A 144179-nucleotide genomic window follows, 5' to 3' on the forward strand; every position below is an offset into this window, starting at 1 on the left:
ATTGTACGTTCCTGGTGTAACTCGGGCAGTTGTTGTCATCACACCTGTGGACAGGTACAGGAGCTCGAATGTGACCAATCCTGTGCAGGTGTTGTTACACGTGGTCTGCCACTGTGAGGACGATCAGCTGTCCGTCCTGTCTGCCTGTAGCACTGTTTTAGGCGCTCACAGTACGGACATTGCAATTTATTACCCTGGCCACATCTGCATACTTATGCCTCCTTGTAGAGCCTAAGGCACATTCACATAGATGAGCAGGGACATCTTTCTTTTGGTGTTTTTCAGGGTCAGTAGAAATGCCTCTTTAGTGTCCTAAAGTTTCATTACTTCCTAAGTTTTCATTACTGTGACCTTAATTTCCTACCGTTGTAAGCTGTTAGTGTTCTACTACCGTTCCACACAGGTGCATGTTCATTAATTGTTTTATGTTCATTGAACAAGCATGGGAACAGTGTTTTAAACCCTTTACACATGAAGATCTGTGAAAGTTTTGAAAAAGGGACGTTTCTTTTTGCTGAGGTTTATGTACCCCACACATACACTTATTTGTAAGGTTCCTCAATCGAGTATGAATTTCAAGCACCGATTCAACGCACAAAGACCAGGCAAGGTTTTTCCAATGCCTGGCAAGAAATCAAATCAAATCAAATCAAATTTATTAGTCACAATACACATGGTTAGCAGATGTTAATGCGAGTGTAGCAAAATGCTTGTGCTTCCTAGTTCCGACAATCAGTAATAACCCAAGCAAGTATCTAACCTAACCAATTCCACAAACTACTACCTTATCACCACACACAAGTGTAAAGGGAAAAGAATATGTACATAAAGATATATGAATGAGTGGTGGTACAGAACGGCATGGCAAGATGCAGTAGATGGTATAGAGTACGGTATATACATATGGAGATGAGTACTTGTAGGTATGTAAACATAAAGTGGCATAGTTTAAAGTGGCTAGTGGTACATGTATTAATAAAGATGGCAAGATGCAGTAGATGATATTGAGTACCAGTATATACATATGAGATGGGTAATGTAGGGTATGTAACATTATATTAAGTGGCATTGTTTAAAGTTGGCTAAGTGGTACATTTTTACATAATTTCCATCAATTCCCATTTTAAAGTGGCTGGAGTTGAGTCAGTTATGTGGCAGCGCCGCTAAATGTTAGTGGTGCTGTTTAACAGTCTGATGGCCTTGAGATAGAAGCGGTTTTCAGTCTCTCGGTCCATGCTTTGATGCACCTGTTACTGACCTCGCCTTCTGATGATAGCGGGGTGAACAGCAGGGGGCTTGGGTGTGTTGTCCTTGATGATCTTATGGCCTTCCTGTGACATCGGGTGGTGTAGGTTCTGGAGGGGCAGGTAGTTTGCCCCCGTGGTGCGTTCTGCAGACACTCACTACCCTCTGGAGAGCCTTACCGGTTGTGGGCGGAGCAGTTGCCCGTACCAGGCCGGTGATACAGCCCGACAGGATGTCTCGATTGTTTGCATCTGTAGAAGTTTTGTGAGTGCTTTTGGTGACAAGCCGAATTCTTCAGCCTCCTGAGGTTGAAGAGGCGCTGCTGCGCCTTCTTCACAACGCTGTCTGTGTGGGTGGACCAATTCAGTTTGTCCGTGATGTGTACAAGAAGGTGTACAAGAAGGGCACCAATTGATAGATGTGTTTAAAAAGTCAGTTGCCAGAAYGAAAGGGAAATGCTCAGGTATTTCACCATCCAAAGGTGATTTTAAAACAGTTAGAGTTTAATGGTTGTGACATGAAAAAACTGAGGATGGATCAACAACATTGTAGTTACTCCACAAAACTAACCTAAATGGTAGAGTGAAAGTAAGGAAGTCTGTACAGAACAAAAATATTCCAAAGCATCCTGTTTGCAACAAGGCACTTAAGTAATACTGCAAATACATTGGCAAAGAAATTAACGTTTTGTCCTGAATACAAAGCGTTATGTTTAGGCAAAATACAACACAACATCACTGAGTTACACTTCATATTTTCAATTTTCATTTTGGTGGCTGCATCATGTTATGGGTATGCTTGTCATTGGCAAGGACTAGGGAGTTTTTTAGGATAAAAATAAGGAAAACAGCTATAAGCACAGGCAAAATCCTAGAGGAAAACGTGGTTCAGTCTGATTTCCGTCAGACGCTGGGAGACGAATTCACCTTTCAGCAGGACAACAACCTAAAACACAAGTCCAAATCTACACTGGAGTTGCTTACCAAGATGYCAGTGAATGTTCCTGAGAGGCCTAGTTCAAGTTTTTACTTAAATCATCTTGAAAATCTATGGCAAGACTATGAAAAGGCTGTCTAGCGAAGATCAATAATCAAATTGACAGAGCTTGAAGAATGTTGTGTGCAAAGCTCTTAGAGACTGGCCCAAAAAGACTCAGAGCTGTAATCGCAACCAAAGATGCTTCTACAAATGATTGACTCAGGGGTGTGACTACTTAAGTAAATGAGAAATGTCTGTATTTAATTTTGAAAAAGTTAGCAAAAATGTCTTAAAACATGTTTTCACTTAGTCATGATGCGGTATTGTGTGTAGATGGATGAAAAAATAACATATCTTGAATCCATTTTTAATTCAGGCTGTAAGACAGCAAAATGTGGAATAAGTCAAGGGGTATGAATACTTTCTGAAGGCACTGTATAAACGGGGCCAGAGAGAAATCAACCATCCATGATTCATTGCATGTTTCCTGCTGAGCCGCCTGAGATGGCAATGAACCTAGCAACAGGATCCTAGCAACAGGAATGACTCTCTGCTGCAGCCTATCAGGAGCTTTGATGGCTGATCCAAATTTAGCCAATGGGTACAGGGGGGGCAGAGGGAAAATATTTTGTGTTTCCTCTAACAACTGGTCAGACGGCCATAGACTGGTGTGTCTGGGACCACATAAATAGAATCAGTAGAATGGTAATCCCTATTCAAGTCAATGATCTGACTGGAGGCATCACTGCCTGGTATGGCAATTGCTCAGCCTCCGACCGCAAGGCACTACAGAGGGTAGTGTGTACGGCCCAGTACACCACTGGGGCCAAGCTTCCTGACATCCAGGACCTCTATACCAGGCGGTGTCAGAGGAAGGCCTTAATAATTGTCAAAGGCTCCAGTCACCCTAGTCATAGACTGTTCTCTCTGCTACCGCACGGCAAGCAGTACCGGAGCGCCAAGTCTAGGTCTAAAAGGCTTCTTAACAGCTTCTACCCACAAGCCATAAGACTCCTGAACAGCTAATCAACTGGCTTCCCAGACTATTTGCACCCCCCCCCCCCCCCTCTATCTCTTTTATGCTGCTGCTACTCTGTTTATTATCTATGGATAGTCACTTTAACTTTACCTACATGTACATATTACCTCAATTACCTCGACTACCCGGTGCCCCCGCACATTGACTCTGTACCAGTACTGTCTCTTATACACATCTAGATGTGTATAAGAGACAGGTACCAGTACCCCCTGTATATAGCCTCGCTACTGTTGTTTTACTGCTGCTCTTTAACTATGTCATTTTTACTTTTATTTTTTACTTATCTATTTTTTTACCTAACACTTATTTTTCTTAAAACTGCATTGTTGGTTAAGGGCGTACAGTGGTAAGCGCATGTGACAAATAACATTTGATTTGATTTGATGCCATAATGTGTCAGCCATTTAGTGTGTAACTTCAAGAGGTTCACTCCCTGTTCTAGTGATTCTATATCTGTCTGGCACTTCCTGTCAGGCTGATAGGAAATATACATAGGAGGATCATTAGATTCATAGCTAGAGTATAGGCATATTTCTTCGAAGGACAAGGTACATGCAATATAGTCAGCTAATCACAAAATGTAAGCCTATCAACTTTAACATGAACGAAAATGCCTACCTCAAATTAGTCATGTTGATCACACTCGATATTACAATGCATTTCCTTTTCAATACTTGTTATTTGTTATTCTCACTCAGAGCATGGTTCCCAAATGGCACCCTATTCCCTATATAGTGCACTACTTTTCAGCAGTCAAAATGCTGGTCAAAGGCTAGTCAGTCTGGTCAAAAATTATGTAGAGAATATGGTGCCCATTTGGGACACAGAGGGAGTGATTGCTCCTCAGCCTCTAGTCCCTCTGTCCTCCAAACTTCCTTCTCTTCATTCACACTACATTTGAAGAAACCCTGAGCTTATTCCTATTCTCAAAGTCAATCAGTGTAAAACCCAGATTGTCTCCACTGATCCCTCCGGTACACAGAGACAGCACTGGAGGCGTTCCTCAGACAGACGTAAATTCCCTGTACGTTCCTGAGACTCAGCATCATTAATACCGCTAATGCAATTACAAACAACACAGGCAAACAAACTAACAATGAACCAGGGCATAAATGCACACAGTACAGTCAGAAATCAGAAGTTGGGGGAAATTCCAAGGTTGTTGAAATTTGAAGGGGAAGAAGCAGAAAAGTCCACCAATTGAAATCAACTGAGGACTTACAGTGGCTTGTGAAAGTATTCACCCCCCTTGGCATTTTTCCTATTTTGTTGCCTTACAACCTGGAATTAAAATAGATTTTGGGGGGGTTGTATCATTTGATTTACACAAAATGCCTATCACTTTGAAAATGCGAAATATTTTTTTATTGTGAAACAAACAAGAAATAAGACAAAAAAACTGAAAACTTGAGCATGCATAACTATTCACACCCCCCCCCAAAGTCAATACTTTGTAGAGCTAGGGTGATTGTCCTGCTGGAAGGTGTACCTCCATCCCAGTCTCAAATCTATGGAAGACTGAAACAGGTTTCCCTCAAGAATTTCCCTGTATTTAGCACCATCCATCATTTCTTCAAATCTGACCAGTTTCCCAGTCCCTGCCGATGAAAAACATCCCCACAGCATGATGCTGCCACCACCATGCTTCACTGTGGGGATGGGGTTCTCTGTGTGATGAAAGGTGTTGGGTTTGCGCCAGACATAGCATTTCCTTGATGGCCAAAAAGCTAAATTTTAGTATCATCTGACCAGAGTACCTTCATCCATATGTTTGGGGAGTCTCCCACATGCCTTTTGGCAAACACCAATCATGTTCGCTTATTTTTTTCTTTAAGCAATGGCTTTTTTTGGCCACTCTTCCATAAAGCACAACTCTGTGGAGTGTACGGCTTAAAATGGTCCTATGGACAGATACTCCAATCTCCGCTGTGGAGCTTTGCAGCTCCAGGGTTATCTTTGGTCTCTTTGTTGCTTCTCTGATTAATGCCCTCCTTGCCTAGTCTGTGAATTTTGGTGGGCAGCCCTCTCTTGGCAGTTTTGTTGTGGTGCCATATTCTTTCCATTTTCTAATAATCGATATAATGGTGCTCCGTGGGATGTTCAAAGTTTCGGATATTCTTTTATGACCCAACCCTGATCTGTACTTCTCCACAACTTTGACCCTGACCTGTTTGGAAAGCACCTTGGTCTTCATGGTGCCGCTTGCTTGGTGGTGCCCCTTGCTTCGTGGTGTTGCAGACTCTGGGGCCATTCAGAACAGGTGTATATATACTGAGATCATGTGACAGATCATGTGACCCTTAAATAAAGTCCACCTGTGTGCAATCTAACTAATTATGTGACTTCTGAAGGTAATTGGTTGCACCAGATCTTATTTAGGAGCTTCATAGCAAAGGGGGTGAATACATATGCARYCARCACTTTCAGCTTTTTATAACAAGTWATTTTTTTCATTTCACTTCACCAATTTGTACTATTTTGTGCATGTCGAAATAAAAATCCATTTAAATTACAGGTTGTAATGCAACAAAATAGGAAAAACACCAAAGGGGGTGAATACTTTTGCAAGGCACTGTAGTAACTGACTGTGCCATTTAACCTTTTACTGCAGTTGGCTAAATCAGGATCACACAGAGCGTTTCTTGGTAGTCTTAAACAAATCTACGTTGGAACCAAAGTATACAGTGCCTTCGGAAAGTATTCAGAAAGTAAACACCATAATGACAACGCGTAAACAGTTTTTTAGATAATTTAACAAATTTATAAAAAATAAAAAAACAGAAATACCTTATTTACATAAGTATTCAGACACTTTGCTATGAGACTCAAAATTGAGCTCAGGTGCATCCTGTTTCCGTTGATCGTCCTTGAGATATTTCTACAACTTGATTGGAGTCCACCTGTGGTAAATTCAATTGATTGGACATGATTTGGAAAGGCACACACCTGTCTATATAAGGTCCCACAATTGACAGTGCATGTCAGAGCAAATAGCAAGCCATGAGCTCTGAGACAGGATTGTGTCGAGGCACAGATCTGGGGAAGGGTACAAAAAGCATTTCCGCATCTTTGAAGGTCCCCAAGAACACAGTGGCCTCCAGAAGTTTAGAACCACCAAGGCTCTTCCTAGAGCTGGCCGACCAGCCAAACTGAGCAATCGGGGGAGAAAGAGCTTGAGAGGATCTGCAGAGAAGAATGGAAGAAACTGGTGTATTGTTGCATCATACCCATGAAGACTTGATGCTGTAATCGCTGCCAAAGGTGCTTCAGCAAAGTACTGTGTAAAGGTTCAGAATAATTATGTAAATGTGATATTTCCGTTTTTTTTAAACCAGTTTTTCTTTGTCATTATGGGGTATTGTTTGTAGATTGAGAGGGAAAAAACATTTAATCAACTTTAGAATAAGGCGTAACAAATGTAACAAAATGTGGAAAAAGTCAAGGGGTCTGAATACTTTCCGAAGGCACCTCACACACATGGTTATGGGCTTTAAAAAAAGAGGAAACCTGTACCTTGTCAGATATTTTWTTTATTTAACTAGTCAAGTCAGTTAAGAACAAATCCTTATTTATAACGACGGCCTACCGGGGAACAGTGGGTTAACTGCCTTGTTCAGTGGCAGAACGACAAATTTTTACCTTGTCAGCTCGGGATTCGATCCAGCAACCTTTCAGTTAGTGGCCAAACACTCTAACCAACTAGGCAACCTGCCACCCCTATAGAGTTGAAATGTATTACATGTTGAGTTTGCATCCCAATATTACATCACACCACTTGACATAGAAACACCAAAAAACTGTTTAGTAATTATGAAATATATGAATAACATTCCATCCATGAGTCCACTAGGTTATTTAACTGCAGGAAAGGGATACTCGAATCCATTTGGCATGTGCTACTGTATGTCACTCAGGTACTGTATACAAATACAGTACACTATTCAATTTCACTTCATGGGAATCCAGAGGCAGCAACCCAGGGGCCTCATTCATAAAACGTTTGTGCGCACGGATTTGTGCGTATGATGAAATCCACAGCCCCAAGTGATTTAGAAAGCTTGAATTTGAAATGGAAATGTGCAATTTATACAATATACTTTGCATGAATGTTTTTGATTTGTAATTTAAATATGGTACGCAGAAAATAAACGATGTGACCAGCTTCTGAGGCTGTCCTAATATAAACATTTGATACATACAGGGGGAATAAAGTGCATTTTATTCATCAAAGCAATTAAGCGCAAAATGAAAGAGGAAGCGTCAGCTATGCAATATTTCCCATTCATGTTCCTTTTGAATTAATCCAATCCAAGGCAATTAAAAAAATTATATTCAGACTAACAACACTGTACTTTTGTTTTGACCACAACCCAATATTCAAGTGCCTGAAACACTTTTGGTAAATATAACAGCACAGAATGAAAGTCTATCATTCTAAACAATAACCCCAAAAATTGGGTTTTGAATGAAAATATTTTTGGACAAAATCACTACGCATTTACAGTACCCGTTGTTTACTTACTAATTCAGAGCAACGTTAATTGATCTGTTACAGAAAAATATATCATGATRGTCTTTTTTGAATGGGCATTACACTACTCACTGTAAGTTGTTCTGTCCATTTCTGGGGATGGAAGATAGGTGACAACTTCCTAGTCAGGAGGAMAAACTCCTAATAACTCAGGGAGGATCTGTGTTCAAAGACGTACGATATTTTTTTTACTTTTCCTGTTGAAAAACAATATCCACATACAAAAACAGTAATTTACACACACTTAAGGGAGAGGCCAGATTGGCCTGTTGATTTGTTCCATAATCATGATTTTCAATGGTTTCTCATTGGGAGTAGTACATTGACTGTCCGCGGAGATGCTGCGGAGACGCACACAATTTTCACCCATTGAAATTTTGACTGGCCCGACGGATACGTAACCYTCATTTAGCTAATTACAGTACCTACCCCCACGCAGTTTACGTAACACACTCCACACACGCACAGACTACGGACCATAATGTATCCGTTCTAATTTGGTGTCCGTTCTCCACGGATCAGTCTCGCCCTCAGGGTAAAAAAATATGTCAGGAAAACTTCATGGAGTAGGATCTTCAAGGAGTTGGTCTGACAGTGCCTTCTGATGTCATTGACCTCTCCCCTTGCTTGAGGAACAATAGAGTAAATTACCACCCCCCCAACTTGTGCCATGTCAGAGGACACCTGTACCGCCTATTGAGATGTGGCTTTTGTTAAATCAGGTGATAAATAAAAGGAGCTTGGAGTACGAATTTTGACAGGCCAGAGCCTGTCAAAAGTAGTGCACTATATAGGGAATAGGGTGCCATTTGGGATGCATCTTGGTGTTTAAGTGAAGGCTAAAGCTGAGGAAAAGTTGGATCAGCAGCCACTCCGTTAAATGAAAGGCAACGGAGGGAGACGGGCCACTGCCTCCACAGTCTTTAATTAAACCCTTAGAGACTGGAGCCTGGTTCCTAGGAACAAGGGCCAAATTACTCTGTAGGTCATGTGCATGTTTCTTAGCCCATGAATAATACAACACACTGTAGACATTCACACAGAGAATGTCGCTGTCGCCGCCTTCACAGCTCTGCCAATGACAGCCTAATCCAGAGCTGTTCTGAAGAGGTCTTTTCAATGAAGGAAGGTGTGCAGTTTCAAAAGAGGGCAGCATCCCAAATGGCACCCTATCCCCTATTCCCCACACCATATTCCCCAAAGGCCCCTGGTCTTTAGGGATCGGGTGCCATTTGGGACACAACCGAGGATTTCACTGGTCTATTCTGCTCTGTTTATGATGCCCAATTTAGACCTTTTTTTCCTATTGAACTTTTCCTTGAATTTGAAGCAACCTAGAATACAGACTTTGAAGTAACCTAGAAGAATAAGGTGTTGAACAAAAATAGGTCATTTTGAAGTCTGAATGCTTTTTTCGACCAAGGACTGTGGGAAAAATGAAATCAACACGTTTAAATTGCAATATTCATGAAAAGCTAGTGATGCTTGAAATGTTTTTCACTTAGACCGTGTCACAAAATAATGCATACAATTCATAATTATACAACGACAGCATACATGTAGCACAATGAACACAAGGCCACGCGTCATATTGAAAGCAGCATTTCAGATGCCATCCAAATGTTCACAATGAGAGAAAGTATTCAATACGAGAGAGAAAGGATTCAATAGATGATAGTCCATTATTTCACTACCTTTGAAACATAGTGCTTTCTATCTTTATTAAAGGATAATGCGTCATATATCCCTCAAAAACCACATAACAACCATATGAATACATAACCATTATCTGCTGGACATGAAGCTTTACTGGTGGGTGTTTACAGAAAATGAAACAATCATTCCATCTCCCCTGGCACTGGGCATGAATAAAAGCAAATTGTCAATAAACTAAACAAACAAACAAAAAAATCTGATAAAATAGTTATGAAAGACATAAACATGTTCAACACTGGGACTTCCATCTGAGGTTTCCATCCCAACCAAAGCAGTGAAACGTAAAAACCAAGTGACAACCCTTTGTGAGAGGCTAGAAAGAGAGACGGCTACTCGTGCAGTTATATGAGCCCAATTCAAATTACAGTAGAACGAAAGGTAGCTATTGTACATGAAGGGGTGAGAGACTGCCCCAATACGGCACGTCTTTACTTTGCTATTACTATTCTCTTTGGTGTAGATAACAAGAATATTTCCCTCAGCGCAGACAAAAGCTACAGTATATTCCTGTATGTTTTCTGCATCAATCAGATGCATTTTAAAGCCCCTTTTTACATCAGCAGGTGTCACAAAGTGCTTTACGCCCAGTGCTTTTGCAACTCCTTCTTCTTCTTTCCTTTTTGCTCTTTAAGCCAAGTTCTGTGATCTCTCCGGACACTTCTCTCTCTAACCTCATATTGGTCTTTAAAGAYACAGTTCACCCAAATTCACTTAAATCATTTCTATAAACTCTATCTTRAAGGTTTAAAGACCCACCTATACCTAAATGGCCATCAGCGTCTCTGACATCATTGCACTACTGTTGCAGCTCTTCCAGACCATTCACACCCATTAGATTTACTTCGACCCTTCAGATCCCTTTAAAAAAACGAACTAGAAACATTTCTGAAAGTACATTTGATGAAATATTGAGCATTCAATTCAGAGGAGACCAATTATGACAGCACGTGCGCATGCTCATGCTCATGCTAAGGTCCTCCGGGCCAGCCATCTATTTGTGATGAACGAAAAAATAATGAAAAACAGATCTGCTCCTCTCTATTGACATCTGGGGGGGAAAAACGATAAATAAACTGCAGAGGAGCCATGAGGAGAAAACAGAGGAACTGTTGGTAGAGAAAACAGATCTTGAGAAAGTCTAATGTCTTCCATAAAAGACATCTAATAAGATTTGCTGCTTGCGCTGAGCAGTTGATAGAGAAGGGGAGACCTGGCACAGTGATGGGGTGGTGGTGGTGGGCTGGCATGATCAATGTAGATGGTTAAGTAGGTTTGCAAAATTCCGGTAACTTTTTTTCCAGAAATGTCATTCTCAGTCCCTCTTCATTCCAGGAATCTTGTAACTGGAACTTAAGGAAAAACCTGGGAATTTTGGGAAAGTTTCCTGATTTGAATATCCCTACGGCTGAGTCGTGTTAATGCCACATCTACTGATGCTCTTCCCCTCCGGGTGACACGTACAGGGAAGGGCAGGCAAAAGGCGGTGCTTTAGAACAAGGCACCAATTCGAGGAGCCAATCGAGGTGTTCTCTTCTTTTTGAGCTCCGCCTCCTGTCTCCAAGGATATTTCTTCCTCTTAGTGTCCATGTGTCCRACGGAGAAATGCTTGTCAAACGACAGGGAGGGCAAACGACAATATTCTATTGGGTAATAATCGACAGAAAATTGCATGCCACTTACCTCAGCAGAATGTATATCCACACTTCTCGATTTTTTRCCCTCAAACCTTAATTATTGGCATTATAACTCATCAGGCAAAGCTTAAACAATMCCCTGGTAAAATTGCAAACTCTGCTTATCTTAAAAACAGTGAATTTGCTKAAATCCACCCTCAGTCCACCCCCAGCAGCAATGGAGGCCTCATTACAACCCCTGTGTGTCAGTGTGTGTGAGATAATTGCAGGGCTTTTGTGTTTGACCCCGTGATCCCTGGAGGAAAACAGAGGATGACCTTTGACCCGGAGTCATTACACTGCAGAACAACAGAGCCCTCTAATGAACTCATTCCCCTCAATGTTGAACTCAACCAGTCAAACATTGCTGCCTTTGTCACTGGCCCTTTGTTTAGCCACCCGCTACAACAGCAACCAATTAGCCGGCATTATTAAGGTGTGCGGCCGTTATTAAGCTTGGCGGCCGTTGATTAATCCATACGAAACAAACACCACCTTACGTGTAGTCTACAGTCAACCATTTTAGAGACTGCTGTTCTAAATTCATCAACAACGTAAAAGTTTGAATTAAATATAAATATTCGTCCCTTTCAGTCTCAGCAGAATCCGTAGTTATTACAAACCTCTTGAAAATGTCTTATTCAAATTTCAAACGCTGTGGTGTAAAATACTTAAGTAAAAATACTTGAAAGTACTACTTAAGTACTTTTTGGAGGTACAGTATCTGTACTTTACAATTTATATTTTTGACAACTTTGACTTTGACTTCATAACATTCTTAATGAAAATAATGTACATACTTTTTACTCCATACATTTTCCCTGACACCCATATATGATACTATATATATATATATATATATATATATATATATATATATATATATATATATATATATATATATATATATATGATACATATGATACTTGTTACATTTTGAATGCTTAGCAGGAAAGGAAAATGGTCCAATTCACAAACGTATCAAGAGAACATCCCTGGTCATCCCTACTGCCTCTGATCTGGTGGACTCACTAGTGTAAGTGTGCTATCTGTACATTTAAAAAAAATAATAATAATAAAATAAAATGGGGCCATCTGGTTTGCTTCATAAGTAATAAAAAATGATTTATACTTACTTTGATACGTATATTTAAAAACAAATACTTTTAGACTTTTACTCAAGGAGTATTTCACTTTTACTCAAATCATTTTCTATTAAAGGTATCTTAACTTTTATTCAAGTACGACAGTTTGGGTACTTTTCCACCAATGTTCTTATGTACTTTATAAGCCCTTTGTGCATCAGCAGTTATAACAAAGTGCTTTACAGTCTACTCTAGAACACCTGTCCTTAGTCTCTAGACAGCTCACAGCTACCAATGACCTTTATGTAAGCACATTTGCATCAAAACATTTCACAACCGGCCTGTTCCTGGGTCTCTCTATGCGACCTCCACACAGCAGACGTTTTCTCCCCGGGAGAGAACACTAGGTTGGGGGACACACCTCTGGCGAGTCCCAGGCTCTGTAGGCCGCACTCCTCGTCTTCCTCCAGGGGGTTCTGTGAGGTGTTCCTCAGGTAGCGTTGGTGGGAGGGGGGACCAGGGAWAGCGTTCTGTCGCCAGTCCTCCTCTTCCAGACCTGTGGGGGTAGTCAGTTTAGTTAAAGGACYTTACTCTGCTTGCTTAGTGAGTACCACTTTCTCCTGAATCGACTCACGCCGAGGCTCCAACCCAGGACTTCTGTCTTACAAGCACACGTAAACCTCCTTTCAGAAGCGTCTGAGGAGTCGGTGGCATCGAAAGTTACTTATTCGGTGCACAAGTGTCAACACTTCAGGCTGAGGATGAAGTTTCACACATCCCCATGWGCTACACAAACAGAACACACATCTGTAAACCTAAAACTATCTTTACTTTGCAGAGATAGGGGAAMGACGGTCCCAGCTCTGACTCCTCCGAGTTTTTTCCCCACGAAGGGCAACATGATTCTCCGGGAGAATCAGATCAAAAAGGACACCCARGGAGAAGTGGATGAATCTGAGCTGTCCAAACCATTTTATACCTTTGACTTATGATTGTGTGGAGGGAGCATCTCCTTTATGTCGCAAAATGAAGCCCGAGTGTTGACCAGTATTAATCACACAGCACAATTATAGGCATCATCTGTTGTGCTCATTGAACAGGGACTGGTCAGAATAGAGATGTTTAAGTACCATTTGACATCCTTGACACAAAGAACACAATCAAAGTGAGAACAAGAAGCTCCTCTCATGACATGTTGTCTACAGAGAACATAAGTGTGAGTCAAACCTCTGTAGCTGTGCCAGAAAAACAAAGAGGATAAAACYCAAATATCTTCAAACATCCCCTCTGGCTGCAGCAACCCTTTCATACCGCAACCATAGACTTCATTCATATTTCATGTGGGTTTGTTTTATTGTGATTAGTCATGTAAATAAAAATGCATTTTCCCTTGGTAATTTACATTTATATTGAATTAGTGGCAGCGTATATGGGACGAGGGGAGACTTATTATGCATTGAGATTATACGGGCTGATTTTGTCGCCATTGTGTTTTGTAATTACGGGGGGGGTAGAGAAGAAAGGAGCCAGATGCTCTCTCGTGCCGAACCGGTTTTCATTTAGCGAGAGATCTGCACCAGCTTTCAAACCCCCTCCATCATCCTTCCATCATATCCAACAGTCAAGCCTTTAACAAATCACATGTCATTCGAGTGACATTTCAAACCAGTGGATGTGCTTAGGGACGACACAGTGACACACTGCCCAACTTGCTTGGAATAAGAGCAGGCCAGAGTGCTGCACTGGATATAAACTGCATTGAAAAAAATTGCCTTGGAGGACCTCTCTCTCTCACTAATTATTCAATCTAAGTAGTTGTTGAAGCGCCATTTCCATAGTTATCTAGCTCCAAATCGTATCCCTTTTGCAGACATGGCAGAGAAAAAAAAAACAGGTGGCAAGGATGTTGAAAGGTGGTGGAGAATCGGATAAGCCGGTCCTCACTCAGGCTGTYATAAGCCTTGTCTGAGACAAAGGAAYCAGCACGGTGAGACTGTCTTTCTCTCAAATGGCACCCTATTCCCTYTATAGTGCATTACTTTTGACCAAGCKCTAATCAGAAGTAGTGCACTACATAGGGAATAGGGTTCCATTTGAGATGCAGTTTTCAACTGGATGAATAGACTTCTTYTTACCATGAAGTCAGCAATTGAGACCCTGGCAAATTTGCAGTCTATGTRGCGATAGGCCAGCCGGCGCAATAGTCTTTTAAATGCTGCCAATCCTCCCAAATGGAGGATTGACACCACAGTGATAATCCCCCTGGGTGGAATAACAATCACAATTGGTGGTTTACAGTTTCGGTAAGGCCTTCCCCTGGCTCCTTCCAGATTTGAAAGACCACTAATCCAAGTGATTATTCCCTTTTGCAGACTGCCTGAAGATCTAATCAGTTTTGCGTTGGAGGAATGGAGKGTAATTGCATGTTACCTTGTGAGAATCCAAGGCTGTGGCGGCACATTGTCAARATGTCCCTGTTCTGTGGATCAACATTTGATTGTATTATGGAGGTGGTTACCTCTGCGATAAGACTCCCGCCKCACAGAGCAGTGTAATCCATTATCATTTAATGAATTTCAACAAAACAATATCAAAAGAACAATGACGACAATGAGCTCTTTTAATAATTATAAAGGCTGCCTTTTATTTCCCCATCAAAGACTTCATTGGTACTACAGAACAGACGTTCCCGCTTCTCCATGCATACATTTAGAGCTATTGTCTGAAGGGTGCTTGTCATTTGTTTTGTTTCAGTCCTGTGTGTACAGGTCTATTTATAGGCTGTTTGACTGACAACATCCAGACACCTGACACACACACACACAGCGCATACACACACACCATGCGCACACACACCGAGCGCACACACCCCGAGCGCACACAAACCATGCCCGCACACACAAACACCTGCAAAAACTAAATAAACCAGTCATTGCTATTCTCAGAGAGAAACACAATTTAAACCAATCTCATGTGCTGTCTAGAGCTGTTGCAGTGACCGTACTACCGCCACACTGYCAGTCATGAGTCATGACCGCAGTAAAATTCCACGTGACCGTTGAGTCACGGTAATCTCCTCTCACGCACTCTGGTTATGTGTTGCTAGTACCCAACTCGGTGACGATCATCAGMTCCTAATGGCCTGGTACTCAGCGCRCTGTCGTCCCTCTAACCACTCTGACATCAATTCGAATGTATTCGAAAAACCAGATCAGAAAACCTGTCATCGAAACAGCATTTTGCTTTAAAAACTCACCTCACTGTMATTGATCAATTTGAAGAAACGTTCAACAGGTTGAAACTGAGTGGAACACGGTCGTCGTGGATGTTGTTTCAACGCCGAACACAAAATGGACAGCGCTCTCTACGGTGACGATTCATTCAACACATCCATACACATATTAGAGCTTATGCATAGCACACGCCGATACAGTTGAAGTTGGAAGTTTACATACACCTTAGCCAAATACATTTAAACTCCGTTTTTCACAATTCCTGACATTTAATCCTGGTAAAATTCCCTGTCTTAGGTCAGTTAGGATCACCACTTTATTTTAAGAATGTGAAATGTCAGAATAATAGAAGAATGATTTATTTAAGCTTTTATTTCTTTCATCACATTCGCAGTGGGTAAGAAGTTTGCATACACTCAATTAGTATTTGGTAGCATTGCCTTTAAATTGTTTAACTTGGGTCAAACATTTCAGGTAGCCTTCCACAAGCTTCCCACAATAAGTTGGGTGAATTATGGCCCATTCCTCCTGACAGAGCTGGTGTCACTGAATCAGGTTGTAGGCCTCCTTGCTCACACACGCTTTTTCAGTTCTGCCCACATATTTTCTACAGGATTGAGGTTAGGGCCACTCTAATACCTTGACTTTGTAGTCCTTAAGCCATTTTGCCACAATTTTGGAAGTATGCTTGGGGTCATTGTCCATTTGGAAGATGCATTTGCGACCAAGCTTTAGCTTCCTGACTGATGTCTTGAGATGGTGATTCAATATATCCACATAAATTTTCCTACCTCATGATGCCATCTATTTTGTGAAGTGCACCAGCCCCTCCTGCAGCAAGAACCCCCACTACATGATGCTGCCACCCCTGTGCTTCACGGTTGGGATGGTGTTCTTCGGCTTGCAAGCGTCCTCCTTTTTCCTCCAAACATAATGATGGTCATTATGGCCAAAACAGTTCTATTTTTGTTTTATTAGACCAGAGGACATTTCTCCAAAAAGTATTTTTGTCCCCATATGCAGTTGCAAACCGTAGTCTGGCTTTTTTATGCGGTTTTGGAGCAGTGGCTTCTTCCTTGCTGAGCGCCTTTCAGGTTTGTCGATATAGCACTTGTTTTTAATGTTGATATAGATACTTTTGTACCTGTTTCCTCCAGCATCTTCACAAGGTCCTTTGCTGTTGTTCTGTAATTGATTTGGCACTTTTCGCACCAAAGTACATTTATCTCTAGGAGACGGAACGCGTCTCCTTCCTGAGCGGTATGACAGCTGGCGTGGTCCCATGGTGTTTATACTTGTGTACTGTTGTTTGTACAGATGACCGTGGTACCATCAGGCGTGGGGAAATTGCTCCCAAGGATGAACCAGACTTGAGGCGGTTTACAATTATTTTTCTGAGGTCTTCGCTGATTTCTTTTGATTTTCCCATGATGTCAAGCAAAGAGGCACTGAGTTTGAAGGTAGGCCTTGAAATACATCCACAGGTACACCTCCAATTGACTCAAATTATGTCAATTAGCCTATCAGAGCTTCTAAAGCCATGACATCCATTTTCTGGAAATTTTTCCAAGCTGTTTAAAGGCACAGTCAACTTAGTGTATGTAAACTTCTGACCCACTGGAATTGTGATACAGTGAATTATAAATTAAATAATCTGTCTGCAAACAATTGTTGGAAAAATGACTTGTGTCATGCACAAAGTAGATGTCCTAACCGACTTGCCAGAACTATAGTTTGTTAACAAGAAATTTGTGGAGTGGTTGAAAAACGAGTTTTAATGACTCCAACCTAAGTGTATGCAAACTTCCGACTTCAACTGTACATGAGCCAAAACATTTAAAAAAAAACAGGATCAAAATAATGATTGTGTCATTATACAATAAATAGTCTACCGCATATTATGCACGGCAGAAAAACAAAGAAAACACTTTAGATGTCTTTGGTACATAATTGGTCTAGCTCTAGCCTATACTCTAAAATACATTTGTATTTCATTTTGTATAGCCTGGTAATAGGGCATTTTTTTTGTCTTTCATCATGAATAGGCTGACACATTAGCTTTAGCTACAAAATATCACACGTGTAAACAAACCACTCACTGCTATTCTCAGAGAGAAACACAATTGAAATCTCATGTGTGTTGGCCAAACCTTACGTAGGCCTGGATTTGATTTGATTTGACTGCTCAGGAGAAGTCTACACACCGTTGTTTGGGCTTCAACCTCCGACCCCCATCAAACGTAATCGACTATTATCAATGCAAAAGTCTGCATATCTCCTCCCATAGTCTCTCTCACCTCATGTTTTAATATATATCCTGGGCAGACGGACAGCAGCAGTGATCTGCTGAGGTGACACCACTGCTGAGCACACATATAGTGACTAGGTCGCAAATGGTACCCTATTTCCTGTATAATTAGTGCACTGTATAGGGAATAGGATGCCATTTGCGACGTAGGCAATGTCTGTGCCCTTGTTTAAACAGGGTTAGGCAACAGCTGGGTTGTTTCCAGTGTTCGCTTCCATCTCCTCAATCTTTCATAAAGCAGCCGGCAGCCATGGGGTTGATGCTGGCGGGGACAGTCGCACGGAATGCAATTCAAACAGGATGCCCCCTACTGCAACTAGGAAGCCATTTTGTGGCCCCGGGACAGGAAATCAAAACATGATCTGTCATTAGTGATGGATGAGCGTGAGATCCACCTGAGCGCTCAAAATCACTCAACCTTTCAGTTTTCAATCATAAAAGCTTGCTGGTGTTCATTTTTCACATTTTTAGCTTTGAGGAAGTTAACAGCATGACCAACTGCAAGACCAATAGAATCCTCCTGGGCTCAAGGAGGTGCTGGCAACTTGCCCATAAAGTGCCTTGTGGGTTGAGACATGGATAGTAGTATTATGTCATTGCTCATTCCACCTAGTTATGGTATTTAAACCAGTAGGGCTAGTCACCACAAAGCGAGACTAATGCAAAGAGACTAGTACACTATATAGGAAATTGAGTGTAATTTGACACGCACCCTAGAATCTACCTTAAACTGTGCTAYCCACATTAATAATGCATACACACCCTTAAGATGAAGAAATAATATATACTGCCATGTCAGACATTTGGGTTACAGAGTGTGTAGTTGGATATATCATCAGTACATGCTAKAATTCTGTGTGATTTTGACTTTGGTCCCAGGATATTTAAAAAGCACGAAAAATAAAATAGCCTACCTGTTACTAAGCTGGAAGACATTTCACCTTACATTAACRAAATACAAGTTGTTTGCTGCAGTCAAGTAATACAAGTATAAAAAGAACAAAACAGTTGACCTGGAGAAGGTAGAAAAGAACAGAGTGATGTCATCATCTCCTGTTAATGTAGAAACAGTGCCACCTAGTGCCAGACACATATTCTACAACACAGCGAGAGGAAGGTTTAGGCTACACTCAGTCTTCAGGCTTGCCTTTAGGCCTTTRAACATTTGTTGTATACAACATACATAATTCATTTGTAATAAATGCATCTTCAATTATTAATAATATAAGGGGGGGAAAAAACACGACTCTATTGAGTTTAACAAAGAAATGCAATGGCAGATTTCAGTCAGCAGGAGGAGCTATTGCACCATGGAAAAATACTTCTTACCCGCCTGAGAAAATCTCTAAATTCAAGCCTTACATTAATTATGATTATGTTTTCATACCAAAGCTGTAATTTGCCCCTGGCTCYAGCAGTTATTAAAAAGCAAAAAGACAAAATTCAAGCTGCTTTTCTGACATTAAATGTATAATMTTTCCCACTGAGGGCAAAATGTGTAATAGCCTAACTCAATTGAATGTCAGGCCTTATCAGYAAGTGTTAGCGTTTTAAACAACAGTGATGTGATAATTCCGGTATTGAGCCTGGGGCCTGATTTGGTCAGCTCTACCACCTGGTCAACTCTACCACAGTGGAGGGTATGCTAATCTCCTCCACTCATCAGCACATCTCAACACACACAGGTCACCCAGCCACAAGGACAAAGCCACAGTGTRAACTAGCAACTGCACTACTTGCAAATGCTCAGCCACCGCTTCAATCAACCTTCAGGTGAGAAGAAAAAAAGAAAAGTCTCGAGCTGCAGAGTGAGGGAGAAATGACTGCCACAGCTGAGGGAAGGACAAAATGTAGCTACAGTGCCGGTAAGCCAATGTCGTAAAATGCAGGGTTMTATTCACTAGGCACCAAATGGAAGAAAACGGACAAACGGAGCGACTACCTGAGCTTGTCAAATAAGAAACGCTTCTGTTACAAAACATTTCACGACAATGTGCAAAATTACCACAGAAAATGTAAGATAAGGAGTAGGTCTGTGTATTATTTCTTTATTTTAGAAACATTTCCTTTGAGAGGATAAGGGTTCTTACGCAAAACAAACCGGACGGTAAACTGCTACGAGGGACCTGTTCTTTCGGCTTTCTTGTTGCTAAACAGTGACAGCTTTCGCCGATCATGTAACTACTCTCAAAGAAATGCACCGAAGCTTCTGTAAATCAACTAACCTCCTTTTGGCGCGGCATGGTAAGCTAGTGGTTAGAGCGCTGGCCTAGTTAGCTTAAAGGTTGCAAGATCAAATCCCCGAGCTGACAAGGTAAAAATCTGTCGTTCTGCCCCTGAACAAACACGCACTTCACCTTCTGCCGCAGGCCAGGGCATAATAAACAGCTGTAACCCCTTCTGCTCACTGTTGCCAGTCTACCACCATCTGTGCCACCAGTTTCAGACAGTGGTACGGATGCACGGCATCTGAAGATAACACATCAGCCCAGTGCTGAGAGGGACAATACAACTCCGGTTAAATCACAAATGGCACATTATTCCTTATTTAGTGCACTACTTTTGACCAGGGCCTGTAAGGCTCTGTTCAAACATAGAAGTACAACTATTTAACTAGTGCACTACAGGTAACTGCCAAAATAAAGGAAACACAAAGTGTCTTAATATAGGGCATTGGGCCGCCATGAGCCAAAGTAGCTTCAATGCACCTTAGCATGGGATGTTAATTGGTTAATTAACTCAGGAACTAAAACTGTGTGGACACACCTGCTCTCAATACACTGTACTTTGTATTCCTCATTTACTCAAGTGTTTCCATTATTTTTTCTGTTACCTGTATGTAGGTTTCAGGGTACCATTTGAGAAATATAAGGTATTGTGTTGAACATAAAAACAGTGTTGATTTGATTTTAAACCTAGCTCCCCAGGCAACACACTGGCAACATCTTATAAAACAGCTTACATATTACTAGATGAAAGACAAAAACAGACATCGACTGCGTCCCAAATGGCACCCCGATTCCCTCTTTAGTGCACTTTATTAGGGAATAGGGTGCCATTTGGGACACAAACACTGTTCTGTGAAGGCTGGGGAAACTGAGGTGAGAATGTGTATGACTCCCATTCTCTAAGCAAAACGCATCATCAACACATTGAAGGCTGCTAAGAGAAGACAGGAAGGGCAAGGGAGATCTTCGAAAACATGGGACACAGCTTAATGGATTCAAGATGGGTGTGTGTGTGTGAGAATACATACCTGTTGAGATTAACTCCATTCTTGATTAAAGGCAACMAACACTGCCATACGGTATCTTACGTTGAAGCTAGCTAATAATTCCATATTGCAAATCATGATAGTCCATGAAGAGACAGCTATCACTGAATGAATGACACAATGGACCACTGTAAGAATGCAGGTGTAATCGAATAGCATAGCAGTAAAACTATTTTATTAGTAGGTTAAAATGAACACTTGTGAGTATGATGTGATRAGGGTGTGAGTTTCATTGAAAAGCAGCAAGTGTGGTTTTCTATTTTCTGTGTGTTGGTGTGAAGCAGGTGACATCAAGCAAGCACACACAGTTTGTGGAAGTGGGTGTTGGGGCGGCTGTGAAAGTGTCACTCAAGCCAAACAGAATCACCACAGACTCATTGGGACTGCAACATACCTTAAAAAAAGGGTCAAGCTTTATAATAGTTTTGTTTTTACCCAAAATCCCCTGTATTTGGTCCATATACACTACCGGTCAAAAGTTTTAGAACACCTACTCTTTCAAGAGTATTCTTTATTTTTACTATTTTCTACATTGTAGAATAATAGTGAAGTCATCAAAACTATGAAATAACACATGGAATCATGTAGTAACTGAAAAAGTGTTAAAACAAATATATTTTATATTTGAGATTCTGCAAATAGCCACACTATTCTTCTTGGTAAAATAGCCCTTACACAGCCTGGAAGTGTGTTGGGTCATTGCCCTGTTGAAAAACAAATGACAGTCCCACAACACAGCTGATTGACTCAAACGGATTAAGGAAATAAATTCCACAAATTAACTTTTAAGAAGGCACACCTGTTAATTGCAATGCATTCCAGGTGACTACCTCATGAAGCTGGTTGAGAGAAAGCCAAGAATGTGCAAAGCTGTCATCAAGGCAAAGGGTGGATATTTGTGATGATGATGATTCCATATGTGTTATTTGATAGTTTTGATGTCTTCACTGTTATTCTACAATGTAGAAAATAGTAAAAAGAAAAGAAAAACCCTAGAGAAATTAATGAGTAGGTGTTCTAAAACTTTTGACCGGTAGTGTGTATGTATAGAAAAAAAATACACATACACACATACATATGTATATATATGTATATATATATATATATATATACATACATACACACACACACACAGTGCTTTGCAAAAGTATTCAGACCACTTGGATTTCTTCACATTTCATTGTTTTACAAAGTGGTATTAAAATGGATTTAAAATTGACATTGGAAGAACAATTCTAAAATATTTTAAAGATTCATAAAAATGTTATAACTAAAATATAGTAGTTGCATAAGTATTCAGCTCCCTGAGTCCATACATGTTAGAAACACCTTTGGCAGCAATTACAGCTGTTAGTCTTCTTGGGTAAGTCTCAAAGAGCTTTGCACACCTGGATTGTGTAATATTTGCCTATTAATCTTCCAAAAATTCTTCAAGCTCTGTCAGTGTTGGGGATCATGGCTAGAGAGCAAATGTTCTAGTCTTGCCATAGTTTTGATTTAGATCTGATTGAAATACTAACTCTGCCACTTAGGAACATTCACTGTCTTCTTGGTAAGCAACTCCAGTGTAGATTTGGCCTTGTGTTGTCGGTTATTGTCCTGCTTAAAGGTGAATTCCTCTTCCAATGTCTGGTGTAAAGCAGACTGAAGCACGTTCTGCTCTAGGATTTTCCTTGTGCTTATCCCGTTTCATTTTATCCTGACAAACCCAGTACTTGCCAATGTTAAATCATACCTATACCATGATGCAGCCAACACCCTGCTTGAAAATAAGGAGGCAGTTACTCAGTGATGTGTTGTGTTTGCCCCAATCATAGGGCTTTGCATTTAGGCCAAAAAGTGTGTTCCTTTGCCACTTTTTTTTTTGCAGTATTACTTTAGTGTCTTGTTGCATACAAAATGCATGTTTTGGAATAATTTGTATATTTGTGCTCTTATTATGACTCRGTCATTTAGGTCATTATTGTGGAGTCACTGCAATGTTGTTGATCCACCCTCAGTTCTCTCCCATCACAACCATTGAGCTCTGTAGCTCTTTAAAAATCACCAATGCCCTCATGTTAACATCCCTGAGCAGTTTCATTCCTGTCCTGCAACTCAGTTCAGAAGGATGACTATTTTTTAGGTGTCTGGGTGGTTAAATGCATAACGCACAGCATAATTATTATTTACTAGGTCATACTTAAAATAGATATTCAATGTCTGATTCAATATTGTTACCCGTCTACTAATCACTACCCGTTTGAAAAGCTCCCTGGTCTTTGTAGTTGAATCTGTGCTTGAAATTCAATACTTGACTGATGGACCCCTTACGGAAAAAAACGTGTGAATTTCACATCACCGCAACTAGACAAAAACCTCCAGGGGACCGTGACACAATGTTCTAAGAATGTCCTTGGGGATGTCCCTGGAACAAACCGGGAACTAGATAAAACCTGCAGGGGAACGTGACTGTTTAAATTAAATTCATGTAAATGATTCACTTCAAAGTAAAATATTCTAAATTACATTTGACAGCTGGGTTTTCACGTGCTCAAATGTTGTAAGTTAATGTAAGTTAAAAGCACTGTGTGTATTATAACGACCCATTTTGGTTTGCAGGGCATCACATGTGAAATCTCACGTGAAAATGTGAATCCATATGTGATCCACATATGTGATCCAAATGATTTCACGTGACATGTGAAACATGTGGTTTGTCTGTAAGGGACCTTACGGTAACTTTTATGTGATTTGTTAAACCAAATTTGACTCCTGAACTAATTTAGGCTTGCCTAAACAAAGAGACTGAATACTTATGCAACTACTATATTTTATTATTTTATATTGTTCATATTAAAAAAAAATTAAAAGTAATTGTTTCTTCCACTTTGACAGAGTATGTTGTGTATATTGTTCACAAAAAAATTACAATTAAATCCAATCCCACTTTGTAACACAATAAAACAAGTGAAGAAATCCAAGGTGTCTGAATACCTTTGCAAAGCACTGTATATTTAGTCTCCGTTTAGGGTTTATGGTGAACTGACGGAACAGTTGGTCAGAACTTGAACAGCCTTGTCATTGGCAATCATGCTGAAAAAACACTTGTATTCAAAAACAAACAAAAGCAAAAACAGGTTCACATTAATACTATATCAATGTATTAACTGTCTAAAATGGGTAATCTAAAGCTCATGAACATGAAAACGGTGTACAGGTTAGAGAGATGTGGTTAGATGTTCATTTAAATAGGCAAAGGGTTAAAGCTGAGATAATTTGACAGTTAATAAAAAAAATAAAAATGAACAAACGCAAAGCTGTCCAAATGTACATCTTGTTGTGCCCCTGGCTTCTAGAACTAAAAGGTAAAGAAGTCCACCCACGGAAAAACTGTAATACAACGAAATCAGTACAGCACAAAAAGTCATAAACAGTGGTCCTAGTAAGAGAATGGTCCCAAAACAAAAGGTAAAGCTGGAATAAATACAACCCTATCTGATCGTCCCTCGCTCCAGCGGCTAAACTAAGATGAGAACACAATTTCCTCTCCGTGAACAACACGTGAACTACGAATGTCAACAGGGGAGAGAGAGGAGAGAAACCAATCCGCCGAAAGATTGCGACCCTGAGCAGCATCGTCACGCTGAGTTAGTTTGGTTTGTTTCCAGTTCAGGTGTGAGCATTTCAAACGTTGTGCAGAGGTTATCACTTGTTATCCAGTCTTAGGCGCTGCTCCTTACCGTTGACGGTTAGATACTTCAACTGACCGTCCTCCTCCACCTCCACCCTCTCCTGGCCGTTCTCCACAATCCTGCAGGAGACAAAACCGAGTTAGGAAAAAAGACACGAGTTATTTGAATCATACATATCTGTTTTTGGTAATAATTTAAAGGGTTTATAAAGGGTACGTTATTGTTAAGTGTCACACAATTCTTCAATATTCTAAACTGTCTTGGTGAATTGACTACAGCCAAAGTAAAAAGGACAACAGCCTAGAAAAATCATGTTTTTTATTTTAAGGAAACTATCCCCAGGTCACTGAGTGAAGACAGGAACAAGTAAGTGACACAGTTAACTACATTGACTGACTAGCTGTGCTGTACCGTTTTGTGGTGATTCTTCTGCCGTTGATGAACTTGGTAGAGGTGGATACTGAGCGGATGTTGCCCATCCCCCCTCCTCCTCCTCCGCTACCCCCGAAAGATGAAGAGGAGAACGTGGCAAAGCCCCCTCCACCCATATGCCCCAGCGAAGTGAAACCTATGAGTGAAACACACACACGACTTAATCTGTGCATATGACAAATAAAACTTTGATTTGGCCCACACACTCAAAATCACACTCATAACACAAACACCCCACCATTTTCCTTTGCTTTGCTTAATCGCAAATGTTGATCTCAAAATGAAGCTTGTTATATGATCTAAATAACACATATTATAATATGCAGTGAGATTTATGTAATGTAACAATTTCCATGACGAGAAAGATGACCTTAACCAGAGTTTTGGGAGACGCATATTAGAAATACGGTATTACCGTGCTGCAGGGGAGGCCCACCTGAATCAAACACTGGGAAGCCTGCCCCGAAGGGGGGGAAGCCTCCGAAATCGTGGAAGAAGGGTCCCCCGGTCCTGCTCCGGCTCACCCCTTGCTGCCTTTGACCCCCGCCAAAGAAGTCATCGTCCGCTGGGGATAGGGGACAGACAATGACAACACATTAGTCAAGTTCAAGTTAATTACATCCACAAATAGTCAATAAAAACTGAAATCAATGAGCATACAAAAAGGCATAGGCTCATCTAAATACATATTTATACAGAACAAAAATAAAACGAAAAAAAGATTTTGATGAGTTACAGTTCATAAGGAAATCTGTAAATTTAAATAAATTCATTAGGTCCTAATCTATAGATTTCACATGACTGGGCATAGGACCACCCACTGTGGAGCTAGGCACATCCAATCAGAATTTGTTTTCCCCCACAAAATGGCTTTATTACAGACAGAAATACTCCTCAGCACCCAAAGTCACTACAATGGGCCTCAGGATCTTGTCACGTTATCTCTGTGCAATCAAATTGCCATCAATAAAATGCAATTGTGTTAGTTGTCTGCAGCTTATGCCTGCCCATACACATGGTCTGCAGTTGTGAGGCTGGTTGGACGTACTGACAAATTCTCTAAAACGACATTGGTGGAGAAATGAACATTAAATTATCTGGAAACAGCTCTGGTGGACATTCCTGCAGTCAGCATGCCAATTGCACGCTCCCTCAACTTGAGACATCTGTGGCATTGTGTTGTGTGACAAAAGTGCACAATTTAGTGGCCTTTTTAAAAGCTGAGAGAAATAAGATTTTTGTGCGTATGGAACATTTCTGGGATCTTTTATTTCAGCTCATGAAACATGGGACCAACACTTTACATGTTGCTTTTATATTTTTGTTCAGTGTATTTTTGTTCAGTGTATTAACTGAGTTGGCTTATTCATTGATGTCTGTGCCCATAAAGGTTAAAGTGCATTAACCTATAGACTTTTTGGAAAGAAATGTCTGGGTTTTTGGTAAATTTTTCAACCGGCCTTTTCAACCAATGATTTATAGTAACACGCTATTCTCACATCATTTAGCGGTTTGTGCTAGTCTTAACATGTTAGAGTTTCTTACATGCGGGTCTCACATGTGCAGTAGTTACATGGGAGATCCTCCCTCCCATAGTGGCAGACGTGAGAGATCCGAGAAAAAAACCTGCCCTTCCAGTTAGATAGAATAATCCCCACCTGCTTCCACTCTCCAATCCACCACAATGTCATTTGCATAATTTGTTTTAACAATTGGATTGTATATGCATGAGGACCCTGAGGACTCTCACTCTCTCCACAGCCCTTAAAGACATATTAAACCCAGATGGAAGCTCTCCATAAAGCCTCTCTTCAGATCAAATGTACTGACCCCCCCACCATTGCAGGAGGTCTCCGCTGCTAATGGAACTGGGTGTGAATCCCAATGGATGGATGGATATTTTATATATATATATATATGAGTGCCCTACTGTCACCAGAGCATATGACTATCAGCCCCAAAGTAGTGCACAGCATAAAGAATAGGTGCAGATGCATATTTCAGTCAAGTTTAATATCACACATCTCCCTCCCCCCTCCAGTTTGTTATTGATGATGGATGAGGTGTTCAAATTGATGGCTCCACATTTTTTCTTGCAGCAATTAGACCTAGATTGCAAAACTTTCTCTGATATTGATCACCAATGTTTACATTTCCCAACGGACATCAATTGAGATGGATGGATATAAATACCTAAACATAATGAATGATAGCACACACACTACCGTTCAAATGTTTCGGGTCACTTAGAAATGTCCTTGTTTTTGAAAGAAAAGCAAATGTTTTGTCCATTAAAATAACATCAAATTGATCAGAAATAAAGTGTAGACATTGTTAATGTTGTAAATAACTATTGTAGCTGGAAACGGCTGATTTGTAATGGGCCTCTGTACGCCTATGTAGATATTCCATTATCAGTATCCATCCCTCCTGTGTTCCAATGGCTCGTTGTGTTCGCTAATCCGAGTTTATCATTTTAAAAAGGCTAATTGKTCATTAGAAAACCCTTTTGCAATTATGTTCGCAAAGCTGAAATCTGTTGTTCTGAATAAAAGAAGCAATAAAACTGGCCTTCTTTAGACTAGTTGAGTATCTGGAGCATCAGCATTTGTGAGTTTGATTACAGGCTCAAAAAGGCTAGAAACAAAGAACTCTCTTCTGAAACTCGTCAGTCTATTCTTGTTCTGAGGAATTAAGGCTATTCCATGCGAGAAACCGRCTTGAAGGAGTTCCCACATATGCTGAGCACTGGTTGGCAGCTTTTCCTTCACTCTGTGGTCCAACTCATCCCAAACCATCTCAATTGGGTTCAAGTCGGGTGATTGTGGACGCTAGGGCACCTGATGCAGCACTCCATCACTCTCCTTCTTGGTCAAAATAGCCCTTACACAGCCTGTAGGTATGTTGGGTCATTGTCCTGTTAAAGAKACAAATGCTCCCGCTTTCTCCCGTTGTGTTTTTTACAAACAAACACGTGACTGGCTCAACTGTTCTGGGGAATTATGGTGAGCTTCATAATGTAAAATAATGGGACAGGTGAAATGAATAATGTTCTGTTTTTCCCCCATAACTTATTGTACAAGTTGACTGCAGGTATTTACTTAAAAAGTACCTACAAAATAACAAATTGTATTTAGGACAGAACGTTAATTGCTTTGCCATATTTTAGTGCCTTGTTGCAAACAGGATGTTTTGGAGAGAAAAAAACTTCTGTACCTTTTCGCTGGGTCAATTACGTTAATATTGCAGAGTAACTACAGACACATCCTCAGTTCTCCCATCACAGCCATTAAACTAACTGTTTTAAAGTCACCATTGGCCTCATGGTGAAATCCTCTCTGGCAACTGAGTTAGGAAGGATGCCTGTATCTTTGTAGTAACTGGGTGTATTGATTGAGATGAGGTAATCATTCCAAAATCATGTTAAACATTATTATTGCACCCAGAGTGAGTCCATGCAACTTATTATGTCACTTGTTAAGCCTATTTGTACTCGTGAACTTATTTAGGCTTGCCATAAAAGGGGTTGAATACTTATTGACTCAAGCTATTTCAGTTTTAGATTTTTTTGTAATTCCACTTTGACATTATGGATTATTGTGTGCATTTAATCAATTTTAACTTTCAAGCTATAACACAACACAATGTGGAAAAAGTAAATGGTGTGAATACTTCCTGAAGGCACTGTCATTTGTACTTAGACTTGAGAATGTGTGTAAATTTAAGCACACCTCGGACCATGCGTACGCACAGCACATTGTGGTAGGAAAGTCTAACTGCTCATGAAATACCACCCACCAAATGGAGAAAGGATTGACATACTGGACCAAATCATWAACTATGAAGAAAAAAGATAGTTATAGTTTATTCATGTATTTCTTTTATAGATACTTAAGCTACTAATAGTTTTCTCAGGGTGCTACCGATTTCATAAACATGAAACCATTTAAGCCTAATTGAATAATAAAGTCAATTAGAAAGAGTGGAATGTAAGGTTGGAGGCAACTTAGTTAAACCAGTTAAATAATATAAAAAGTCAACACTYAGGCATTGTGACTTGTCCAAAATGGCAAATGTTGCATTGCTGGAGGATCTGGCACAAGCTGCATTACGCAAGGAGCGCGTTTTCAACGAGCGTGCAGATTTTTTTGCTGAGAGCGACGCTTGGCTTATTAGTAGATTTCATTTTCCAAAAGCATATTTTATATCTGCAACCAACTCTCTACAGTTTTAGAAAGGGAGACGAAACGCACCAATGCCATCRCAGTGCATACCCAAGTCCTCTCCACCCTGGGATTTTTGGCCACTGGAACATTCCAACGGGAGATTGAGGATCGGTCACAACCAACCATGAGCAGAATATTGCTTGCAGTCCTTCATGGTATTATTTCATTGACCCCACAATACATACAGTTTCCATACACTGCAGTGCAACAGGTCAGAGTGAAAAGGGATTTCCATACCATAGCTGGATTTCCCAATATCATTGGAGCAATTGACTGCACCCGCATCGCAAATAAAAGCACCATCATTGAACGAATTCAACTTCGTCAACAGAAAAYGTTTCCATTCTGTCACTGTGCAGGTCATCTGTGATTCACATTTGGCTTTGTTGAATGTAGTGTCCATATGGCCAGATGGGACGCGATTCATTCATTTTGCAGAACAGTCCAGTCGCCCTTAACCTCCAGGAAGGAACTGTTGAGGATGGATGGCTTATTGGTAAAGGACTTGGTAAGGGATGTTTTATTCGCAAGGTTTTATTTGCCATGTTAGACCTCTACTGGGAAACAATATCTGAATGTTGTGTTCATAACTACAGGAGACCGGGGCTACCCATTTAAAAACATGGCTGATGACTCCCCTTAAACCAACAAGTGGCCAGGTACAACCAAGCCCACGCATGCACAAGAACAACAGCGGAGTGCACCATAGGCCTGCTGAAAGGGCGTTGGCTGTGCTTGTCTGGGACAGGAGGCACGCTGCAATACCAGCCTAGCAAGGTTTGCCTCTGAAATGCCATTCCTTCAAATGCCATTAKATGAATGCAATACAATGTGCAAATTCCTTTTTAGGTTTGCAGCGTGCTCCACAACATTGCAATCAAAAACGGCATTCCACTGAATGATCCACCCAGACCCGATGAGCCCATGCCTGACAGGGAGTGTTTCCCACCWCCCATAGCTCTGGCACTGAGGACAAGAGTCAATATCATACAACCGTTTGAGGTATCTGTTCTACCAAATATTGTAATCAAATCGACAAGGAAAACACATTTACATTGCACCAGAATTTATCGTCTCACATGTTTGACACAATCAACAAGTTCCTTCAATGATTGATTTATCTCTCTCAGGCCGTTGCGTACATCCCTCCAGTTGCTGTTTGAGTCCAAGAATTGATGTGTCTCTTCTTGATGTTTCAGGACTGCGTCAGTCAAAACATGCGGCGCAGCTGAAGCGCGCGCCAAAGAGGACACCCACATCTGTCAAGATTTCATGTTTTGTTACATTCATTTTGTCACTGAAAACACTGAAGTTTCTAAAACTGTTTGAATTATGTCTGTGAGTATAACAGAACTCATATGGCAGGCAAAAACCTGAGAAGTTCCACTTCATGTTTGGATTTTTTCTGGGGTGGCAGATTTTCAACCAAGTTCTCATTGAAATTACAGCGAGATATTGATGAGTTTTCACTTCCTACGGCTTCCACTAGATGTCAACAGTCAATAGAACTTTGTCTGATGACTCTAATGTGAAGGGGGGCCGAAGGAGACAGGAATTAATCACCATTGCCACGAGCTGACCATGCTTTGACCACGCGCGTTCACGTGATAGGCAGCTCCGTTCCATCGCTCAACTGAAGTCAATCTAATTCTCCGGTTGGAACGTTATTCAAGATGTATGTTAACAACATTCTAAAGATTGATTCAGTACATCATTTGACATGTTTCTACTGACTGTTATGGAACCTTTGGACATTTCGTCACGTTATAGTGGACGSGCTTTGTGACTTTGGAATTGTTTACCAAACGCGCTAACCAAAGTAGCTAATTGGACATAAATAACAGACWTTATCGAACAAATTAAGCATTTATTGTGGACCTGGGATTCCTAGGACTGCATTCTGATGAAGTTCATCAAAGGTAAGGAAACATTTATCATGTATTTTCTGGTTTCTGTTGACTCCAACATGGCGGCTAATTTGGCTATTGTTCTGAGCGCTGTCTCAGATTATTGCATGGTTTGCTTTTTCTGTAATATTTTTTTGAAATCTGACAGCGGTTACATTAAGGAGAGGTATATCTATAATTACATGTGTATAACTTGTATTATCATCTACATTTATGATGAGTATTTCTGTTGAAACGATGTGGCTATGCAAAATCACTTGATGTTTTTGGAACTAGTGAATCTAACGCGCCAATGTAAACTCAGATTTTTTGATATAAATATGAACTTTATCAAACAAAACATGCATGTATTGTGTAACATGAAGTCCTATGAGTGTCATCTGATGAAGATCATCAAAGGTTAGTGATTAATGTTATCTCTATTTCTGCTTTTTGTGACTGCTATATTTCGCTGGAAAAAATGGCTGTGCTTATTGTGGTTTGGTGGTGACCTAACATAATCGTTTGTAGTGCTTTCGCTGAAAAGCATATTTGAAATCGGACACTTTGGTGGGATTAACAACAAGATTACCTTTAAAATGATATAAGACACATGTATGTTTGAGGAATTTTAATTATGAGATTTCTGTTGTTTGAATTTGGCGCCCTGCACTTTCACTGGCTGTTGTCATATCGATCCCGTTAGCGGGATGCAGCCATAAGAAGTTAAAGGTGTTGTCATTAAAATGCTGGTGGTAAGGTGGGGTTATTCCAAATAGGGGTGTCTGGCGATATTGGTTCCTTCCACCTCATGAATGTATGTACATTTTCCCTAATGCGAATGGAATTAAGAATCATTGGATTGTCTGTTTTTTTTTTCTTCAACGCCTTAGACCCAAAGTAGTGAAAATACAGTATTTTAACAGCACTTACAGTTGACCGGGGCAGCTCTAGCAGGGCAGAAATTTGACAAACTGACTTGTTGGAAAAGTGGTATCCTATGACAGTGCCACATTGAAAGTCACTGAGCTCTTCAGTAAGGCCATTCTACTGCTAATGTTTGTCGATGGAGATTTCATGGCTGTGTGCTCGATTTTATACACCCGTCAGCAACAGGTGTGGCTGAAATAGCCGAATCCACTAATTCAAAGGTTTTATTTACACCTTTATTTACACCTTCAAGTCAGTTAAGAACAAATTTTTATTTACAATGACGGCCTACCCCGGCCAAACCCTAACGACGCTGGGCCAATTGTGCGCCGCCCTATGGGACTCCCAATCACCGCTGGTTGTGATACAGCCCAGGATCAAACCAGGGTCTGTAGTCACGCCCCTAGCACTGAGATGCAGTGCCTTAGACCGCTGTGCCACTCGGATGTCCACATACTTTTGTTTATATAGTGTACATTTATTTGGATTACGTTGACCCTACCTAACATAGAAATAGGGAGAGATGTCCATCTTTGAACATCAGATTCAAGGAGTAATTTATTTTATATGCCTCCAGATTGCCTGGTATTCGTTCATTTTCACTTAAATGTACTTCATTATGTTGAGAAGTCATGATTAGAAATGGGCATTATTTATGTTTTCTCCCAATTCACTTTTAATCCTGATACAGCACCATGTGTCCAACAGTAGTAAAATAAATGACAGAATATTCTGGTTCACATAAAGTAAAATGTAAATCTGCATTAAACGATATTACATTTACATTTAAGTCATTTAGCAGACGCTCTTATCCAGAGCGACTTACAAATTGGAAAGTTCATACATATACATCCTGGTCCCCCCGTGGGGAATGAACCCACAACCCTGGCGTTGCAAGCACCATGCTCTACCAACTGAGCCACACGGGACTTATCACATTCTGATCGCCACCAATCTCTTTCCCCCGGATTGAGCCATGAGTTCTAATTATTGATGCTAGGAGTTCTGTGGCTGAAGAAAATAAATAACGAGACAAAGGGCATCCCTGTCTTGTCCCTCTTGATAACTTAAATKATTCAGATATCGGTCCGTTTGTCCGTATAGATGCTTTGGAGGATTTGTACAATAGCTCAATACAGGAAATAAATGCAGGACCAAAACTAAACTTAAAAAGACACCAAATATGCCCATTCCACCCTATCAAATTATTTTTCAGCATCTATTGATACTGCCAATTTTGGAGCGTTGAAGTTATTGGTATGATGGAGTATATTGAAAAAAGACGGAGATTGTCTGAACACATCCTGTTCCGTTTGAACCCTGTTTGATCTGAGTGAATCAACTTTTGTATTACTGTTTCTATGTGAAAAGCCAATACCTTAGCAATGATTTTGTAATCCACACTCAAAAGTGATACTGGTCGGAAGGATCCACATGACAATGGGTCATTATCTTTATTTTTAAGTAGGGTGATGGTAGTCAAACAGTGACTATGGAAGTTCATTTTTCTCTAGAGCAGCTGTGAGCATAAGTAACACAGGCTTCAGTAATTTGGGACAGAAATTGAACTGGGAATCCATCATTACCAGGAGATTTCCCATTGTGTAGATTATTGATGGCTTCCAACATTTCACCTGGGGTAATGTTTTTATCCATATTCATTTGCTCTGTTTCACTTATAATTGYACTTCTGTTTTCGGGTTGACACAGTTTGTGATTACATTTCAGAAGGATCCATTGTTATGCTACCATCTGGGGTTTGAATTCTATGGATGGTACGTTCCTCTTCCTCTTTCCTAATGTACCAAGCAAGCATTTCCCCTGCACTTTCACCTTGCTCATCATATTGTTGCTTGGATTTCAAAGCAGCACTCTCTGCAGAGCTGGGGTTTACTGTGTGTTATGATCAAGCTTCAAAGTGCTCAACTGTTGAAGGGTGTCAACATTTCTAAGTCATGGATTTTCTGTTCTAGTATTTCAAATGTATTATGGGTCTTCTCTTATGTGTAGAGTAAGACATGATGCAACCGCTCATGTATGCTTTAAGAGCTACCCAGACAAGTTGGGCATACTTCATCGGCTACATTTATTTCCGAAATCATGTCTGTGTTGAGATATGAGGTAAACTCCTCATCTCAAAGTAACATTGCGTTGAATCGCCACGTCTTTGCTATTGGCATAGGAAGTTTGAGTTTAAGGTGAAGGACAATGAGCTGTGGTCCGGAATTATTCAAGGAAGGTATGTACATTCAGAAAAACAGTCAATTAAATAAAAGTGTGCAATTACAAAAGTCAATTCTTGAATATGAGTTGTGAACYTGAGAGTAATAGGAGTATTGTCTTTCAGTCGGATGTTTCTATCTCCACAGTTCACACAGACCATCTCTTTGATGTTGTGGTTTAATACCTTAGACATGTTAGGAAGAGGATATAGTTTAGTTGACGACTTCTCTAGAGTTGCATCCTGCGCACTTAAAATCCCCCCCTGCATATAATATTCCCGTTACATTGAGGTAGTTTTAGTACAAGGTCATTCATTAACTTTGGGCAATAACAACTCAGTAAAGTTACTTTCTTGTGCCAGGTTTCCTTTCACCATTATAAAAACATCCATTTGCATCTGGAGTAATTTCTGTTGACTTAAATGGGACTTTATTATCAATGAGAATTGATACTCCTTGAGGAGTAGGTTGAGGAGAATGCCAGCCCATCCCAAGCTCACCCAAATCTGGAAGATGTTTTTAATGGGATTGACCTTAACATAATTTAAGATCTAGGATTAAAGCTGTTGAACCTCCGGGCCATCTTCTTATCTTGGTGTCCCTTGATTTATACTTATTTATAACAAATGACTGCGAGGCATCCGCGGTTCAACCCCAGAGCTCTAAATATGGAGGCGAGCCTCAGAAAATGGACGGATAGGAGAGCCTACATCATTCAGCTGGAATGCTTTCAAAAATAGCTTCCATATTAAAAACAAGAGCAGTAATAGCAGCAGACACATGTGCCTGTGGAGACATGTGACGTGAGGGGGTTACAATAACACTCGAATGCGTGCGGTGTATGAGTGTGCGGGAAGTGCATGTTAAAACATCCTGGTTTTAACAGGATGAAACGCTTTCATAGACACAAATGGCTCTGACAAATAAGACTAGAAAAGGCTGGATGCTTTTCCTGTATCTGAGGAGAAGGCAAACACTTCCATGTTGATGTTTGCATTTCTGTCTGTAAACTCTTCCATGTATCATGACTCTACAGAGTGTAAATGCCCAGTGTATCTTTAAAACACAGACTGCTACCCAAATGGCACCATATTCCCAATAAAGCACACTACTTTTGACCAGGGCCTATGGGGTTTTGGGCAAAAGTAGTGCACTCTGTAGAGAATAGGGTGCCAGTTTGGACACATGCACAGACTGAGTGCAGAGGACAGCTGTTGCTGTTTACTCCCATGTTGGCAGTGTCCAGCATCAGACAGCATGTCCTCAATGCTTTCGGTAAGAGGACAGTCAATGCTAGGCTGATGGCACAGAACACCACTATGGTCCTGGCTCAGGTAGGTGTCCCTGTCTGCTCGTAAAACTTGAACCCAGAACATCCATGCTCTCCAGTCTGTGCTTGGAAAGCGACTCTAAAAGGATGCAATGGGGMTTCTACAGTTMAAACTAAAGCCTATGGCTATACAGWACCCAGCCTGTAGGCAGAGGTGTGGTTATTGTATGGCTGGCTGTCATTATGCCAGCTGGTGCTGGGGGTCTGTCGGTCAGTCTGTCCGCAGCAGCCTGGGATCCTGCTAAGACTAATAACATACAGGAGGGGTCAACTGACTGCTAACATCTTGAGTCACACCCAGGCTACTACAAAGTTAGGCTAGACGGCACTGAGCACAATCATAAGAGTCAGGCTACCCCACAGTTAGGCTAAAATGTATGGGTATGTGTGTGTCTAATCAAGGGTCCAGGCTACCTCACCTTCCCCTGATTCAGGACATTGTCACGATCGTCTTGCGGTGAGAGAGAGGACCAAGGCGCAGCGTGTGAAAAATACATCTTCTCTTTATTTAGAAGAAGAAAAAAACAAAACAACAAATAGACGAACGTGAAGCTATTAACGACTAAGTGCACACATGCAACTTGGAACATAGACAATTACCCACAAAACCCAAATGCCTATGGCTGCCTTAAATATGGCTCTCAATCAGAGACAATAAACCACAGCTGCCTCTAATTGAGAACCAATCTAGGCAGCCATAGACATACAAACACCTAGACAAGYCACTGACCCATTACACGTACAAACCCCTAGACAAACCAAAACACATACATTCCCCATGTCACACCCTGACCTAACTAAAATAATAATGAAAACAAAGATAACTAAGGCAGGGTGTGACGTACCCCCTCCCCAAAGGTGCGGATCTGAGTCCGCACAACCTGAACATTGAAGGGAGGGTCGGGGTGGGCCTTATTATGGCGGCGGTCGGGTGCGGGCGTGGCCCCCACTCCACTTTGTTCGCTTTGGTAGATCCTGTGACTGGCGGTTTGGAAGATCCTGGCTGGCTGGCGACTCTGGCTTTGTCATGGCTTGCTGGCGACTCTGGTGCTCATGCTGGCTGGCGACTCTGGCTGCTCATGGCTGGCTGGCGTACTCTGGCTGCTCATGGTGGCTGGCGACTCTGGCTGCTCATGGCTGGTGGCGATCTCTGGTGCCATGGCTGGCTGGCGGCTTGGCTGCTCTGCTGGTGGCTCTGGTGTCTGGCTGGCTGGCGGCTTGGCTGCTCATGGCTGGCTGCGCTCTGGCTGCTCATGCTGGCTCGCTCGGCTGTGCGGCTGCTGGCTGCTCATGGCTGGCTGGCAGGGCTCTGGCTGCTCATGGCTGGCTGGCGCTCTGGCTGCTCATGGCTGGCGGACGGCTCTGGCTGCTATGCTGCGGACGGCTCTGGTGCTGGCTGGCGGAGGCTCTGGCTGCTCATGGCTGGCGACGGCTCTGGTGTCATGGCTGGCGGACGGCTGGCTGCTCTGGTGCGAGGCTCGGGCGCCGTGATCTGTCTGGCGGACGGCTCGGGCTGATCTGTCTGGCGGACGGCTCTGGCTGATCCTGTCTGGCGGACGGCTCTGGCTGATCCTGTCTGGCGGACGGCTCTGGCTGATCTGTCTGGCGGACGGCTCTGGCTGATCCTGTCTGGCGGACGGCTCTAGCGGCTCGGGACGACGGGCAGCTCTGACGGTGCTTGGCAGCGGGCAGCTCTGACGGTGCTTGGCAGACGGGCAGCTCAGACGGTGCTTGGCAGACGGGCAGCTCTGACGGTGCTTGGCAGACGGGCAGCTCTGACGGTGCTTGGCAGACGGGCAGCTCTGGCCGGCTGAGGCACATGTATGCCTGGTGCGTGGTGCGGAACTGGAGGTACCGGGCTAAGGACACGCACCTTCAGACTAGTGGGGGGAGAAGGAACAGGGCATACTGGACCCTGGAGACGCTCATTAGGCCTAGTGCGTGGTGCCGGCACTGGTGGTACCGGGCTGGGGACACGCATCTCAGGGCTAGTGCGGGGAGCAGCCAGGACGCACAGGACTCTGGAGACGCACAGGAGGCTTGGTGCGTGGTGCGGAACTGGTGGTACCGGGCTGGAGACACGCACCATAGAGCGAGTGCGTGAGGAGGAACAGGGCTATGGAGACACACTGGAAGCCTGGTGCGTGGTGTAGGCACTGGTGGTACTGGCTGGGGCGGGGAGGTGGCGCCGGAAATACCGGACCGTGCAGGCGTACTGGCTCCCTTGAGCACTGAGCCTGCCCAACCTTACCTGGTTGTATGCTCCCCGACGCCGACCAGTTGCGAGAGGAGATGGAATAACCGCACCGGGCTATTGTAGGCGAACCGGGGACACCATGCGTAAGGCTGGTGCCATGTAACCGCCGCGAGGAGACGCACTGGAGACCAGACGCGTTGAGCCGGCTTCATGGCACCTGGCTCAATACTCTAGCCCGGCCGATACGAGGAGCTGGTATGTACCGCACCGGGCTAATGCACACGGAGACACCATGCGCTCTACTGCGTAACACGGTGTCTGCCCGTACACTCGCTCTCCACGGTAAGTACAGGGAGTATGCGCAGGTCTCCTACCTGACTTCGCCACACTCCTTTTAGCCCCCCCCCCAATACATTTTTGGGTTGTACTCGCGGGCTTCCAGCCTTGCTTCCGTGCTGCCTCTCATATCGTCCTCTCGGTTTAGCTGCCTCCAGCTCTTCACGACATTTACATTTAAGTCATTTAGCAGACGCTCTTATCCAGAGCGACTTACAAATTGGTGCATTACCTTATGATATCCAGTGGAACAACCATTTATAATAGTGCATCTAACTCTTTTAAGGGGGGGGGGGTTAGAAGGATTACTTTATCCTATCCTAGGTATTCCTTAAAGAGGTGGGTTTTCAGGTGTCTCCGGAAGGTGGTGATTGACTCCGCTGACCTGGCGTCGTGAGGGAGTTTGTTCACCATTGGGGTGCCAGAGCAGCGAACAGTTTTGACTGGGCTGAGCGGGAACTGTACTTCCTCAGAGGTAGGGAGCGAGCAGGCCAGAGGTGGATCGCAGTGCCCTTGTTTGGGTGTAGGCCTGATCAGAGCCTGAAGGTACGGAGGTGCCGTTCCCCTCACAGCTCCGTAGGCAAGCACCATGGTCTTGTAGCGGATGCGAGCTTCAGGAAGCCAGTGGGAGAGCGGAGGAGCGGGGTGACGTGAGAGAACTTGGGTTGAACACCAGACGGGCTGCGGCGTTCTGGATGAGTTGTAGGGGTTTAATGGCACAGGCAGGGAGCCCAGCCAACAGCGAGTTGCAGTAATCCAGATGGGAGATGACAAGTGCCTGGATTAGGACCTGCGCCGCTTCCTGTGTGAGGCAGGGTCGTACTTGAGATAGTTGTAGAGCATGAACCTACAGGAACGGGTCACCGCTTGATGTTAGTTGAGAACGACAGGGTGTTGTCCAGGATCACGCCAAGGTTCTTAGCACTCTGGGAGAGGACACAATGGAGTTGTCAACGAGGGAGGCGATATTCTCCGGTTGTGCAAGGTCCTTTCCATCCAATATCTTCTGAAATCCTTTATGCGCTGCTCCCGTTGCTGCTTTACACGCTGCTTGGTGGTTAGGTGGGTAATTCTGTCACGATCGTCTTGCGGTGAGAGAGAGGACCAAGGCGCAGCGTGTGAAAAATACATCTTCTCTTTATTTAGAAGAAGAAAAAAAAAAAAAAAAAAAATAGACGAACGTGAAGCTATTAACGATAAGTGCACACATGCAACATAGAACATAGACAATTACCCACAAAACCAAATGCCTATGGCTGCCTTAAATATGGCTCTCATAAGAGACAATAAACCACAGCTGCCTCTAATTGAGAACCAATCTAGGCAGCCATAGACATACAAACACCTAGACAAGACTGACATTAAACGTACAAACCCCTAGACAAACCAAAACACATACATTCCCATGTCACACCTGACCTAACTAAAATAATGGATAACTAAGGCCAGGGTGTGACAGATGGGCATTAATATGGAGTTGGTCCCCCTTTGCTGCTATAATAGTCACTTTTGGGAGTTTCCACTAGATGTTGGAACATTGCTGCGCAGACTTGCTTCCATTCGCACCACAGAGGTTAGTGAGGTCGGCCTGATGTTGGGCGATAAGGCTGGCTCGCAGTCGGTGTTCCAATTCATCCCAAAGGTGTTCAATGGGGTTGAGGTCAGGGCTTGTGCAGGCAAATAAAGTTCTTCCATCCAATCTCAACAAACCATTTCTGTATGGCCTCGCTTTGTGCATGGGGGCATTGTCATGCTGAAACAGGAAAGGGCCTTCCAAACTGTTGCACAAAAGTTGGAAGCACAGAATCGTCTAGAATGTCATTGTATGGTGTAGCTTTAAGATTTCTCTTGCATTGGAACTAAGTGGTCTACCCCGAACCATGACAAACAGCCCCAGACCATTATTCCTTCTCCGCCAAACTGTACAGTTGGCACTATGCATTTGGTCAGGTAGCGTTCTCCTGGCATCTGTCAAACCCAGATCCGTCCGTCGGTCTGCCAGATGGTGAAGCATGATTCATCACTCCAGAGAACGCGTTTCCACTGCTCCAGAGTCCAATGGCGGCGAACTTTACGCCACTTAAGTGTACATGGTGAACTTAGGCTTGTGTGCGGCTGCTCGCCCATGGATGCCCATTTCATGAAGCTCCCGACGAACCGTTCCTGTGCTAACGTTGCTTCCAGAAGCAGTTTGGAACTCGGTAGTGAGTGTTGCAACAGAAGACAGACGATTTTTAAGAGCTACGCGCTTCAGCCTTCGCCGGTCCCATTCTTTGAGCTTGTGTGGCCAACCACTTTGCAGCTGAGCCGTTGTTGCCCCTAGAAGTTTCCATTTCACAATAACAGCACTTACAGTTGACAGGGGCAGCTCTAGCAGGGCAGAAATTTTACAAACTAACTTGTTGGAAAGGTGGCATCCTARGATGTCACGGAGCTCTTCAGTATGGTCATTTACTGTCAATGTTTGTCTATGGAGATTGCATGGCTGTGTACTCGATTTTATACACTTGTCAGCAAAAGGTGTGGATGAAATAGCCGAATCCACTAATTTGAAAGGGTGTCCACATACTTTTGTATATATTGTGTATAGAACACTCAGGCAGAGCAGCAAACAGCCCAATCTCTCTTATCCAGCCAGCTAGGCTGACCTAGATGTGTGCACAATTAGTAGCATGGCCACAGGGGTTTAAAACTGCAATTAGTTGTAGGCATCTGACAGCGAAAAGGTCAGGAATGTTCCAGGAATTAAAAAGCAGACCGCTTTGAGAAAGCGTTGATAAACTTAATCTCAATGCCTGCTTCAGTAATTAAAGCCATAGTGAGGTCTCTTGCTCACACTCGCTCACTCTGGCCTCAGTGGGGTGGGGGGGCGGTGGAGAGACTTACCGAAGAAATCTGCAAATGGATCTCGTTCCCCGAAGAATTCCCTGAAGACGTCTTCTGGATTACGGAATGTGAACCCACCACCGAAGTGATCAGCGTTGTGATAATGCCCTCCTGGAAGAAAGAGACAGAATCATCAACTAATTTCCAACAAGAGTTATTGAGAGATAGTAAAGCAACATATTCCTGGTCATACAAGCACACACGGCGATCTGAACATAGTTCAATTATTCAAGGGCACTATTACAGTAGCATGACACTTAGTTGACAGCTAATGCCTCGTAGTAATGGCTTAGCTGAAAGTCAGACACCCCCCACAAAAAAAGAGGTTGGTATTGCCATGTCAGATTTATGGTAAAACACTGAAGTTGACCCCATAGAGTTGTACATTAGTAGAAGAAAATACACTTCTCCTTGGCATGTTTGCTTTATGTGGCATTTCAGACATTGTGTCCTTTTATATTCATTTATAACCTCCATATCTCCTAGATAAGCCTATCAAGACATCAAAGAGTAATGTTCAATGTTTACCTCCTCCCCCTCCGCTTCCTGTTAGGCCTTCTTTACCATATTGGTCATACAGGTTCCTCTTGTTTGCTAATGAAAAGGAAAAAATAAAAATAAGGAAAAGGGGGATTAAATGCTGGGAAGAGCCATAGTAAGAAATTGGAGGGTGCACGGTGCTGACAAGCCATGGGAGTTAGTGGACAGAGTGTCGCTGCCCAAGTTCATGCCCATTTCCATAAAAGTCCTAAATTACCACCCCAGAACTTGATAGACAAAACGAGCCGAATGACAACAAGAAACTACTCAAAGGCTTGTACAAGAACCAGAAGAGGAAAGTCGATGTTGAAGTGCGTGTACTCCACAGCTCAAACAGCCCTGACATAACAATTACTGGCCTGGTTTTAGCTGCTGTTGCCAGTTGAACAGTATATAACAGGAACAACTAAATCAAGACATTACAGTTGTCTGTTGTGCTCTTGGGCCTATAAATGTGTCCCAAACAGCACCCTAGTCCCTATGTAGTGCACTACTTTTGACCAGAGCCCTGATCAAAAGTAGTGCACTACATAGTAACTAAGGTGCCATTTGGGACATACAACACCTCAAGTACATTTCATAATTGTTGGTCCTGAAACAGACAAAAAGGTCATTCTGGACAAACAAACAAGAGTGATGTATGTTCACTATCTGGCAGCAACACATCACTGATCATATGTTTGTGTGAAAAAAAATTGGTATTGGTGAAAACATCATGAAGACAGCTAGGGGCCGTACTTGCAAACATTAGAAAAAGTTTAAATTCAAGGTTAAGCATTGGCCAATTAACATCGTAGATGTAGTGTCACATGATAGAACACCGCATTGTAGCTAGTCCCATCAGAACCAGGCACACATTAGCKCTATGCTAACCTCACAAGGTGGCAGTGATTATTTACTGTAACAAAAACCTAATTTATTTATTTATATTTAACTAGGCAAGTCAGTTAAGAACAAATTCTTATTTACAATGACGGCCTACTGGGGAATAGTGGGTTAACAACCTTGTTCAGGGGTAGAACGACAGATTTTTACCTTGTCAGCTCATGGAATCGATCCAGCAACCTTTCGGTTACTGTTACAAAGCTCTAACCAGAAGCTACCTGCCGCCCCTTTTCAATCGCTCATCTTACTATCAAAGATCTTAAACTTTTTCGACACAAACTAATGGCATTTCTTAAAATAGGTCACCTCGGACACCAGAGGGATACATGTAATACAATATGTATAGCAGAAAGACACCACTTATCACCACTACTGTGTGTACCTAGCTAGRATACATTTCTAGACACCAGATCATAACAAGTCGCAGTCACTCATTATTATATTAGCAGCAAGCATTTCTCCATAAAATGTCTTGATATTTTTATTCTATTTTACAACCGGATTGGTATCCGTGATTCCGGACATGTGCGATAGRGTTTGATTTGATTTTAGCATTTAAACTGTCTTATGTGAGGGGGGGGGGCTCTTACCGTTTGACAGGACCTCATAGGCTTCTGAAAGCTCTTTGAACTTTCTCTCTGCGTCCTCCTTGTTGTCAGGGTTCTTGTCTGGATGCCACTTGAGTGCTAGCTTTCTGTACCTACAGTATGGCAGAAATACATGTACTCTACATTATAGTGCTGAGCGACTAGTGCTTTTTGAGATCGGTTCCATTATTAAAAAATGATCACGGTTTTCGATTTCGATCATTTGAAATGCACTATGTGGGTTGAATGCTGTAACAGAATAAAACTATTAATACATTTCCCAAGATGGTAACGACTGTCCATTACTGCTTATCACTTATTAACCATCAATTATTCACATTATTTTTTAAATTAAATCTTTCAGTTGTGTATATTACATTTGTTTTATCTGATTACTATTTTTTCATTCCAAGTCATCTCATCTCCATAGAGCTGGTGCCTATGCTGTCTGACAAAATCCCTATTTTGTAGTTCTTGAAAGAAAATAAAGGTATACTTTTATGACTGCTGAATACCAACTAGATCAGGGGAAAAAAGAAAAGAAAAGTCAGTCGGGTTCTCAACTTACTGTTGAGAGTTAGAATACACAAGGTGCAATTTACAAATTTGGTTGTGCATCAGCAGTCACTCAATTAGCCAATGTAGGCTAAAATGGTTTTAGATCGGTAAATTAGCTGGCTGCTAGACTATCTAAACTTGTAGTAACATGGTCGAATTACAGACCGGGTGGGGCCCATTGATCATCAGCTTTATTAAACTGCAAACATTTGCCTCCTATGGCCAAATGTGTAGAATTGGAGGAAATTAGCTGTAAAAACTGCACACTTCTCTACGCCCCATGGCAAAATGAGTAGAATTGCTTTAAAAATTTGCTATAAAATTAAAAATTATTCTCTCCGCCCCTTGGCAAAGTGTGTACAATTGCAGCAAACTTGCTTTAAAAACAGGGGGGGGTAATAGATGTGGCAACGCAGCTCATGATGAGTTCTGTTTTTTCTGTGGCCCCCACCCCCATCAAAGTTGCCCATCCCTGACTTAAATGTATTTTCAGGTAGAAATACAACAGCTGCTCTCTTTATCAAGATCGCGCACTCTTCTCTCTTCCCGTAGTAGCAGTCGTAAAATAAACACAGACCGGGAAAGTAGATGCGCAATGAATTATGGTCATTGTAGTTAATTACAACGTTTTACGCGCTAAGCTATGTAGAATATTGGACTGTTAGAAACTACAACTCCCTACTACAATGTAATTCAAATAATTGAACCGAAGTCGGCCAAAATGAAAAATAACCGAAATTTCAGTTAATCGCTCAGCACTACCATATTACATCATCATCTACACACAGAAAGACTCACATTGGTCATACACCTCAAAAAGCACAAGTAAGAGGTTTGACACCCACCATCTCAGATTGAATTTGTTTCCTGTTAGAAACAGATAAGATTAGCATTCCTGCAACATTATTTTGTAAAATAAATTGATCTCTGAGAAACTAAGCTAATTGATTGCACACAAATTGGCTATTCTAAATTTATAGGATTCATATAATATTCAATAAATATAGTACCCAACAGCCAATGAGTTAGACATGAGAAATCCAAATAAATTGTCAAAACCATCCAGACACGCCACGCCCACCCCACAAGAATATAGTATCAATTCTCTATGTCTGACAAGTAGTATGGAGCTCCAGCTCGGAGTATTGGTCTTCATCCTATGTAATGAATTCCTAGTGAATTTGGTGGTGGGGGGTTCCTGTTCAGAGAAATTAGTCATTTAAATTGTTAGGTTTATGTCCCATTTTACATTCTGCTATTACCAGGTTGACCATTAGATGGTGTTGTTCCAGATMATTTATTTCTGATTTCCTCAGTCTATGGACAAGGTATGACAGCAGTCCATGCATTGGTTTTGTTGTCCACTGTTTCAAATGCTAAAACTTTTCAGCATTTGTGGCACACATCCACAAGTTAATGGTATCTATATTAGCATTTTCACGCATCATGTCCAAGTCATCGTAAAGCATCTAAAAATGTATTGTGCAACTCAATGACATTACCTATAGATGATTTGGATATGAAGCGAGGAAATGCTAATATAGGTACCATTGACATGCATTGCATTTGTGCCACAAATGCAAAAGAAAGTTAGCATTTGAATCAGTGGCCAGGTAAACAAAACCAAAGCATGGGTTGCTGTAATACCTTGTCCAAAAACTGCTTACAGGGTTGTTCTTCAAAAGTGCCTTCCTCACCATCTTAAATAAGCATGCCCCTTTCAAAACATGTAGAACTAAGAACAGATATAGCCCTTGGTTCACTCCAGACTTGACTGCCCTTGACCAGCACAAAAACATCCTGTGGCACACTGCACTAGCTCTCAAATAGTACCCGCGGTATGCAACTTTTCAGGAAGTTAGGAACCGATATACACAGGCAGTTAGGAAAGCAAAGGCTAGCTTTTTTAAACAGAAATTTGCATCCTGCAGCTCTAACTCCAAAAAGTTTTGGGACACTGTAAAGTCCATGGAGAATAAGAGCAGCTCCTCTCTCTACGGCTGACCACGCTTTCCACCTGGCTACCCCAACCCCAACCAACAGCTCTGCACCCCCCGCAGCTACTGGCCCAAGCCCCCCCCCCCCCCCCCCTCACCCAAATACAGACAGCTGATGTCCTGAAAGCTGCAGAATCTAGATCCCTACAAATCAGCTGGGTAGACAATCTGGACCCTCTCTTCCTAAAATATCCGCCCAGATGTCAACCCCTATTACTAGTCTGTTCAACCTCTCTTTCGTATCATCTGAGATTCCTAAAGATTGGAACATCACTCTTCAAAGGGGGGGACACTCTAGACCCAAACTGTTACAGACCTATATCCATCCTGCTGCCTGCCTTTCTAATCTTCGAGCCAAGTGAACAAACAAATCAAATTTTATTTGTCACATACACATGGTTAGCAGATGTTAATGCGAGTGTAGCGAAATGCTTGTGCTTCTAGTTCAGACCATGCAGTAATATCCAACGAGTAATCTAACCTAACAATTTCACAACAACTACCTTATCACACAAGTTGAAAGGAATGAAAAAGATATGTACATTAAAAAAATATACGAATGAGTGATGTATATAGAACGGCATAGGCAAGATGCAGTAGTTGGTATAATCAATAAAACACGGGACGAGATGTTAAAACTGTCCATTGTGCCAATAGATGGTTGCACTCACATGAGATTGCCGTGATGTTGAGTGGCATGGGAGGTTTTTTTTAGACTGGGTTAAGGATGTGCGGATTTCACATCCTCAGTAGTGTGCCTTCGCATCAGTGGGTTGTTCGGCCTTTAATCACTAAACACCCTCATCAAAGGTGGCCAGCTAAAGGGTGATCAAGCCTTAGCTTGTGTCCCATGCCCAATTAAGATTTCCCACGGGACTATGCAAGGCAGGGCGCTCCTCTTCCTGAGCCAGCCTACAGCTGACCGCATACCTCATATGCCCTCCTCAAGTGGGTCTGAATTGGGTTCTCAGGTGGGGGTGGGGGTCATGAAATTATAGCCCAGCAGAGGTCCTTCCGTTTGATCCAGATCCACTGGCTGCCTCTTTCAGCTGCTTGAGAAACTGCTCTGACGGTCTGACGCAGAGCCGGTCCATGGATTCCAAGTTCTTTCAACAACCTGATGGTGGAAGAGCCACGAATCCCTGTCATCCCACTTCAACTGGCCAGACTTTTGCATTCCAGCCACGCTGAGTTGCGTCTGCTGCCACTGTGTAACGCAGTTTCTTACGCTCGTAGGCCTTCTACAACAGTTTTCCCACGGGACTGTGAGCTCTATGATGTACACAGCCTTTCGTGAAGACCAAGAGTACCATGTCTGGCCTAAGTTGTGTAGAAGCAATTCTCAGGTGGAAAAATGAGTTGCTGGCCAATATCGACAAGCATCTTCCAGCCCGGGCCATGCCTAGGTGTCCAGTTCTGGCTTTGTAGGAGAGATGCTTGGGCCTTTTCTCCTCCCCCGGATGAATGTTGTTGTTTTGACGGGATTGCTTGTTTTTGGAGGTAATGATTGGTTCACTCCTCTTTGGTCTACTGCAGCCAGTCTTGAGGACCTGATTGTGCCTCCAGGTGTAGCGGCCTTGTTGATCATGCTTGCACACCTGTCTGCGATTAGTATGCCATGAGAGTCGCTGGAGCTGGGCAGAGGGGGCAGGTCGGGTCCTCGCCATACCATTGATGTAGGTTTTTTGGTGATGGAAGCACATCATAAACAGCTCTTATGATGAAGCTGATGTTGCTTGCCTCCATTTGCCAAAGCTCACTCCAGTTGATCTTTCTCCTCTCCAGGCCTTCCCACCGCGTCCATTGCCCTTGTTTAGCAAGAGAGACAGCCTTTGCACTTCTTGCAGTCTCCTCCTGTCTGCGCACCTCCTCGACCACCAGCTTCCTGCGTTCAGATGTTGTTGCCTTATGGAACGTTGGTTTGCTTGCTGCCAGGCCAAAGCCTCTTCTTCCATGCTGGATATTCCCCACAATGTCTTGGTGTCTCAGGGCTTAGCACACCACCAGCCCTTCGCCATGCCTTTGGTATTATTTCTTTCTGCCACACRAWCCTCATGAGCCTCCAAAGAAAGCGTAGAACATCTGGGGCGTTCTTGTAGAGCTTATATGGTACTCCATTAGGCCCAGGAGCCGAGGCCGCTCTTGCTCGTCGGACAACGTTCTCTACTTCCTTCCATTTTGGAGGGTCAGTGTCCAGATTGAATTCTGGTGGTTGAATAGGTGGGATGTCATGTGGGATGATTATCTGCTCATGCCTTTTCCTGTCCTGGTGGACCTTTTCCAGATGTTCTTCCAGTTCTGGCTTTGGAGTTTTTAGGATTCCMCACTTTTCCTTTGCGAAGAGGTCTTTGACAAACTTAAAGGGGTTTTTATAGAACCGTGTTCTTGAGTGTTCCTTCTTCCTACGAAGTTTCCTTAAGTTTTCCGCTCTTCGCAAGGTTGCCAGCCGACATTTGATGTCTGCTTGGAGTAGCATGAGACCTTCTCTCTCTGCATCAGAGGCCTTCTTCCACTGCTTTCTCAGCTGCCTTCTCTCTCTGACAAGTATCTCGATCTCTTGCTGCCTCCTAGATTTGGCTGGCGCTGGTGGTGTCTTGCCACTTCTCCTTTCGTTTACTCCAAAGCGCTCTTCTCCGTAGTGGTAGATAATGTCTCCCATCCTTTCAAGCTTTTTCTGTGCTGTTCCTACCTGTTGTTCCAAGATTTTTGTCAGGTCGTTGTTGATTGTTTCCCACTCTCTCTTTTCAACAGCTTTGGGCCACTTCACACTCGGTCTGTGCCCTTTGACCTTTTCCTCTTTTAGAGGTCTCTGTGGTTGTATAGTATATACATATGAGATGAGTAATGAAGGGTATGTAAACATTATAAAAAGTGGCATTGTTTAAAGTGACTAGTGATACATTTAATTTTTAATTATTAAAGTGGCTAGAGATTTGACTCAGTATGTTGGCAGCAGCCACTCAATGTTAGTGATGGCTGTTTAACAGTCTGATGGCTTTGAGATAGAAGCTGTTTTTCTGTCTCTCGGTCCCTGCTTTGATGCACCTGTAGTGGCCTCGCCTTCTGGATGATAGCGGGGTGAACAGGCAGTGGCTCGGGTGGTTGTTGTCCTTGATGATCTTTTTGGCCTTCCTGTGACATTGGGTGGTGTAGGTGTCCTGGAGGGAAGGTAGTTTGCCCCCGGTGATACGTTGTGCAGACCTCACTACCCTCTGGAGAGCCTTACGCTTATGGGCGGAGCAGTTGCCGTACCAGGCGGTGATACAGCCGACAGGATGCTCTCGATTGTGCATCTGTAAAAGTTTGTGAGTGTTTTTGGTGACATGCCGAATTTCTTCAGCCTCCTGAGGTTGAAGAAGGTGCTGTTGCGCCTTCTTCGCCACGCTGTCTGTGTGGGTGGACCATTTCAGTTTGTCCGTGATATGTACGCCGAGGAACTTAAAACTTTCTACCCTCTCCACTACTGTCCCGTCGATGTGGAAAGGGGGGTGCGCCTTCTGCTCTTTCCTGAAGTCCACGATCATCTCCTTTGTTTTGTTCGACGTTGAGTGTGAGGTTATTTTCCTGACACCACACTCCGAGGGCCCTTACCTCCTCCCTATAGACCGTCTCGTCATTGTTGGTAATCAAGCCTACCACTGTTGTGTCGTCTGCAAACTTGATGATTGAGTTGGAGGCGTGCATGGCCACGCAGTCGTGGGTGAACAGGGAGTACAGGAGAGGGCTGAGAACACCCCCTTGTGGGGCCCCAGTGTTGAGGATCAGCGGGGTGGAGATGTTGTTACCTACCCTCACCACCTGGGGGCAGCCCGTCAGGAAGTCCAAGACCCAGTTGCACAGGGCGGGGTCGAGACCCAGGGTGCGGATACCGTCTGGGCCTGCAGCCTTGCGAGGGTTGACACGTTTAAATGTTTTGTTCACGTCGGCTGCAGTGAAGGAGAGCCCACAGGTTTTGGTAGCGGGCACTGTAGTGTCCTCAAAGCGAGCAAAGAAGTTGTTTAGTCTGTCTGGGAGCAAGACATCCTGGTCCGCGACGGGGCTCGTTTTCCTTTTATAGTCCGTGATTGACTGTAGACCCTGCCACATACCCCTCGTGTCTGAGCCGTTGAATTGCGACTCTACTTTGTCTCTATACTGTTTGATTAGCTTGTTTGATTGCCTTGCGGAGGGAATAGCTACACTGTTTGTATTCGGTCATGTTGCCCTGATTAAAAGCAGTGGTTCGCGCTTTCAGTTTTGTGCGAATGCTGCCATCAATCCACGGTTTCTGGTTTGGGAATGTTTTAATAGACGCTGTGGGTATAACTTCACATCACCGATGCACTTGCTAATAAACCCGGTCACCGAATCAGTGTATACATCAATGTTATTGTTCGTCGCAATGCGGAACATATCCCAGTCCACGTGGTCGAAGCAATCATGAAGCGTGGAATCCGATTGGTCGGACCAGCGTTGACCAGACCTGAGCGCGGGAGCTTCCTGTTTTAGTTTCTGTCTATAGGCAGGGAGCAACAAAATGGAGTCGTGGTCAGCTTTTCCGAAAGGAGGGTGGGGGAGGGCCTTATATGCGTTGCGGATGTTAGAATAACAATGATCTAGGGTTTTGCCAGCCCTGGTTGCACAATCGATATGCTGATAGAATTTATGGAGCCTTGTTTTCAGATATGCCTTGTTAAAATCCCCAGCTACAATAAATGCAGTCTCAGGATATGTGGTTTCCAGTTTACATAGTCAAATGAAGTTTGTTCAGGGCCTTCGATGTGTCTGCTCGGGGGGGATATATACGGCTGTGATTATAATCAAAGAGAATTCTTGAGGTAATAATAATAATAATAATAATGCGGTCGGCATTTGATTGTGAGGAATTCTAAGTCAGGTGAACAGAAGGACTTGAGTTCCTGTATGTTGTTATGATCACACCAGGTCTCGTTAATCATAAGGCATACACCCCCGCCCTTCTTCTTACCAGAAAGATGCTTGTTTCTGTTGGCGCGATGCGTYAAGAAACCAGCTGGCTGGACCGACTCCGATAGCGTGTCTCGAGTGAGCCATGTTTCCGTGAAACAAAGAACGTTACAGTCTCTGATGTCTCTCTGGAAGGCTACCCTTGCACGGATTTCGTCTACCTTGTTGTCAAGAGACTGGACATTGGCGAGTAGTATGTTCGGGAGCGGTGCACGATGTGCCCGTCTACGGAGCCTGACCAGGAGACTGCTCCGTCTGCCCCTTCTACGGCGTCGTTGTTTTCAGGTCGCCGGCTGGGATCCGATCCATTGTCCTGGGTGGTGGGCAAAACAGAGGATCCGCTTCGGGAAAGTCGTATTCCTGGTCGTAATGTTGGTGAGTTGACATTGCTCTTATATCCAATAGTTCCTCCCGACTGTATGTAATAAAACCTAAGATTACCTGGGGTAACAATGTAAGAAATAACACATAAAAAAACAAAATACTGTTTCCTAGGAATGCGAAGCGAGGCGGCCATCTCTGTCGGCGCCGGAAGTTGTTGATCACTGACCATCTCGAATCCCACCGTACCTTCTCCGCTATGCAATCCGGTTTCCGAGCTGGTCACGGGTGCACCTCAGCCACACTCAAGGTACTAAACGATATCATAACCACAATCGATAAAAAACAGCACTGTGCAGKCGTCTTCATCGACCTGGCCAAGGCTTTCGACTCTGTCAATCACCTAATTCTTATCGGCAGACTCAACAGCCTTGGTTTCTCTAATGACTGTCTTGCCTGGTTCACTAACTACTTCTCAGATAGAGTTCAGCGTGTCAAATCGGAGGGCCTGTTGTCCGGACCTTCAATTCTCAGGATGATTCTTTTGTCTGTATATATCAATGATGTCGCTCTTGCTGCGGGTGATTCTTTGATCCACCTCTACGCAGACAACACCATTCTGTATACATCTGGCTCTTCTTTGGACACTGTGTTAACAAACCTCCAAACGAGCTTCAACGCCATACAACACTCCTTCCGTGGCCTCCAACTGCTCTTAAAACGCTAGTAAAACTAAATGCATGCTCTTCAACCGATCGCTGCCCGCAACTGCCCGCCCGCCCGCCTAGCATCACTACTCTGGACGGTTCTGACTTGTGTCTGGCTAGACTGTAAACTCTCCTTCCAGACTCACATTAAGCATCTCCAATCCAAAATTAAATCTAGAATCGGCTTCCTATTTCGCAACAAACCCTCCTCCACTCATGCTGCCAAACATACCCTCGTAATACTGACTATCCTGCCGATCCTTGACTTCGGCGATGTCATTTACAAAATAGCCTCAAACACTCTACTCAGCAAACTGGATGCAGTCTATCACAGTGCCATCCGTTTTGTCACCAAAGCCCCATATACTACCCACCATTGCGACCTGTATGCTCTCGTTGGCTGGTCCTCGCTACATATTCGTCACCAAACCCACTGGCTCCAGGTCATCTATAAGTCTTTGCTAGGTAAAGCTCTGCCTTATCTCAGCTCACTGGTCACCATAGCAACACCCACCCGTAGCACACGCTCCAGCAGGTATATTTCACTGGTCACCACCAAAGCCAACACCTCCTTTGGCCGCCTTTCCTTCCAGTTCTCTGCTGACAATGACTGGAACGAATTGCAAAAATCACTGAAGTTGGAGACATATCTCCCTCACTAACTTCAAGCATCGGCTGTCAGAGCAGCTTACCGATCGCTGCAGCTGTACACAGCCCATCTGTAAATAGCCCATCCAACCAACTACCTACCTCAACCCCATACTTGTTTTTTTTCTGCTCTTTAGCACACCAGTATTTATACTTGCACATCCTCATCTACACATCTATCACTCCAGTGTTAATTGCTAAATTAATTATTAAAACTACATCAACCACAACAAGAGACATGCAGAGCAGCAGGGCTGGGGTAACATTAAGGAGGCAGTGTAAACTCCATGGCTCTGCAGTCCAGGACAGCACAGTACAGAGGTTTGTGCTGAATCAGCAATTCTCTCGGACTAAACCCTTCCTGCAGGAGACAGCGTCTCTGTCCCATTTATAGTACACAACTTTTGATCAGAGCCCAATAGACACACATATGCCACAGAGGAACAGAGGAAGGATGGGCCAGACTCAGAGGTCATCTATAGGGCTGGATTCATGGGTTGCATGTTTCGTCACAATATTGTTTTGAACGTTTGTTTTGAACTTATGCCTGACTGAGCGTTCTACTCAATGCATTGTCAATGAGCGCTGACTAAGATTTCAAAAGTGCATTAGAGTAGATTGGAAATACTATGACAATCAAAAGGATAATTAGTAGGAAAACCTTTTGTCATTTCGATGTTGCCAGATTGACTTTAGATGCAGTGTAACGTTAGCTATCTAGCTATAATTGAAGGGAGGACACCGGATTTTAGCTAGCTAACGTTAGCATTGCTATTTTTGATGATATTGCCATTTCTCTCAAGTAAATTTGACAACATGATAAGGCTGGCAACGATTTTTGACTACTTTAGCAACATCATCGCATGTCCAGGCACTATAGTGAATTTAGACAAAACAGTAGTTAGCCTCTGTCCAGAATGACTGGGCTTATCACCACTTTAGGGCACCACTATGGCGCCGCCGGTAGAGGGCGGCTTGAGAACGTTCCTAACAACGGCATGACGCGACAGGTTGCACCTGCGTCACTATGTATAGAGACTACCCCTTACAAAAAAAAGATAGCAGTTTTAAAACTGCAGTAAAAATGCAGTAACTGCAGTCAACTGTGGTATGTTGGACACAGTAGTTGCAGAATAACTGCAGTTATACTGCACTCTGACTGAAATATTTTTTCATAAGGGACAGAAGATTAAGGGTCTTATGACACTATTAGAATCTGTAGTCAATACATTTTGCTGGGAATCAGGACATGAAGAGCTGGTCCTCCATACAGAACTGGGGCCATAAGTATCAAGCTAATCTAGGATCAGGTCTCCCCTGTCATTTTAATATTATTCATTATATTCTAAAATAAACCATAAGAGAACTGGTAGGGTGCTTCAGGCCTTAGGTAGACCACACCTTGGCCGTAAGGCATCGCTCTCACCTGAGCAAATCCAGTGCATTCGGAAAGTATTCAGACCCCTTGACTTTTTCCACATTTGTTTAAGTTACAGCCTTATTCAAAAATGTATGCTTTTTTTTTTAAATCCTCATCAATCTACACAAAATACTCTATAATAAATACAATTTTTACATAATTATTCAGACCCTTTGCTATGAGACTTGAAATTGAGCTCAGGTGCAACCCATTTCCATTGATCATCCATGCGATGTTTCTACAACTTGATTGGAGTCTACCTGTGGTAAATTTAATTGATTAAACATGATTTGGAAAGGCACACACCTGTCTATATAAGGTCCCACAGTTGACAGTGCATGTCAGAGCAAAAACCAAGCCATGAGGTCAAAGGAATTGTCCGTAGAACCCCGAGGCAGGATTGTGTCGAGGCACAGATCTGGGGAAGGGTACTGCAGCATTGAAGGTCCCCAAGAACACAGTGGCCTCCATCATTCTTAAATGGAAGAAGTTTGGAACCATCAAGATTCTTCCTAGAGCTGGCCGCCAGGCCTAACTGAGCAATCGGGGGAGAAGGGCCTTGGTCAGGGAGGTGACCAAGAACCCGATGGTCACTCTGACAGAGCTCCAGAGTTCCTTTGTGGAGATGGGAGAAACTTCCAGAAGGACAACCATCTCTGCAGAACTCCACCAAATCAGGCCTTTATGGTAGTGGCCAGACGGAAACCACTCCTCAGTAAAAAGGCACATGACACCCCACTTGGAGTTTGCCAAAACACACCTAAAGACTCTCAGAAACAAGATTCTCTGGTCTGATGAAAGCAAGATTGAACTCTTCGGCCTGAACGCCAAGCGTCCTGTCTGGAAGAAACCTGGCACCATCGCTACGGTGAAGCATGGTGGTGGCAGCATCATGCTGTGGGGATGTCAGCGGTAGTAACTGGGAGACTAGTCAGGATCGAGGGAAAGGACAGAGATCCTTGATGAAAACCTGCTCCAGAGCGCTCATGACCTCAGACTTGAGCAAAGGTTCACCTTCCAACAGGACAACGACCCTAAGCACACAGCCAAGACAATGCAGGAGTGGATATGGGACAAGTCCAGCCAGAGCCCGGAGGTGAACCCTATCGAACATCTCTAGAGAGACCTGAAAATAGCTGTTCAGCGACACGCCTCCTCCAACCTGACAGAGCTTGAGAGGATCTGTAGAGAATAATGTGAGAAACTCCCCAAATACTGGTGTGCCAAACTTGTAGCGTCATATACGCAAGAAGACTTGAGGCTGTAATCGCTGCCAAAGGTGCTTCAACAAAGTACTGAGTAAAGCGTCTGAATACTTATGTAAATGTGATAGTTGTTTTATACATTTGCAACATTTTCCCCCAAAAAAGGGGGTATTGTGTGTAGGTAGATTGATGAGTGAAAACAATTGTTTAATCCATTTTAMAATAAGGCTGTAACGTAATAAAATGTGGAAAAAGTCAAGGGGTCTGAATACTTTCGAATGCACTATCTACAAATCCTTCAGTGCTTTTCCTGTACATGTAAGATTTCTCAGAAGAGCTACTGTTTGCAAGCTACTTCAGTTCATTGTGTGACTGACTATCACAGAGGTGTCAACTGTGGTTTTCATTGATCTTATCCAATGGTGGTGTATGCGATCAATAATAATTGAGTTAATAAAAAAGGTCCTATGCTGCTCTTAAATACCTTACTGTGATTGTTTTCAATGAAAATGGTCAAAAAAAAGTCTGGGAGTGGTCTGAGTGGGGAGGGGAAAACTGAAAACTAGCTGTTATTGGTTTGGAACTCTCATATTGGTCTATTGATTTCACCAGGCAGGCCAAAACGCCATCCCACCAAAATAGGTTGGAATTTCAGGCGGTCATTTCAAACAGCTCTGACACTAAAAGGGCATTTTCACAATTTCCCAGTATTATTCCAACCTCAGTGTGTAAATACATATAAAACACAGAAAATAAATCCAGTTTTTGACGGCACTGGAGTTAGAAGTGGGCAGCCCAGTGGTAAGAGTATCAACTGAATCAGAGAGATGTTGTTAAACAATTTACCTAACCTTTTGACCTTTGTCTAGGGTCGTATCTATCTAGTCAAAAGGTCAAATGCAGGACAGTCAGCACTAACAACGAAAGTAAAAACACTGAATTAGTATGACTTCTGATTGTGTTTAAGTTACCACTACTCAGTTCATTTAGTGACTAAGATGGTTGTTTTACCTTGTAGTCAACACTAAAACTGGAAAAATACGGTAGTATAGGGGAGAAACGTTCTTCACAATTGAGTTCGTTTTAAGTTCAGCCAAACCCTAAAAACCAAGCATACCTTAGATTCCACAAGTCTAGCAGCACTAATGGGCAGATCATACTCTCACAATGATAATGCCGTTTTAAAAGTGTGTGTGTGTGTCATTCACAACATATTACCGGCATAACAACAATACGCACAACACTCATCAGTTCTCAAATGACAATAGGGAACATTAATCATGAGGATGTGTGTGTGTGTGTGTGTGTGTGTGTGTGTGTGTGTGTGTGTGTGTGTGTGTGTGTGTGTGTGTGTGTGTGTGTGTGTGTGTGTGTGTGTGTGTGTGTGTGTGTGTGTGTGTGTGTGTGTGTGTGTGTGTGTGTGTGTGTGTGTGACAGCAAGGTTACAAGAAGAGTGAGCAGAGTGGAAACTTTCAAAAGCCTTGCAGTTAGCACTCTGTCAGTTTCTACTCCGTTTCTATAATTAGTCTACTACATCCCATGGAGTGTCACACGTTACTAACATCAACATGCGTGTACAAATAGAGGCCATGCCGGACTGGGGTACTCACGCTTTTTTAATGTCCTCCGCCGACGCGTTTCTCTGGACCCCTAAGATCTGGTAGTATTCTGTCATGGCTGTTTCTCTCTGTGGCTCCGTCTTCTAGTCAGCAGTCTTTAGCCGTCGCTCTGCAGAGGGAGCAAGGCATGGTCTAAAAACAATGTGGAGGAACTCAAGGAGGAGGAAAGCACAGCAAAGTGGGCCCATGACAAATGCAGCCATGTGTGACAGCTAAGAAACCTCCCCTCTGGCCCAAAAGGGCTAGAAGACGGGGGAGGGACAGGGTATTTCACAGGGTGGCAAAGCTAAACAAAGTAATCAACTGCCCTGAAAATAGAGCCCACTTAAGGGAGAGAAAGCGATGAGCGACGGACGGGACTTAAGCTAACATTAGCTCTAATATTACATAAAGATGCGGTAGAGTGGATAACCTGCGGCTATAAGTAAGATTGAAAGTTTATGATTGCTTAGGGTAGGACATATTAAGAACTGAAGCCACAGCCATCACGCCCAAGTAACCCCTTTTCATAAGCATGACTTTATATCATAAGCAGCCTGGAGCACCTGGCAAAACATGTCCAGAATCAAATATACTTCCATCCGATACAAGTCTTCCATTTCATCTCTGGTTAATGTGGCCGGTGAGAGGCCACTTTGAAAAGAGAATCAACTACAGAGTAAGCCGTTGTCTTCCCCTATCAATTTTCAGTGTCAACATCACTCCAACACCACACCATCAACCCCCACACTCACCCCAGCAACACAACACTATGCAATCTTTATTAATGTATATATTAATTAATAGCCCAATTACAACTCAATTAACATGAACTCAGCAAAAAAAAGAAACGTCCCTTTTTCAGGACCCTGTCTTTCAAAGATAATTTGGAAAAATCCAAATAACTTCACAGATCTTCATTGTAAAGGATTAAAACACTGTTTCCCATGCTTGTTCAATGAACCATAAACAAATAATGAACATGCACCTGTGGAACGGTCGTTAAGACACTAACAGCTTACAGACGGTAGGAAATTAAGGTCACAGTTATGAAAACCTAGGACACTAAAGAGGCCTTTCTACTGACTCTGAAAAACACCAAAAGAAAGATGCCCAGGGTCCCCGCTCATCTGCGTGAATGTGCCTTAGGCATGCTGCAAGGAGGTATGAGGACTGCAGATGTGGCCAGGGCAATAAATTGCAATGTCCGTACTGTGAGACGCCTACAACAGCGCTACAGAGAGACAGGACAGACAGCTGATCATCCTCGCAGTGGCAGACCACGTGTAACAACACCTGCACAGGATTGGTACATCCGAACATCACACCTGCGGGACAGGTACAGGATGGGAACAACAACTGCCCGAGTTACACCAGGAACGCACAATCCCTCCATCAGTGCTCAGACTGTCCACAATAGGCTGAGAGGCTGGACTGAGGGCTTGTAGGCCTGTTGTAAGGCAGGTTCTCACCAGACATCACCAGCAACAACGTCGCCTATGGGCACAGTCCCACCGTCGCTGGACCAAACAGGACTGTCCTCTGGAGCGGGATCGATTTGGAGGTGGAGGGTCCGTCATGGTCTGGGGTGGTGTGCCACAGCATCAGACTGAGCTTGTTGTTATTGCAGGCAATCTCAACGCTGTGCATTACAGGGAAGACATCCTTCTCCCTCATGTGGTACCCTTCCTACAGGCTCATCCTGACATGACCCTTCCAGCATGACAATGCCACCAGCCATACTGCTCGTTCTGTGCATGATTTCCTGCAAGAGAGGAATGTCAGTGTTCTGCCATGGCCAGCGAAGAGCCCGGATCTCAATTCCATTGAGCACGTCTGGGACCTGTTGGATCGGAGGGTGAGGGCTAGGGCCATTCCCCAAAGAAATGTCCGGGAACTTGCAGGTGCCTTGGTGGAAAAGTGGGGTAACATCTCACAGCAACAACTGGAAAATCTGGTGCAGTCCATGAGGAGGAGATGCACTGCAGTATTTAATGCAGCTCGTGGCCACACCAGATACTGACTGTTACTTTTGATTTTGACCCTCCCCCTTTGTTCAGGGACACATTATTCCATTTCTGTTCGTAACATGTCAGTTTTTGTATCAGTTGTTGAATCTTATGTTCATACAAATATATACACGTTAAGTTTGCTGAAAATAAACGAAGTATACAGTGAGAGGACGATTATTTTTTTGCTGAGTTTATCTATTKCATCTACTATGAAAATTTATTAAATCCTTTTTAAAATAGGTTGATTCCATAGAAAACTGTGTGTGTGTATATATGTGTGTGTCCGCATTCCAAACATGTGAGATTATAGTATCAGACGTGGAGTAGAAGTGATTTTAAATGAAGTGGAACAAAGAAACAGAAATAGTTGATGAATTAAAATGCAGACCACATGGAGGTTTTGCCTGGCCTCGACCTGGCAGCTCACACCACAGAAGAGATGGTATTCTGAGCATCTTCTGCGAATTTCACCAACCTGGCAACCTCACAAAGGAGTAGTAGATGGAATCTCACTCGCATAACAGCGCAGATAAGAGATCTTCTAGCGTGTATAGACTAGAGCATACATAATGTATTCCTAGCACGTACAGTACTAAGCAAAAGCTTGGACACACCTATTAATTCAAGGATTTTTCTTTATTTTTACTGTTTTCTACATTGTAGAATAATAGTGAAGACATCAAAACTATGAAATAACACATATGGAGTCACGTAGTAACCAAAAAAGTGTTAAACAAATCAAAATATAATTTATATTCTTCAAAGTAGCCACCCTTTGCCTTGATGACAGCTTTGCACACTCTTGGCATTCTCTCAACCAGCTCCACCTGGAATGCTTTTCCAACAATCTTGAAGGAGTTCCCACATATTCTGAGCACTTGTTGGCTGCTTTTCCTTCACTCTGCGGTCCAACTCATCCCAAACCATCTAAATTCGGTTGAAGTCGGGTGATTTTGGAGGCCAGGTCATCTGATGCAGCACTCCATCACTCTCCTTCTTGGTCAAATAGCCCTTACCCAGCCTGGAGGTGTGCATGGTCATTGTCCTGTTCAAAAACAAATGATAGTTCCACTAAGCGCAAACCAGTTGGGATGGCATATCACTTCAGAATAGTGTGGTAGCCATGCTGGGTAAGTTTGCCTTGAATTCTAAATAAATCACAGACAGTGTCACCAGCAAAGCACCCCCACACCATCACACCTCCTCCTCCATGCTTCATGGTGGGAACCACACATGCGGAGATCATCCGTTCACATGCTCTGTGTCTCAGAAAGACAAGACGGTTGGAACCAAAAATCTCAAATTTGGACTCATCAGACCAAAAGACAGATTTCCACCGGTCTAATGTCCATTGCTCATGTTTCTTGGCCCAAGCAAGTCTCTTCTTCTTATTGGTGACCTTTAGTGATTTCTTTGCAGTAATTCAACCATGAAGGCCTGATTCCCTCCTCTGAACAGTTGATGTTGTGATGTGTCTGTTACTTGAACTCTGAAGCATTTACTTGGGCTGAATTTCTGAGGTGCAGATAACTCTAATGAACAGATCCTCTGCAGCAGAGGTAACTCTTGGTCTTCCTTTCCTGTGGTGGTCCTCATGAGAGCCAGTTTCATCATAGCTCTTGGTGGTTTTTGCGACTGCACTTGAAGAAACTTCAAAGTTCTTGAAATTTCCCGGATTGACTGTCCGTCATGTCTTAAAGTAACGACGGACTGTCATTTCTCTTTGCTTATTTGAGCTGTTCTTGCTATAATATGGACTTGGTATTTTACCAAATAGGGCTATCTTCTGTATACCACCCCTACCTTGTCACAACACAACTGATTGGCTCAAACGCACCAAGGAAAGAAATTCCACAAATTAACTTTTAGCAAGGCACACCTGTTAATTGAATTCCAGGTGACTACCTCGTGAAGCTGGTTGAGAGAATGCCAAGAGTGTGCAAAGCTGTCATGAAGGCAAAGGGTGGCTACTTAACACTTGTTTTGATTACTACATGTGTTATTTCATAGTTTTGATGTCTTCACTATTATTCTACAATGTAGAAAATAGTAAAAATAAAGAAAAACCCTTCAATGAGTAGGTGTCCAAACTTTTGACTGGTACTGTATAGACTAGAGCATACAAAATGTATACCTAGTGTTAGAGCTGGGTAATATATCGCCTTTTAAGGTATACTGGTATGAATCCACATATGGTATGGATCCTATAATGATAAATTGCTACAGTGCTATATAAAGGAAAAATTCTACATATTGGACAACTTCAATGTTAGTCAAGTCCTAGTTTGGTTAAATATAAAACAAATCAAAATGGAAAACGCCCATTAAAACCACTTAAAATTATAGGCTGTGTCTATCATGCGTCTCAGAYTAGGAGTGCTGATCTAGGATCCTTTTTTCTTTTAGATCACAATGAATAAGATTACACACACAGAGGGAACCTGATCCTAGGTCAGCACTCCTACTCTAAAATGCTTGATACATACCCCCTGATCTAACAGTAGAGCATGCTGAAGGAGATCCGTCACACAACACAGGAAGAAATCTCCCTGATTTCATTACTGTGGCCTCACATTGTTCAACACCTAATCATTAAGACTAAGTAGGAATCATTATGTGAATAGGGCTGGTATTCCCTGTCTATTTTGAAATCACATACGATGTTTAAAAGAGTATTGATTCATTACAGAGGGAGTGTTGAGAAACAAAAAATATACAAAGAGAGAAAGACAGAGAGAAAGAAAGAAAGAGGGTGAGAAGCAGTGAACAGGACATACAGAGAGAGAGAACGAGAACGAGAGAGAGAATACAATACTGCAGTAAAATGGCCAGTCATCAAAATGGCATACGCCCTATTGAGCAAGATCACCACAAAATGTCAATAGCTCAAGGTGCTTACCTACTGGTAGCCATGAGGCTGTTCAGCAGAGACAATGTACTAACAGACAGAGGTATCTTAAATAATGGTGTTAGGGTCTCTATGCATCCCAATCGAAGTCCCTTAGACAGCAGATCCCAAGGCAGTTAACCCACTGTTGCCCGATCGCCAAAGACGTGGATGTCGATTAAGGCAGCCCCCCCCGCACCTCTCTGATTCAGAGGGGTTGGGTTAAATGCGGAAGACACATTTCAGTTGAAGGCATTCAGTTGTACAACTGACTAGGTATCCCCCTTTTCCCTTTCCCAATGGTAGATGGACACTGAGCAGTGAGAACAGACCTGAGGCACAGCGCTATGCTCTAGTGTGCCTCCCAAAATGACACCCTACAAGAGCGAGACACCGATGTTTCCAGATGAATCTACGCTGGGAGAAGCTCTGTGCTGTACGATGGCCAGCAAATGATCTTAAAACAAACTTGACATGTCTCCACTAACTGCTCCCGAGTGGCGCAGCGGTCTGAAGCACTGTATCTCAGTGCTAGAGGCGTCACAACAGACCCTGGTTCGATCCTGGGCTGTATCACAACCGGCCGTGATTGGGAGTCCCATAGGGAGGCGCACAATTGGCCCAGCGTCGTCCGGGTTAGGGTCTGGTCTGGGAAGGCCGCCATTGTAATTAAGAATTTGCCTAGTTAAAAATATATATATATGACTACAAAACACCATAGCTGTGTTCAAATACGCATACTGACATACTGTATACTACATACTATTAGTTCATTTTAGTATACTGTAAACTGACAGTATCGTTTCACTTGAGCATACTAGCGCTTTGCCCGTCTACCGTCTAAGTTGATGCTAGTGTAACGGATGTGAAATGGCTAGCTAGATAGCGGTGGTGCGCGCTAATAGCGTTTCAATTGTTTACGTCACTCGCTTTGAGACCTTGAAGTAGTGGTTCCCCTTGCTCTGCAAGGGCCGCGGCCTTTGTGGAGCGATGGGTAACGATGCTTCGTGGGCGACCGTTGTCGATGTGTGCAGAGGGTCCCGGGTCGGGGCGAGGGGACGCCGTAAAGTTATACTGTTACATTGATGCTGTTGACCCGGATCACTGTTTGCTGCGGAAAAGGAGGAGGTCGAAAGGGGGGTGAGTGTAACGGATGTGAAATGGCTAGCTAGTTAGCGGTGGTGCGCGCTAATAGCGTTTCAATCGGTTACGTCACTCGCTTTGAGACCTTGAAGTAGCGGCCTTTGTGTAGCGGTGGGTGAATGTTGTTGATGTGTGCAGAGGGTCCCTGGTTCGCGCGAGGGGACGGACTAAAGTTATACTGTTACACTAGCTTGTTAGCATTACAAATGACTTGACATTTTACGATTTCGGGTGTGTTCGTAAATTCAATCTGGAGTGCCAGAGCGTGCTCTGGGCATTCGTAAATCCAGAGCGTTGTCAGATTGTCTCTTCGTAAATTCAGAGCGTTTCGCTCTCAGAGTGTTCAGAGTGCACACACTGGACACTCTGGCCAAGGAGTAGGGTTGATCCGAGCATTCAACTGCAGTCAAGCACCCAAGTTAACTGGCTAACATTGGCTAGCTACTTCCATAAACAAATGAGAGAACACCTCACTCTGACCATTTTACTCGCCCTACCAGAGCTAGTTAGGCTGTTTTCATGTTATCCAGAGAGTTGGTGACTGACTGTGCTGCTGGCAACAATTGAATTAGGCTTTTTTTTGCCGACGTTTACTGACACCGGCCATATTCAACTGGTGTTGAGCGTTAGTAAATTCATTAGCTATTCTGCGTGAGAGAGCTCTGAAATCGTAGTATATAGCCAGAATTAACAATGTCCATTAAAAACGCACAACGACTATACGACTTAGCTAAGAAATATGAGAATAATCTAGTCAATAAACATTGGGTAGTTAGTTAATATACTGCCTGGCAAATTCGATGTATTAGTAGCCAACTAACATTAAGTAACTAGGCAACATACAGGTAACGTTACATACTGCTTTAATGCTATGTGGTTCGTAAGGATAGRGTAGGTAAAAAATTGTCAGCCAACATAACGTGTAACTTATTTGAAAAGTCATTACATTGCTCAACATATTCTTAACATGTCATAATTAGTTAAAACAATGAATTTTTATCTGCTTTCGTCGGACTTTAGATGCATATTTTCCGTKATTTTCTTCAAATAAGTGAAACCACGCCCATTTTCTGAAGAATTGCATTATGGGCCCTAAAAGTACAGCGARAGTGTCCACTGCTTGTATACTTTGTATTGTGGTGAATTTAGTACGACATCTGGGAACTTTTGGCATACTAACTATATCCATACTCAATTCACGTCACAAAAAGTATGGTTAGTGCGGATAGTATGAGTATTCAAACACAGCTCATGATCCCACTCCACACTAACGATGGYTCAAATCAGCCCTCGTCCTCAACTAAACCTGAAACCGTTGTGCAGCCCATGTTGTCCAAAGATAGACGGACAAAAAGCCACCAACGAAAGTCCTATACATGTTCAAAGCTAATTTAGCCATGTCAACTATATTTATTACTCAACGTCAAACACACATGGGCCCAAGCCCAGATTTAAAACAAAATGATAAAGGAATTATGCTTGTCAAATAATATCTTCTTAACTACATAAACAAACTGATAAACAATTAAATCAACTTTGTAGAGTGATCAGTTACCAGTTCCTCTCGGAGTCCAGTTGTATCCTGTTTGTTTGCTATTAATAGCCTCTGTGCCCTTTTCTGTTCTGTTGTGAGAGTGAGAGAGACATGGCAGACAGACAGATGACGGTTCCTCTCTCAGATGAAGGCTCACACACCACAGGGGTTTAGAATGGGAATTAGTTGTGGACAGCGAAAAGGGCAGGAATATTAAAAAGCAGAAAGTTTGAGGAAGCGTTGATAAACAGTGATAGAAAGATAACGAATCTCTCTTTACCTTCTGTCCCGCTCCCTCGCTCCCTTCCAATAGAACTAGATCATGAATAAGACAGTCATGCTCAAGGCACACATTCACAGCTGAGAGCAGAGCCCTTGTTCATGAAGTGTTTAATCATGGGAATGCGGATATCGGATCCGTGTTGCCTTTTAGATCATATTAAAACCAGATTGCATGGACAGGGAGGACCTGATCGTAGATTAGCACTCCTACTCTGAGACACTTTAAGAAAACGGGGCCCGGACACTGATCCATCCATGATTGGCTCTTTCATTTTCTCCACAATCATCTCAATGTCTTGACCCGAGGCTCCCTCATCCCCCATCATTCCCCTCAGGCAGGTTTGTAATGCTAGCTAATGGATCAGACTACTGTCTGTGCTTGCTTGCGTGCGTGTGTCCGAGCAGTGAATGTAGCTCAATCAATCCCACATTTCTCCTATTTCACAGGGGGTGCACCTACACCTGGTGTCTTTTGATCTGTGGAAGGGGAGGCACAAGCGCTCACGCAAGATTTGGCTCTTGGTTGCCGAGTTTAGGTCAATACTACATTACATCCATGTACTATCAATTGACAAATATATTTTATCCATATATGCAGAACGGCAGCACCACACTGTTGCAGTAAAATCCCAATACAACAAGTGAGTGTAACAAGCTGTTAATGACCTTTATGTTATGAATGCCTATAGGTTATGGATGCCCAGACAGATGGGMCTGGAGAAATGTAACCACTCAAATTCATAGATAGAGCTATCGATGCAAGGACTGACCATACATGATATCAGTGTAAAAAAAAGCTTATATTCTGTACAGTTTATACAGTGTGTAAACAGGATGAGCAGAATGAATCCAAACAGAGCAGAGCTAGGAGGGAACTACCAAAGACGTTCCATCCTGGTTCCACCACTCACACTAGTCTAACATCTAAACCTCTCCCCCCAGAACCTAAATGGAGCGCTCTTGCAAGATTTGATTCTGGGTTTCCGAGATTAAAACCATTTCTCAGTTCTTTTTTAGTACTGCTGTGCCAAATTACACTTCAAGGTGGAAGCTTATGAAGACAATATTTGATGAAAGCAACTAAAAATATCTTTCATGTGGATTCAGAGAGTACACAAGGGTGCCAAGATATTCAATCTTCCCAGAAGGTTTGATTCAATTGAAAAATTAAAATGTGGTAAAATGAGAACTAATTGTTTGAGTTTGGATGGATACCATGGGGCCAGCATGTCAAAAGAAGGCGTGTGTCCACACGCTCATAAAAATCTGTTTGACTGGATCAACTACAGATTACTATCTAAAGCCCATACTAGTATCAATATCCCCATACATACCCAGTTTGTACAACTAGGGTTGCAAAGGGTCGGAAACTTTKCAGGAAATTTCCAGAAATGTTCCATGGAAAGTTAAGCCTGGGAATTTTGGTAATTTTACTTAAATTCATCAAAAAAGTTAGCTTAAAAACAGTGAACCTTTTTTGTGGGATACACATAAGGCAATTCTGGGTCTTGTGGCATATTGTGGTTAAACTATCCCCAATTCAATGGAATTGCAACCCTCTGCATGCACAATGCATTCTTCCATCACATGTGCAGTGCACTCGTCCATCACATGTACAGCTGATTCTCAAGATCTTGCACACTAATGAGATGCTATTGAGCCCACACCACTACTAGACTAAGATTTTTTATTCAACAAGCAGGATGCACAGGATAAACTGAGAACACCCGACAAGGCCGACATCCCCGTTATCGGCAAGAGAAAGAGACGCAGGTACAGAGGACACAGAGCAGAGTGCCTCGTAAGGATCCGGAGAAGTCAATATTACTCACCAATGTACAATCATTGGACAAACTAGACGAGGTACGATCATGAATATCCTACCAACGGGACATGAAAAACTGTAACATCTTATGTGTCACAAAATCGTGGCTGAATGATGACATGGATATTCAGCTAGCAGGATATACGCTGCACTGGCTAGATAGAACAGCACACTCTGGTAAAACGAGCGGGGGGCCGTCTGTGCATATTTGTAAACAACAGCTGGTGCACGAAATCTAAAGAAGTCTCTAGATTTTGCTCGCCTGAAGTAGAGTATCTTATGATAAACTGTAGACCACACTTTTTGCCAAGAGAGTTCTCATCTATACTTTTCGTGGCTGGTTATTTACCACCACAGACGAAAGTTGGCGCTTAAACCGCACTCAGTCAGCTGTATAAGGAAATAAGCAAACAGGAAACCGCTCACCTAGAGGCGGCGCTCCTAGTGGCCGGAGACTTTAATGCAGGGAAACTTAAATCAGTTCTACCTAATTTCTATCAACATGTGAAATGCGCAACCAGAGGGAAATAAATTCTAGATCACCTGTACTCCACACACAGAGACATGTGCAAAGCTCTCCCTCACCCTCCATTTGGTAAATCTGACCACAATTCTATCCTCCTGATTTCTGGTAAAGCTAAAATTAAAGCAGGAAACACATGTGACTCGGTCTATAAAAAAAGTGGTCAGATGAATCAGATGCCAAACTACAGGACTGTGTGCTATCACCTCCTGGAACATGTTCCGAGATTCTTCCGATTGCAATGAGGAGTACACCACATCAGTCACTGGCTTTATCAATAAGTGCATTGAGAAAGTCGTCCCCACAGTGACTGTATGTACATACCCCAACCAGAATCCATGGATTACAGGCAACATTCGCACTGAGCTAAAGGGTAGAGCTGCTGCTTTCAAGGTGCAGGGCTCTAAGCCGGAAGCGTATAAGAAATTCTGCTATGCCCTCCGACGAACCATCAAACAGGCAAAGCACCAATACAGGGCTAAGATTGAATCGTACAACACCGGCTCCAATGCTCGTCTTATGTGGCAGGGCTTGCAAACTATTACAGACTACAAAAGGGACGCACAGCCGCAAGCTGCCCAGTGACACGAGCCTACCAGACGAGCTAAATAACTTKTATGCTCACTTCGAGGCAAGCAACACTGAGGCATGCATGAGAGCATCAGCTGTTCCGGACAACTGTGTGATCACGTTCTACGTAGCCGACGTGAGTAAGACCTTTAAACAGGTCAACATTCACAAGGCCGCGGGGCCAGACGGATTACCAGGACGTGTGCTCCGGGCATGTGCTGACCAACTGGCAGGTGTCTTCACTGACATTTTCAACATGTTCCTGATTGAGTCTGTAATACCAACATGTTTCAAGCAGACCACCATAGTCTCTGTGCCCAAGAACACTAAGGCAACCTGCCTAAATGACTACAGACCTGTAGCACTCACGTCCATTGCCATGAAGTGCTATGAAAGGCTGGTAATGGCTCACATCAACACCATTATCACAGAAACCCTAGACCCACTCCAATTTGCATACCCTCCAAACAGATCCACAGATGATGCAATCTCTATTGCACTCCACACTGCCCTTTCCCACCTGGACAACAGGAACACCAACATGAGAATGCTATTCATTGACTACAGCTCAAAGTTCAACATCATAATACCCTCAAAGCTCATCACTAATTTAAGGATCCTGGGACTAAACACCTCCCTCTGTAACTGGATCCTGGACTTCCTGATGGGCCGCCCCCAGGTGGTGAGGGTAGGTAGCAACACATCTGCCACGCTGATCCTCAACACTGGAGGCCCTCAGGGGTGAGTGCTCAGTCCCCTCCTGTACTCCCTGTTCATCCACGACTGTGTGGCCAGGTACGACTCCAACACCATCATTAAGTTTGCAGACAACAACAGTGGTAGGCCTGATCACTGACAATGACGAAACAGCCTATACGGAGGTGGTCAGAGACCTGGCCAGGTAGTGCCAGAACAACAACCTATCCCTCAATGTAACCAAGACTAAGGAGATAATTGTAGACTACAGGAAAAGGAGGACCGAGCACGCCTCCGTTCTCATCGACGGGGCTGTAGTGGAGCAGGTTAAGAGCTTCAAGTTCCTTGGTGTCCACATCACCAACAAACTAGAATGGTCCAAACACCCCAAGGCGGTCGTGAAGAGGGCACGACCAAGCCTCTTCCCCCTCAGGAGACTAAAAAGATTCAGATCCTTCAGATCCTCGAAAAGTTCTACAGCTGCAACATCGAGAGCATCCTGACTGGTTGCATCACTGCCTGTTACGGCAACTGCTCGGCCTCTGACCGCAAGGCACTACAGAGGGTAGTGCGTACGTCCCAGTACATCACTGGGGCTAAGCTGCCTGCCATCCAGGACCTCTCCACAAGGCGGTGTCAGAGGAAGGCCCTAAAAATTGTTAAAGCCCCCAGTCATAGACTGTTCTCTCTACTACCGCATGGCAAGCGATACCGGAGCACCAAGTCTAGGACCAAAAGGCTTCTCAACAGTTTTTTCCCCCAAGCCATAAGACTCCTGAACAGGTAATCAAATGGCTACCCGGACTATTTTTGTGTTGCCCCCCCCCCCCCCCCTCTTCCTCTTCTTTTACGCTGCAGCTACTCTGTTTGTCATATATACATAGTCACTTTCACTATACATTCATGTACATACTACTTCAATTAGCCCGATTAACCGGTGCCCCCTGCACATTGACTACCTGGACCATCTGCATTGGGTTGGCGGGTGGTGGGTGGCGGGACACCTCTTTTACGCTACTGCTACTCTCTGTTCATCATATATGCATAGTCACTGTAACCATACCTACATGTACATATTACTTCAATTAGCTCAATTAGCTCGGTGTTTGTATATAGCCTCACTACTGTATATAGTCTCGCTACTGTATATAGCCTCACTACTGTATATAGCCTCACTACTGTTATTATTCACTGTCTTTTTACTGTTGTTTTTTTATTTCCTTACTTCGTCTATTGTTCACGTAATACCTATTTTTTACTTAAAAAGTGTACTGTTGGTTAGGGCCTGTAATTAAGCATTTCGCTGTAAGGTCTACCTACACCTGTTGTATTCGGCGCACGTGACAAATAAACTTTGATTCGTTGTTGTTTTTACTCATTTTTGCCTAATCTTTACAGGACCTAATGTAGAAGGAAAACCTGTGTACATTTGCAAATACTGTGCCAAATCATATGTGAAGAATGCAACAAAGATGCAGAATCATCTGGCCAAGTTCATAAAGTTCCCTCAGCGCTCACAACAAGCAACCTCTGACAAAAGTCCCTCTACATCTATTCGAGGTGAAAATGATGAATCAGACACCTTATCGATAGCAGCAGCTCATTGTCCTCCTGGAACAAAAAAACTCCTGGAGTTTTTTTGACTCAATGGAGGAACGTAGTCAGAGAAATGCTGAAGAATGTCTTGCTCGAGCTGTGTATGCAACTTGTTCACCTCTGATGCTCAATGGCAATGTGTATTGGAAGAGATTTCTGAATGTTCTTCACCCAGCATGCACCCCTCCAACCAGACATGCTTTATCTACTCATTTGCTGGATGCAGAGTTCAACAGAGTTCAAGTGAAGGTCAAGCAAATCATAGAGAAAGCAGACTGTATTGCAATCATCTCTGATGGGTGGTCGAATGTTCGAGGGCTACATCATCTCCACTAGAAGTCGACCGATTATGATTTTTCAACGCCGATACCAATTTTTGGAGGACCAAAAAAAGCCAATACCGATTAAAATCGTTCAATTTTTATATATGTAATAATGACAATTACAACAATACTGAATGAACACTGAACACTTATTTTAACTTAATATAATACATAAATAAAATCAATGTAGTCTCAAATAAATAATGAAACATGTTCAATTTGGTTTAAATAATGCAAAAACAGTGTGTTGGAGAAGAAAGTAAAAGTGCAATATGTGCCATGTAAAAAAGCTAARGTTTATGTTCCTTGCCCAGAACAAGAGAACATATGAAAGCTGGTGGTTACTTTTAACCTGCCTGGGTCGCCAACAGCCAATGAAATTGCAGGGCGCAAAATTCAATCAACAGAAATCTCATAATTAAAATTTCTCAAACATACAAGTATTAGACACCATTTTAGGTGAAAGCAGAACATATCATTATGTTAGATCAGCAACTAGTCACAGAAAGCATACAGCCATTTTCCAACCAAAGAGAGGAGTCACAAAAAGCAGAAATATAGATAAAATTAATCACTAACCTTTGATATTCTTCATCAGATGACACTCCCGGGACAACATGTTACACAATACATGTATGTTTTGTTCGATCAAGTTCATATTTATATCCAAAAACCTCAGTTTACATTTGGCTTTGCCTCCAAACATCCCGTGAACTTGCACAGAGCCACATCAATTTACAGAAATACTCATAATAAACATTGATAAAAGATACAAGTGTTATTCACAGAATTAAAAATATACTTCTCCTTAATGCAACCGCTGTGTCAGATTTCAAAAAAACTTTACGGAAAAAGCAAACCATGCAATAATCTGAGTACGGCGCTCAGACAACAAATCAAGCCAAACAAATATCCGCCATGTTGGAGTCAACAGAAGTCAGAAATAGCATTATAAATATTCACTTACCTTTGATGATCTTCATCAGAATGCACTCCTAGGAATCCCAGTTCCACAATAAATGTTTGATTTGTTCGATAAAGTTCATCTTTATGTCCAAATACCTCCCTTTTGTTRGCGCGTTTAGCCCAGTAATCCAAATTCATGACGCGCGATCACTAGGTGCAGACAAAAAGTCAAAAAGTTCCGTTACAGTCCGTAGAAACTTGTCAAACGAAGTATAGAATCAATCTTTAGGATGTTTTTAACATAAATCTTTAATAATGTTCCAACCGGAGAATTCCTTTGTCTTCAGAAATGCAATGGAACTCAAGCTAACTCTCACGTGAACACGCATGGTCAGCTCATGGCACTCTGGGAGAGACCTTACTCAATCCCCTCTCATTCGCCCCCACTTCACAGTAGAAGCATCAAACAAGGTTCTAAAGACTGTTGACATCTAATGGAAGCCTTAGGAAGTGCAATATGACCCCATAGACACTGTGTATTCGATAGGCCAAGAGTTGAAAAACTACAAACCTCAGATTTCCCACTTCCTGGTTGGATTTTTCTCAGGTTTTCGCCTGCCATATGAGTTCTGTTATACTCACAGACATCATTCAAACAGTTTTAGAAACTTCATAGTGTTTTCTATTCAAATCTACTAATAATGTGCATATATTAGCAATTGGGACTGAGTAGCAGGCAGTTTACTCTGGGCACGCTTTTCATCCAAARGTGAAAATGCTGCCCCCTATCCCAAACAAGTTAACGTGAGTCTTCAATATTCCCAGTTAAGAAGTTGTAGGTTGTCATTATTATCGGCATTATGACGCGTCAACTATWTCTCACTATACCATTTGTATTTCATATACCTTTGACTATTGGATGTTCTTATTGGCACTTCAGTATTGCCAGCCTAATCTCGGGAGTTGATAGGCTTGAAGTCATAAACAGCGCTGTGCAACAATCATTACTAAGAGCTGCTGGCAAACGCAGTAAAGTGCTGTTTGAATGAATACTTACGAGCCTGCTGCTGCCTACCACCGCTCAGTCTGACTGCTCTATCAAATCATAGACTTAATTATAATATAATAAACACAGAAATATGAGCCTTTGGTCATTTATATAGTCAAATCTGGAAACTATCATTTTGAAAYCAAAATGTTTCTTTCAGTGAACCGTTACGTATTTTATCGAACGAGTGGCAACCCTAAGTCTAAATATTGCTGTTACATTGCACAACCTTCAATGTTATGTCATAATTGTGTAAAATAATGGCAAATGAATTACGATCTTTGTTAGGAAGAAATGGTCTTCACACAGTTTGCAATGAGCCAGGTGGCCCAAACTGCTGCATATACCCTGACTCTGCGTGCACTGAACGCAAGAGAAGTGAAAATTTCTCTAGTTAATATTGCCTGCTAACATGCATGTCTTTTAACTAAATATGCAGGTTTGAAAAATATATACTTTTGTGTATTGATTTTAACTAAAGCATTGATGTTTATGGTTAGGTACATCTGTGCAACGATTGTGCTTTTTTCGCGAATGCGCTTTTCTTGAATCATCATCCGCTTGGTGAAGTAGGCTGTGATTCGATGATAAATTAACAGGCACCGCATTGATTATATGCAACGCAGGACAAGCTAGTTAACCTAGTAATATCATCAACCATGTGTGGTCAACTAGTGATTATGTGAAGATTGATTGTTTTTTGCTAGCTAGCACTGTTTTAATGCTAGCTAGCAACTTACCTTGGCTCCATGTCCTTTTGATGCTGCATTCAGGTAACAGSTGGTCAGCCTGCCACGCAGTCTCCTCGTGGATTGCAATGTAATCGGCCAAAATCGGCATCCAAAAAGGCAGATTACCGATTGTTATGAAAACTTGAAATGCCGATTAATCGGTAGACCTCTAATCTCCACCCCTCAACCAGTATTCTACAAGAGCACAGACACAAGGGACAACAGACACACCGGTCTCTACATTGCAGATGAGCTGAAGGCAGTCAATGACCTTGAACCACAGAAGGTATTTGCATTAGTGACAGACAATGCTGCGAACATGAAGGCAGCTTGGTCTAATGTGGGAGGAGRCCTACCCTCACATCACACCCAATCTGCTCCTCAAGGACATCAAGGCACTGAAAACAATTGATACACTACAAGAGAGTCAAGGAAATGGTTAGGAATGTGATGGGTCATCAAGTTATAGCAACAATCTACCTCACTAAGCAAAGTGAGAAGAATAAGAGCACCACATTGAAGCACCCCAGCAACACCCGTTGGGGGTGGTGTTGTCATCATGTTTGACAGTCTCCTGGAGGGGAAGGAGTCTCTCCAAGATATGGCCATATCACAGTCTGCCGATATGGACAGCCCCATCAAGAGGATCCTCCTGGATGATGTATTTTGGAAGAGAGTGGTAAGCAGCCTGAAACTCCTGAATCCTATAGCAGTAGCCATTGCACGGATTGAGGGAGACAATGCCATCCTGTCTGATGTTCAGACTCAGCTTGCAGGTGTAAGAGAAAAGATCTATACTGCCCTGCCCACTTCACTGTTGCTCCAAGCAGAGGAAACTGCAGTTCTGAAATACATCAAAAAGCGTGAAGACTTCTGCCTGAAGCCCAWACACGCCGCAATGTAACGTAAACTCAATCACTTTTGTACATCGCCTTGGTCCATACAATTGACCTTATTTTAGTGCCCAAAAAACGTAATACTTCCAGATCAACTGTAATGTCAATACCATTGTAAAGCACAATTTCTCCCCTTTCCAACAAATTCCATTACGAGACCTTCATGATGCCCATCTCTGCATGATTCAAGAAGGCAATGAGCTCCGTCGGGTCTTTTTAAAAATGGCGGGTGGGGAAGCGAAACTAATGCATGATAGTGAGAAGGACAGATGTCGTGTGGGAAAACTGCTTTTTTTCACTTGATCTGTCCAACTTATCACCTCATCGCCTCTAAAATGTAAATAAAACACTATAAAAAGTTTATATAATGTGTCACCTATTTGAAGGTTTGTGTCGAATTTGAATCGGGTTTTTAGGGCGGTGCTAAAGTGATCTTCAGAAGTAAACAGCGGCTTTGAGAGTCATGATCGCATGCTGTGATGATGCAAAAAATGACTAGGTATCTCCCCCTTACCCCCGTCACTGTCCCTTTCTTGTTTTTAAACGATGAGAGAAGTGCTACACCTGGTGTAGAGAGATTGTAAGACAGAAATAGTTGCTTTATGCATGCTGTACGTTACCGCATGACACGTCATGATGTAACAGTGGGTCTGTTTTTTCAACTTTTCTCCAATACTATAGAGCCATTACCATGTCGATCAACGCTTGAATAGAAACGTAGTTCACTCCCCAGATTTTGAAGTCAACACAGTCGCTACAGTCCCATTAGTTTTCTTTGCAGCCTCGTTTGAATGTCACGGTTGCGCACATTTGTACGGAATGGGGTGAGTTTACGTTACATGTTGGACCCCAAGTATGCTGGCAAGAGCATCCTATCTGGTGCAGAGATGAACAGGGCCTATGGTGTCATCAATCAAATTTATTTACAAAGCCCTTCTTACATCAGCTGATATCACAAAGTTCTGTACAGAAACCCAGCCTAAAACCCCAAACAGCAAGCAATGCAGATGTAGAAGCACGGTGGATAGGAAAAACTCCCTAGAAAGGCCAGAACCTAGGAAGAAACCTAGAGAGGAACCAGGCTCTGAGGGGTGGCCAGTCCTCTTCTGGCTGTGCCGTGTGGAGATTATAACAGAACATGGCCAAGATGTTCAAATGTTCATAGATGACCAGCAGGGTCAAATAATAATAAATCAGTGGTTGTAGAGGGTGCAACAGGTCAGCACCTCAGGAGTAAATGTCAGTTGGCTTTTCATAGCCGATCATTCAAYGTGGTCATCACTATCGTGTCTCACCACCTTGGCCTGGATGAGGGCAAGGTTCTTGGCAGTCTGGTGAAGTACACTTCCAAGCAAGGGCTTTGGGATGGAGATGCAATGTGGCAGTCATGCCAACATATCTCATCAGCCACCTGGTGGAAGGGACTTCGTGGATCTGAGGCTGTTTCCCCTTTTMCCTSCATCATCCTGCAAATCCCACCAACATCAGCCACCTCAGAGCGCAACTGGTTCTTGTTTGGGAACACACACACACCAAAGCACACAACAGGCTGACCAATACAAGGGTTGAACAATTAGAGCAGACAACAAGCCATCCTCAGCAAGGTTGGAAAGTGACAGTGAAGATGAGGCTTCAGAGTCTGATGTTCAAAAGGTGGACATTGAGGAGGTCCAAGGAGAAGACATGGAAGTCTGAGAGGAAGACAACCAAAGCTTTAGTTTCTATACTATCATTTTACAGATGTATGTTTTMGGAGATGCGATGGATCATTGAGGATCATTCAACATTCCCTTTCTTTTGTTGTTCAGTGAAATCATCCCATGTGAAGAGTCAACTCATTTAATTAAAGTTCAATTCATAACTAAATTATGATTTTTTTTTCATTTGGAAGGATTTAATAATTTGCAATTATGTCTACTTATGATAAGGCAAAAGGTTTATGTTTGTCTCCATATGATATGGTAAATATATCCAATGCAAAAAACATCTACATTTAAATGGCATTAATATGCATATATTTCCATTAATTCCCCTATATTCCCGTTAATTCCCATATATTTCCACGGGAAGTTTCCACCTCTGAATATTCCCCAAAATGTGCAACCCTTTGTACAACACACTTGACAAAGCAGTGATTGAACAGAGTTTGTCTGCACAAAAAATGTTTACACAACTGTATGCATCACAAGAACATCAGTTGTATCATAACCATTGTGATGTCAAATGCGTTGTACATCGGTTATACAACCCGAGCGTACAGGGTCAGTGTGAAAAAGTCTAACCTCATCAGTAATGCCCTGGTAAACGAGAGGTAGTAGAAGTAGGCTACTGGAACAGTTCCCATTGCTCAGGGCAAGTTCTAAAATATGACTCACGTCTTTGCCAGCTAGTGAAAACAGAATTAGAGGGAACAGAGCGAAGTAAGCCAGCCAACAGAATTAGGGAGGAGTACTATCATTAGCTCTTCCTAAGAACTCTTTGCCTACCTCTGTGTAAAATGCAGGTGAAATAAGCCTAGCGAACTTGTTTTAGATTCCCATTAGTCTGGGATGGTAAGCGTTGGGTCTAGTAGTGTGGGGGATGCAAAAAACTCCACATCAGACATTTTAGTTAATTCATGCATAACTTCTGTATGTAGGCTGCATGTAAGAACTGATTTTTATAACTGGCATCTAGTGAGAATGTGGTTTCTGTGACATAGGGAACAAAACATAGTGTGTTAAATGCCCAGATTAGTGGCAGCATGCTGTAAAGTCATTGTGAGCCCACTAGAATTCAGGCATCCTCATGGACTCCTGTCCTGTGCTGGTCAGAGGTGGTGGCCCTCTCGTGTCACTGGTTCCCTTTTAAAAAGAGGCGTTTGGGGTTGTTACATCCATTTCTGGACTTGATTCTTGAAGAATTTAACTTATAAATGCCTTATGAGCTTAGTTCAACTGTCTTACCCCTTCAGAATGCTAAATATAAAACTTGTTTTACTCCATTGTTATTAAACACTAGATGGTTAAATAAAAATTGTTAAAATGGTCATTTTGATCTCATGGATGGTCAGTCCTTGCATCCATAGCTCCAGAGCCGGCCCGCCCATTAGGCAGGATTAGGCGGCCGCATAAGGCATCAGATTGACGAGTACGGCATTTTCCGAGCTAAACTGACGAAAATGCAGATCCAACAACACATCACATGATTCTGCCCAAAAACTATTTATCTCATCCAGTGGCATGAGCTATTTAGGTGAGCGCTGATGCCGCCCCCTGATAAGCAGTGCCCACCTTGCCAAAGTCAGGGGCGCTAAATATTTAGCTTGTTGATGCCCAGCGAGCCTCTCCAGGGTAGTGTTGAAGAGAAAACGCTGCGGCGCTACACCAACATTACGTCAAAAAAGTATCTAACATAAATCATATAGCCTATGTTAGAAAGACTGCCATTTTCTGTAGCCTACAGGCTGGAGATCAAATTTATGACAATGTCATGAGACATTGATCTACGTTGATCTACGTTGATCTACGTGCGTGTGTGTGAGTGGAGTGGGATTTTTGTAGCAGTGGACACTTTTTGGTAACATGATATCCTTGCCGGTCCAACTCACAAAAAAACTCCTCGCTTGGTGAGCAAAAAAATAAATTAAATAAAAATAAAACACCTGCTAGAGAAGACAGATTTTGGGCCCAGTTATCCCTTTGCTTCTTCCTCTATGGTAGTAGCTAGCTGGCAACCTGGCTAGCTGGCTTTAGCCTGGATKAAAACATTTTTAGCTTACCACATCTCCATGTGAAATAATCAGATTTATCATTTTTAGAAATATGCCCTGGCAAATATTCTTATACTTGCCAGTGTAACCTAAAACATTATTCCAGTTTGATGTGGTGCTTGTGTATTAATTAACATATCAGCTAAAAATAGAACGTCATGTTTTGGTCACAGAGAGAAAAGCACTTTGCCTACAGAAGGTTCTCCCATTTGACTATAGCCTGGAACCACAAGTTATTACTTCTAAACAAAATACCTTTTGGGGTGGATTCTTGTTGTTTGGTTTACTGTTTGAACAGTCGCTAAATTATATTTGGTTATCAATGCAAAATAGGCTACTTTGATGAATAGCCTATAGATCAGATCAAGGAACCAAGCGACAACACTGCGCCAACGTCTGTGGAAGGAATGATTTGCCGAATGCCGGAGCGTATAACAAGAAGCCGCCCCTTTGGTGGGAAAAAACGACATGAAACACTGAGCTAGGCTCTGTATCTTTTATCTCCACAGTGTGTGAATTTACCTTAACCTGGCACCCAATCAAAAAAAAAAAAAAAAGCGCTTTGATGTGAATATGACATGACCATATCCTAAAAACATGTGAAAGTAAAATGGACAATAAGGAATGGAAAATCAGGCTACTCACAATTGCGGTCCTTGAGTTTCACCCCGTGGGCTAAATTGTTATGATAATCAGTGATTACAAGTTTGTATGCCTCAATTTTTGACGAGCTGCATCATAGCAGCGGGGGAGAAAGAAAAAAAAAGGATAACTCCTGAGCAAGTTGGGTAGCTGACATTGAGTTTAAATTGACAAAATGATTAGTCACAGGAATCAGGACTATTAAAGCAAATGCAACTGCGTTGTCGCACATAGTTCTGAGTTTTAGTTTGAATCAGAGTTTGATTATTTGTTCAATTGGTTAGTTTGGTTTCACATTGCCAAATGTCAAATGAACTAAAATGCCTAAACAAAACAACGTGTTCATACAAGTCATTTGTTTATTATAGAAAAATGCTCACATTAAAGCCATCTATGATTATCAAGATGCATAACTTATCCCAAACTTCATATTACGTTCGCTTTGGTCTTACAACAATGCGGAAGGAAACAACGTACTAGCCACTAACTGCAAGGTGAATAGGCTATATTCAGTAGCCATAACCCCAGTATTGCCCTCGTCTACCCTAATCTGCATTGGATGTGTTCATAAATACGCTGTTACTCACTCAACGCTTCAGATCTAAAGTTATGATGCTGCGTGCATTTCATCAAATGCTCGCAGTCAAACAACCAATAATACTGCATGCCTCTGGTTCTTTTCCTGTGTTTGGTGAGTGTGGATAGTGTTCACACCAGTCCAAACGAACTAAGGGGGGAAACGAACCAGAGTTCGGAAGAAAAAAACACATTCCAAACCAATTTAGTGTGAACAAACAGTAGGTCTACCAATTCCATTGCGGAATGACAGTGTAAACTACACTATTCTAGTTCTGCAGGGTTTCTTTTTTGTGCCTTGCCTAGGGCAGCAGAACTACCAGGACTGGGCCTTCATAGCTCTGTCTATGAATTTGAGAGCGGTTACATTTCTCCAGCACCATCCCCTCACCAAAAGTGCGACGGGGTGCCGACTTTGTTGTTGTTTGAATAACAGATTATGCCTTTAAAGCCTTATTTTAACAATTTAAGCTTAGCCCTGCTCTCTTTCAGGGAGTTTACTCTTAGAAGTATTGCTTATGAGAGTGTTTAGGTGAGGTATGTGGCATTTCGAAAGTGTTACGTGACCAAAAGTTAAAAATAAGTAGCCCAAAAGTTAACAACCAGATGACATATTAAATACAGAGATCTCAAATATCACAGAGTAGACTGTAAATTAATGACTGTTTTATCACTACTGTTAGAAAGTAAAAAATGCCCTCTGTGAGCTTCCCAGTCTGAGTGAAACAGATATTAAAAACCTATACATTCTGGGAAGATCTGCTATAAGCCTCAAACTGTTAGTTTGCAGTGATGGAAAATCCTATCTAACAGAAATTGAAAATAAGAAATTCTCTAGAACATCACCCGTGAGGACACCTTCACTAGGGGGAGCAATAGAACTATCACTACTCTTCAGTTCTAGTAAATTCCAGAAAGTTCAAGATCACTTAAAACCAACAGAGTTTGGGTTATATGTAAGTTGAGGTGGTAATTGAATGACAGAATTACCAGTTACTGTGCTCTATTGATGGAAAAGCATCACCTATGCCTCATTGCATATAGTAAAATACTTTATACTTAATATTTATTAATATCTTTTAGTGGATTATAATGGCAATTGATAAGTATTGACGATTACGTTTATCATTCGTTCTGCCTGTCATTCTAGATGTGATAATACTACGTATTCACCACTACCTCCTTGAAATGTTCTATCAAATGCATGTCATTGTAGTATTGTATTCTCTTCTGCTGCCAATGCTGCACTGACAAATACACAAATGCAATAGGAACTGTGAATCCATTGAACTAAGTTGACACACATTGAAAATGCATGGCAATAACTAAAACGACACTTATAGTCGTGACCGCGGCTCTCCAGGTTGCGACATTGAAACACATTACGCGCATCTCAGTAGGCTCTCGACGCTGACAGTAGCGGAATGCCAGGTGGATTTTAACGCTGACAAAATGAACCCAAAAGTATAATCACCAGCGACAGCATTCATGTCAACAGTGAGATACATATGATAGCAATAAAGAGAGAAAATGCTCTCACCTTCCACCCCAGCCGAGGAAATGTGCCCGTGTCTTCGTTTACTGACCTATGTGACTCCCAATCCACTGGGTTATGTTTTAGTGACCCCTCTATGGTTGTAAACTGTGCGTCTACGGAAATGATGCTCGTGCTTGGGCTACCTCATCAGCGTTTGAACTGAGCAACTCCTACACGCTTTTTCTGATCTCATACACACATTGATAGTCTCGTGAACTCTGACTGTAAAACATCCGTATGCCTATATGAGCTGCAACTGATGCGCTCTGCGTATATGTGTTTGTGAATACCACTGTCGCTTCCCGCATCAGACCGAAGGGGTCGGGAACAATGTTGGGAACAGTTGGGAATGGAGAATTGCCAATTTGCACGAAGGTTGATTACTCAACACTGTTTAGTGTTTCAACGTTAGAAGTGTAGCCTATGAAGGAATACGAAAGTATTGGGTTATTGTAAGTGGCGATTTTAGCAAGTAAATCTTGGAGGGGCAAACTCCCCAATTTGTGTGTACATGCATGCCAGCAAAGCCACTACACAACACAACACTAAACAATACATTAATTGGACTATAACGTTTACAAACGGTGCCCACAAACTGTTAGGGCCTACATAAAGCTGTCCCAACAGCAGAGTCCCAACAGCAGTCCCAACACTGTTACACCTGGCTATCAATGAAAACTGGCAGCGAAACAGTTCATTCAGGCTCATTCACTTACTGCCTTTAAAAAAACAGCTGATATGGCTGACTTGCTTAAACAAATGTGTTTTTTACTGACAATTGAGATGTCCCCTTATGCCATAGTTTGTATGAGCGCATAAAAGGCAATCCGTAATTTCGATTAAGATATTAATGAACAAGCTAGGATGGACGTAGTCAATACAACTCTTTGTTCAGCACTTTTGAAATGCACAGTGACAGAATTAATAACATGGGCCGTTCTTACAGTATTGTCATTGTACAACAAGTCCGAACTGTAGGATAAGAAAGGTGCACATAAGCAGACAATGAAAGTTCTTACAATATTCAATTATGAAATTTCTCTAAAACAGACTCCAGGCTGCATGTGCACCACCTGGTCAGAACAGTAGGCTAAATTATGAGGGGAAAAGGGACCAAATTATTAGGGTGAGGCACATGGGCTACTAACAGCTTACTACACAACATTCACTTAGTTTTATTTTCTTAGCTACAGTATACATACCTTCCTGGCATATTACATCATTTACAGTTGAAGTCGGAAGTTTACATACACTTAGGTTGGAGTCAATAAAACTTGTTTTTCAACCACTCCACAAATTTCTTGTTAACAAACTTTAGTTTTGGCAAGTCGGTTAGGACTTTGTGCATGACACAAGTAATTTTCCCAGCAATTGTTTACAGATATATTATATTTCACTTTATATTTATATTTCACTTATAATTRGCTGTATCACAATTCCAGTGGGTCAGAAGTTTATGTACACTAAGTTGACTGTGTCTTTAAACAGCTTGGACAACTCCAGAAAATTATGTCATGGCTTTAGAAGCTTCTGATAGGCGAATTGACATAATTTGAGTCAATTGGAGGTGTACCTGTGGATGTATTTCAAGGCCTACCTTCAAACTCAGTGCCTCTTTGCTTGACATCATGGGAAAATCAAAAGAAATCAGCCAAGACCTCAGGAACAAAATTGTAGACCTCCACAAGTCTGGTTCATCCTTGGGAGCAATTTCCAAATGCCTGAAGGTACCACGTTCATCTGTACAAACAATAGTACGCAAGTATAAACACAATGGGACCACGCAGCCGTCATACTGCACAGGAAGGAGACGCGTTCTGTCTCCTAGAGATGAACGTACTTTGGTGCGAAAAGTGCAAATCAATCCCAGAACAACAGCAAAGGACCTTGAGATGCTGGAGGAAATGGGTACAAAAGTATCTATATCCACAGTAAAACGAGTCCTATATCGACATAACAATTAAACAACATCAGCAAGCTAGAACCTACAGCCATAAAAAAATCAAGACTACGGTTTGCAACTGCATCGGTAGAACTGCAATGGCAGAACTGAAAAAGCGTGCGAGCAAAGAGACCTACAAACCTGAGTTACACCAGCTCTGTCAGGAGGAATGGGCCAAAATTCACCCAAATTATTGTGGGAAGCTTGTAGAAGGCTACCTGAAACGTTTGACTCAAGTTAAACAATTTAAAGGAAATGCTACCAAATACTAATTGAGTGTATGTAAACTTCTGACCCACTGGGTCAGTGAAAGAAATGAAAGAATGAAAGAAATGAAAGAAAMAAAAGCTGAAATAAATAATTCTCTCTACTATTATTCTGACATTTCACATTCTTAAAATTAAGTTGTGATCCTAACTGACCTGAAACAGGGAATTTTTACTAGGATTAAATGTCAGAAAGTGTGAAAAACTGAGTTTAAATTTATTTGGCTAAGGTGTATGTAAACCTCCGACTTCAACTGTATGCAGCACCATACAATACATTTTTGGGCTCACCTTGTTGTGCTGTGCTCACTTGAACAGGAAAGTGGGGCGGCAGTCCTTCGCGTGAAAATTTTGTCATCAAACTTTGTCATCAAAGTGGCATTCTCTGGATTTATGATGTTTTCAAGACAACTGGAAACTCAGAAATAAACAAGGTTTAATCATGGCGTTAGTGATCTTCAGGTTGGAGCTTTAGAAAGAGGCCAAATTTTCCTGACTTTGAGTTCCCAGTTGTCCTGAACTCAATGAAGTTTCCAGTTGTTTTGAAAGCGTCAGAAGTCCTGCTGGATTGACAGCATGGACAATGTTGAATGTTTATTTTTTTAAGCTTGGAACAGAGACCCTTAAACCCAGACTTGGACCACACATCCACTCCACTGAATAGCAGGCTAGTGATTGCTTTGCAATGCCTTCAGTTAGACACTGATTCCTTCCAAACCACTCATTGTTGAATTTGCGAGTTCCAACTTGTTGTGTAATGTTTGTCCCATGGCCGATGACCACCGATATGTTTTATCTATAATTTCTCTTGATAATTTCTCTTCATATGACAAGGATTTGTCAGTAGATTGTCAACTTGATTCATGATGATGACTGCTAGCTAAGATTATGAAAGTAGCGTCGTCCGGGTTAGGGGAGGGTTTGGCCGGCAGGGATGTCCTTGTCCCATCGCGCTCTAGCGACTCCTGTGGCGGGCCAGGCACATGCACGCTGACACGGTCGCCAGGTGTACGGTGTTTCCTCCGACACATTGGTGTGGTTGGCTTCCGGGTTAAGAAGCAGTGCCGGCTTGGTTGGGTCGTGTTTTGGAGGACGCATGGCTCTCGACCTTCGCCTCTCCCGAGTCCGTACGGGAGTTGCAGCAATGAGACAAGACTGTAACTACCAATTGGATACCATGAAATTGGGGAGAATATATATTTTTTTTAATAAAAAAATAAATAAAAATAAAAAGATTTTGAAAGTGTGATGTTGACATGCAAATGGAAATGGGATTTGATAGGAGTGACGCCAAATTCAAGCTGGTTTCCCTTGACACTTGTTTTGGTGCGCCAGAACCATTCACAGTTGAGCACGCTCAGTTTAGCTGAACACTGATTAGCTAATTTGTTGAACAAAATAGCATCAGATAAATGGCCTACCTTCACGTAGAGAGAGAGAGGGGCGCTGTTTCACTTGCTCGGATGCTTTTTCCTGTGAGATAAATTCAGCCTCCTGCGAATTAAAGGAAAATTATGAAACACAGAGAGACGAAAGATGCATTATTTTATGTGTTTAAATTTTTTCGGGTCCATGGCACTATGAATACACGCCACTGGGGTCCATGGCATCCATGAATACACGCCACTGGGGCCCAGGACCGAGTTCGGGAAACCCTGATCTAAAGGACATGCCTAAACCGAACCTCATAAAGCAATTCATTAAATGTTTTAAATTAGACCTAATGCCAAGGAAAATATACTATCCTAATTGAAATTACAATATGGCTAATGGTAAATGTACAATTATTCAACTAGCCTATTTCATGATTTTTATGAAACTGACAACAAAACGGGGAAAACTGCTATAATTATAATTCTACCAGCGAGAAATTACATTAGGCATAGGCTCAAAGACATTGGCAGAGTCAAGGCCGTCTACGGCATAGATATCCTATTTAATCAAAGAAATTAAGTATTCGAATTCCTATTTCTATGGTGTGCGGTGCCAGGGACGCAGTCTCAATTAAAGTGATTACGGACATTGTGGCGGTCAATATCTAATTAGCCTCGCGAGCAGGGCCAATAAGGAAGCGGACCGGAGCATGGAGCGCAATAMATTCTATAAAGTGGACGTTTATGGCAATTTGGCACAAGACATAATAGCCTATATATTTTTTCTCATACGAGGGAGAGAAGATTTGACTTTAGTGCATCACTATGGGCCGGTTTACCTTTAAGTCTTGGCCGAAAATGCATGCTTAATGGAGAAMCTCCATTGAAATGGTGTTTTAGTCAAGGACTAAACTTAAACTTAATCTGTGTCCGGCGCCAGCCCTATTATATATCTAATAATGTTATTCTTCATAATAGACAATTGAGCATCAAAACCTTAAACAAAATGCCTAAACAAATTAATACCCATATAATCATATAATAATCATAACTGCTTAAAACCACTGACAGTAAAAACGTGGAAGTGACTGAAGACCTTGTGTGGGTTAAATGGAAATGTACACAAATCAAAGCACAGGTATAGGAGACACTCTTCCACCGTGCCTGGGCCTGTTCTGGCTTAACCATGATGCCACATCATACGAATATAATCATGTGAATATTGTGAATTCATGCATTGACTCTGTCATTGATAGGATATTTTTCATTGAATTTGGTCAAACATCAATTTATAAATAGTAGGAAATATTGATAATTGCGTTGCAGCTACTTTTAAGCAAGTCTAATTCTAGGCAGGTGCATCAATTGACCACACGATAGCGCTGGTGTTCAATATTCTATATCACAAAGCCTCTTCAGGCGTTTTTTGCTGAGGTGAGATGGGGCAGAGATTTTTTTTTTTTTATATTATCATTTTAAAAATGTTATTTAACTAGGCAAGTCAGTTAAGAACAAATTCTTTATTTACAATTACGGCCTACCGAGGAACAGATTTGTACATTGTCAGCTCGGGGATTCAAACCAGTAACATTTCGGTTAGTGGRCCAAATGCTCTAACCACTAGGAAATCTGCCGCACCAGATTTGAGCATAAAGGGACATTTCAATCATAAATTAAAGTTTGTAATATGTTTTCAGACCTCAAAGTAACACCTTTTGTCTTTTGCTTATTTATGAAAAGATTATTGGAGTTAGATTAATAATATTTTATACAAACAACATACATAATGATATATGATTAAATACATGGGGAATGTTCCACAGGTCAATAATAAACATTTAAAATGAGGTGTCAAATTGTTTTTTAAAGTTCAACTATAAAAATATTAAATATATATTGATGGATTTCAATTCAACTTCCTAGTCATGTAGAGACAGACACTATTTACTTTTTTATTTTATTTAACCTTTATTTCAAATCAAATCAAATCAAATCAAATTTTATTAGTCACATACACATGGTTAGCAGATGTTAATGCGAGTGTAGCGAAATGCTTGTGCTTCTAGTTCCGACAATGCAGTAATAACCAACAGTAATCTAACCTAACAATTCCACACTACTACCTTACACACACACACAAGTGTAAAGGGATAAAGAATATGTACATAAAGATATATGAATGAGTGGTGGTACAGAACGGCATGGCAGATGCAGTCAGATGGTATTAGAGTACGGTATATACGTATGAGATGAGTACTGTAGGGTATGTAAAACTAAAAGTGGCATAGTTTAAAGTGGCTAGTGGTACATGTATTGCATAAAGATGGCAAGATGCAGTAGATGATATGAGTACAGTATATATACATATGAGATGGGTAATGTAGGGTATGTAAACATAGTATAGTGGCATTGCTTAAAGTGGCTAGTGGTACATTTTTACATAATTTCCATTAATTCCCATTTTTAAAGTGGCTGGAGTTGAGTCAGTATGTTGGCAGCGGCGCTAAATGTTGTGGTGGCTGTTTAACAGTCTGATGGCCTTGAGATAGAAGCTGTTTTTCAGTCCCTCGGTCCCTGCTTTGATGACCTGTCACGACCTCGCCTTCTGGATGATAGCGGGGTGAACAGGCAGTGGTTGGGTGGTTGTTGTCCTTGATGATCTTTATGGCCTTCCTGTGACATCGGGTGGTGTAGGTGTCCTGGAGGGCAGGTAGTTTGCCCCTGGTGATGCGTTCTGCAGACCTCACTACCCTCTGGAGAGCCTTACGGTTTGTGGCGGAGCAGTTGCCGTACAGGCGGTGATACAGCCCGACAGGATGCTCAAGATTGTGCATCTGTAGAAGTTTGTGAGTGCTTTTGGTGACAAGCCGAATTTCTTCAGCCTCCTGAGGTTGAAGAGGCGCTGCTGCGCCTTCTTCACAACGCTGTCTGTGTGGGTGGACCAATTCAGTTTGTCCGTGATGTGTACACCGAGGAACTTAAAACTTTCCACCTTCTCCACTACTGACCCGTCGATGTGGATAGGGGGGTGCTCCCTCTGCTGTTTCCTGAAGTCCACAATCATCTCCTTTGTTTTGTTGACGTTGAGTATGAGGTTATTTTCCTGACACCACACTCCGAGGGCCCTCACCTCCTCCTGTAGGCCGTCTCGTCGTTGTTGGTGATCAAGCCTACCACTGTAGTGTCATCCGCAAACTTGATGATTGAGTTGGAGGCGTGCATGGCCACGCAGTCGTGGGTGAACAGGGAGTACAGGAGAGGGCTCAGAACGCACCCTTGTGGGGCCCAGTGTTGAGGATCAGCGGGGTGGAGATGTTGTTACCTACCCTCACCACCTGGGGGCGGCCCGTCAGGAAGTCCAGGACCCAGTTGCACAGGGCGGGGTCGAGACCCAGGGTCTCGAGCTTGATGACGAGTTTGGAGGGTACTATGGTGTTAAATGCTGAGCTGTAATCGATGAACAGCATTCTCACATGGTATTCCTCTTGTCCAGAGTGGGTTAGGGCAGTGTGCAGTGTGGTTGCGATTGCGTCGTCTGTGGACCTATTGGGTCGGTAAGCAAATTGGAGTGGGTCTAGGGTGCCGGTAGGGTGGAGGTGATATGGTCCTTGACTAGTCTCTCAAAGCACTTCATGATGACGGAAGTGAGTGCTACGGGGCGGTAGTCGTTTAGCTCAGTTACCTTAGCTTTCTTGGGACAGGAACAATGGTGGCCCTCTTGAAGCATGTGGGAACAGCAGACTGGGATAAGGATTGATTGAATATGTCCGTAAACACACCAGCCAGCTGGTCTGCGCATGCTCTGAGGACGCGGCTGGGAATGCCGTCTGGGCCTGCAGCCTTGCGAGGGTTAACACGTTTAAATGTTTTACTCACTCGGCTGCAGTGAAGGAGAGCCCGCAGGTTTTGGTAGGGGGCCGTGTCAGTGGCACTGTATTGTCCTCAAAGCGGGCAAAAAAGTTGTTTAGCCTGTCTGGGAGCAAGACATCCTGGTCCTCGACGGGTGGTTTTCTTTTTGTAATCCGTGATTGACTGTAGACCCTGCCACATACCTCTGTGTTCTGAGCTGTTGAATTTCGACTCGATTTTGTCTCTGTACTGAGACTTAGCCTGTTTTGATTGCCTTGCGAGAGATAGCTACACTGTTTGTATTCGGTCATGCTTCCGGTCACCTGCCCTGGTTAAAAGCAGTGGTTCGCGCTTTCAGTTTCACGCGAATGCTGCCGTCAATCACGGTTTCTGGTTTGGGAATGTTTTTATCGTTGCTGTGGGTACGACAATCGTCAATGCACTTCCTAATGAACTCGCTCACCGAATCAGCATATCGTCAATATTGTTGTTGGACGCGATGCGGAACATATTCCAATCCGCGTGATCGAAGCAGTCTTGAAGCGTGGATTCAGATTGGTCGGACCAGCGTTGAACAGACCTGAGCGCGGGACTTGTTGTTTGAGTTTTTGTTTGTAGGCTGGAATCAACAAAATGGAGTCGTGGTCAGCTTTTCCGAAAGGGGGGCGGGGGAGGGCCTTATAAGCGTCGCGGAAAATTAGTATAACAATGGTCTAGTGTTTTTCCAGCCCTGGTAGCACAATCGATATGCTGATAGAATTTAGGGAGTTTTGTTTTTAGATTAGCCTTGTTAAAATCCCCAGCTACGATGAATGCAGCCTCAGGGTGTGTGGTTTCCAGTTTACAAAGAGTCAGATAAAGTTCGTTCAGGGCCATCGATGTGTCTGCTTGGGGGGAATGTATACGGCTGTGATTATGATTGACGAGAATTCCCTGGTAGATAATGCGGTCGACATTTGATTGTGAGGAGTTCTAGATCAGGTGAACAGAACGACTTGAGTTCTTGTGTGTTGTTATGATGATCACACCACTTCTCGTTAATCATAAGGCATACCCCCCCGCCCCTCTTCTTACCGGAAAGATGTTTGTTTCTGTCGGCGCGATGCATGAAGAAACCAGCTGGCTGCACCGACTCCGTTAGCGTCCCTTGAGTTAGCCATGTTTCCGTGAAGCAGAGCACGTTGCAATCCCTGATGTCTCTCTGGAATGCTATCCGTGCTCGGATTTCATCAACCTTTTCAAGAGACTGGACATTGGCGAGTAGTATGCTAGGGAGTGGAGCGCGATGTGCCCGTCTCTGAAGCCTGACCACGAGACCGCCACGTTTTCCCCTTTTTCGGCGTCGCACAGGGTCGCCGCTGGGATCAGATCCATTGTATTGTGTGGAAGGCAAAACACTGGATCGTTTCGGAAAAGTCATATTCCTGGTAGGAACGATGATGAGTTGACGTTAATCGTATATTCAGTAGTTCCTCCCGACTGTATGTAATGAAACCTAAGATTACCCGGGGTACCGATGTAAGAAATAACACGTAAAAAACAAAATACTGCATATTTTCCAAGGAACATGAAGCGAGGCAGCCATCTCTTTTCGGCGCCGGAAGTATACGGCAAGTAGTAGGCAAGTATAGGCAAGTTTAACTAGGCAAGTCAGTTAAGAACAAATTCTTATTTACAATGACGGCCTACCAAAAGGCAAAAGGGCTCCTGCGGGGATGGGGGCCTGGGATTAAAAAAAAAAATACAATATAAATATAGGACAAAACACACATCACAAGAGAGACAACACAACACTACATAAAGAGAGACCTAAGACAACAACATAACAAGGCAGCAAAACATGACAACACAGCATGGTAGCAACACAACATGACAACAACATGGTAGCAACACAACATAGTGGTAGCACAAAAACATGGTACAAATATTATTGGGCAAAGTCAACAGCACAAAGGTCAAGAAGGTAGAGACAACAACACGTCATACAAAGCAGCCACAACTGTCAGTAAGAGTGGCCATGATTGAGTCTTTAAATGAAGAGATTGAGATAAGACTGTCCAGTTTGAGTGTTTGTTGCAGCTAACCAAGCATTGGCACATTGAATACAAGCTTTCTACGTGGTTTCTATTTGAGTTCCCTGGTCTCCCCTAGCATAATGTCAACGTTGTGAGCAGAGTGCCCCATGGTGGCGGTGGGGTTATGGTATGGGCAGGCATAAGCTATAGACAACCAACACAACTGAATTTTATAGTTGGCAAGTTGAATGCACGGAGATACCGTGACGAGATCCTGTTGTGGCATTCATCCGTTGGCATCACCTCATGTTTCAGCATGATAATGCACAGCCCCATGTTGCAAGGATCTGTACACAATGGAAGCTGAAAATGTCCCAGTTCTTCCATGGCCTGCATAATCACCAGACATGTCACCCATTGAGCACGTTTGGGATGCTCTGGATCAACGTGTACAACAGTGTCTTCCACTTCCCACCAATATCCAGCAACTTCGCACAGCCATTGAAGAGGAGTGGGACAACATTCCACAGGCCACAATCAACCGCCTGATCAATTCTATGTGAAGATGTGTCGCACTGCATGAGGCAAATAGTGGTCACACCTGATACTTACTGGTTTTCTTATCCATGCCCCTATCTTTTTTTTAAGGTATCTGGGACCAACAGGTGCATATCTGTATTCCCAGTCATGTGAAAACCATAGATTGGGGCCTAATGTATTTATTTAAAGTGTCTGATTTCCTTATATGAACTGTGATGCAGTAAAATCTTTGAAGTTGTTGCATTTTGCCTTTATATTTTTGTTCAGTGTAGTTCTGTGACCAGAACAATCCGAACATGTGACTGATGGATAGCTGTGAATCTAAGCTTCTTCTTTTTTTACTCCATATACTAGTTTATACATATGAACAACAATTTACAGACGCACACAAACAATGACTAGATCTCATCTGCCCAGAGCCGCATGCTCACCCCCATCCCTAGTGTCTGCATTATTGTTTGTCATTTGGCCTTAAACATTTGATGAATTTGTTTTTCTCGGTCCGGCCTATGCTATTTCAATATTTAAAAAAGACATGGCATTTTATTTTTCCATTGTGTTAATGGTTGATTGATTTCAACGTTTTTTGTATACGTTTTTTCAAGCTGAGTGATGAGAAGAGAATCGTCCAGCCCATTCGGTATCTCACTACACCTCCATATGCCGTGTTTTAAAATTATACATACAGACGGATTAAAAGTACATTTACTAATACTTCTGACAGCGAACGTTCTAACTCCGCCCACAATTTCCGGACTTCATGGTAGTCCCAGAATGCATGGATTATTGAGTCATTATTAGTTTTACGCTTGTAAAATTTATTGGACCCTAAATCCACAGAAATTACGGACCATGTAAAAACTTCGATGCACGCACAACATTCAGACATTCGTGTTACTGTCGACAATAAAAAGTCCTCAGAAACATGCGTCTTCTCCCTTCGGACGACTATAACACCCTGAGTGGGCGAGTGCAGTGTCCAGATGCGGATTTCCAAGCGCTCTGATTGGTTGGGAATGTCAGGGCTATGATGGGTGAGTGGTAACTAAGGTAGGCTCAGCAGTCAAACTAACTGGTTTTAAGGGAAACTGAAGGGACAGTGACGGGAAGTTAGGTTGAGAAGAGAGAAGCGGAGCGGCCTTAAAACAAAAAAAAATACAGCTTTTATTTTTAAGACATGACTCCGCCTTTGTGCTGTAGGATGTTAATTTTCTCTCTTGTATAATAAATGCTATACATTAGTTTACACTGGATTAAGCATAATTTTATTTCGTTAGTTATGCGCCCACATTCCCTCCATCTTGTGCCAACATCAGATATTTTTAAGTCTTGGTTCCAACAGTAAAAAAAAACATTCTCAAAATATTTACCAAGTAGGCAAAAATAAAAAGTAATAATAAAAAGTAACGTAATAAGAATAACAATAACGAGGTTATATACAGGAGGCACCGGTACGAGTCAGTGTGCAGGGATACAGGCTAGTTGAGGTAATCTGTACCTGTAGGTGGGGGTGAAGTGACAAACAAACAGCAAGTAGCAGCAGTGTACAAGGGGGGGTCAATGTAAATTGGCGATTTTTATGAAATGTTCAGCAGATGGCACCATTTTCTTGTTGTTTTTTTTAATTTACGGATAGCCAGAGGCACGCTCCAACATTCTAACATAATTTACAAACGAAGCATGTGTGTTGAGTGAGTTCACCAGATCATAGGCAGTAGGGACGACCAAGGATGTTCTGTTGATAAGTGTGTGAATTGTACCACTTTCCTGTCCTGCTTAGCATTCAAAATGTAACGTGTACTTTTGGGTGTCAAGGAAAATGTATGAAGTTWAAAAAAAGTACATTATTTTCATTAGGAATGTAGTGAAGTAAAAGTAGTCAGAAATAGAAAAAGTAAAGTACAGATACCCCCCAAAATTACTTAAGTAGTACCTTAAAGTACTTAAGTAAAAATACTTTAAAGTACTTAACACCACTGAATTTTAACATATTTTATGGAAAACAGATGTATGTTTCTGAAGGATGTACCATGCTGCACTGTTGACAAGATGGCCGTTCGATTCGAACAGGGCGCGCCACCCTCACCAGCTACATCCGTTCACGTGACGGGCCATATTTTTTAATTTTTTATTTAACCTTTATTTAACTAGGCAAGTCAGTTAAGAACACATTCGTATTTATAATGACGGCCGAACCACATAGCCCGTTTAACCCGGGGAAGCTTAATCGAATCCCTTCAATGTTTGAGGCTATATTGTGTTTGTTTACGTTTACTTTGTCTACAAACATTGGAGTAAAATGACAGTTGAACTAAGCTGATAAGGAATTGCTAAGTTATATTTCAAGAAGAAATGGGTACGCCTACATTAATTTACCTACATATAAATAATTCCAAACTGCTGATTCTTCCTTAGTTGTTAATTTTATCGAAAGCTAAAGGCACAACCTAGATTCGAGCCAGTCTTAAGTAGTTTAACATGTTATTACTCCAACCTCGTGAAATTGACAAGCTGACACGTTTTCATTTTCGTCAAAATCAACTTTATATCGAAGGAGTGCTTATGAGTTGACTGCATGCACATGCGCAGTTCAGCGCGAGACAAGCGTGAGACCCGATGACGTTGTTATACGCATGAGCTAATACCGCTTTGAAAATCAAATCAAAGTTTTTGTCACGTGCGCCGAATACAACAGACATTACAGTGAAATGCTTATTTACAGGCTCTAACCAACAGTGCAATTTTTAAGTAAAAAAAAGTATTTGGTGAAAAATAGATAAATGAAAACAACAGTAAAAAAGACAGTGAAAAATAACAGTAGCGAGGCAATATACAGGCACCGGTTAGTCGGCCAATTGAGGTAGTATGTACATGTAGGTATGGTTAAAGTGACTATGCATATATGATATACAGAGAGTAGCAGTAGCATAAGAGGGGTTAGGGGGGACACACAATGCAAATAGTCCCGGTAGCCATTTGATTACCTGTTCAGGAGTCTTATGGCTTGGGGGTAGAAATGGTTGAGAAGCCTTTTGGTTCTAGACTTGGCGCTCCGGTACAGCTTTCCATGTGGTAGTAGAGAGAACAGCCTATGACTGGGGTGGCTGGGGTCTTTGACAATTTTTAGGGCATTCCTCTGACACCGCCTGCTGTAGAGGTCTGGATGGCAGGCAGCTTAGTCCCAGTGATGTACTGGGCTGTACGCACTACCCTCTGTAGTGCCTTGCGGTCGGAGGCCGAGCAGTTGCCGTACCAGGCAGTGATGCAATCAGTCAGGATGCTCTCGATGTTGCAGCTGTAGAACCTTATGAGGATCTGAAGACCCATGACAAATCATTTTAGTTTCCTGAGGGGGAAGAGGCTTTGTCGTGCCCTCTTCACGACTGTCTTGGGGTGTTTGGACCATTCTAGTTTGTTGGTGATGTGGACACCAAGGAACTTGAAGCTCTCATCCTGCTCCACTACAGCCCCGTTGATGAGAATGGGGGCATGCTCAGTCCTCCTTTTTCTGTAGTCAACAATCATTCCTTAGTCTTGTTTATGTTGAGGGATAGGTTGTTATTCTGGCACTACCCAGCCAGGTCTCTGACCTCCTCCCTATAGGCTGTCTCGTCGTTGTCTGTGATCGGGCCTACCACTGTTGTGTTGTCTGCAAACTTAATGATGGTGTTGGAGTCTTGCCTGGCCACGCAGTTATGGGTGAACAGGGAGTACAGGAGGGGACTGAGCACGCACCCCTGAGGGGCTCCAGTGTTGGAGATCAGCGTGGCAGATGTGTTGCTACCTACCTTCGACACCTGGGGGGCGGCCCGTCAGGAAGTCCAGTTGCAGAGGGAGGTGTTTAGTCCCAGAATCCTTAGCTTAGTGATGAGCTTTGAGGGTACTATGGTGTTGAACGTTGAGCTGTAGTCAATGAATAGCATTCTCATGTAGGTGTTCCTGTTGTCCAGGTGGGAAAGGGCAGTGTGGAGTAAAATAGAGATTGCATCATCTGTGGATCTGTTTGGGCGGTATGCACATTGGAGTGGGTCTAGGGTTTCTGGGATACTGGTGTTGATGTGAGCCATTACCAGCCTTTCAAAGCACTTCAAGGCTACGGACGTGAGTGCTACGGGTCTGTAGTCATTTAGGCAGGTTGCCTTAGTGTTCTTGGGCACAGGGACTATGGTGGTCTGCTTGAAACATGTTGGCATTACAGACTCAATCAGGGACATGTTGAAAATGTCAGTGAAGACACCTGCCAGTTGGTCAGCACATGCCCGCAGCACACGTCCTGGTAATCCGTCTGGCTCCGTGGCCTTGTGAATGCTGACCTGTTTAAAGGTCTTACTCATGTCGGCTACGGAGAGCGTGATCACACAGTTGTCCGGAACAGCTGATGCTCTCATGAATGCCTCAGTGTTGCTTGCCTCGAAGCGAGCATAGAAGTTATTTAGCTCGTCTAGTAGACTCGTGTCACTGGGCAGCTCGCGGCTGTGCTTCCCTTTGTAGTCTGTAATAGTTTGCAAGCCCTGCCACATAAGACGAGCGTCGGAGCCGGTGTAGTACGATTCAATATTAGCCCTGTATTGGCGCTTTGCCTGTTTGATGGTTCGTCAGAGGGCATTACAGGATTTCTTATAAGCTTCCGGGTTAGAGTCCCACACCTTGAAAGCAGCAGCTCTACCCTTTAGCTCAGTGCGAATGTTGCCTGTAATCCATGGCTTCTGGTTGGGGTATGTACGTACAGTCACTGTGGGGACGACGTTCTCAATGCACTTATTGATAAAGCCAGTGACTGATGTGGTGTACTCCTCAATGCCATCGGAAGAATCCCGGGAAACATTTTCCAGTCTGTGATAGCAAAACAGTCCTGTAGTTTAGCATCTGCTTCATCTGACCGAGTCACTAGTGCTTCCTGCTTTAATTCTTGATTGTAACCAGGAATCAGGAGGATAGAATTGTGGTCAGAGTTACAGGTGATCTTGAATTTGTATCCCTCTGGTTGCACGTTTCACATGTTGATAGAAATTAGGTATAACTGATTTAAGTTTCCCTGCATTAAAGTCTCCGGCCACTAGGAGCCCCGCCTCTGTTTGAGCGGTTTCCGATTTGCTTATATCATTATACAGCTGACTGAGTGCGGTCTTAGTGCCATCTTACGTCTGTGGTGGTAAATAAACAGCCACGAAAAGTATAGATGAAAACTCTCTTAGCAAATAGTGTGGTCTGCAGTTTATCATAAGATACTCTACTTCAGGCGAGCAAAATCTAGAGACTTCTTTAGATTTCGTGCACCAGCTGTTGTTTACAAATATGCACAGACCGCCCCCCCCCCCTCGTTTTACCGGAGTGTATTGTTCTATCTAGCCGGTGCAGCGTATATCCCCCTAGATGAATATCAATGTCATCATTCAGCAACGATTCTCCGACTTTAGCACATTTTTGTTTTGCCCGACGGAGGAAAATGCTGTACATTTTAAATTACTCCATGTATTTTGAAAGATGAGACGTTGATGAACCAATAATAAATAGCCTACCGCTTTGATGTCAGCCAAATGTGCACTTAACATTTCCAAATCTTTTTTTTTTACCCTTATTTAACAGGTAAATTGACTGAGAACACATTATTTACAGCAACATTTCCAAATCATGAAGCTCATGTCATATACAGTGTCAACGTTTATGATCCTCATGTTTGATGTAGTTACATGACATGGCGTCATACCCTGGGTTGTTCTGGACAGAATGAGACTTTGTTTATTGTGAAGAAAATTCGGTGGACCACACGCACCTGAATGCACTCCTAACTCTTTTCTATGCGCACCAAAATTACGATCCGTTTCTCTGAATTGCCTTGTGAAAGTCTAACGCTGTAAATCGTATTTTATCATTTAGCTAGTCAATGTTGGCAATAGAACAAGATTTCAAATCATGCCCACCTGACCCAAATTGCGATTAACAATGGACCTTTTTGGATTGCGTAAACGCTAATTGTGTGATGGCGGGAATGCAGGGTTATGTTTCAAATGAAACAACTAGCCTACAAGTGTGCTTGCTCTAGTTCCTCGAGGCACAGCTAGTAAAGAAAATTACCTTATAGTTGGAGACTTCTTTGATTCATAAAAGTGCATTGAAATTGCTTAGGTTAGGAACTGTGCACATTTCGGTCTTGTCACGTGAACCGTTGTGTAGGCCTACTCACCTTTAGGCTAATAATTTCCCCATGATATCCAAACTGTTTCCTTTCAATTGTTACCATGGTTATGCATATTCTTTTCACACTTCTGTAAGAAACGTTTCAATTTGGCTCTATCCAGATAGGCCAATTCCCTAAATAAATATCTCTAATTCATATGAATCCCTCATTCCTGTTTGAGAAGTGATCTTTTTAAGACCCAAACTGCTTTGAGTTCCCCCCTGGCCTGTTGGATGCATGGGATTTGAGTTCGGGAAGAGGCATTGGTTGGCTATTCCAGGGTTGCATCCCAAATGGCACTACTACTAGAGCTCTATAGGTCAAAAGTAGAGCACTATATAGGTAATAGGGTGCCATTTGGGACACAAACTAGAGAGGAGGAATGGATGGAAATGGTCCAGAGGGATAATAAATAAAAAATCCCATCAACCCAACTGCATCAGGACTCAGGCAGATTTATGACTAAGGCCCATAATCTTAGAATAGTTTCCGCTCTGTGTTTCTTAACTGGATGTTTATTTCATTATACTGTATGTCAGAGGGCAATAAAATGCTGGAGATTTCCCCACAAAGCACCTTGTTTTATGTCCAGGTCCTTCACTGTAAATTACCCACAAAGCAGCTTGTTTTATGTCCAGGTTCTTCACTGTAAATAACCTGGCAACAAAAAATAGACTTCAATGCAAAAAACAAAAAAACATATTTAATCATATTCAGAGACAAATTTTTCCAGTCTGGTGATACATGGATAGTCAGGTTTCACTAGCCTTATCAACTTGACAGTGTCCATCCCAAATGACACCTTATTCACTAATTAGGGAATAGGGTGCCACTTGGGACACATCCACAGCTGTTGCTCCATAGGTGGATAATCACTGCAGCCAGGGCACATAGTGTAGAATAGATGGTTCACTTTAATGTGTGTGAGAACACGAGGCCTTCCTTCAAAACACAAGAAAAGCAACCTGTACAAATACTGATTAAAGGAATCGTACAAGAGTGGTGTAAACACATATACATATTCACAAATATTCCATAATCAATAMTCCACTCTCTTAGCAATACTCGTCTCTTTGCCTTGAAAAACAACACAGTAGCCTGCCCAAAGCATTTGCATTTTTATGTTATGAAATTACTATTAATAATAATAATCATTACAGTAATCACAAAACTAAGTGAGTTTATATTACCTCTAGTAGAAAACGTGTCCTAAATGGCACCCAAGTCCCTTTATAGTTCACTACTTTTGGCCAGGGCCATAGGATGCCATTAGGGACAGGCCCTTAACAGACAAGCTGGCCCTCTCAAAGCCCTTGAGACAGAGGTGTAAGGAGTGCTGCAGTCCTGTGTGTCACCCCATTTCTGTCCTCGTATTGCCGGTTCCTCTCTCCTCCTCAGACAGCACTGTTCGATCTTTGGTGAACACGATTGTTATTGTCGTTTATTTCATAATGCACTCTGCTGAAGGGTCATGGACACACTCACAGTAGATCTTGTCTGTTTCTTTTGCGCAAAGTCTTAAAAAAACAGCCTCGAGATTCTATTGTTGCTGCTCTTTTGGGGATTTTGAATACACATGTAAGTTACTTTAAAACCAAAACATTCTGCGCTCCCCCCCCCCCCCCCCATTCTTCCCTCGTCCCACTCTTGGGTGACAATCCCTTCACCCCCGTTTCTGTTCTACACACAGTCAAAGAGAGATATCAGTTCATCATGTTCGTTCTCTCGCTCTCAACAGGAAGTCTTCTCTGGCCCGTCCATGTCAATTGAATCAGTGGTTGCAGGGAGTAAGACACAGATGTCCCCCCTCAGCTGAGCTCGAAGCCTGCGGAGGACTCAATGGCGTACAGAAGCTTGTTCCTCATCAGGTGCTGGTCGCAGAACTCGGGCAGCTTAAGCAGGTTCATGCAGGTGGAAGCTGTGGGCAGGCGCTCTAGGTCATTCCCCCCGTTATGGATGCAGAAAGCTGGGTACAGTTCCTGGAAATATGGGTGAGATGGGGAGGGAGAACTGTGTCAAACTAGAGGTTCAGAGGGCCACGGAGGCCCTTTATACATTCAATTCATACAACTGATGTACCACGCAATTGGCATAACAGTAGTGATACAACAGTTTTTTTTCTGGACAAAATAATTCATTACAAGCGACATCAGGATATAAATGTGATAAGCCGTGAAAAAAGCGTGGATATACAATTAAAATAGGCTATTATGTTTGAAGGAGACCGAGTGTGACACTTGGATGCTGAGCAAGAGTAGCAAATGGTAATTTCATGTTTTCAGTCTGGCACTTTATAAAATGACGCTTTCTGGTGACGAGGCCAGGCCATCTCCACTCACATCATCAAGGCCAAGACACTGGCCGCATCCAGTGGCCGCATCCACTGGCCGCATCCAGAAACAGAAAGGATGATTCCTGTGGATTCTGATGGAAACCGTCAATGGGTGCGCTCCAAATGGCACCTATTCCCTATATAGTGCACTACTTTTGACCAGGGACCATAGGAAAACCCATAGGGCTCTGGTCAAAAGTAGTGTACTATATAGGGAATAGAGTGCCATTTGGAGCGCACCCATTGACGGTTTCCATCAGAATCCACAGGAATCATCCTTTCTGTTTCTAACGTCCAGCCGCTCTCTATAGCTATTTAAAGATCAGGAGCGTGGCGTGGGGTTCAGCGCCTGTACCAGCCTAGTTAAATGGTTCCTGGGGGGCTCGGCGGTAACGACGCCATTTTTCGGACAATTATCGTATTAAACTATCGTTGCTTATTGAGAAAGTGTCATTATGGAAGCGATCATTCTGGAAAAAGAGGCTATCCATCATCTTTTTAAATGGCTTCTCGTGAAAGAGCTATTTCTCCGCTAATGAATCTTCGGGACGTTTACGGCAGCTAATTAAGGCTGGGCTGGCACGGGCCCAGGGTTAGGGTCAGGGGCCGCTCCCCGCCCCCCACCCTACCAATCACCATCATCGCCCCTTCTCCGGGCCCAGAGAGGAGATCAGGAGGAGACCGGGAGTGGGGAAGAAACCGGGAAGGGCAAGGACATCACATCCACACACTCCCCAATGTCAAATTCATTAAACAGGGGGGAGCTCTCCAGCCCTCCTTCCTAAGCCACCAAGGGAGATTTTTAGGAGTGTTCCCACCCGTACCCTCTTCTCTCTCCCCACTGTGGGAGTACTTAAGTATGCTTAACTAAAGACGGCAACAAACCGTAATAAAACCAATCATATGACAATTACAGCTGGTTATCCTAAGTACGGTGTGTATAAAAAAGTCCCAATGGATTTCAGCGTTGCTCTCTTTTCTATTTCCAACACTTTTAGTGTCCCTATAAATCAAGTCATTAGGAAAGTGAAACGGCTGATGACACGATAATGGTAATTCCGATAAACGCAATTCCACCATTTCAGCACAGGTTTCAGCTCTTGGCTGAAGTCATTTTGGAAACAAACAGTTTTCGATGATGTTACAGCAATGTTTTGGTGCTAGTTTCTGGGGTCGGCTATTAAAAACTAGTATATTCATTCTGGGGTTATACCCTGTGCCCAACTAAAGAAAGAGGAAATCATTATTAATAATGTGAAACTAACTTCACTACTACTCACGAGCCAACAGTGCTAATACAGCCCTTCCAGAGAAGGGCTGTAAACCACAGTGCAGGATAAGATAAGCATGAACCAGGGAGCCTTAGGAGTCTTATCACTAAGCCCAATTTGAAAATGTTCCTCGGAGGGTGTCATCAGGACAGGTATTTTCATTACATGCCCATTAGAACAGTGAACACTCCATAGTGCTGGCCTTTGTCTGGGTGGCCTTTGTCTGGGGCTGCGTCCCAAACGGCTCCCTATATAGTGCACAACTTTTGGTCAATGTGTGCACTAGATAGGAAATAGGGTGCCATTTGGTACCCAGAGTGTTTGGTTAAACCCCTGATAGCACCGGCTACAAATCAACCACACCAGACGGAGGGTAGAAAATAAAACGGGCGCAGGAACAAACTGACATGGTGAACTTTTGGTCAACCCTCACCTTGAAGCCCAGGAGAGGAGGCCGCGAGCAACTGGTGACAAACTTGAGCAGCTTGCGTTTCTCTTCATCGGTGAAGCTCTCTACCACCTCCCAGAAGATGGTAATGACAGGGTGGGTGGCAGTGTAACCACCTGGAGAAGAGAGGGACAGAGAAAGGACAAAACATTTTTTTTAAACAGTAAATGAATCCACTGGCAGACAGAAGTAGTTGTCATGCCAGTCATACCATCTCGACCACCACACATGCCATTGAACCACACATTGTTCTTTAGAGAGCAACCGTATCCCATGACTAGGCCACCTGGCCCATGAAGTTGACAGGAAAGCGTGACAGTTAACTCTATGGAAATCCTCCTGTTTTTTTTATTTCACCTTTTTTAAACCAGGTAGGCCAGTTGAGAACAAGTTCTCATTTACAACTGCAACCTGGCAAAGATAAAGCAAAGCAGTGCGACACAAACAACAACACAGAGTTACACATGGAATAAACAAACATACAGTCAATAATACAATAGAAAGTCTATATACAGTGTGTGCAAATGAGGTAGAATAAGGCAGGTAGAATAAGGGAGGTAAGGCAATAAATAGGCCATAGTGGCGAAATAATTACAATATAGCAATTAAAAACACTGGAGTGAGATGTGCAGAAGATGAATGTCCAAGTAGAGATACTGGGGTGCAAAGGAGAAAAATAAATAAATAACAGTATAGGAATGAGGTAGTTGAATGGGCTATTTACAGATGGGCTATGTACAGGTGCAGTGATCTGTGAGCTGCTCTGACAGCTGGTGCTTAAAGTTAGTGAGGGAGATATGAGTCTCCAGCTTCAGTGATTTTTGCAGTTCGTTCCAGTCATTGGCAGCAGAGAACTGGAAGGAAAGGCGGCCAAAGGGGGAATTGGCTTTGGTGGTGACCAGTGAAATATAACTGCTGGAGCGCGTGCTACGGGTGGGTGCTGCTATGGTGACCAGTAAGCTGAGATAAGGCGGGGCTTTACCTAGCAAAGACTTATAGATGACCTGGAGCCAGTGGGTTTGACGACGAATATGAAGTGAGGGCCAGCCAACGAGAGCATACAGGTCGCAGTGGTGGGTAGTATATGGGGCATTGGTGACAAAATGGATGGCACTGTGATAGACTGCATCCAATTTGCTGAGTAGAGTGTTCGAGGCTATTTTGTAAATAACATCGCCGAAGTCAAGGATCGGCAGGATAATCAGTTTTACGAGGGTATGTTTGGCAGCATGAGTGAAGGAGGCTTTGTTGCAAAATAGGAAGCCGATTCTAGATTTAATTTTGGATTGGAGATGCTTAATGTGAGTCTGGAAGGAGAGTTTACAGTCTAACCAGACACCTAGGTATTTGTAGTTGTCCACATATTCTAAGTCAGAACCATCCAGAGTAGTGACGCTGGACGGACGGGCAGGTGCGGGCAGCGATCGGTTGAAGAGCATGCATTTAGTTTTACTTGCATTTAAGAGCAGTTGGAGGCCACGGAAGGAGAGTTGTATGGCATTGAAGCTCGTCTGGAGGTTAGTTAACACAGTGTCCAAAGAAGGGCCAGAAGTATACAGAATGGTGTTGTCTGCGTAGAGGTGGATCAGAGAATCACCAGCAGCAAGAGCGACATCATTGATGTAAACAGAGAAGAGAGTCGGCCCGAGAATTGAACCCTGTGACACCCCCATAGAGACTGCCAGAGGTCCTCTACTGACGGAAAGAGGTCAATATCGTTCCAGGATACCCGGGCCAGGTCGATTAGAAAGGCCTGCTCGCTTAAGTGTTTTAGGGAGCATTTGACAGTGATGAGGGGTGGTCAACACATTAAATGACAAAAGCAGTTACTCCTACTACTAGTAACTGAGTATCACTTAGATATCATTTTCACCATTATGACTGAGCCTAAGTAGTTTTAGTTTCTTGCAATAAAGTTTTATAAACCATCCATAATGCGATCATACCTGAGTAGTTTGTAAACGTCTTCAGGTCGTCAAGGCAAATGGGCACATGAGCTCCAGATATCAAAACCTGTAGTGGGAAAGCAAAGATTGATGAAGAATAATTAGAAATGTATCTTTATGTGTGCAAGTAATGTGAATAGAGRTGCAAAATTCAGGCAATTTCCAGTAATCCTGGGAATTTTGGGAAAGTTGCCGGAATTTTGCCAACCTAGTGAAAATCCAAGTTACCTGGATCTCCTGCTGGTCAAACATGCGCAGCCACTCCAGGTTTACCACGTTGGCCAGGCCCTGTCTGAAGGCCAGGCAGTGGGGCCTGATCTGTTTGTTGAGTCGGTAATCAGCCACTAAATGGATGTATGCTATCCTGTTGGCCGTGGACACAGGGATGTCCTTCCCTCCCGGCTTCAGCTCAACCACCTGGAAGAAAGAACCCGTCAGACATACAGGCATTAATCACATAGCCACGTAGAAGGCGACCAGGAGAGAGAGGGAACATGTCACCCTGAACACATTTTACTGAGGGTATTCCTTTCTCAATTTGAAAACAGAGAGTCAAGGCGTGTGTTCACAGGTAAAGTGTCAATCAAGTGTCACGCAAAATGCAAAGTAGAAATTTGGTAGTGGAGCATGTAATATTATTGTGTTATTGGAGGCATACTCTCAACAATGCTGAACAGAAGACTAGCACTTTAGAGTGTTTAGGCCCAAACAGCTTGTTTGATCAAGGCTACCAGTGGAGCAAGGGGAGAAATCGCTGATCAGGCTAAGGGACCCAGGGGTCGGTTTGGCAGGCCTAAGATGGGACAGTGCGCTAGGGATAAGGACCAGTTCTCTGTTCCTGGCTTTGGTATGGTCCATGAACAGCTGCTGGTCCATTAAAAGTTTGGCACAAGATTCTTCCACCAACCTGTTTCATCAGCTATAGTTTGTTGAGCTTTGGGTCACAAATCCTGATCTCTCCCCTTCCTGGAGTAGTTTGTATATCGATTGAATGGTTTTGTAGGAGTTAAGACACATACCAAATAATCACAGTGAAATAATCCTGATAATTTAGGAGCTTATGATACTTATGATACTAAAAACATTGTGTTCCTAAAAATCCTAACTATTTTCAATAATGTGGATACTTGACAGCTAAGGGGGTGCGGGGGCATGTCCCCCTGCAAAATGTTTGCTCTACAAAGTGGGTTAACCTCTCTTGGCTAGGGGGCGGTATTTTCACGTCCGGATGAAACGGATGAGCGTGCCCAAAGTAAACTGCCTGCTACTCAGGCCCAGAAGCTAGGATATGCATATTATTCGTTGATTTTGATAGAAAACACTCTGAAGTTTCTAAAACTGTTTGAATAATGTCTGTGAGTATTACAGAACTGATTTGGCAGGCAAAACATTTTGGGGATATAACGACGGAATTAATCGAACAAAAATACAATTTGTGATGTTTATGGGACATATTGGAGTGCCCACAGAAGAAGATCTTCAAAGGTAAGGCATGAATTATATCGTTATTTCTGAGTTTTGTGTCGAGCCTGGCGGGTTGAAATATGATTGTCATGTGTTTGTTTGATGGGGTGCTGTCCTCAGATAATAGCATGGTTTGCTTTCGCCGTAAAGCCTTTTTGAAATCTGACACTCTGGCTGGCTTAACAAGTAGTTAAGCTTCATTTTGGTGTATTGCACTTGTGATTGTATGAAAGTTAAATAATTCTAATAATTTTATTTGAATTTGGCGCTCTGCCATTTCACAGGATGTTGTCAAATCGATCCCGCTAACGGGATTTGATCCATAAGAAGTTTTAAAGAGAAAATTAAGCACCACAAAAGGGTACTTTAGTCAGCTATAGGCAGCTTGCTCGTATTGTACACCGTTGTTAGATACTTCCCAGTAATAAACCCCTTCTGTAGAAGGTATCTATATTACCTTTAATTTAACAACATTTCAGTCAAAAGGTAATACAGAAAATGATCGAATCGACAATGTTTTCAACAAACAGGTCATTCAGAATCCGTAACGTTACGCGATTCCAGGTCATATTGACTCCACACCTTATTGCATGCGAATGACTGTCTTTATCTTGTTTGCTTGCTTTGACTATCTCCRGAGGGCATATATAGGCCAGTCTGCCTCTGAGTGTGTGCCTAATCTCCCGCAAATTGTTTTCGGTATTGTATTTGCAATGCCCTATTTGCAAACGCGGGCTACATTCTAACGACACTGTTCAAGCCTGTTTAAAGAGGAGCTAATAAGAAAAGCTAAGGCCCTGAGCAAACAGGCGGAGTGGGTAGAGTGCTTAACCCAGCCCGGGGAGACTGGTGAGGGGGACCAGAGGGCACTGAATAGGCCCTCTCTGTCAAATCAGCCAGGCTCAGACGTGGTGAACGTGCTAAAGTGGCGAAAGTCGCGCCTCTCAGGCGTGTTCCGAGATAATTGCTCGAAGGCCCGTTTGGTGGAACGGTCAACATAGAGCCTTCTATTCCCCGCTGCACGGCAGCAGTCAGGGCGAGAGCGGGCGACGTGCTTTATCTCTCTCAGCGCCAAATACAGACAATGTGAGGGAAATTAATTATTAACACCTCACAGGGAGAGCGTATAGAGAGAGTGAGGGAGCGGGGAGGGTGGCAGCTAGAGACCGACATGAAGGAGAGAACAGGACAAAGGGAATGAAGAGAAGGACAGAATGACAAGGCCACAGAAACAGGCACGAATGAGGAAGAGGCACTGGCAATCAAAGATGATAGAGAGAGAATAATACTGAGAGTGGTAGTGTGTGAATTATTTACCCTTCCCCCACAAAACACACACGGATACCAACACACCCACCCAAAACACACACCCGCACACTCACACACCTGTGCCTCTCCCAGGTCGTTGTTGACGATGGTGAAGTTGAGTCCCAGGTCCTCCACATCGTCCTCGTAGCTCTTGAGGAAGAGCAGGTTGCGGTACATCTCGGGGTCCAGCGAGGCCAGGTGGTGGATGTCCACATCTGCACTGGTTCCCAGCAGCTTCGACAGGAAGAAACTGGCAAATGGCAGCTCCACCAGCATGTTCTCATACAGGGCCTATAGGGAGACAGGAAACAAAGGTCAGGGTCATAGATTAACTCAGGTCACAAGGTCATGATAACATGATGTGATCCTGTGTGGCTCAGTTGGTAGAGCATGGTGCTTCCAACACCAGGATCATTGGTTCAATTCCAGCTGTGGCCACCCGTACGAAAATATATGCGCGGATGATTGTAAGTCGCTTTGGATAAAAGCGTCTGCTAAATGGCATATATTATTTCTTATGATAAAAATGAGGTCATGATAAAGTCATACAAATCAGACTAACATAACCAGTGACAGAACAGTGAAGAGAAGAATCAATAACAACAATGGGTAAAGATGAGAGCTACCTTTGCTGTTTTCAATTAAAAACCTTTACGAAACGCATTATTAAGAGAGTGACCAGAACACCGGATGTGAAAGCGATAACGTAGTAAATCAGTTCACATCGGCGCAAGAGCGCAACACAAGAACATAATCTGTCTAAAACATACTGGCTTTCAAATCTGCCCGCCTCAAACTTTACAAATGTAAATTCTATCCTTGACCTGGGCTGCCATTAAGAACCATGGCCAAGCAGGTGACTCATAAAACGGGGAGCTAATGTACTGGAATTGTCCTAAAGAAAAGAGCCCGTTCCAAGCATTAAATATACAGGTCCTTATAAATGATTGCACAAAAAAAATCCTGACCACATCAGCTAAATGGATTATAAATCTACACCATTTCCATAATGCATGCATCTTAAAACACATAGGTAGGCATAAATCCCTGGCTATTTTCTAAACACAGGTTAATTGGGCAACTTCAAACACAGTCTATTGTTTATGCAAATTCATCCACTCAGCATTTCTCGGGGAGTCTCTACGAATTCCCTGACCATATGCGCCGAGTGCCCCCTTGAAACCTATCAATAACAACACAGTGCCYGGAAGAGGTGGCAATAAGTAGACCTGTATGGGGGAAGAGTAAAAACATGTGGCATATATATTTTTTTTCTCGGTCGCTTTATTTATGGGTGTTTATTGCCAGAAATTGTGCCAAAATGACTCAGGATAAAACTGATTAATTATGGACCGTCCCCTTTTAATATAAGTGAGTGCAGTGGCAACGCAATTAAAACAGATCGCGGCGCCATCAGGGAGAATAAACGCCCGACAACATTGCAGGTTGCCTTCTGTTAGCTGCCAAATAAATCCCTTAATTTACAACATTAAGAATCAATCAAAATATAATGCCTTTCAAACGCATCACTATCAATCAGGGGTGCAACCTGGACACCTCTGAAGGGGAACTTTTAGTCCGACCGGGTAGATCAATGAGGAAAGGCACTAAGGAGGACGGAGGAGGGTGAGGGAGGGAGGGATGAGGAGGGAGGGGTGCAAACAAACACACAAAACTTCKGCCACCCTGAGAGAGTTTGGAGGGCAGGTCAGGGCTAACAATACAGGGCTTTTGGGTGCAGTGCACTATCATGAAGGGGCAGGGTGGGTGTTCCAGGTGGATGGATGGGGTGAGTAATTGGTGAGGCGTGGAGAGGAGAGGGGCAGTCTGATCCACACGTCCTACTGAAGGTTACTGGGAGCCTGGCTGGACAGTGATGTGGAGCTGTGAGACTGGCAACAGGAGACCTCTCTCTTTAATAGCCCAACAAAAGAGTCGGGAAGAAGAGGGGCTCCGAAAACAGCYACCAGCCGGCACAGCATCTTAAAGGGGAAGTTCAGTATTTTACAACTTGGATGGTTCCTCACTCTGAAATCAGTCTATGGGCCACGAGGAACTGTAAGCCAAACACATTAGTCAAACTTCAGCAACAGGAATATTTTTTTTCTCCCCATGACCAAATCAACTAAAATCAACTAAATTATTTGGTTTGACGTTAACTTGACGCGATTTGCCCTTTTTAAGTGGACATTGCACGGTTGCTTTTAGATGCCAGAGAGAACAGTGAGAGACCAGCAACCTTACCTTAGACTCCAGATGCTAGAGAGATACAATACTGAAGGCTATGAGAATTCAATATGCTTTCATTCTCATTATATACTCATGTGGTCTGTAATGTTATGTGGTTTCTGTTTGTGGAGTCAACCTTTAGACATGTCAGTTGGGAGGACAAGTTAGGAAGAGCGATAGCCCATATTGTGATGTCCAATACAATTTCAGTGAGTACCACAAACAGGCCCACTCCTGACYAGAATACATTACCTCCACAACAATGGCAGGCCGGGAGGCCATTCATTAACTATATTAATCTCCTGTGTCCCATAGGCCTTGGCGTGTGTACCACGCATCTCAGCGCAGCAGTGATGCAATCCTAATCTATAACAGTTCCATCTTTCCGCAACGGTTCATCGCCAATAACAGCACTAAACAAATATCAATACACCACTCAAACGAGCACTCACAAGCCCGTATTTATGGAGAAAGAGAGAACTTTAGGTAGGGTTAATTTGAAAGCCAAATTCAAAATAATTTCCCCCACCTTTATTGCCTGAGCCATTAGCTGTAMTGAGAGGGGAGGGGGGAGCAGAGCATGCTGCTAGCAGCTGACTGGCCATTTCACAGCAGGACGAATACAGAGAGAGACCAGGCCTAGTCCCAAATGGCACCCTAAAGCCCTATGTAGTGCACTACTTTGACAAGGGCCCATATGACTGGTCAAAAGTAGTGCACTATAAAAAAGGGAATAGGGTGCTATTTAGGGCCAAAGCCCAGGAGGAGTTATGGTGCTCTGACGAGTGGACGGGACCATCTTGGAGAGAGCGGGAGAGAGAGAGAGAGCGGGAGAGGACTTTCAGATCAAAATGCTATTACCACATGCTTTGACCGCTTATTTATGTCCCTGACGGCGGGGGGCTGGCGCTGATTTAGCGCCCGGCCAAATGCAATCGCTCCACAAACAACGAGGAAAGAATCACTGGCTAATGGAAGGCCATATTTAGAGGGGGCCGGTTGTCATGAGGTCATTCTTCTCCCGTTGAGAATGAGATGACCCCTCTTCCCGACTCACACACACACACTCTCTCACAGCATCTCGATAAACAATCAGCCAGCACATGCATTAAAGAACATTTAAAAACATTAGGCTCTAATAAATTGTGCCATCAGGGAGGGGAAAAGGGGGAAGGGAAAACAAAGCCATCAACAGATTGCACATGCTGTAGGGTTAATAAACCAAACTCGGGTTCAAGCTCTATAGCTTATTCCATTCAAACTGGTCACATTCTTGGACATCACTTAAAAATATATATATAATTATCAAGGACAACAAACACCGTTGTTAGATATGAAGTCAAGTTGAAATACTAACAACCATTGCATGTTATAATGAATCAGCCTTGTCCCTGTACTGTACCTCTGTTATTCAATGTTAGGGCAGCCTCATTGGTAGTGATCTCTAATCAAACCCAGATGATCTGCTGGTGTCTGGGGCACAGCGTGACCGTCAGAGAAGGACCACAAGAGGGCAGGCCAGAACCCCCTCCCTGAGGTACTGGAGCGCGGTGTTGCCGACTACATTTCACATCTCATTAACTGATTAGACTTCATCAAACGTTGGTTGGTTTACCTACCATCTACTTACCCACATTGGTTGGTTTACCATCTAATTACAACATTAGAGGTGCTTGTTGTTTCCGTTAATGCTTGAAGATACCTGGTGATAATAACTACACCCTTGGGTGAGTRTTCCCTAATTTCTAAATGGGTGAGTTCCTGCTGCAAGGCACTTTAGCATCTCATTCTTCCATTGTCTGTGACATTAGGCAGGTTCCCATTGACCCAGGTTTATTCCACAAAAGCAATGTCGCGAACATTTGTAATGGAAACGGCAGATGCAGGAGAAATTATCCAAAGATCAAATAAATGTGTATCCGTTCGACGGAGTGGATTRTTCWRRTGTTCAACTTTATTGCGACAAATTATGGAAATTGTGTTTTTCAAATAGATTATTATTGCAGATAAATGTTGAAGGTACGCGAGGCACGTGATGTTATCACGTAACTATAAGCTCCATTCAACATTTAATTCTAAATGCACACAGCTTGCAATATCCATTTATTCAACAATAAAAAAAAAAGCTTTTGCAAGACAAGGATTGTCTTGACTTTCAAGAARGACTGAATTGCTTCACATTGCAATTTGAAGTTTCACCATCAAATTGGTTCAGAACTCTAGGCCTACGAGTGCAAGTTACACCATGGCYATAAGTAACCACACACAATTATTTGAATGGCCTAAATGGCAAATATTTTTTGTCCCTGACCCCAAAAAATATTGGTCGACAAGTCGACTGTTGTGTTCTGTTAAAACGTTTATTTTTCCATATATAATAGACACACCCTATGTTTGAATAAAATCAACTATATTTAAGCTACTGAACTTGTCTAATGCTTTAAGCACTGCGATTAAAAATCCTAAAAATCCATCATTCCTTTCTATATATTTGCCACTGCTCGACTAAAAAATATCTTGGTCGACCAACAGCATATTGACCAAACAATGGACCAGTCGACTAAATGGGGTTAGCCCTACTACTATCCATGCTGGCTTTTGCAGGCTACCTGAGATATGCGGCGGCAGGTAGCCTAGTGGTTAGAGCGTTGGGCCAGTAACCGAAAAGTTGCTAGATCGAATCCCTGAGCTGACAAGGTAAAAATCTGTTGTTCTGCCCCTGAACAAGGCAGTTAACCCACTGTTCCTAGGCCGTCATTGTAAATAAGAATGTGTTCTTAACTGACTTCCCTAATTAAATAAAAATATATATWTTTTTTTATGAAACCGATAGGTGGGCCGGGCATACAGGCCTTAGCCAGTTAATGGGAAAGGGAAAGTTAGTTGCACAGCTGAATACATTCAACTGAAATGTGTCTTCCGCATTTAACCCAACCCCTCTGAATCAGAGGTGCGGGGGGCTGCCTTAATCGACGTCCACGTCATCGGCGCCCGGGGAGCAATTGTTGTTGGGGGTTAACTGCCTTGCTCAAGGGCAGAACGGCAATTTGCTTAAATGGATAATGGGGAATTTTTTTCTTCAGGTGAAACGTCATTATGTCCAGCTGTTTTTAGACAAGACAGCTCAATGGAAATGCACCCATGGTAGGCAATCTACCTTCTTTTCAAACGTTCTAGATATCATCAAAGAGATCACTGGACAAGTTAATGGAACCTAGCTAGAGGCTCCACTTTACACTGTATTGACTACACAAGAACACTGCCTTTTACAGAGACCTGGAAATAGACAGCTTTACCTTTCCCAGTGCCGCCTGGGTGGTCTAGCCCCCCAACAGCACACGTTTGCCCAGCATCGGCATGGGTTCGAATCCGGCCCACTGCCTTTGTGAAACCATCTTTCCACTGTCTCTCCTCTATCCAATAAAACACATAAAATGTTTATATTGATAACTTTACCTTCCCCAGTATCCGTCCCAGGAAGTAGTAGTGTCTGGCGAAGGAGTCCCCCACCAGCATCTGGGCGGTGGGGCTGGGGTAGAGAAGGCCCTCGTTGGTGGTCTTGAAGAACCCCTGGTTGGGGTTGAAGCCCGACTTGAGCAGCTCGTTGAGGAATTCACGGAAGATGCCCCCTCCATCGATGCCCGCCTCGTCCAGGCCGTGGGCGTTGAGCAGGTGCACCCGGATACGTTTCTTCAGGTCCGCCTCTGGATACAGGGGACACGGGGGGGTAATCAAGTTAATACAGAAAATATAGAAATATAATATATAGAAAAGGCCTGTTATATTTTACTCCCAGAAATGATGAAAAAAATTATTAAAAAGTTAGATTCAATTCCCTTATTCTGACACCTCTTTTGAAAGATCAGAGTTTTCTACTCAAAGTAGAAGCACAGTTTACAATCTAAAAATCTACTGTAAATGTAGGGATAAAACAGAAAATATCTATTTTTGTGTTTTTTTTGGTCCCTTTTCCACATTGAGGCATGATTTCTCTGACCTGAGGAATATTCAAAACAAAGCGTATCAAAAGAGGTCATGTTTCAGCATAATTCACGTGCGGTGATAAATCAGAGCACCTATAACATAGAAAGTCACATAAATTATATCGTTTTCAGCCTCCAAGGCAAGGTCTCCTACTACTCACTTTAATCATGTGGCCAAACGAGTGCTCTTTTAAATTCAAACACAAAAGAGGGGACTTAAAATAAATCCCACAGTTCCGAGACCGATGCGAAAGCTAGCCTTCATTTCTAATGGGATCTGTAACCTCGACGACAAAATCTGGATTTTATGGACCACAAATATTAGAAACTGAGGCTGCGTCCCGAAATGTGCACTCGTTCACTACTTTATTATACCAGTAATTTCCATCCAAATGGAAGTGAACAAGTGCACACTTTGGGAGAAAGGAGAGACTATTGGGACGCAGCCCGAGACATTACCCTTCTAACCAAGCTGTATCCCTCCTCAGCCTAACCATGTACCGTTTTCTGGGGAGAGCTTGTCGTAGGCGTCCTCGTAGATGTAGTTCCGTCTGATGGTGACGTTGATCCCGTCCAGAAACGGCCCGTCTCCCTGGACGTCCCGCTTGTCCGCGTAGATCAGCCTCTGGAAGATCTTCACCAGGGACAAGCAGATTTAAATGACTACCTACAGCCAGCCAGGTTTTATAGGACATCTATACTGACTACATGGACTATTTCTAATGGAGGTAGTAAATAAAGACGATAAAACAATGTAAACAAATGCTATGTGCTTGTTTTCTCTTCAATTGGTTTCTGAGAGGTAATGTCTGCGAATTGTAGAATAACTAATATAGTGACACATTGATAAATGAGGTGAAAATGAAGTCAGTTATACAGACTATTTCTCAAGGGTTTGGGTTTTATAACAAGTACATGGAGCAATATGCAGGGCTGAGATGTGGAGCACCTTGACTCGCTCCTCAAAGGGCACGACGAAGGGCAGCTCAGTCAGGATGGCCAAGTGTCTCTCCTCAGACACAGACAGCTGTGGAGGCTCCATCCCCACTAGAATAGAATAGATTTGAACATCCTTTATTTGTCCTCGTCTTCAACAACAATACAGTAGAGTCCTGCATCTGGTCGGACACCCACGGTTCCCCGCAGTTGACCCGCAACAAAAAAATTGAATCAGCAGGCGGGTGAAATTAAAACATTCTTCCTACCCTCTGGGAGGCTCGCAGTTCAGAACAATTATATTGCGGTTCGAAAACATTTCAAAATTAAGATAAAAAGCCAGGAGCTTGTTGTGCTGAATTGTGTTGCAAATTCCATTACGTGAGCGGTGAGGCAGACATAGCCTAGGCTTAGGCTACCCAGCCATGCAGTGAGAGTGGAGCAGGGAACTGTCCATTATGTGTGGTGCTGAAACATGCCTAATTTGTCCACGTGCAGTGCTTATGTTCCCTTCTGCCACGCAACAATGGGTTGCCAAGTTTATTTTCCCTGACACCTAGCTCACACGAAAATGGCTAAGGTAACAGGAGAATTAGAAAGAAAGGTTATGATGGTGAAATACACCATCGTAGAAACAGGTGCTGCGGAAGTGAAATTCCCGGGTTGGAAGGATTTTGTAGTCATTGTGGACAGGGAGGACAACCACCCGGTAGATGGATACACAGCCTGCAAAAGTGCAAGCAGGTATTTGTTTAAGATCATTCAGTTAATTATCAGTAAAAAATTACATTTTATTCAGGCTTTCGTTCATTTAGACCAGAGGTTCCCTAACTTTTTATAGTCCCGTACCCCTTCAAACATTCAACCTCCAGCTGCGTACCAGGGTCAGCCACACACACACACACACTATACGATACATTTATTAAACATAAGAATGAGTGTGAGTTGTCGTCACAACCCAGCTCGTGGGAAGTGACAAAGAGCTCTTATAGGACCAGGGCACAAATAATAATATAATAATCAGTAATTTTGCTCTTTATTTAACCATCTTACATATAAAACCTTATTTGTTCATCAACAATTGTGAATAACTCACCACAGTTTAATGAGAAGGGTGTGCTTGAAAGGATGCACATAACTCTGCAATGTTGGATTGTATTGGAGAGAATCGGTCTTAAATCAATTTCCACACACAGTCTATGCCTGTATTTATTTTTCATGCTAGTGAGGGCCGAGAATCCACTCTCACATAGGTACGTGGTTGCAAAGGGCATCAGTGTCTTCACAGCGCGATTTGCCAAGGCAGAATACTCTGAGCGCAGCCCAATCCAGAAATATGGCAGTGGCTTCTGATTAAATTACATTTTCACAGAACCGCTTGTTGCAATTTCGATGAGGCACTCTTGTTCAGATATCGGTAGGTGGACTGGAGGCAGGGCATGAAAGGGATAACAAATCCAGTTGTTTGTGTCATCCGTTTTGGGAAAGTAACTGCGTAATTGCGCACCCAACTCACTCAGGTGCTTCGCTATATCACATTTGACATTGTCCGTAAATTGAGTTAGTTTGCACACAAAAAAATCATACAACGATGGAAAGACCTGTGTGTTGTCCTTGTTAATGCAGACAGAGAAGAGCTCCAACTTCTTAATCATAGCCTCAATTTTGTCCCGCACATTGAATATAGTTGCGGAGAGTCCCTGTAATCCTAGATTCAGATCATTCAGGCGAGAAAAAACATCACCCAGATAGGCCAGTCGTGTGAGAAACTCGTCTGACCGCTTGCATGATGACAAGTGAAAATTATGGTCAGTAAAGAAAAATTTAAGCTCGTCTCTAAATTAAGAAAAACGTGTCAATACTTTGCACCTTGATAACCAGAGCACTTCTGTATGTTGTAAAAGCGTTACATGGTCGCTGCCCATATCATTGCATAGTGCAGAAAATACACGAGAGTTCAGGGGCCTCGCTTTAACAAAGTTAACCATTTTCACTGTAGTGTCCAAAACGTCTTTCAAGCTGTCAGGCATTCCCTTGGCAGCAAGAGCCTCTCGGTGGATGCTGCAGTGTACCCAAGTGGCGTCGGGAGCAACTGCTTGCATGCGGGTCACCACTCGACTATGTCTCCCTGTCATGGCTTTTGCGCCATCAGTACAGATACCAACATGAGCAGCAGCTACTTTTGTCTCCATACGGACCGTTAGTGGAATTCCCGTGAGAGAGTAACGGTTAATGTGTTTGGATGTTAATTATTTGACTAGGCTACCTGTATTTGACATTGTGTTGTTATTTCGCTAGACACTAGATGGTTTAATATTATTTTGGGCAGTGAAACGAGGCTACTCAGGCGAGAAAAAAACCTCACCCAAATGTATAGCCCCGTTAGAAAATATAAATGGACTGTTTGAAAATATGAAATATATATATATATAACGTACCCCCGACAGCATTGCGCGTACCAGTTTTTGACCATACCCAGGCCATATAAAATATGAACCGGTGCAGCTGGTAAAAGTTTGAGTAGCCTACTAAATATAGGCTATTTTTGCAGCCCATAGCCTATTAGATTCTGGGAATTGTTGATTTAAGTTTCAATTAAACTATTTATCTAAATATTGAATGTCACGGTATTGTTTTGTTGTCGGCTATAGGCTTTCATTAGGTGAGTAGAAGGCTAGTTAGAAGGCTCTTTTTCAAAGAGATCTGAGTTGTCAAAGTGCCGCATCGCATCGTGAAAATAAAAAAAGATAGGCCTATCGTTCTTAATTCGTGGCATGGTTTCCTTTTATCCAAACGCTGAATAGACAAGCAGACAAATTAATTAATGCGGGGAATACACTAATAGTCTACTACTCTGGAGTCATAAAAGCAACTAAAGAAATTGATGTTATTTGGCAGGTCACGAATCGGCTCTCAGAACAATTCTATGCAGGTGGGTCAGGTTGTGGAGAAAAATCTGTCCTGATGTCGGATATCGGGTGGGGCTCGGAATTGATGTGGCCGGCTCCAAAAAGCTGACCCGTGCATGACTCTACATACAACACAGTACAACAACGTTAGCTTAAACTGCTCTGTAACAGTCAATCTGTCTGTCTTCTACCCATCCATCTAGTTATTTATTCATTTATCCATCCATCTTCACTTCATCAATTAACCCATCTATCCACACTATCCGACCATTCATCAATCTGATCCGCCATCTAGTTATCTATCCATCCATCCGGCTCTAATTCATCCATCCATCCATCCATCTAATAAAAGCCCAATGTAGGGCTTCCTAAAAGCCCCATGTAGGGTTTCCATGACCACACAGTGTGTGGATAGATGCTGACCAGGCTGCACCGAGGTTTCTCTTTCCCACTACCAGAATCTAAACCCCACACTCTTGACCTGCATCTCCCTAATGACAAACACTGAACAGAAAACCCAGACGCGTATTCATGGAGGGGGCCAAACCCAGATAACTGGAGAAATGGAAGGATTGGGTTTTCCCCCCCATCCTGCATGCCTGCTAACTCTACTCCCTACCTGACTACAAACCTGCTAGGCCCCCTCTCTCCACCCAGCTGACTGTTTACAGGCAGCCCATTAAAGAGTGCTCAATCCTGCCTTAACTCCCCCTACCTCACTAACACACACTTTCAATTAACGCAACTGTGAGCTGCCCGTCCAACACGCCCGGACGGTTGTTTTGTATTAAACTCATCATTCGGAACCGTTTAGAACAAAAAACTGCCACAAAAGCAAAGTTAAACCGCCATTCTCCACCGCTTCATTGTCTCCCTTAGAGCTCAATTAGTCAATCCCATCTGCATTTCGCCCATCAGGTTTCCATCTTTGAGGAGAAATATGGCCCAGAGTGGTCAATACGTTGGCCATTCATCACCCGAGGGGCCTGTCCATTTAAGGAAATGAAGAAAGGGCAGACGAATAAACAGCCAGATGTGGCTGCGCTCATCAGGACTCTCAGGCTAATTGAATTGATCCAGGTATCGGGGCTGGCTGGAGTGGCATTAGGCAGATCATACACGCATTGTTATCCGTTTGTTTTCACACCAGCTCTCTGCCCGCTGCCGGAGGCCCGCGACGCAGCTCTAAATTAAAAGGCATAAGAGCCTGGCTGTCTCTCTCGGCCCATTGCCCTCCCTGGCACTTCGCTGAGGCATTTTTGGAATGACTCGAAGGAAAACAACAAACCTGAGATTACAGCTGAGCTGACCTAAGAGCTTCATTTACCAGAGGTCACACAGTGTTCCCTGTACCCCAATTTACTTCTAAAATCTGTGACGACCATCAGTGGTTGGTTTATGCCAAAGACACGCATTACTAAGACAGGGAACTGTTCATGTTTCCCATAGGAAAACATGACACACTTCCCCCATGCTAACACTAGCTGGATATGCACAGTTATATACCGGATAGCTAGGATGCACAGGGTTTCCCACCGTCATCGTTAATGAATAACAGGAACTACTTTTTGGGGCTACTATATTGTATCCTACCATCCAGTGTGGACTGCAGGGGCCCGATGCGTCCCATCCTCCGCGTCCTCCACACGTGTCTGGCTGAAGGGACGTACAACTGGGTCACCTGGAGGGGGACGAGCACGGCTCCAGTCAGCATGACTATACTAACAACATCCTACATGGGACATAACGTGGACCCAACACATGGCCTGACAGTATGCCACAGGGACTATGTATGGTCACTTCCCAGCATTTTTGTATTGCATGTGTTAGTGTATTTTGTATGCTGACCTCACAAAATGAATGTCCATGTAATTGGACAATAAAGTTAACGTATTCGATCCATCTTAACACCTTGTACATAGACACTCCTAAAGGTACATGTCAGTGCTCAGTTCATGACATTGCATGCATCCCGTAGATGTTATAACATATAGAAACTAAATGGTCTTCATAAGCCCTGCATGCAGTCATAAAGGTGGATTGTTCAAATGAATTGTCAGTGAAGTGTTATTGAGTAAAGCATATTAGTGATAAGACGGATTAACTCATTAAGGGCAACGAGTCTGACGTAATGGCCAAGAGCACGGTTACCTTATCTGCTCGGATGTTGACCTCTTCAGCAAGCCAATGGCCTGCTGGACAGAATGGTCGTCTGATGTCACGAGCCTTCACCATCTTTACCAAGTTAGTGATGACCTGCAAAATAAATAGCAATAAACACAAATAAAAGTCAGACACTCAGGACCCTGAGAACAAACCACTCCCTCTGTTCTTTCTCAGTCTCTCTACTTCATATAAAAACAAATGAAAATACGTTGGTTATGTAATGAATAGGTGAAAGTGCAGCAAAATACATATGTGAAACCAAAAGTTACAAAAGTTAAACATACTAGTCATTTTAAACACTTGAAACGTGTCATTTTAACATAGATTTTGTTTCTTTGTAAACAAACTCATCTATGTGGAGGCTAGACAACAAGCTGCTTCCTCTAAAACTATTTGTGAGTTGAGCCATTAGCGTGCCATAATGATAGTAGAAAAGAGAAATGGCTGGAGTCATCCCTCCATGTCCAGCACCAGAGTTAATTTACATCAGCCACGTGACCGAGAGCAACATTTTGACCGGTGTAAATCTGTTGTACTGTGAGTTAGGGTCAGGGTGAGAGTTGTTGGGATATTTATTCCTGTCCAGTACCGTCAATAACAAAAAAATGTCAATCTTGTACAGTCCTGTCCTAAAAACAGGTTCCTGTACTGTCCTGTGAAAAACATGGATTTGTTGCCTCCTATCCCATGTCTTACTGTGTGCAGATTTGGGATATGAATGTTAGATAGAAGTTGATAAGTACTCCACTGTAAAGACTGAAGTTGTCATGTCTACATTGATCCTTTCCATAATCTCACTCCACAGTCATTACCGGCACTAGCTAGGAGTAGTCAGACACGTAATTACCTTGAAACAATTTAACACAATAAGCAGGCAACACAGTTTGAATGGAAATGTTATTTTCAAAAACACACAACGTTTTCATACGGGACGCGATCAATCTCGGGCAGTCATCAGCGACGACTGGAGTCGCTATCCTCAGTAATAATGGGGAGTGCCAAACGCTGTTCGTGGCGCGGACGATGGGCTCGGAGACGTAGCCCCTACTCCGAGGAATGAATAAGCATTCCTTAATTAGCCCATTGGGTTAAGTGCACGCCTTAATGGGCCTTTCTCAAACTCCACCGTGACATCCCTCTCCAAACATAGCCAAGAAGAGAAGGTCCATTAGCGATATTAATACAAGCTTAGTTGATCATTTTCATTAAATTAACTTCTTTCAATTATATAGATAGCTCGACAATGGGGGTGATAAAAGATGGTCGAGGGACGGCTGATGACTCGAACCAAACATTAGCGTGTTAGGGGGTCAGCGGCGTTAAAGCGACTGTAAATCCAGCCCCCGTTCAATTTGGAAAATGCCTTTCCCCCTGCTCTCCCACTTCTTTAATGGGTCGTTTTAGCTGACGGTGTTTGCGCTCCTCGATCTGTTATGAAATTCCTGCCGCATTTGTACACGGCCAACACCTCGGCTGAAAGAAAGCCTCGCTCACCTTCGAGGCCCTCTCTCAAATTCAAAGCCAAGAACGAAGTCACTTAATTACCGTTTCAGGGAAAGAGAGAGGAGGAAGAGGAGAATAGAGGGAGAGGAGCATAGAGTAAAGGAGAGAGGTAAAGATGAGAGAGGCCTGACGAGTGGCAAATTAACCTAATGTTGTCATCTGCCTCATTTCCTTTCAGTAAACAGACAATTAATGTCCTAATTCAACCCCCTTTGCTCTTCCTGGTGTGAATTTAGCCATGCATGCTCTGTTGCTTATCGACACATTTCTGTAAAAGCTATGAGAGAAACCAAAGTCAAAATAAGACCCTTTATAAAGGCACAGTGCAGTCAAAAACGTGGTTTTCCTGTGTTTATATATATTTCCACACTATGAAGTTGGATAAATATTGTGAAATTGTGAAAATTATGATAATGCCCTTTTAGTGTAAGAGCAGTTTGAAAAGACCAACTGAAACTTCAGCCTGTTTTAGTGGAATGGAGTTTTGGCTTTCCATGGTGAGGTCACTATGCTGTAAAATAGTTAATAGACCAATAAGAGAGTTCCAAACCTCTCTGCCAATAACAGCTATTTTTCAGTTTTCCCATCCCCACTCAAACCACTTCCAGACAGTCCTAACAAAAGTCTTGCTTGAGAAATAGCTCTTTGCTAAGAAGCCATTTTTGCTTCTTTTTGACCATTAAGTAAGGTACTTAATTGTTACCCAGAAATGATGTGATAGTGAAATAATGGCTGCATTGTACTTTTAAAAAGAGAGCATTCAAGAGGACACTGAATACACTAGCATGTAACCATTTTCCAAATCCGTTTACAAGAGTAAGGACTCAAGCCAGTTGGGAGGCATCTAAATGTTGGATTATGAAACAAGTTTTCTGAATTATTTTGTAAACATAGGACCGTATCAAAACCCTCAATTAGATGTGGAGCCACTGCCTGGGTCGCATTCACTAGGAGTGAAACGGAAGCAAATGGGTCAAAAAGGGAGGGACTACCTGAACTTTGTTCAATAAGAAAGCTTGTATGCATTTCCCGTTGCAAAACGTTTTGCTACAGTGGGACTAATGAATATGACCCTGACCATGCCAGGGCGATGGGTGGGCATTCACCTTGAAGAGCTGGACCCAACGTTTCTGCTCGGCCTGGATGCGCTGCTGCACCTCTGTGTTTGTCTTGACCCCCACGCTGCGGAAGGCAGCCATGTACTCCTCGCGGTGCTCCGTCTTGGTCTCTGGGTAGGCCAGCTTGATAATGCCCAGACAAGCGTCCCTTAGTAACCGAGACAGGGTCACCAGCTCGGACAATGTGAACGGCATCATGGACGTATTGCTGTGGCCTGAAAACGGGTGGACAGGAGGAATGGACGGCTGTTTACTGCCAATCAGCCATTGAACACAGTGCAGGCGACATTTTCCTCTCGCAAAGACAACTGCGCCGTGAGCTAATGCACAAAGTTAAATTATGAATTATGCAGCACGACTTTTGTTCCAATTTCCATGAGAAAGAACTTTAGTTCAACCGGAGATTTAATCAAAGTGTGATTTACACACCACATGCAATGCAATCGTAAGGTACAGTATCGGCGCTCCCGTTATTTAGAACGCTACCTGTGCGTTCGTTCACAGCACAGCTGGTCTTTGCCAGGGGAAAATGTCACCCTACATCTCTTACTGTTGTTGCCCAATGAATATTACACACATTTGTGAGACTATCCATCTGGATAAAAAATATACTGAGTGTAAAAAAAAAAATCCATGACATAGGTTCAACCTGCATTCACCTGGTCAGTCTATGATCCCTTATCAATGTCACCTGTTAAATTCGATTCAAATCAGAAAACATGAAAGGGAGGAGACAGGTTCAAGTATTTTTAAGCRTTGAGACAATTGACGCATGGATTGTGTATGTGTGCCATTCAGAGGATGAATGGGCAAGACGAGATTTGAAGTTCCTTTGAACGAGGTATGGTAGTAGGTGCCAGGCGCACCAATTCATGTCAAGAACTGCAATGCTGCTGGGTTTTTCACACTCTACAGTTTCCCAAGTGTATCAAGAATGGTGGACTACCCAAAGGACATCCAGCCAACTTGACACAACTGTGGGAAGCATTGGCGTCAACATGGGCCAGCATCCCTGTGGAACGCTTTGGACACCTTGTAGAGTCCAGGCCCCGATGAATTGAGGCTGTTCTGAGGGCAAAAGGGGGTACAACTCAATATTAGGAAGTTGTCCTTAATGATTTCAACACTCAGTGTACATGTGTAGAAGCCTTTAAATTCAACGTAAAATACAATGTCAGCTGCACCCCAATTCAAAACAAGAGGCAGGTGATTTTGAGACTAGGTTCTGCGTCCAAAATAGCACACTATGGGCCCTGGTCAAAAGTAGTGCATAGGGAATAGTACAGAGGGAGTGGCCTACCATGACCTTCCATGGGGTAGCCAAAGAACTCGCTGTCGTGCACAGAGATGAGCGAGTGACTGAAGAGGGAACTGAAGAGGTAGAAGAGGGGAATGATGCGATTGGAGTCTTCCAGAGACATGGGAGACCCCCGGGAGATGACCTGCAGCAGCGGAACCATGGACCTGGGGGGAAGAAAAGGAGAGACTCGCTATGTTTACCTGGGAATTTATGCCAACGGGGCACATTGAATTGGCTTACATCAAGGTCTGTCACTGTGTTCAGGGCTGCATATATCAAGTGTATCAAAGCAGGAGTTCTGATTTAGGATCAGTTGGGCCTTTTAGATCACAATGAATAAGATGACATGGACAGGGGTGGACCTGATCCAAGATCAGCGCTCCTAAACCGAGACGCTTGATACATACAGCCCCTGACTGACATTCAATCAACTCACCCTGTAATCATTTTGGTAGTCATGGACTGTATCAGGTGCCAGAGATGTCTCAGGAAACGTGCGTTGAACGCTAAACTGTACAGAAGCCTGGAGGGGACAAAATAAAAAAAGACAGGCCTGAAAAGATACATATGTCAAAAGGGTTGACAATGTACTCGTCTGTCTGTAAACGTATAAATCGCTCTGCCTCGATGCCCTCCAAGGCGGAGATCGTCAACATTGACCAATTAACTAGAGGACACAAATAAAGATGGAAAAAATACTAGTAAAAGCTGTTGAACCGCAGCATCCCCCAGGAATCTTCCTTCTTGGCCCTTTCTCTCCTCCTCCATTCTCCGCTCGCCCTTTTCCGTGACGAAAAAAAGATTAAACGACCCATTAAGCTTTATTTAGACGAGGCACCTTCCATTAGTAAACTAGTTGCTGGCGAGGAGGAGCTCGGCCCTGGGTCATAAACAGGCCCTCTGGCTTCCTGCAGGAGCCCCATTTAACTTAATGGCAACGATGGGGACAATAGAGGAGAAGGGATGGGGGGGCATAGCCCTCACAATGACCTCGGCGCGCCAGCACGCTTCCACACTCTCCCTGAATTACATGAAAACACAGGGGAAGGAGGGAGGGAGGGGGTGGGTGAGCCACTGGCTGCATCACGATGGCAACCTATTCCCTATAGTGCCCTATGGGCCCTGGTCAAAAGTAGTGCACTATGTAGGGAATAGGGTGCCATTTGGAACGCTCCCACTGGGCCCTCATCCCGACACTCCGGACGGCCTAACTAACGGCCCATGGCACCCAAGTGTGAAGGTGCTCGATTGTGTGTGTGTTTCTTTAACACCGAGGGTTAACAACAGGTAACGCCAATGCAGTAATTCAGCTTAAAATAAAATATAAGCCCCTTGCTTATAAATGTGCCTCTGTCTAACGGGATAGGCTATTGTCACCTATAAGGAAGCCTGTTAAGGGCAGGCAATCTCCTATTCACATGTTGAGAGGTAAAGGTTGATGTAATGCATTGATGTTAATCACCTCTTTTTAATCCTAAACTAGCAAAATACAACACCCCCAAAAAAACATAAATCCTATTAAAATGTGGAACAAATACTTTTTTTTTTTAAAGAAGCAACAAAACAAGAGACGATGCAAAACAAGTGTCTGTAACTCATGAAAGAGAAAACAAAACAGAGAAATATGGTTGTAAAGCTGATCTTGTAAAAACAAAAAAAACAAAAAAAAGAACAGAGAGAGGGAATGGGAAGTGGATGGAATATCACATAGATAAACTAATGTTGGTGTCGGCCTCCAATCTCTAAGAGTGCATCCCAATTCCCTATATAGTGCACTACTTTTGACCAGGGCCCATAGGGCTCTAGTCAAAAGTCGTGTACTATATAGGGAATAGGGTGACATTTAGGGCACACCCTCGTTCACCATTGAGCAGCAGAGATTATTTGAAAGGCTGAAAAATGTAAATGATCCTTCTGGGGGGGTAAAACGAGTGACAACTCTCTATATGTTTGATAAATCGTTTCTGCCAAGGCCCCCCATCCGTCAGTACAAAAGAGGACGGGAGCCAGGTATAGCATAGTGCTCTGGGCCTTCACAGTGTGCGGCCGGGTGTTTGATTGAAATGGGCAACAGAGCAATAAAATGCTGACTGACAGCCTGATATATGGCCTGCTAGAAACCAAAGCTCCATTTCAATCAGGAAATGAAGGCACTAATAAATACAATCACAGGCATCAAAAAGGGTTGTGTGTGTGTGTGTGTGTGTGTGTGTGTGTGTGTCCATAAAAATTACCTTGATGGCCAAAACAGATTATTTTATGTAGACATAATGCAAGAATTTACGTATGCTCGCAGAAAAAGAGAAAACTAGGCAAAATAAAAGGGAAAGGGCTCGATTCAATCTGAACCACTGAAGAGCTGCGCTTACAGCGCGATAGTACTGTAATGTTCCTGCTTTAGAGGAGATTYCATTCACGGTAAACGCTGCATATGTTAGCTCAATCGAAAATTACCTTAAATAGTAATTTGATAATAACTGGCTTTATTTATGTTAAACTAGCTTAAATTCATAAGGGCCTGCGAGTTAGTGCCAGTGGCAGAAAGAGTGTGTTTTCATTGCCCGAGAGTCATTATCTCATGTCAATTCCACAATCACATCAAGTGCTCAAAAACTAATTAAGGACAGAGGCTTGCTAGCACTTACAGTTGTCAGTGAACATCAGTTAGGGACAGCGAGCCACCTCAGGCCAAGGCTAAATAACATATCAGTGAAATTACAACAAATACCAAACATGAATCAATTAACTTGAAATTACACCCATTTAGCCTCCCAACATCAAAGACAAAGATTATACCAACCAAAACGGTGTGAATTAAAAAAATATAATAATCTTAAATCGTATGATTAAATCTGAAGTAAAATCTCTTACTGAAAATACAGGGCCTACATCTTAGAGCTCTAATAAGAAGGAAGCAAAAAAAAGATACATATTTATTCGAGGCATTGCGCTGGGCTGGCCGGCATGAGGTGGGAGACGGGAGGGCCGGGCTGGGCAGACAAGCTCTTTTTTAAACGCAGTTAATCAGGCCCGGGATGCAATTTGCTCCCTTTAGCCTCTTGTAAAGGTATCCCATCCACTTCGCCACTAATTAATCTTCCTCAGTGAGCTAATTATTTTGTACAGATATCCGATAATGATGGAGGACAAGATGTAAAATGTATGGTAAAAGCAGTTGGACTAAAGGAAGCTGTAAAAATGAGAGAAAATACTTAGGGAGGATTCTAGGCCTTTCGCAACAACTGATTTGGTAAGCGATGCATCTTCTCTAGTATCGTTTTTGAGAGACATTTGGGTTCTAAAGGTTAGCTTGAATGTTGCCTGAATCAAGTCTAGCATGAGATCAGACAGGATTGTATTCCTTAGTGCACACCATTCCTAACCGTCACAAACATTTTTGCAACTTAAAACGTTTTGCAACGAAGATGAGGGTTCCTTGTCAGACAAATTCAGGTAGACATTCCTCCCGTTCCAGCCTGTTTGCTTTCGTTTGGTTTCTAGTGAATACGACCCAGATAACTCTCCAGCCTTAAACAATAGCCACATTCTTTGTTGCCCACCCTGTAAAAGGTGAGAACAACGCATCAGTAATGATAACACGCTCGCTCTCTCATCCCCACAGTACGGACAGGTAATGTCTTCCATTGGCTCTACTAACTATTAACCAGGGGGGTTGAGACAGAGACCCTCAGTGTGTGCCATAAAGCCCAGGGAAGATCCCCCTCTCACATCCACATCCTGCCCTTACGCAATCAACCCAATCAGCCAGTCCAGGGCTAATTACCCTAATCTAGGAGTGACAGCTTCAGAGCTTCCCTGACATCCTAGTACTTCCGGTTGTAAACGCCACTAGGGCAAAGACCACAGATAGTGGCTGTGCTTCTTCATCGCTATTCACATTAGTTGCTTACAACTTTAAAATAAATGCTGATTCTGAACACCCACTTTCATGATGTCAAAAAATGATTTAAAAAAAGGCTTCACATCAAGTTCCTGCAAAATGCCTTAAAAGGCTAAATATTCATTCAAATTGTAGTGAAAGAAAGGTTTTTGAAACAACTAAATGCAAGGATTCAAATAAAACAAAAGTGGTTATGCTAGCACCGTAGATACATGTAAAACCTTAGGTATGGCACCCTATTCCCTTTGTAGTGCACTACTTTTGACCAAGGCCTGTAGGGCTCTGGTCAAAAGGAGTGCACWATATAGGGAAAATGGTGCCATTTGGGGACGCATTCAATGTGACTAGATCCGATGTAGAACACTGACCTGACTTTAGGCACCATCATGCGGTGCTGCACCATGAGCGTGTGGCAAATGGAGGCCATCATGGTGAAGACCTCTTCGCTGGCCGAGTCCCTCCACACCAGGTTGAGCAGCGCGTTGGTCTGCTGCTTGGTGTCCAGCTTGTGGACGCACTCCTCCGTGATCAGCTGCACCGATATCCGATAACTGTCGTGCTGGAACGAACGAGAACACACAGAATAGGTGTGAGTGAGATGTTCCAGTAAGTATAGCTGGGCCTGTATTCATAAAGCCTCAGTAGGATCTGGGATCAGTTCTGCCATTTAGATCATAATGGAGCAAATCGTTTGGCCAGGGGGCGGACCTGATCCCAAATCAGCCCACCTACTCTGAGACGCTTTATGAATACGGGCCCCGGTGTTTATAATGAGGTACCTAAAGGCAGTGCGGATAAGGCTGTGGTCTGCTACTCGTGTGTAACACCTGTATTCAGATGTTAGCCATTTTCATTTGAGAGTGTTTGCCTGTGAAGTAAAAGGGCATTCTGAACTATATGCGTTACCTGTAACCTGCAGAGTACTATCCCTGGATTTCACTRTGTTATCTGTATTGACACATTAGTGGTAGCTAGCTACCTGTGTGGACGGAGCCTGGATGTCGGTGTCCTCCTCGTCCTCAGAGTCACTAATGACCTCCGGCCTGCTGGTGCTCTCTGACACGGGAAGGAGGGGTAGGAGGGTCTGCAGAGCACGCAGGTATAGCTGAAGGCCCTCCTCTGACAGGGAACCTGCACACATACAGACAACATTACTACAAAACACTCCCTATCGCCATAGATTTTGTTTCTGGTCATTCTCTCCAAAATCCTCTTGTCAGTGTATCTGCTGGTACACGAGAGTACTATTCCCCACACACTGTACACAAAGGCTGTGTCCCAAATGGCACCCTATTACCTAGATAGAGCTCTGTGTAAAGTAGTGCACTATGGGAAAAGGGTGCAATTTTGGACACAYCCAAAGCGTATCCCTGACAACACTTACCCAGGCACGTCTCCCCGGCTGAGAGGACAAAGTAGAAGAGCCACGGCGCCTGTTTCTGCGCCGCTGCGGAGGAGACTACAGTGGCCTGCAGGGAGCCCAGGAAGGCCTCAAAGGGGAAGTGGAGGCGCGGGTCGGACAGCGCCGGAATAAAGAAGTGAAAGATCTGCTCCGTGAACGGCGCCGAGATGAACTCCTCCGTGAAGGCTGCAAACACAAACTGCCTGWGGAACCAGAGAGAGAGGGAGAAAAATTGATTGTCACTACACAAACGGCTGGAGTGGAGCCGCGCGTACATTATCCACATTGTAAAATGGATGAGTTGGTTTTAAAATGTTCACTACATATAGAGTTGAAGTCGGAAGTTTACATACACTTAGGTTGACGTCATTAAAACTCGTTTTTCAGGGTCCTCCGGGGTGGCGCAGTGGTCTAAGGCATTGCATCGCAGTGCTAGCTGTGCCACCAGAGACTCTGGGTTCGCGCCCAGGCTCTGTCGCAGCCGGCCGCGACCAGGAGGTCCATGGGGCGACGCACAATTGGCCTAGCGTTGTCCMMGTTAGGGAGGGTTTGGCCGGTAGGGATATCCTTGTCTCGCGCACCAGCGACTCCTGTGGTGGGCCGGGCGCAGTGCGCACTGACCAGGTCGCTAGGTGCACGGTGTTTCCTCCGACACATTGGTGCGGCTGGCTTCCGGGTTGTGTGTTAAGAAGCAGTGCGGCTTGGTTGGGTTGTGTTTCGGYGGACGCATGGCTTCCGACCTTCGTCTCTCCCGAGCCCGTACGGGAGTTGTAGCGATGAGACAAGATAGTAACTACTAACAATTGGATATCACGAAATTGGGGAGAAAAAGGGGGATAAAAAAATAAAACTCGTTTTTCAACCACTCCACAAATTTCTTGGTAACAAATTATAGTTTTGGCAAGTTGGTTAGGACATCTACTTTGTGCATGACACAAGTCATTTTTCCAACAATTGTTTACAGACAGATTATTTCACTTATAATTTACTGTATCACTATTCCAGTAGGTCAGAAGTTTACGTACACTAAGTTGACTGTGCCTTTAAACAGCTTGGAAAATTCCAGAAAATGTGGTCATCGRTTTAAAAGCTTCTGATAGGCTAATTGACATAATTTGAYTCAATTGGGGGTGTACCTGTGGATGTATTTCAACGACCACCTTAAAACACAGTGCCTCTTTGCTTGACATCATGGGAAAATCAAAAGAAATCAGCCAAGACCTAAGAAAAATAATTGTAGACCTCCACAAGTCTGGTTCATCCTTGGGAGCAATTTCCAAACACCTGAAGGTACCACGTTCATCTGTACAAACAATAGTACGCAAGTATAAACACCATGGGACCACGCAGCGGTCATACCGCTCAGGAAGGAGACASGTTCTGTCTCCTAGAGATGAACGTACTTTGGTGCAAAAAGTGCAAATCAATCCCAGAACAACAGCAAAGGACCTTGAGAAGATGCTGGAGGAAACATGTACAAAAGTATCTATATCCACAGCAAAACGAGTCCTATATTGACATAACCTGAAAGGCCGCTCAGCAAGGAAGAAGCCACTGCTCCAAAACCGCCATAAAAAAGCCAGACTATGCTTTGCAACTGCACATGGGGAAAAACATCATACTTTTTGTAGAAATGTCCTCTGGTCTGATGAAACAAAAATAGAACTGTTTGGCCATAATGACCATTGTTATGTTTGGAGGAAAAAGGGGGAGGCTTGCATGCCGAAGAACACCATCCCAACCGTGAAGCACGGGGGTGGCAGCATCATGTTGTGGGGGTGCATTGCTGCAGGAGGGGCTGGTGCACTTCACAAAATAGAGGGCATCATAAGGTAGGAAAATTATGTGGATATATTGAAGCAACATCTCAAGACATCAGTCAGGAAGTTAAAGCTTGGTCGCAAATGGGTCTTCCAAATGGACAATGACCCCAAACATACTTCCAAAGTTGTGGCAAAATGGCTTAAGGACAACAAAGTCAAGGTATTGGAGAGGCCATCACAAAGCCCTGACCTCAATCCTATAGATAATTTGTGGGCAGAACTGAAAAAGCATGTGTGAGCAAGGAGGCCTACAACCTGATTCAGTTACACCAGCTCTGTCAGGAGGAATGGGCCAAAATTCACCAAACTTATTGTGGGAAGCTTGTGGAAGGCTACCCGAAACATTTGACCCAAGTTAAACAATTTAAAGGCAATGCTACCAAATACTAATTGAGTATGTAAACTTCTGACCCACTGGGGAATGTGATTAAATAAATAAAAGCTGAAATAAATCACTCTCTACGATTATTCTGACATTTCACATCCTTAAAATAAAGTGGTGATCCTAACTGACCTAAGACAGGGAATTTTTACTAGGATTAAATGTCAGGAATTGTGAAAAGCTGAGTTTAAATGTATTTGGCTAAGGTGTATGCAAACTTCCGACTTCAACTGTATACTTATATATATATWAAAAAAAAWMTAACCCCTTTTTCTCCCCAATTTCATAGTATCCAATTGGTAGTTACAGTCTTGTCTCATCGCTGCAACTCCGGTACGGACTCAGGAGAGGGGAATGTCGAGAGTCGTGCGTACTCCGAAACACAACCCAACCAAGCCGCACTGCTTCTTGACACAATGCCCACTTAATCCTTAAGCCAGCCGCACCAATGTGTCAGAGGAAACACCGTACACCTGGCGACCGTGTCAGCGTGCACTGCGCCCGGCCCGCCACAGGAGTCGATGGTGCGCAATGGGACAAGGACATCCCTGCCGGCCAAACCCTCCCCTAACCCGGATGACGTTGGGCCAATTGTGCGCCGCCCCATGGGTCTCCCYGTCGCGGCCGGCTGCGACTCGAACCCAGAATCTCTAGTGGCACAGCTAGCACTGCGATGCAGTGCCTTAGACCACCGCGCCACTCGGGAGGCCAATTCACTACATACATGACAATGATATTGGATTAAGCTACTGATCACAAATCAAAATGTACAAATATGTTATACTATGACAAATAAACATATGAACAGCTTAGATTCCACAATAAATTGTTTTTAAAGGGATAACTTTTGGTTTCAATCTTTAAGTATTTTGTTCACACTGTTAATACAATCCCCAAAAAGTCAGTTGTCAAGTTTTCAAGATGGAGCACTTTCCGTACAGAGCCAAAATACAGTTTTTGAGTAAAGTTATTCTTTAAACTCATTACCCAAACAGGGACAATAGAGTGATCGAGAGAGTAGGTGTCTCCTCCTTTCAGCTCTGTGAGTGCCCCAATATTGTCTTGTCAAACAAAGCTGTTTTTACTGAGTCACTCACACATCTGGTGGCCCCGGTCAGATAATTATCTGTTGGAGTGAGTGTGTACACAGGTTTCTCACACCCAGTCTCTGCTTTTCTTCAAAAAGAAAAGAACGCCCCCCTCGTTTGTCATTCAGAATGTTTCATATTGAGAGCAAATCGTCAATATTCTGTACTCCGAGTCGGGATCAGTTTTATTGCTCGTTGTAKACAGGTTGGTGAAGCAATTACGGTGTCTCCGCCAACTCAAAGGACAAACAAATGCCCAAAGTTTACATTACCGGTTTACTGGACAATCTTAACAGCATACGCCACAGACAAAGGCATTCCGCTCGTGGCTTCTCACTGTGCTCTTTCTCACATGCTCAGCAGTCGCTGATGCCGAGAGGCTTTGTGTGTGAGGGGTTTTTTATATATTGGAGGGGAAACTTTTAGGGGGTCTGGCTTTAGCAAAAAGGGCCTTCTCTCTGTGTGTGTGTGTGTGTGTGTGTGTGTGTGTGTGTGTGTGTGTGTGTGTGTGTGTGTGTGTGTGTGTGTGTGTGTGTTCTGATTACTTTTACGGTATGTGTGCGTTTGACTGTTCTGATGTGACCGTTTTGGTTTTACAGACGCTACGGCTGCTGTTACAGTAGGGTAAAGTTGCCCCTTAGACACTGATCTTGGGCCAGTTTATATTTTTCCCCACAAATGGTTAAGGTTAGGATTGGGGGAGGGGAGCTGATCTTGTACCTAGGAAAAACGTATCCCCGGAGTGTTATACCTTGCGCCTGTTGTGCAGGAGGAATAGGTAAAGTGCAGGGGCTTCAGCGTGTGCTCCAGCAGTGTGCCTGCCAAGGGGATAGCGTGTGCTCCAGAGGGAGCATCACTGTACTCCAGACTGGAAGGGAGCTTGTGATTCACTAGAATATAAAGCGACCTGTAGTATCCTGAGAGAGAAAGAGTAAGACAAAAAGATAGAGAGCCGATTCAAATTCAAATAGGGCTTGAAAATTAGCATTAACCAAATAAAATGTTATAGTGCACTTCCGCAGACATCCTCATGATATTTACCTTTCTGTACCATATAGTGCAAAATCTGCTCGATTAACGATGCCACACAATTAACGTCTTGAAGGACAGGGAGATAGGTTCTCTCTGAGGAATAGATCTCCAGCATCCTCATGGGAACGGCAACATTCAAACTGTCATCCTTGCAGGTTTGTAGAAGTCTAGGAGAGAGATGGACAAAGGGTGTTAAGGTGGTGCAATATACTTGCAATGCATTCATGGATGTACAGTGAAGTTGCCCTTAGAAGCTGATCTTGGGTCAGTTTAACATTCTTTCCACTAATGGTTAAYGTTAGGATTGGATGAGGGGAAGCAGATCCTAGATCTGTACCTAGGTGAAACTTCACCCCAGAGCGCATTCATGAAGAGTAGGTGTAGGCCCCATTACCTGCAGCAGAAGCCCAGGACCCTCTTGATCTGAAACACACACGTCTGTCTTTCGGGCCCCGCCAGCAGCTTCACAAACTGCCCATTGTGTTTCACTAGGTTCTGACAAATCCATATCTACAGAGACACAGACAGAAATGTTGTGTCATGTTCCCACACGCAAAACGTACATTTGAGTCATTTTAGCATTTAGACGTCACATTTTGACACAAGTTTTTCATTAGTTCAACAACACGTTTGCCCAAAAACCATTGGTCCTCACCAATCTCTGAGAGTCCTCACTCTGTCTGTAGAAAAATAGCAGTTGCCTTGTTAAGAGACTGAGACTGGCAGCGTCGGAGATTGGCGGTCCACCTTCTGACTGTGCCTGGCAGACGCAGCGGTCAAAGTTGCCCCTCTGGATGGCATACTGGAAAACACCAGGGTCAGAGGCCAAACAAACAGTTATAGCGATGATCCCTTGATAGATACTTCATTGTGTAGACTATCAACATTGCCAGCAGCAATAAAAGGTTGTGGAAAAGGGATTGCTGGCAAGATAATGGAGTGTGGAAGGGAATGGCATTGAAACTGAAGAATGGGTGTTGTCTAATGACTGTGAGCTTGTTCATATTAGTAGACATACTTGCTGTTTTCGGTCATGGTATCCTCGTATATAGGATTGAATGATAATTGCATTCTTCAATCTTCGTCTTTCATCCTTATTGAAGTTGAAAAACAGAGTAAAGTAAATAAATACACKGAGAAAGTAAATAATGATTGGTTGACATACAAAGCTGGACGATTTTACGTCAAAGGACTACCTCTCTTTTTCTCCTTTCCTCTTGTGTCCGGTGTAGGAGAGATGCTTTTTCCTCCTGAAAGACAAAGTATATTAGCCTGGCATGACTAGTAGAAAAAAACAAGTCGCTAGGTTAGCCTAGGCAGACGTTAGTGGCCGCTGTATCTGCACTATCTTGATGTGCATTCCCAGTAATACGTGTCCCCCGTGGACCAGCTCGTACAAAGGCATACTTTTCTAGTTTTAATGGCAGAAAAAAAATGTGTACTAAAACACAATTTTCTGAATTACGGACAACTTCGGATGTTGCACACAGCGTTCAGCCGAGGGTGTGAAAAACAAGTAGTCAGAAAATCCAAAAGTTATTAAGTTATTAATCTCATTGTGGTCTTACCTTTTTACTCGCTCCCCCAAGAGACACCTTGGGTCTTGTTTTGAAATCTCCCTCAAAACTGAAGCTCATGGTTAGATGTTATCAAAGAGATGTTTCTAACCATAGATGAAGGATCCTTGTCTTGGTTCAATTCAGGTACTACAAATTGGGTACTACAGCAATCTGAAAAATAAAGTAAACGAAACATTCCATTCATTTGGTGGCTAGTTGTCTAACTTAGTACAGTACCGACAACTTGACACCATCCAGAATAAAGCATCAATATTAAAGCTAGCTAGACACATAGCTACAATTGTTAGCGAACGTTACACTTCCCGCATCTAGAATATTTTTGGAAGGGAAATTGAAAAACAAAAAGAGCCACAACCAGTGGAAAGTGTAACTGACTAGCTAGGCTAACGGTAGCTAGCATGCTTAGCCACAGTAACGTTAGTGTTAGCTAGCTAACGRTAGCTACAGTAACTAACGTTATAAAAATTCCCAAAAGACACAAGTGACTTTGACTAGCTATATAGCTAGCACAACACAGCACCTTTTGTGGGGAAATCACTGTTGCCTTGTAGATGTCTCTCTAACGCATTAGCTACATTGTCAACCATGTTCGGGTTTTATGTATTTGTTAGTTAGGCAACTTAGTTAACAAACGTCACTCTTTTGGTTTTCATTGCACAACACCAAAGACAACCCTGGACGATAGGCTAACTGGCTAGCATGCTAGGTTAGCTAATGACTCAGCAGCTTGTGTATACATCGCTCTTGGTGATCTGTCTGCCACTACTCATACATTCAATTGGATGTACAGACAACCCCCAAGTTACTTTATTCGTGCGTACATGTAGATGACTCTTTTGACATTATAGCTAGCTAGCCCGTTAGCAAACGTTAGCTGGCCAGCTAACTTTACGGGACAGGTCGCCTTTCTAGCTAGCTAACGCGTTAACGTTAGTAATCATGGCTATCCTCTTGACATCTTTGTTCTAACAGAAGAAATCGTTTGGACTAAAAAATWAAGTAACTGTATGTGGATTACCTTTGATTAATGAAATGACCAACAGAAATGAAAGAGTACATAAGACTTTTGTGCGATATTAAATGAAACAAAAATGTATTGTTGGCTCCTTCTCCCCGTCTTTCCAGAAACACAACATAAACGGGTACGTCCTTCTTTAGAATACTGAAATCCGACTGGATAAGCGTTTCAATGTTGAAATGCTATTCGCTGAATGCAATGTCAACAAAACACAGTTTGGCATTATTGGATCATCATCATCATCTAGCAGAATCCTAGTGCATTCGAGCCTTGGTCCGGGGATCAACAGGAAACAGGGAATTTTTGTTGATTTGCTATTCAAATTAACATATGGTGATATTCTTTATAATGCAATAGTAGACCATGGGCCTAGTTCCACTTCAACTAGAAAAGAGAGAAAATATAAATAGTTATATGGTATGCAACACAATGTTAGCTGCACTGATTGTATACTTTCATGGAAAGGAGACAGGTGTGCTTGTCAAACCTGAAGAATCTTGTTCAAAGTTGCATTTAGTCTCTCTAAATTACATATAACCCTACATATGACCCTGGCTGTGCTATTTATAGTTTGATTTGAAACTGCTCCATTTTACCCAATCTCCCATTTCTGTTCAGAATGATGTATGAGTCTTTGATTGATTTAATCATTTTTCAGTTTAAAAATGGATTTAACGAACTAATCCAATAATTCTCCTGGAGATACTTAAGTCATTCTCCACCCTCCATTATGTCAAAGAAGATCAAGCATTTATGACATCTTATATGTGCAATTAGACATCATAATTGTCAAAAATACCTTTTTGATTGTTACAGTGAGTTACAGAAATTTCTGACTTTGAAAATTTTCCATCTTAAACGCTTAACAATTTCGAAAAATCACAAATAGTAACTGGTTGAATCAACGTTTTTTCCACTTAATTTCAATGAAATTATTATATTTTTAATTTAACTAGGCAAGTCAGTTAAGAACAAATTCTTATTTACAATAARGGTCTACCCCGGCCAAACCCGGACGATTCTGGGCGATCCAGGCTGAATCACATCACGGTGATGTGATTCAGCCTGGATTCGAACCAGGTACTGCAGTGACGCCTCTTGCATTGAGATGCAGTGTCTTAGACCACTGCGCAACTCGGGAGCCCACCGTGCYCTCGGGTGCGTTCGTAAATTGCTTCCAGTGTGTCAGAGTGCGCTCTGGGTCGTTCGTAAATTCAAAGTGTTGTCAGATTGTCTGTTCGTAAATTCAGAGCGGTTCGGCTCTCGGAGCTTTCAGAGTGCAGACCGAACGATTCTGCGGATGAGGGTTGATCCGAGCGTTCTGACCTCACATCGGCAGTCAAGCACTCAAAGTAACTGGCTTGCTTGCTACTTCCAGACAAAAATGAGCAACACAAGAAGAGAACACCTCACTCTGACCATTTTACTCACATTGACTTGCCTAGTTACATAAAATAAAATAAATAATAGAGTTGTTTAAGCTGTTTTCTAGCGTAGGTGACTGTAACTGAAACAATTTAATGACCTGTTTTTMCTGAGGTTTATTTTACCAGGCAAGTCAGTTATGACTACATTCTTATTTTCAATGACGGCCTAGCAACAGCGCCTTGTTCAGGGGAAGAAGGACAGATTTTTACCTTTTCAGCTCGGGGATTCGATRTTGCAACCTTTCGGTTACTAGTCCAACGCGCTAGCCACTAGGCCACCTGCCGCTTTATGGACACCGGTCAAATTCAACGGGTGTTGCGTGTTCGTAAATTCATCAGTTATAATCAGTTATTCTGTGCTCTGGCACACTCAGACGAGAGCACTCAGAAATCGGAGTTGATAGCCAGAGTGAATTCACGAACGCACCATATGTTGAACCAATCTGGAATAGACGTTGATTTGACGTCTGTCACCAGTGGGCTAGCTGTTGAGAGTTGGCACAGTAATGGACAAATGATGACCGTAACTTTTGTGGATGTACAAATTTGCTTGTTTTTGTCTCAGGACCAAGTCAATAGAACAAGATGGGGACTATACACATTTCAAAATATCGTAAACCTCTGGCTTGGACTGTATGTTGTTGTAGCTACATCTAATCTAATCAATTTAAGACCACTGGTTAGAAGTGTCTTTAGAAATTAAATCAGCATCATTTACTGTCTGTGGGATGTCACCTCACTACATTTRCCCTAATGGATCAAAATATATGTTAGGGGGTGCATTTTTAGCAATAAGTGCATTTTAGTATATTTTTCATACACTTGATGTAAATGTATAAACAGTGATAGGCCTAGTGTTAATCATAGTTGAATTAAGGGAGATGAAACTTAAACAAATGACTCATCAATTGCGTCATCATCAATGTCCATTGCTTTTGAGAGAAGGCATTCAACATCAATTTAACACAAGTGCCCAATCGAAGATGTATCTTGCTTACATCTCACCCACCTTTATTCTTTGTTCTATTTAAATGCGGTCCTGTTTTGTCACATCCATTCGTTGTACTTTTCTGTGCTTGTGTGTAAAAATCCCTTTCATAAATGAAATAACATATCATAGGACATTTATCATTTGCTGCACTCGCTTAGAAAAAATGTAAAACARATGTTGGCCTAACAACTTAAAATAACCATGTTCTGAGATCAAATTTTATGAATTGTACTAAATAATTAACAGGTTACTTAACACATTGACAGGTGCACAATTAATCATGTCCAGTGTCAATTGGAAACACAGACGTTAGAAGATTACACAGACAACATTTCAGATCGTCAATCACTGTGTCTCYCGTGATGGGGGAACCGCCTATCCGACTGTCATCTCGTTTAGTGGAAATTTCACGACACAAAAGCAGACTGATTTGACCATCACTCCATGGAATTTCATATTTTTCGTTGGGTTCGTAAAATAAATGGTTTCACCCTCAACGTGAATTACAGAAAGGTAAACTTAAGGTATAATTCCAGCAGGTGAGCTGGTTGATGATGATATAGTGGATGGTGGTGCTGATGATATAGGCCTACTACTTGTTGGTTATGACTATGTGATAGGCCTAAACAACAATAACACCAATAATAATAATAATAGCTAATAATAAGACAGGTTTAACAATAAATATGCATTAATATCAATAATTACATTTATCAAATAAAGTAAATTAGCAGCAATTTTAAATAGGCCTACAACTTTAACGTTTTGAATCATTTTCATTAATTGAAAAAATCTTGCCTAATATAGCACAAGTTACATTCTATTGAGTGGTTCATGCTGAAGGACATTGAGAGAAATTATCAATACGGCTCTGCAGCCAAACAAAATTGATGGCAKGTGCCCAAGAAATTAGCCTGCAATATTGAATTTAGGACATTTAGACATATTGCGCCTTTTGCAGGGAAATTAGTTCTCTACTCAGATCCAGCAGTCTACAAAAATCATATGCAATTAAGTCTTGCAGAAATGTGATCTCCTCACTAATGATGTCTAGTTAATGGAGTCTATCGTCCAAGGGCTTTTAAGGAGAGAAATACTCTCCAAGGAATGGCTTCCTGAACATTTTAAATTGATAAAATGATGAGTCACAAATGTGTTTCAAAGCAGTCCTAGCTGCATTTCAAGGCATTGGTCATTTGTGCCMATTTAATGGAATGTATTTATTGCAATAAAAGAGACAGTGCACGTCCCTTTAAATTGCCTTTTTATAATGAACACATTTACCGAGGGTAATGAATATATAAACTATCTCGATTTGTCACTTTGATTTGTATTTTAGTTAATTGTGAAAGTAATTACGGCGCAAATTAACAGCTTTCAGGAAAGACTGGGGTTTTAGGGTCTGCTTCCATCTTAGGGTCCCATATACATTTTCCCTCCTGTTGACGTGATGAAAAGGGGCAATACATCTCCGTGATTGGTGTTGGCCAATACTAAATGGCTTCATATTTCACTGGTGCTTTAATAGAAATAGTCATGTGGCTCCTTAATGAAATTAAACCAGGGGAGGCGACAAAGCACAGATCAAACGGTGTGGCGCTGTTAAGATATTAAGGAAATGATCAAATCGTAGATTTCAGATGCCGTTCATAAATTCTAAGCAATCGCAAAAATTGAATTTCAAAACATTTAAAGGATCTCAAAGGTCATCATAAAAAAAATGTTTTGTCCATATTCGAAATGCAAAAGGTGAACATCATCTGAGGCCTGAGCGAGATAAAAGTAATATCAAGATTACCACATTGGCATTATTTGATTAGCTTTTAGGCTTGGGTTAAGACGTTCTGATTTTGTGGCGCACGTGGACTCCCATTGCAGGATGCCACATCAATCTCAGATTTGGCTATTATTCCGTAATCGGTCATAATATCATCAAGGTTTCCAATTAAACGGTCATCGTTTACTTGGAACTACTCCGTGACTTGTTGATTTCCCCTGAGCAAATAAAGTCTGCACAGACTGCGCCGGTCCCAATAGTGGTTAGCTGATGAATTGACAAAAACTAATCAGCTTGATTGGGAGACAGGTTAAGGGCAACAGTAATAATTCTAATTTCGACCTCTTCCTCCATTAACTTTAAGTGGCTTATTAGACCATAAGACAACCACCCCCAGAGCTATAGATATCTCGGCCTACATGGAACCTATGACACCTAATAACGATTATATGCTTCATATTTTACGCGCTCATTTGAGCCATATAGAACTAAGGATGCAAGTTTGGTCTAATTTGATAACAGTTAGTGCACTTTCAATGTCAAAATATGCCTTTGAATATTGAATATCTATGTACCGGTTTGAATACAGGTGTGAATACAGGTGCATGCAGGTGCATACATGAAGAGATCCAGGGGACAGCACGTGAGTTCAAAAGAGATGTTCAAATTATGGTATTACCCTAATTATAATTATTCATAATTTAATACACTTTGAAAAGTCTAATATGTAATTTATTTGAGTAATTAAAGGAGTTCCAAAATACTATGCTAAATGTATTGCATTTAGTTACAATATCCATTATTGGTTGCATTTTCCTTTCAACCCAAACACAAAGAAGTCCATTCACATATAATACCTTTTTTTGCAGGGTCCCAGGAGGCTATATGCACTACATATCAAGATGTTACATTTAACATTTATATTGTTCAGGGCAGAGCGAAATGTATTCAGTCTACTCTCAGATTTGGGTAGTGGCATAAGGCAGGCTCTTAGCTAAATTTCCCAGTTGGGCTCAGGTCTCTGGGTCAAGCATAGACACAGTTTTTCATTTGTGACATTACATTTTTGGGGGGAGGAATATAATATCCTGCATGGTGTGGTGATTTATTTGTTTGGATCCCCATTAGATTTTGCAGAAGCATCAGCTACTCTTCCTGGGGTCCTCAAAAAAACACAAAACATGACAAGTAACAAAATGCTGATACACTGCTAGACAAGAACAGTCACAAAATTTAAAAGACAACGATGTACAAACAATACAACAACAAAAATAACATGTGCTAGAGGGTGTCTGGGTGTGTGTTTGTGTGTGTGTCCCTTCACAGTCCCCGCTTTAACATGATATATAGTTTAATCTGCTTTTTAAAGGTAACTTTGTTGTTTGCTTGAGTAATTGGTGATGGAAGGGAGTTCCATGCGATCGTAGCTCTGTATAATATTGTGTGTTGCCGTGAATTCATTTTGGACTTGGGGACTGTGAAGAGACCCCTGCTGGCATGTCTTGTGGGGTATGTACAGGTGTATGAGCTGCATGTAATTTGATTATAATAATAATATACGCCATTTAGCATACGTTTTCATGCAGACACTGGCATTTACACCACAGTAATATTTCCCATGAAATCTGCAGAGAAGTAGTTAATATCTCGTCAAACCTCATCAACCCTGAGCCATGCAGGTTGTTGATGTTAGTTCTGTATGTGCAGTTAATTGCAAGGCTTCCTGCTCTGTTTTGAGTCTTWCTTGGCTGCACTTGACCATATCAACGGACAGTAATCAAGATGGGACAAGACCAGAGCCTTAACAACTAACTAGTACAGTTTATTTTTGTGTCAAAAACTAAGAACATATTTTTATAACAGACATAACCCTCCCTATCTTCACAACAACTTTGTCAATATGACTTGACCATGATAATTGACCATCCGATGTTATACTTAGGAGGTTAGCTTCCTCAACTTGCTCAATGGTCACACCCTTTATGCACAACTCCAGCTGAGGTTTAGGTCTTAGAGAATGTTTTGAACCAAAGACAATACCTTTAGTTTTAGATGTATTTAAGAACCGTTTATTATTAATCACCCATTCTGACACTGACTGTAACTCCTTATTTAGAATTTTAGTGAGCTCACTGACTTTGGGTGCTGACATGTAGAGTGTGGAATCATCCGCATTACATAGTCATTCTAGCTTTGTGTAAGACCAGTGGCAATTATTTGTAAAAATAGAGAAGAGTAACGGCCCAAGGCAACTGCCCTGAGGGATACCAAACTGTGCATATATGATGTTTCAGAAGCTTCCATTGAAGAACACTCTCTGTGTTCTGTTGGATAAATAACTCTCCAACCATGTGATGGCAGGTGATGTAAAGCCATAGCAAGTGAGTTTCTTCATTAACAATTTATGATTAATAACAAGGCATAGAAAATGAATTGGCCTATAATTTGACTGTATAGGCTTCTTCCAAAATATTTTGGGCAATATGTCTGTCATTGCTAAGCTGTTCATATACCCTGTGACATTTAAACATTGCTCCACTTTTATCAAGGGGCTCAATGTGTGCCATGAAAACACACCCCACACCGTAACACCACCAGTCTGCAATGTTGACACGCCGCATGATGGATGCATGTACTCATGTGGTTTTCTCCATACCGTAGTCCTCCCATCAGCGTGAAACAGCAGATTTCATCAGACCAATTCTCCAGTGTCCAGTGTTTTTTGCTGAAAGAAGTCGAACTCTGTAAGGTCGTCAGCTTCCCCCATTTGTGTCAAGGTACGGCAAGTTATGCATTCTTGTATGGGTCTTCGGGCACCCATGTTGTATTGGACTGTCAGTTGACTAACATTATTTGGGTAGCCTATGAGTTAAAAGAGAGTATTAACTTTTAAAACTGAGATTTTCACTGGACAGTTATTTTAAGATGGAGAAGCACATTTCCATTGTTGCAATCACCAGGCATTATAGTCTGTTGCTCTGCACAATTTGTGTCAGCCTCCTTTGTCCTTTTTCATCAATAACCCGTTTTTTACCACTGACCTGCTGCTGGCTGGATTTCCTTTGGGTGGTGGACCATTCTTGATACACACAGGTAACTGTTGATCGTGAAAAACCCAGCAGCGTTGCAGTTCTTGACACACTCAAACCGGTCGCCAACACCTACTACCATTCCCCATTCAAAGGCACTTAAATATTTTGCCTTGCCCATTCACCCTTTGAATGGCACACATACACAATCTGTCTCAATTGTCTCAAGGCTTAAAAATCCTTCTTTAACCTGTCGCCTCTCCTTCGGCTACACTGATCGAAGTGGATTTAACAGGTGAAATGAAATAAGGGATCGTAGCTTTCACCTAGATTCACCTGGTCAGTCTATGTCATGGAAAGAGCAGGTGTTACTTATGTTTTGTACACTCAGTGTATATGTTGTGCAATAACGAGCCTTCCGTTAGCTGTCAATATGGTGAATGCCATATTCTCTTCACAATGGCCTACCCAAAAAGCATTTGAATAATTTCCCTTAGGAAAGTATAGGCCATAGTTTTTTTTAAGTAACTGTCCAGTGTTTCGACATTTCTATGAAATATGATCTATAATTAATTACAATATGAGTCAATAGATTTCCTTCCAAAAAATGGTACCTATGTATGTCAAAAGCAGTTTTTCTGTGTCGGAATGTTGTGGGCATACCCCATCAACAGAATGGTGTTGTTGGCTTATACTGATCACTAAAAATAGCCTCTTGATTGGCCAGCTCATGGACCACTGATTGGCCAGCTCATCCTCTTCTGGAGGATGACATCATCCTCTATGAGGAAATAGCAAGCATTTTTCTAATGTCTGTTTGAGATACAAGTTTGCTTTGGCTACAAATGCGAGTATAGGATGAGTCAACAACATTATTTGGGTAGACTATGAGTTAAGATGGTATTAACTTTTAAACGTGAGATTTTCACTGGAGAGTTATTTAAAAATGGAGGAGAACATTTCCACCGTTGCAATCACCAGGCATTATAGGTTGAAGTCTTCACAACTTGGAATTTAATTAAACTATGTGACTATAAATAGGTCAATAAGCTCTCAGTACATTTTCAAGTCTATCCATCTTTGGCTAAATGTATATCATATTATTGTTCAATGCAAATATATCCAACCCATTCATTAAAATGTTTTCTAAACTTCACCCTTTCAAAAGTGCCCCATCGACCCAAAGTGGGACGTGTCATTTCTTAGAGAGGTATGCAATGTGCCAGCTAAACGCATTGTAAACATGGCTTGGATTGACCAATGGGATAACCCCATGCCAAACGGGTGGAACCAATCCCATATCGAATAAGAATTAAGTGTCACGTTGGTTTCACCGCTCACACTTTAACCGAGATCATAACTTTAAGAGGTGGAACGACGACGACACTTCAATATCGTTTTGATACAACTGTTCAACGTCTGCAAACGACGGACACTGGTTCAAATGGAGAAATCCAAAAATTTCCGCATCGATGCGCTTCTGGCTGTTGACCCGCCGAAGGTGCAGACATCTCCGCTTGCGCTTGTGACTTCTTTATCATCCTCTTCCATTTCATCGTCCGGAAGTGTACCAAACTCAGAATTGAATGCCGACTCTTTACGGAATGAGACGCCGTCTCCACCTAGGATTTCCCCTTCTGGTTTGATTCCTAAACCAGGCTTCTTGAACAGTCCCCACAGTATGCTTGGATTACATCCACAGAGCAGCGCAGGAATCCCTCCCCAGGCTCTCTACGGCCACCCCATGTATACCTACTCCCTCGGGCAGCACCCTGCCTTGTCCTACTCATACCCGCATGGGTCCCATCACCACCATCCATGCAGCGACTCCCTCAAACTCTCGGCCGGGACGTTTCAGCTCGACCACTGGCTGCGAGTCTCCACAGCGGGAATGATGCTACCCAAAATGCCCGATTTTAATTGTGAGTATTGTGAGTATAACTGCTGTTTTTAATTATACAAATATTTTTGGACTGCTAATAAAAAACTGCTGACTTTATATTTGCTGTATATGCACTTGGCGAGCAAGTTGGTGGATTTACAATATTCATCCATTGGTGCCTTTATTGCCTCAAGACTTGGTGAAGGAGCGAGGTGAGGGGTGATAGGTTTTCAGAGAGAAACTAAAATGGACATATAATGAACAGTGGGAAAGTGACAGTGTGAAACTCGCAGCCGACACACTGTTTGCTAACCAGATACTGCGTCTTTTGTTCCTGTTCGTTTTAACGGATGTGTTTAAAATTAGGTGGCAAATAGCTTAGCTCTCTCTGAATATATACTCGGACAATGTTAGATGTTATACTAACAATATTATGGCAATTTCGACCTGAACCCGTTTCTTGAGAAGGCTGCATAGTGTGCAAAAAAACATACATTTATATCCCAAAGGATATATGTGTTCTATATGTTCAATTTAAATCAGTTTAATATAAAGCTTTTATCCATTTAATATTCAACAACTGATTTCCCATTTAAACCTGAAATAATTAGCCTTTCATTTTCAATCTGCTTATTACTAAAGTACATATTGTTATAGGCTATATCATATAGGCCATGTATCATATAGGCTATATCATATAGGGAAATTGTTATCTCAATATTATTCCTTTTGTTTGCAGACAAATTTGATTTTTCAGGCATATAACGGTTTTATTATAGCCTAAGTCTACTGCCTATCGAATAATGTATTGAAATGCCGTGCATAGGCCTAATGTAAAAGCACGCACGCACGTTGACATCATTTTTTTCTTGACCTCGTGAGTATAGAAATGTACTTAGATTTTGTTTTCCAGCTCAGGCCCAGTCAAACTTGCTTGGAAAGTGCAGAAGACCAAGGACTGCATTCACAAGTCAGCAGCTACTGGAGCTCGAGCATCAATTCAAACTGAATAAGTATCTGTCGCGACCGAAGCGCTTTGAGGTGGCTACATCCTTGATGCTGACGGAAACGCAGGTATATAATAAGAGCTTCAAATACATGTTTGTTTGAGAGCCATTGTGAAACATACCACTATTATGCTATTGAATCCGTTTTACATGAAAACACTGTTCTTTAGTTGTGTGTTCTATGATCTGGCCAGGTGCTGCCCATTACGAACGGCTCGTATCTAAAAACGGCCTATTAACTCGAACTATTATTGTTCGACCATATAAAACACATTTTCTCAATTCTATTTGTTATTTTCATTTTCAGGTGAAAATTTGGTTTCAGAACAGGCGAATGAAGTGGAAACGGAGCAAGAAGGCCAAAGAGCAAGCCGCACAGGAGGCTGAGAATAAGAAAAGCAACAAAAACGGACAGGAGAAATCGGACGGACAGGAACAAACGGATTATCAAAAGACGAGTTCTGCCAAAAGTAACAGAATAAGAGACTTCAGGGACAGTGACGATGATGAAGGTGACAACTTCCTGTACAACTCCTCGGATTGCTCATCGGACGACGATAGAAACCACACCAGTGATATAAGCCCACAGCCTTGATATGGGTAAGGATACATGTATTTTTGAAAAGCTAGCGGCCTACACTCCTTAAATGTGAA

General features: G+C 42.8%; 3 protein-coding genes and 1 long non-coding RNA gene across 11 annotated transcripts in view; 2 read left to right on the forward strand and 2 right to left on the reverse strand.

Moving 5' to 3' along the window:
• Positions 1 to 6784: 6784 nt before the first annotated feature.
• LOC111973351 (dnaJ homolog subfamily B member 6-like) lies at positions 6785 to 80305 on the reverse strand. Of its 6 annotated transcripts, XM_024000690.2 has the most exons (10): positions 80114 to 80305; positions 56645 to 56762; positions 43217 to 43326; positions 41730 to 41795; positions 41202 to 41312; positions 25604 to 25753; positions 25168 to 25324; positions 24805 to 24875; positions 12687 to 12823; positions 6785 to 11114 (listed from the first exon to the last, which is right to left on the reverse strand). In XM_024000690.2, the coding sequence occupies exons 2-10, from the start codon at positions 56707 to 56709 to the stop codon at positions 10998 to 11000; spliced, it is 984 nt and encodes a 327-aa protein (XP_023856458.2). In that variant the 5' UTR covers positions 56710 to 56762; positions 80114 to 80305; the 3' UTR covers positions 6785 to 10997. The 6 variants fall into 6 exon arrangements, with proteins under 6 accessions (XP_023856458.2, XP_023856461.1, XP_023856459.1 ...); XM_024000693.2 differs by lacking the exons at positions 6785 to 11114; positions 80114 to 80305 and adding an exon at positions 64489 to 64579 and having other exon boundaries at positions 12406 to 12823; XM_024000691.2 differs by lacking the exons at positions 6785 to 11114; positions 80114 to 80305 and adding an exon at positions 64230 to 64318 and having other exon boundaries at positions 12406 to 12823.
• On the forward strand, positions 19431 to 30704 carry LOC111973353 (uncharacterized). Of its 2 annotated transcripts, none has more exons than XR_011480954.1 (4): positions 19431 to 19673; positions 30011 to 30191; positions 30264 to 30416; positions 30614 to 30704. It is a non-coding gene; the product is annotated as an uncharacterized lncRNA (long non-coding RNA). The 2 variants fall into 2 exon arrangements; XR_011480955.1 differs by having other exon boundaries at positions 30011 to 30073.
• A 16655-nt stretch (positions 80306 to 96960) lies between the features above and the next one.
• Positions 96961 to 133665, reverse strand: LOC111973150 (ubiquitin-protein ligase E3C). Its single transcript, XM_024000403.2, has 24 exons — positions 133413 to 133665; positions 132383 to 132544; positions 132011 to 132064; positions 131833 to 131907; positions 131470 to 131616; positions 131209 to 131324; positions 130824 to 130981; positions 130534 to 130699; positions 126472 to 126692; positions 126067 to 126218; positions 125456 to 125646; positions 121623 to 121709; positions 121187 to 121350; positions 119875 to 120101; positions 117251 to 117355; positions 116693 to 116780; positions 112204 to 112301; positions 111756 to 111888; positions 110728 to 110975; positions 105121 to 105333; positions 102499 to 102687; positions 102271 to 102337; positions 100310 to 100440; positions 96961 to 98252 (listed from the first exon to the last, which is right to left on the reverse strand). Exons 2-24 carry the CDS (start codon positions 132449 to 132451, stop codon positions 98082 to 98084), a joined length of 3270 nt encoding a protein of 1089 aa, XP_023856171.1. The 5' UTR covers positions 132452 to 132544; positions 133413 to 133665; the 3' UTR covers positions 96961 to 98081.
• Positions 133666 to 141991: 8326 nt separating this feature from the next.
• LOC111973165 (motor neuron and pancreas homeobox 1-like) overlaps positions 141992 to 144179 on the forward strand; it is a 2923-nt gene continuing 735 nt past the window's right edge. Inside the window, exons 1-3 of one of the 2 annotated variants that reach the window (XM_024000423.2) lie at positions 141992 to 142567; positions 143432 to 143592; positions 143833 to 144179. The exon at positions 143833 to 144179 is cut by the window's right edge and continues 735 nt beyond it. In XM_024000423.2, coding sequence (XP_023856191.1) covers positions 142081 to 142567; positions 143432 to 143592; positions 143833 to 144120 — 936 coding nt within the window. In that variant the 5' untranslated portion in view covers positions 141992 to 142080 and the 3' untranslated portion in view covers positions 144121 to 144179. The remainder of the gene's footprint in view (positions 142568 to 143431; positions 143593 to 143832) is intronic. The other variant, XM_024000424.1, reaches the window with a different exon arrangement.

Source organism: Salvelinus sp. IW2-2015, linkage group LG14 (assembly GCF_002910315.2).
Source record: "Salvelinus sp. IW2-2015 linkage group LG14, ASM291031v2, whole genome shotgun sequence".
Taxonomy (NCBI): Eukaryota; Metazoa; Chordata; class Actinopteri; order Salmoniformes; family Salmonidae; genus Salvelinus; species Salvelinus sp. IW2-2015.

Bases quoted from the DNA above. Each gene is read 5' to 3' on its own strand.
- LOC111973150 (XM_024000403.2), bottom strand. From the start codon at position 132,451: ATGAGCTTCAGTTTTGAGGGAGATTTCAAAACAAGACCCAAGGTGTCT. The intron at 131,908-132,010 runs GTAGTCCTTTGA...AACTTCAATAAG, and splicing joins AGGAAAGGAGAAAAAGAGAG to GATGAAAGACGAAGATTGAA. The intron at 110,976-111,755 runs GTACATGGTTAG...CCCTGTATCCAG, and splicing joins CAAGCTCTCCCCAGAAAACG to AGGCGGACCTGAAGAAACGT.